Raw genomic sequence first — 144179 nt, 5'->3', positions numbered from 1 at the left:
CTTTGTGGGTGGCCCTTTGTGGGCATGGCCCTTCAGGGCGGTTGACTACGAGTTCTGGATTGATGTGTTCTTGCTAGATGTGTTCGGCTCGGTTTTATGTGTTAAAACCTCACTGATCGAGGTGGAGAATTGTAGAGAAAAATGACGTTTTTTCTCTTTGGTGTGAAGTAGCGACTTCGCCCCTTTATGCCCGGCAAGAAAAGCGAATCCACTCATGCTTTGGAGACCTCCAGTGATCAAGGCACGACCCGCGCTCGACTTTGCCTGGTCAAGGGCGCGACCCGCACTCCACCGTTTTTCAGCACGAATTTTGACTTTTTCGGAAGTTTTCTGAAATAGTATAAATATAGGTTTTTTCTGTAGAAACTTAATCTAACCAAAAATAAAGAAAGAGAGAGATTGTAAGAGAGAAATTCTTAGTGAGTTGAGTGTTCATTCTTTGTGAGTGAATTGAGAGCTCTTGTAATATGTTACTCCGGACATCTAGTAAAGCTTGGATCTCGCCAGTGTGGACGTAGGCAAATTATCGAACCACGATATATCCTTGTATTGTGGTTGGTTCTCTTTTGCATTATTATATTTACTTTATATGCTTGTTAAATTATTAATGAGAAGCGTTGGGATAGTACGTACTTGGCGGGTGTTGAAGTCTTGTCTATTGAGAAGGATCGATCTTTGTGTAGGATTGATCTATTTGTTGTGGGTAACGTTGTTTCCACAGTGTTATATTCACAACAGTTATACTACGAAATTCTTTCCTTAAGATTGTTAGAATAGTTGTATGAAAATAGCAACTAGAGTAGAACAGAAGAAACAGTAGACGAACAGTGAACAACCAAGACGTCGATAAGACTGTCCTTAAGAAAAGATTTCGCCCCTTCCAATAGTGCAAAAAGGCTACTATGGCGTCTTCTCCTCACAGAATTCAATGGTTACAGAAGCCTAGTTTTGCACTAATTAGACTTCTCTCTAGAACAGCGATATAGCTCTCTCTGGTGGCTAATAGGAAGGAGAGAAAAGAAGCTAGGGTTTTGTTGTGAGATCTGTTTCTGAAAGTTTGATTTCTCTGTGTTTTTTTCTGGACGCACATAATAATGCTTATATAGGAGTAAGGTTGGTTCCTAGAAACAGTATAGGAAACTGGCCGACTGGGAATAGAAACAGAAAACCTAACCTGTTTCCAAAGCAAAACAAGTTTAGGCAATATGGGACCATCTTCCAAGCATAAAAGTGAAGAGAACACTCAATGTTCTCCACCTCCGCTTTGCTCACTCTTAAGTAGATTGAAATACAACAAAGAGATTTTAACAAACACTCTGAACATTCGTCTCCAAGAAGGGGCATGGTCTCTTTGGTCTCTACTTCAAGACGCATATCTCGGCCGTTGATCATAGAGCCTTTGATTTCATCGAATGTCATTGCTGTGTATCAGCGGTTTGTAGAAATTGGAGGTCAACTTGTAAGAATTACTGCAGAACTAGTAGTTTCTCAGCACCAAACGATCGGATCCCATGGCTACTGAAAAGAAAAATTACAGCCTAATTAGGTAGTTAAACTCTATCGACCATTGACTAACAAAACTTACAACATCTATCTACCCGTGCTTCATGATACATTATGCATCTACTCCAGGGATGGATGGTTGCTGTTGTTTGCTGAATACAACCGTCACTTGTTTTTGTTCAATATCTTTACCATGGAAAAAATTGATCTCCCAAAGCTGAATCTGAGTCCGAGATTATTATGCCCCAAGGGACTTTCTCAACCCATTTGAAGTGTCCCAGCTATGTGGTTATTTTAGCCAAATAACTGGTCTTACAAAATTGGAGCAATATTTGGGAAAAAGGAGCTGCTACTTGGAAAGAGTATGATCAGGGTGCTCCTCGTGTGGCCTGTATATGTGACGTTTGGTTATGTGACGATCGTTTCTATTGTTTTACTCGGGGTGATGGATGTTTGGCTTTCGACTTTGATTTAAATCTTCTGCAAAACAAGTACTTAAGTAAGAAGACCTGTATGATATACGCCATGACACTATGTGAGAATGAGCTTTTTGCATTTTCAAATCGTGGACGTGATGTTTATAAGTTTGATCGTTTCTATATGGACTGGATAAAAGTTGATCTTACGAATTTGATTTGCTTCTATACATTGGTGGGCAGTACTGGTTTTATGATAAGGGAGAAAGGGGTCATGGCGCGGTTGCTGCTTATTTGCTTAATCCATCATGGCTGCCGTGTGGAAAAGTTGGAAGGAGCAATCAACGTTGTGTATGATGCGAAAGAAATTGAACGAGGCTATGACACTGCTTGGGTAAATATTGGTTAGGACTTAGGACGTCCAATTGCATTTGTGGAGGTATTATATGTTCGGCACTTCGGCCAACTCACTCTGTGTAAGGAATTTAAGTCTCTCTACATTCTCAATTTTGAAGGTTAAAGAACTTTTACTGGCCACTGTTTAGCAGCATCTATGCTGTGATGCTAAACCGACTCACTTATTTGACATACTACTAGATTTTTGGACCTGTTCAACGAACGGAGACCGTTTTTATATAATTTTTTTCATTTTATTATTATGTATCAAAAATCTTATTTCCAAACTATATAAAAACTCATACATTAAATTAATTGATCAAAGTTCCAGCGCCAATTATTTGCCAGATTTTGTTCTAGACTTCAAACAATAAAGAAAATGATAAGCAATAAATAATTATGCAAGACATTTATACTATAAGAGATGAAGCTCTTTAACTGATCTATCCATATTCTCCACGTCTTGAACTTAGCCATAATTTCTGCCGTTAAATGAAATAATTTTTTTTGCTAAACATTTTGAATTTACTTAAAATTTTCTGCATAGCATGAATTAAAAAAATTCAAACAACAAAAATTTAAACAATTTCATTCATGGGAGTAAGATTACCTTTCTCCGCAATGAATCTCTTCTTAATAATCATTTTTTTTTTTTTCTCGATTGAACATACTCAAAAATAAATAATCGACATGAAGCCATAATAATACAATCATGGTTGCTGAATGTTCCGAAGTATTTCATCTTAATTAACGTTTGCAAAAAATTACCCATTAACAAACAATAATTTGGAACGTGGTCGGCCTGGTATACTTTCAAAATTTAATAAACAAATTATATCATAGACGGTAAATAAACTTTAGTTTATGTATCTACTCCAAACTATATATTATTTTGTAACATCCAAGAATTGCATTTTTTGTGCATGGTCACTTGGCCTTGAACTTTAGTTGGCTATTGCTTTTAAGAGTTCTATGTGCGCCGTATTTATACATCAATTATAGTTGGTAAAATCTTAGCACGATTGATGAAAGTCTACATCTAAATATGTGTTTACACTTGGTGGTGGAGCAATTAGTTGGAGAAGTGTAAAACAACAATGTATTGCAGATTCGACTACAGAGGCAGAGTATGTTGCGGCTAGTGAAGCAGCAAAAGAGGTAGTCTGGTTTAAGAAGTTTTTTATGGAATTAGTAGTGCCTCAAGCACAGATCCCTGTAACATTATTTTGTGACAATAGTGGTGTAGTAGCTCAATCCAAAGAGCCTAAGTATCATAAGAGGTCAAAGCATGTGGAGCGTAAAGTATCATTTGATAATGACATTGTCATTGTGCGTGGTGATATTGCAGTTACAAAGATTCCTACAACCGAGAATCTTGCATACCCTTTACTAAAGTTTTGCCTATCAATCCTTTTGAGAGTCACATGGATAATATAGGTCTTAGAGTGGTGCTCAATGTGGTTTTGAAAGCAAGTGGGAAATTGTTGGGATATGTGGCTTTTACAAAGCCAATGAACATTTATTAATTATACATGATGATGTTTTTATTTATTCATAAATCTTATTATTACATGAGGAAAACGTTAATCTTTTTGTATTTTTTTTACGTAATAAAATAAAAGGAAACATAAAATTTGGTACTTTTCCTAACCACAACTGTGAAATAACACTACCTAGATAGGACTTTTATACCGCTCATATTCACGCTAAACTTCTATCGTTCAATCTGGTAATTTACTAATGACCATAGCTATGAAACACTACCTAAACATGATTTTTATACATGAACATAGTTTTGTAAGTTATACATCTTCCGATTTTCTATTGACTGATCATAAAAATCGATTTTTTATTTATCGATCATAAAGAAACACGGATTTTGCATCTATAGAATAAAATGAATATGCAACACTCAACTAATATAAATACAACTTTCAATTTCTGCCATATGTTACAACATTTGTGACACTTAATGTAACATAATTACAGGAAGTTTATAGCATCAAAAGAAACGGAGAGGATGTGAAGTCATTATGAACTCAGGTTCTCCTCCCCATGCACAACCATGTTGTGCATCTATTACTCGCCTAAACAAAAATTACATGTCGATTAAGATATTGTTACCTTATGAGAAGATGTCAAGTAAGTAGATTAAGAGATAAGAGAATATGGTATATAAACATATATGATCTCCCAAGTCTATGCAAAGGGTAAAGACATGTTTATGAGAATTTTATAAGTAAACGGCGTGCATGTGTCCCGGGCATTGGTGGAAAAAATAGTACTAAATGAGAATGTGAGATTAGTTTGTAAATATATGACTTGCAGGTGCAAAGTACCTTTGTCTGAGGTGATTTGTGTTCCAATAACAAAATATTTTTTAGAATCTAGATGTACTACTATATAGCTACCACTTTTGTATGACATTATAATAGACACGCTCAAAACCTATTTTCGGTGAAATAAGTAAATGCCACATGAAAGCAATAAAAAATATAAGAAATAATGTATATGATGATTGCAAACCAAGGCAACGGAACATGGTAAATTATTAGTACTATTATATAGAACTCAACCGCATGTTGGGACATATGTGTTCATGCAATCTTACTACCTGACCTCATGTCCCGTTATATTTTACCAACACTTAAAAATAATTAGTAATTAACTCTAAGGGAGATGGAGTAGAAATGAAATGGTAACAACTATTAAAATAAACTAAAGATAGATTACCTTAATGAGTATCTAATAGTTGTTGCATCCCATATTTGTTTTTCAATAGAAGGAGCCAAATCCTAAACTCCGATCTCCCACCTCTTTCATGTAACTCAATCATTACCCCTGAGGAACATCATTTGAAAATTTCGAAAGCGGTACGAAACTAAGTAGCCTGAATGGATTGCTTAAAAATATTATGATGCCTTGATTATCCATAAAACTAAAAAGCATATTTAGCCAGGGCTACTCAGATCTACTTAACAACCTACTATTGCGACTCAATATAGAGTTGAACAAAATTGGATGGCCTCTGGCCACCCATGAAATGTCACTCTTAAACTACAAAAAGACCTTAGAATGACTAATTATGGATACTGAGGTCTATTTTTATTTATTAATGATGACTGCTTCAGCAATTTTGAATAGAATATGAATATACAATTCATACATTCCATGTGAGACGACATGGAGTAGCTCCATATATTACGTACACCCTAAATTCAAGAGTCATTGAATGATTAATTAAATGAATAATTACATTTGGTCCACGATGCAATAAAAGGGCTGGGTAGTACGTGACCAATGGCACAATCTTATTAATGGTGTCAAAGAACATGGCCAATTCATTGCCAAAAATAAAACACTATTCTGGTGGATGAATATTCTATATGCATGATGAAAGCCCAATTTGTATTAACGTATATAAAGGCAGTAGAATAGATTACCTTAAACCCGCATATAAAGGTAGTAGAATAAATTATCTTAGACCTCAAAAGTCATTGGTAATAAAAGAATTAAAGAAGATGATGAATATAAAACCTGCTCCTTCATCCTGCAACAACAACAGGTGTTGCTTCATAGTAGCAACTTAAGAATTAAGTGTCGGTCTACAACAACTCAACTGTGGAAAGAGAGAATCAACACTAATATTGGTAAAAATGGCTTCCAATTAGCAATAAATATGGTTGTTTTCAATTGAGAAAGAATTTTGTTGGAGAAATGTGCGTGAATTTTTATTTTAGTTGAATACATTTTTATTAGGGAAGAAGAGAAAAGTGAGATTTAGAATATGTAGGGTATTCTACACATGAGGTTTAACAAAACTATTTGCTACGAACCAATGGCACAATCTTATAATTTCTTATTAATGGTGTCAAAGATTAAACCAAATAATAAGATTATAAGAAATTATAAGATTGTGCCATTGGTCACGTACTACCCAGCCCATATAAGGTTCTTTGACACCATTAAAAATAAATCAGTGTTTTATTTTTGGCAATGAATTGGCCATGTTCTTTGACACCATTAATAAGATTGTGCCATTGGTCACGTACTACCCAGCCCTTTTATTGCACATCGTGGACCAAACGTAATTATTCATTTAATTAATCATTCAATGACTCTTGAATTTAGGGTGTACGTAATATATGGAGCTACTCCATGTCGTCTCACATGGAATGTATGAATTGTATATTCATATTCTATTCAAAATTGCTGAAGCAGTCATCATTCATAAATAAAAATAGACCGCAGTAACCATAATTAGTCATTCTAAGGTTTTTTTGTAGTTTAAGAGTGACATTTCATGGGTGGCCAGAGGCCATCCAATTTTGTTCAACTCTATATTGAGTCGCAATAGTAGGTTGTTAAGTAGATCTGAGTAGCCCTGGGTAAATATGCTTTTTAGTTTTATGGATAATCAAGGCATCATAATATTTTTAAGCAATCCATTCAGGCTACTTAGTTTCGTACCGCTTTCGAAATTTTCAAATGATGTTCCTCAGGGGTAATGATTGAGTTACATGAAAGAGGTGGGAGATCGGAGTTTAGGATTTGGCTCCTTCTATTGAAAAACAAATATGAGATGCAACAACTATTGGATACTCATTAAGGTAATCTATCTTTAGTTTATTTTAATAGTTGTTACCATTTCATTTCTACTCCATCTCCCTTAGAGTTAATTACTAATTATTTTTAAGTGTTGGTAAAATATAACGGGACATGAGGTCAGGTAGTAAGATTGCATGAACACATATGTCCCAACATGCGGTTGAGTTCTATATAATAGCACTGATAATTTACCATGTTCCGTTGCCTTGGTTTGCAATCATCATATACATTATTTCTTATATTTTTTATTGCTTTCATGTGGCATTTACTTATTTCACCGAAAATAGGTTTTGAGCGTGTCTATTATAATGTCATACAAAAGTACATCTAGATTATAAAAAACATTTTGTTATTGGAACAAAAATCGCCTCAGACAAAGGTACTTTGCACCTGCAAGTCATATATTTACAAACTAATCTCACATTCTCATTTAGTACTATTTTTTCCACCAATGCCCGGGACACATGCACGCCGTTTACTTATAAAATTCTCATAAACATGTCTTTACCCTTTGCATAGACTTGGGAGATCATATATGTTTATATACCATATTCTCTTATCTCTTAATCTACTTACTTGACATCTTCTCATAAGGTAACAATATCTTAATCGACATGTAATTTTTGTTTAGGCGAGTAATAGATGCACAACATGGTTGTGCATGGGGAGGAGAACCTGAGTTCATAATGACTTCACATCCTCTCCGCTTTTGATGCTATAAACTTCCTGTAATTATGTTACATTAAGTGTCACAAATGTTGTAACATATGGCAGAAATTGAAAGTTGTATTTATATTAGTTGAGTGTTGCATATTCATTTTATTCTATGGATGCAAAATCCGTGTTTCTTTATGATCGATAAATAAAAAATCGATTTTTATGATCAGTCAATAGAAAATCGGAAGACGTATAACTTACAAAACTATGTTCATGTATAAAAATCATGTTTAGGTAGTGTTTCATAGCTATGGTCAGTAGTAAATTACCAGATTGAACGATAGAAGTTTAGCGTGAATATGAGCGGTATAAAAGTCCTATCTAGGTAGTGTTATTTCACAGTTGTGGTTAGGAAAAGTACCAAATTTTATGTTTCCTTTTATTTTATTACGTAAAAAAAAATACAAAAAGATTAACGTTTTCCTCATGTAATAATAAGATTTATGTATAAATAAAAACATCATCATGTATAATTAATAAATGTTCATTGGCTTTGTAAAAGCCACATATCCCAACAATTTCCCACTTGCTTTCAAAACCACATTGAGCAACCACTCTAAGACCTATATTATCCATGTGACTCTCAAACTGTTGTTGAATGGGCTGGGTAGTACAATCTTATAATGTTTTGTTGAATGGCGTGTTTAAACTGTTGATAGCTAAATCGGTTTCTTTGACACCATTAATAAGAAATTATAAGATTGTGCCATTGGTCACGTACTACCCAGCCCATATAAGGTTGTGCCATTATAAGGTTTAACCTTAAGAAATTATAAGAATATATATACCCAAATAATTAAGAATACAATACAAAATTAAAATAAGCAAAAGAAATAGAAAGAGAATAAGAGAAGCATAACTGACATGAAGAAGAAGATTAATTGTCACTATAAAGAAGGAAAAATTAAGATACCCAATTGCTAAAAAAATGTAAAATAAATAATCTTTATGTAGAAACGGGACTAAATTCAAAATTCCAAAATGTTTAAAATAAGTGAATATTAAACAAAAAAGTGGGAAAAAAATTGACAAAAGAGAGGGGTTATGTGAAAATCAGGCATTTGCTTGAAATCGAAGGTTTATTTCAAGTTCCAATTCAACAAAGCTTTTTTCACATCAAACCCAATATGTTGTAAAGCAAGATGGTTGTAAAGTTTTCTTTGTTGACAGAAAGCAGTTTATATGGGATTCTGGGGAAGAGAATGAAGAAACCTTAAACTCATCATATCCTTCGCCAATTTCACATGATTGGGGCTGCCTCTGTTTCTCTTTAATGGGGTTTTTCCAATTTTACTTGCTCTTGCCCGAGAGAGATTTGAGGCATCTATGCTTTGTGTACCTTAGGGTTCTAAGAGAATGCGAGGAAGACAAAAAAGTAGATCTGGCTGGCTGAAGATTAAGCACACTACTCATCATTTGTAGATAAAAGCTACTGATGTGGATATTATTGAATTGAGGAAGAGATTTCTTCTTCCCCAAGTTTTGGAGTAAAGCTATATTTTTGTTCTTATTGGGCTCGGTTTCATTACAGAGAAGTGACTATGACTTGTTGTTCAAACCTTATTGACCGAGTTTAAGTTGAATTCTCCAGGCTTGTATAAGGTTTATTTGTTATTATTATTTTTTTACTTTGAGGAGGCCATAGAAAATTAATAATAGATTAGGGAGAAATAAGCAAATGCAGGGAATGCAATTTAGAATATGCAGGTGAATTGCGTTAATACCTTGTTCAATAAGTTGTTCATTCCAAATTCAATTTACATACCAATTCAAATGTCATAAAACTCAACTACAACTGAATTATCAGATAACAAATGTAAATTGAATTATCAGATAACAAATGTAAACTGACAAATAAGCATCAGGATAGATGCAAATGAGAAAAAAAATTAAGTTTACCTCAGATTCCGTTTCTACATCCTGCCCACCCCCATTCATTTTCTTAACAACAGCAAGAAAGTTGTTATTGAAGGAAAGGGGTCCATTATCGAAGAATTCCAACAAGTGCCGCAACCCATCAATTATCCCCCAAAATCAAACATCAGGTCAAGCTCGTTCAAAAACTCATCATACCCATTGAACCTCATGAGGTTGACAGATCTCCCAAGAGCAGTTCCATACCTGTGGACTTGAAAGAATAGCATAATATACTTGTGATCATTTATGCCTGAGAACGAAAGGGAACTCGGTCTTATTAACAGGAAGAAATTCGATTTGCTAAGAACAAAAAGTAAAGAGAATGCCAATGAAGTTTAAATCAACTACTAAAAATTAGAAAATAACAATCGACTTACATATGCCTATATCCAAAAAGCATTATTAAACAATTTCAATGAAAGTTTGACTTTGACGTACTGAAATCGGGATGATATTTTCCCAAACAAAATATGAACTGAAGTCGGGATGGTATTTTTCCAAACAAAAGATGAGGAATAAATTTTGTTTGGGTTTTGGAAAAATGTGCGATTAGGGAGATTTAAACAAATCTGGGGAGGTCTCACTAATTATTATTCCATCCGATTTTTTAAGAGCCAATCATATTGCTCGAGGTGCAAAATGTATTTGTTATAAATGGAGCGATATGGTGAGGAGAGAGAATGTGCGCGATTTGCACATTTGGATAGGCTAGAGTGCCACCCTTATTGTGCCACTCTTATCTCACACTTCTCCTGGTCCGTCAAATCTCAGGATGAGATCATCAGATCTAATTCTGATAAAAACGCGAAATTTCAAACTATTTCGAAAACCTAAAAATGAAAAAATGCGAAATTTTTTATTATCTCTCATGGTCTTCTTCTCCACTACAGAAATTTTCGAATCTACAAAAACTGAACCATCTCCAGAAATTCAACCCCGCTTCAAGTGCCTAATTTAAAAAGGATTCAAACAGCACGGTTTTCTCTCGATCCATTTTTTTTTTTCTCTCTCTCTCTTGAATTTCCAAGCCTTTTAAATTAAAACACCTCTCTAAATTATGATTTTCCAACTAAACTTTATAGACAGAGCTGTGAATTTGGGTTAGGGGCAAGGTATATGAGGGGCAGAGTACACTATCCTCAAAAAAATTGGAGAGGAGAGCCTTATACATTAAGAAAATTTTCCATCGATTGTAGTGTAATTTAATGGTTTTCAAATTGTGGGGAGCCGTCTCCATCCTTGGTAATAACGTAACAACACAATTCACAGCACTGTTTAATGTTGTTGTTGTTGTTTTATTTGATTTTCCCTAGTTTTTTTAATATTTTTTTTGAGATATACTCCATTAATCCCTGCTCGTCTTACGGGATTATTACCGCACCCCTTGGTCTCTCCTTCTGTCAATTGACTAATTGCACATAGCCATATATAATAACCCCCAAATCAAATTCCATTTAAGTTAGATGACACGAATCTTAGTCTTGACGTCCTAATCTTGAGCTGATTTCTGATGCCAAACTTAAACAAAAAAGAAACCCTTATTTGGTAATTGGTGCAGTCCTTTGTTTATTTATTTTTATTGTAATCTCTTATCATTTACTTATTGTCTTAATTCTAAGACCTTTAACTTTTTCATAATTCAGGTCTTCTTAATTTCTTGTCATTTCTAAGTTCTTACTGTTTTGTTTTTGTGTTGATTCTAAATGCTTAACTTTAGGAACAGATCCAACATAACCAATAGATGCTCTTTTGTCCTTTTACTCGTGTATTTACAATTTTGCATGCTTAAATTCTTGTACCTCCCATGCAATGTTATGTTGTACTTTTCACACAAATGCATTAGATTTAAAAGTTTTTAAAAAGTGGAAGGAGAATCAATTCAGAACTCAAGATGGCTTCCTGTAGTTTTGCTTTTCATGTATCGTCAGCTCAAAGAACCTCCATCTCTCCCAACCTCAATGATCTAAAAACTTATCTATCTTCAGAAGTACTGGCTGTAGTGACCTAGACTCAATTTGTTGGTTCCACCCTGAGATTTGGCCTTTAGTTTAGTATCCATGCAGCTTCCCTTGGGAATCACATGGGTTAAATGCCCTTTCCTCTCTTTGCCTCTAGCTTAAGCCAGAATAAACTAATTTTTCTTTCGTACTCGAGCAATAGAACATATATTACTTGGTCAAGGCAGAAGATGGAGCAGCTCTACTTTTATATTTCTTAAAAGTGGTAGGTATTTACTTGGTGCATAACTTATTTTCAGGTCTTCAACAACTTATATTGCCTTCAACTTGAGGAAGATGTGAATGAGGTTCTTTTTGCCCTTCCCATGGCCCCTCGTCACAAATAGGCTAGCTCACCCGATGCTACTCTTCAACTCAGAAGTCGCATTTAAAGTTAACTTTGAGAGAGGGCAAACTATTCTTGATTCCATAAAGAAGATCGGATGTTTGAAGTAGGGACTGATGAGGCTAAGCTCACCGATGCTACTCCTTGACTTCAAAAGCTGTTAAAGTTAACACTCCCGTAAGGGCCAAATTGTTGTAGATGCCTCAAAGAAGATTAAATGTTCGAACTAGGACGCCTTATGTCTAAGTTCAGAACTTGATTTTTGGTAGTCTTTGGTGGTCGGCAATAGAAGAATTCAAGAATTCTTGTAAAATCTGTTTAATTTAAGGTCGATTTTTGTGTATAGTTATTGGCCTCCATATTTCTGAGGAAGCTTGGGGACTGCGTATCAGAGTCTCACCTAAAAGTTCTTTGCATGGCTTGTTATGTTGGTCACTTTGTCATACTATGGAAATTATATTTCAAACCTTTCTATAGTTCTCATTCCACTTCTTGTTTCTACTCTTGGAGAAACCATTCTCGAGGTTGGATTGGTTCAATGAATCATTTGTCGAGTTTTATACAATGTGGCTTGAATTTTGGCTGTCAGAGTTTTATACAATTTTGGCTTGAATTTTATACAATGTGGCTGTTAGAATTTCGACTTGAATGTGGCTGTCAGAGTTTTGGCTTGAATGTGGCTGTCAGAGTTATATGTAAGAGTTTTAATTTTTTGGTTTGCCCGAAGTTTTAATTTTCGGTGAACTCGTAAACTAAACATTACGCTACTATCGCTGAATATAAACGAAACATGCCAAAGAAGAATGCCATTTTCCTTTGTAACTTGGGTTGTCAATCAATGCGGCATGCCATTTTCCTTTGTAAGTGGGATTATGTTTTGTTGGCCTCTTCCACTCACCACATGACTAGGTCTTTGTCTCACACTTTGGGTTTCAATCTTTGGTGCCTCCCATTCACCATCCTCCTCATCATCCCAATCTTCGGGCTTTGATGTTTCAGATCATCGACCTCCTCGGGCTCATCATCCAACCACCCTTCGGGTTTCACGGCTTCTTCATCTTCAATTTCCATTGGTGCATCTTCATCCCTGCCCGGTTTTTCAAAGATCGAATCGGGGAATCTTTTTCCCGCCATCCCAGTCCCTCTAGCTTCTTGTCATCGTGGTCGGGGAATTGTCTTTGCAGGGGGATTAGTGCCGCAAAAAATCTTCATTTGAAAGAAAGTTTGTCGTCTTTTTCTCCTCCCCATCAATCAAAATCACCAACTCATTCTTGGGTTTTAGTACGGCAGTTGTAAACGTGTGATAGTTTGTCGATGGAACGGATGGGGAAACTTGAGATGGTGCTCAACATACTCCCCCACTCTTGGGGTTCTTGTGCTTAAAGATGAAATGCACCTTGTTTGTAGAACCACATTTATCTGGTCCAAAGTACTACAGAAGAAATATATGTTCTAAGTTTTAGTAGTTCTAAGTACCATAGATATTTAGTAGTACTAATAGTGGCATCACATTCTTATCACTACACCATGTCAGTATCATCTTTTAATATCCTGTTTCTATTCTATAAACATTATGTTAAGACAATGACACTGACCACAACTCACAACTTCATGTTAGCATGCTCAATGCCAACATACATTTCAGTTCTTGCTAGAAAACAGCAGGAAATATGAGATTGAAGTTTACTAAACAACACAATACAAAAAAACCAATGGGCATCTTTTTTCACCGATATGGTTTATAGATAGATACTACTCATTACAAAAATTTAGATCTATTTTACTGAATCAATTCTTACGAAGATGCAATTCATACTCCATGAAATTGAGCATCACTCACAAAGACGAGGGAAAGTATGCTCAATGCTAACAAATTTTCAGGTCATGCTTAACAATGAACTGGAACTAATAAAGTTGGGATTTCATTGATCAAAGCATACTACTCTGTTATGAAAATAAAACATATATAGAGGACTTCTAAATTGTAGACATCAGCAACTACGTAATCTTATCCTAAACATTTTGGTTTGGATGACTCTCATCATTCCTTTACCTTTAAATTGAGCTTTTCCAGGAATTCAGAAATCTGAAATTGTTTGCCAGCAGGAGATTCTTCTTTTTGTACTACTACAGAGGTTGTCTCATCGGGTGCATTTTGTTCGTCAGGTCCTTCCATGGTTACCACTACCCCACTTACATTTTCAAGTTGCTCATCTACTTTAGTAGAGTAATGATCTTTCGGTACTACCTCAGGTGTGTCACCTGGTGCAGTTTGCTCATCAGAAGATACTACACCATTTAGTCGGGATGGTATTAAGCAACATTTCTTAATACAATATATCAAAATAAATAAATAAATATATAAATATTATTGGACGGTGAACATGATCATCGCCTCAATATGGCTCATACATCTTCCACTCAATTGGCTTACAATAACTTCCAATATAACTCATATCCAGATTACCTATGACCTTGTTTCTAGCTTAATTTCTGCTCCCTCTCACCTAAACCTATCAACTATTGTATTGTTCTATGATAACCAAGTGGTTAGTTTGATCCAAGTGAGCTAGCAAGAGGTAAGCACAATATATTTTTTTTGGTTTTTGGTAAGCACAATATTCAACCTCTGCACGATAACAGGCTATAAAAGAACCAAAGAAAGAAAGAGACGCGAGGAAAGAAAAAACTGTCTTCAAAATTTGGAGACCCAGATTCATGAGGAAGACATGGAAGACTAAATACAACCCAAAATAACTGCAACTCACAAATGTAAGCCATCGCTTTGGCTGGTTCGTTTCGAGAGATCATGAGATCGATCCGCAAAGAGGCCAAGAATACAGAGTTAAAGAAATTAAACTAATGTCTATTGATGAAACATACAGAAATGGCAATAGGAGTTTAATTTAAAGCAATAGGCAATGCATTCCATGCCAATATTAAACATCTGGAAGAGTGTAAACATACTTCATGACCGATTCTCTCTCGTGATTTTATCGCAATAGCGACCTTTACTTCATCATTTGAAGGCGGCTTCCTTTAACTCTTTGTCTAGTACAAAACCAAATCTCGCACCTAAAAGGGCTAAATGTAAAGTTAAAGAGAAAGTTTTCCAGAAAAAGCACATTGGAAGAATAGACATATTACAAATAGTGTAACCGGGGAGGTAGCGTATTCATCTTTTTTTTTTCTCATTCATTAGTGTTTAGAATACGTGGGGGGGTTTTTGAATTGTTACTTGGTGGTAGGGAAATGGAAAAAGATAATAGACAATCCTAGTTTTGAGGAGAAAAGTTAGGATTTCGGTAGAATTTGGATAATATTTATTTATTTTGTTATTTTTTTTTTCAATTTGAGGAGGTCATAATAATATAAAAATAGATTAGGGAGATTTAAACAAATCTAGGGAGGTGTCACTAATTATTATTACATCCGAATTTTGTAGGAGCCAATCATATTGCTTAGAGTGCAAAATGGAGCGATATGGTGAGGAGAGAGAGAATGAATGCCGAAGCTTTTTATATATATATATATATATATATATATATATATATATATATTTGGACCATTGATTTATATAGAGATATGTGTCCGTGTTTATTGCAATGCAAACCAACATTATCTAAATAGAGAGTCGCAATAGTAAATATAAAAAATAAGTTCGTATACCACTATTCGAATCTATGTGTGCTCTTGTATTGTATGATTATGCATTTGTCTAATATATTTTATTCTAAAATTAATAGCTTATTTGCATTGAAATAGGGCACCACTTGAAGTTCCCGTTATATTTTGAATGAGTTTTAATTGGTCTGTGATGTATATTATTAGATCATGCATTTATTAATAACTTAAAAGAGTAATTCTACGAAGATGCATTTTGGCCCGGTTTAGTGACTAGCTGATGTGTCTTGCAGTTTTCTACTTTTCTGATTTCTCTCAACTCAAACCAAATAAAACACAATTATTCTATTACCCTCTCTTTTTTCTTCCACCCATTTAGTCATTTACCAACATTTCACATCTTCTCAAATTATAAATTTCAGATTGTGATCACTGTTGATTTTCTCATATATATATATATATATATATATATATATATATATATTTTATACTAATGATTTCTCATCTAATATATACAAAACGAGGCACAAATTTTATTTCATACCCTTAGGCCCTATAAATTAAAGGGAAACCCCTCATCTCTAATGAATAGAAAATTAGAAGAAAAATTGATTTGAGAACTTGGTTTGTTAGAAAAGAGAATTTCAAGAATTCATTAATAAAAAATGGTTTTCACAAGTTTTTCACTGTAATGAGATTTTGTCTTCAATTAGAACAAACAAACCAGTATAAAGACACCAATACACCATCATCTTTTTTCCGATTTTTTTTTGTCTTTCTTCTTAAACCCAAAATTGGTCCTATTCGATGTTCACCGGTGGGGAATAGAGAAAGAGGTGTAGAGTTAATGTTGTACAAAGAAGGGGATTGGGGGCTATTTTTGATTTTTTTAATTTTTTTGTCATGTGGAAAAAGTGTTAAAGAATAAAAAATAAGTTTGAAAATAATGTCGCCCTAGAATTATTGAACTTAACATAATATCTTTTAGTTGCACTTAAATGCTTCACCATTATCTAAACATATTTTTATTCGATAAGCACCCTAATCTAATCATCATCATAGTACTTATACTGATAACAAAGCCATTAAGAACCAATTTTACATAAAATGTATATAAGAATTGCATGAATGGTTTTTTAGGTATTAATCTGTTTCACAATAAAATAATACTCTGAAAGTTCCTTTCTATCACTAAAATTCTCAGGAAGTTTATGATCACTATTTTCAGTCGACTCTTCTCAATTTCTGCAGCTTGTGACAGTAGGATTGACAAAATTAGCCAGACGAAAATGATCCTGGAACTTTCGAGAAAGCTACTTCACAATATAGGTCGGCAAGAATGTAGAATCGCTCGATGGGTACCTAAATGTGGTTTCTTATTCCCACTTCCATTGAACCAAGGTCATATTTTGATGCTCTCGGAGAAAGCATAGGGAATGCTACCAGATAGAGAATGAAGAATTCCCCTCCATTGGGGTGGGGGGAAAGAGATTTTGGACGTATTAATATTTTGAAGTCACCCCTGCTACTATATATTTGATACTTTGATGTTTGGATTACAATGTTATCTCCAGATATACAATTGAAGCGTAAAAGTAACTCATACAAGTGGAATCGTAAAAGTGTATTCTCTAGCAGTAACTCATACCATTGTAGGCTTGTAGCACAATGTCTTCTCTATATACAAGCGAAGTGTAAAAGTAACTCATACCAGTGGTATTGTAAAAGTGTATTCTCTAGCAGTAGACAAGGCTATAGTTGTATTGTATAGCTATTAACAGTAGTATATAGGTAATCAGTATAGTAGTAGATCAACATTAGTTTCTGGAACTTCGAGCCTTCTAATGTATAAACCTGCAGTTCGCCCCAAAGATGCCAAATCCTTTCTTCATATTCTCGCACGGCACGGTCATATAAAGTGGATGACAGTAGAATGGATCATTAATTCCATGTGCATATCCACAATTGTTGCCCTTGCTACAGTTTCCCTGATCGAAATATTTGCAGAGTCGAGTCTCGTAAGGTTGGCCCTGCAAATTCAAGTAATGAGACAACCAAAAATACATTCAACATGCCTGGCCTAATCACATCAACAAATACCATCAGGCATACGTTTTTTGGCCGATACAGCAATATTTTTTATTGTAAAGTGATTTGAAGTAATTGAGAAAGTCACTCTAAACCTACAACACACAGAAGCCATTAAAAGTATTCACTCCACAATGTTATGCCATCCCAACTTAAAACATGCCTTGGCACAGCTTTTTTTTGTTTTTTTTGCTGGGTAAGGTAATGTTTAGTGTTTTTTTGGTAACTCCTTGGCACAGCTAACTAAACTTCTTCAGTGTGAAGAACTTCAATATTAGGGCTTTAAGATCACCAGGACTTGATGGCTTCCCAACCCTTTTCTTCCAAATCTCTTGGGACTTGGTTCAAGTCTTCAAGAAGATGTATTAAACCTAGTCTCAAACTTCTTTCTCATGGAAGCCCACTTGAAAATATTAATCACACTAATATCACCTTAATCCCAAAACACATCTGTAAAGATTTTAGACAAATTAGCTTGTGCAATATTGTATCTGAAATCATCTCAAAAGCACTTGCTATATAGAGTTAAATACTTAATGTTTCCTCTTACCTCCCCATACCAATACTTTCTATCATAATGTTAAATACTTAATGTTTCCTCTTACCTCCCATACCAATACTTTCTATCATAATAAAAAACCATCGCTAGCTAAACTTCATAAAGTCATGCAAAATTACTTTACTAACAGTGTCAATGTGCCTAATCAAAAGAAAGCAAAGAAAAACAAGAACATAACATGCGCCGACCCAAAACAAGGTTCTATGCAAAACTTAATGTTGATCAAGCTTCAATATCTTTTGTTCATGTACTGACTCTTAACGTGCCCTACCAGGACACTGCCACTGTTGAAACTCTCTTGCTATTGTCGCTTAAGCTAACGTGCATAGCACCAACCCCTACATTTAACTTTTGCTGTCAATTAAATCAACACTTGAAGGATGATTTGACAAGAAATTTGGAACGAAAAATAACTAAAGATAATTCAGGTGATGAGGCAACTGATGTTGTTTCCACATTCTGGTTTGCCCTCTCTGTTGTTTTTATATGGAACTCCTGAACAAAGTTCATTTAACTTATGAGCAACCATAAAATTCCTTACTTATCCTAAAAGTCAATAAGATTTAATTTGCTTGAAATTCTTGCAGTGTAGGAGTACTTCTGGGCAATGTAGGCAATGTTGGATCTTCCGGAAGAATCTGCAATCAACAGATATCAGATTTTCTGAAACTAATAAAGCTTACCACAAAAGATACAGTTGTATCTTAAAATTCTTAATGGAAAAATTCAAATATAAAATTATTCTGATATAGGCAAACAAAAAATACTACTCTGTCAAAACATCAATATAAAAATATTTGCCGTTTACCATTTTATGTTAAAAGTTACAAAATTTTGTCGTTTAAATTTTGCACAAGGTCATTAAAGTCAAAGAAGTGAAGGCGCGACTTAATTGGTATGCAGAACTCTGCTAGTAAGACTAAGTAACCTATTGTTTATGCTACAAAAATATTTTAAATGCCTAATAAGCATCCAAAATTATTTAGTGTAGTTGGTTGCTATTATAATTTCTCTATCTATTTGTGAGTATTTTTTTTGTATCCATATCATTTGATATATAGTAGATAAACCCCGGACCCAAGAATGAATGAATGGGGGCCTTATTATTGGCTTTTGGTAGGGAGTAGAAGGCACTTAGTCATTTACTGGTTGGCCCCAGAGCCGGCCCTGATTGAATGCCACCCAACTGAATTGGGAGCAAAAAGTGTAGTTGCATGCAAATTGGCAATCTTGGGAGGTGAGAAAGAGGTGATTTATAGAGCCGAGTCCACGCCTATAGTACTGTCCACTTCCAAACAATTTTAGAGTTGATTGACCTAACTATGTCTTTTCTTCTGTGTGCTTGTGTGTTTTTTGGTTCTGAATTACGCCTCTCTTTTTGCACTGAATCTCAAAATTCTCAGTGAAGTAATTCAAATATAAAATCATACATTAGTCTGTTACAATATTAATATAAAAAGAAACAATAGCAGTGAAGGGTGTCACTATGCTGGCTTGAGCTGGGGTGACACGGTTAACAGAAGCAATAGCAGCAGAAGGGGTTGATGCCATTTTTCACCTCTCGTGTTTTCTTACACAAACAAACTCTATAATCTAATTGAGTAAACTTGCACGAGTCCATAGCACTTATCCTCTCTCAATTTATGGCACACAAGCCCCCATCACATTACCTATTCAATGGTTACAGTTCAACGATGGACTTTTGGTCTCTCTCAGCCATTGATCTGATAGTTGATGGCGTTACATTTGGATGACCACAAATGGGTGATAATTTCAGATTAGGTGTTTGTGATCAGGTGGCCATTTTTGCTAGCCACGTGGCGGAATGTCACTTTCCTTATCTTTTCCTCAAGGTTGAAGGACATAAATGTTTGGTGACAATTTTTTGTGTTGTGAAATTGTTGAGTTTTCTATCGAAAAAGAAGAAGAAATTGTGGAGTTCAATTCCAAATTTTATGAGTAAAAAGAGAATTATTGTAGATGTATATACCTAAAACCATTGGATTCCAACTAGGTCTTAGACAAGGAAAATATCCTAAACAAGGCAAGAAAAGTGTCATTTCTTCTCGACAAGACACTCAATTTTGATCAATTCAATGAAAATTTGACACTTTTGTCCTTGTCCATGTCCGGACAAACAATTCTCTTTCTAACAAAAAAAACATTTCTCTCTCCTCTCTCCTTGTCTCCTTTGATGTGACCTTATCTCTTGCTCATCACCACACGATTTTGTTGAGATCTGCCAGGGTATGCCCGCCTTATACCGAGGAGACTCGACACGCGCCCTTGGCTACTTTCGACTTGCTTTTCGGCGAAACAACTCCATCATCGCGCCCGGCCAAAGCGTCTGTAGCGCGCTTTGGCAAAAAAAACAGAAGTAAACGCCAAAACCCAATCAAGGCCGCCTGATTGCCCATCGCCGCCCGGTGCAAGGCGCATTACATAAAGCGGATGGGGCCCTTTGGGGCCCCCCGCTTAAGGTATGCTCGTGCCTCACGACCGCGGACCTCAACCTCCGCCACGCCCTTACCCCGATTAACTTCGTTTGCTTCGGGCGCAAGGCATACGATGTGCCGAAACGCGTGTTTTTGACGAAACAACACGTCCGCGCCGACGCGAAACAACTCGTCGCGCGCCGGCCAAGGTGTATGGCGTCTTCGACGCTAAACAACTTGTCATGGCAAGCAAAGCCGCCTTAATTGCTGCCATTATCCATAAGCCCAATAACATCAATTGGGTCACCCAATCAGGCAGCATCATGTTAAATTTGGGCCTAACGGTTTATAAGCCCAACCTTTTGGCTGATTTTTGGATGCCTACCCCCACTATTACAAATTTTTTTTAATTGATCCCATGCTCATGGTTCCAAGCCTATAAAAGATTCAACCCATAAAAATTTTGTCCAATGTTGACTTTTTTGTGTGGGAGTGGGTGAGGTGAGAAAAACTATTTAACTCACCCCATAAAAGCTTTTTAATTCACCCTCCATGAGTTTTGAGTGGCTATGGTTAGGGGGTGTGTCGACCACGTCTCACCTTATGACGTGGAATCCGTCCTCCCACTCCTCCCTGTTTTGTTAGATAGATGTGTGGTCGTTTGGAACCGTTGGATCTCAACAAATTCAAAATAGAACCACAACTCTCTCTTCTCCAACACTCTTTCTTCTTCTTCTCTATAACACTCTTCACGCACAGTCTATTGAGTAGCAATACATTAAAACAATATCAGCAACTTTGAACAAATTTTGATGTGAATTGTTTTTATAAAAAATCACTATAATTTCTTAAAAGCAACTAAATTAAAGACTTTTCTGAACGCTGAATTATATAATATCAAACTTAATTGCAATCATTTATAGAATATCAACTCTAAATACACTGGAATCCAATTGAAAACAAAATAAAACAGAGAAGATTTAGGGGAACTAAGATTTAAAGTCTTAATAAACTAAACCAGGATCTAAGAATGTATTGAAAATTTGAAACTAAGTACAAAATGTATTGAAAAATTCCATCTTACAAAGATTTAAAGTAAAAAATTACCAGCACCGGATCAGTACCAAAAACAATAAAAGTAGCTGACTTATGGTTTCAAAGTAACTACCGTAATAACACGTATGTTACCTACAAGAGAAACTTAGCCCAAAATTAACTGAAAAAAAACACAAGCTAATTGCTTAACAAATATCATCTGTAAGTGAGAAACAAATTCTTTAGTGTGTAACTCACATATCAAAAAATTACAATTTGGTAAAAATATATATATCATCCATATGTGAGAAACAGATTCCTCAATATATAGAGAGAGAGTACACCATAATTAACATGGACGCATGTGTAAATTCAATTCGGAAATCAACTACACACCACTATTCAATTGTTGGCGACTTAGCCCTCACATTAATTGCCAAATTATTACCATTTATTTATGCTGAAATTAAATGCAAGAAAACCAGCCGTCACTCTTCTTCCTCTCTTATTTCTTATGCCCCATTTCTCTCTCCCAAATCTCTCCTAGTTTGTTTTCTCTTAAAAAAAAAACTAAAACTGAAAGCCAAAAAAAACATATATCTCTGATTGTCTCCTTCCTGACTTCGGATTTCAATCGGTCCAATTGATCTTATTCCTCTCTTCTCGCCTGCTCAAGAACCAAAAGACTTACTGTCTATGTTTCTATTGTGCAGTCTATTGGTTTTCTGGGGCCGGGATTTGCGCTTCTTGGTTTAATTGGAGCAAAAACTCCAACTATTGCATCTGCTTGGCTTGTTGTACGTACTTGTTGGCCTGAAGTCTTTCAGCCACTCTGGCTTCCTTGTGAACTTTCAGGTTTGTGGTATACTGGAATTTAAAGAACCGACTTAGAACTCTGCAACTTTCTTACGTTTATGATCTTTTGCTCCTTTGGATGTAATCAGGAAATCTCTCCGCATTATTCAGGTGTTATACATGGTAATACTACCAATTTCTATCTTATTTTGATATTCAACTGATGCTCTCTCTCTCACTACCCTTTTTGCATTGGCAACAAGAATATCAAAATACTCTTTGGAACAATGGTCGCTATCATAGGCATTGTTGGTCTTTGGATTCTTTGTCAAGATGATGGGTACTTTCCGTGGATTCTGTTATTAACTTCATTCCTATATTTCTGTGGTGCTCTTATATTTGTCATGTTTGCTCTTGGAGAACGCGTGTAAATTTTGATGAAAGTGTTCATTAGAAAAGCAACTTTGTATTTGTTCCTTAGAAAAGAACCCCCTTAAGTCCACAAAATTCAAAGCGTGCACTTGCTATTGAAGATATCGTTTTCTTCGGACATGATTATTGGAGAAAGAGAATTTAAAAAGAGGTATGTAATTTCTCATACGAGCTTTTTTTTGTTGATCTTTGAGTTTATTATTTTTTATTTTTGATTCTTGGTATCCGACAAACCCACAAGCAGTTCGTATTTGTATATGTGAATGAATTTCCCCCTTCACCGCACCACTTTTGATGAGCTTTCCCGAGTCAGGTTGTATTCCCTCATAAATGAACCTGAATAAGATATATAGACGCTTTGGGGCTTTCAAGGAATCAAAAACAAAAGCTATAAGGGACACTTGCGGTCGCGAGAGTGGTTTTAAATAAGCAAAGTGATGCAAGTAGCTTTTGGTAGTGGCCGCAACGCTTATCATTTTTGGACCAAATACATGTGATTTACAGTACCAAAATATTTGCAAGCCCGGTATTTTTTCTATGTCCTTTCAATAAATTAAAAGATGTATGTGGTAGTAGGTTACCTTAGTTTCCAACTTCAAAATACCATTTTAAGGGATGTTATGAGCTAAAGTCAAACTTCTAGGTTATTCTTTCCTTGATTTTTTCCCGCCATTACACATTCAAGTAAATGCGCTACCATTGGGTTTGACACATTCAAGTAAATGCGCTACCATTGGGTTTCTAAAAGATCGGTGCATAAGAAACGAAAAAAAAATAAATAATAGTAATGGACAATTTGCTTGGGTTGTGCATCTTCCCAAATGGTTGTTTTCATTTAATGCTTCTTTACAATGAAATTTCTTAAATGCTACCTCTACTTCTAGTGCCCTCAAATATCTTTTCCTCCTCTTCAAAAAAAGACACCGCGAACCGTCCAAGAGGTAGTTTATCCATGTTTCAATACCTACCACTAACACCATCCAAATACTAAAACAAATGGTTCAGGATGGATTTGGGGATTCAAAAGCGAGCTTGCAATTTTAAAGTGTTTGTGTGTTCAAAATGCACATGTTAGATTTGAAGTTTAGCCTTCAATACAAATACATATATTTTCTTTTAGGATGACGAGTTATCTCAATTTCACTTGAGCCTCTTATGTGTATGTTGAATTGATGCTTTTATTATGAGGCTTGGCTTTGTAGGATGAAGCTTATGTATTCTTAGTTTGATGATGACTGTTCTCAAGGTTAAGAAATCTTTCATTGGAATGACATATGTATATATCTTATGCTTGCTCTTGTGTGAAATCTAAATGAGAGTCTAAATTAGCCGGTTTGATATCTACATAGGTTAGACTATAAAACGTGCATGGCCTCTATTTCTTGATGGGAGTCTAAATAGGTTAACGAGAAAATAGGCCTGCTGGAGAAGAGTCACTTGAAGAGTTTTGGGTTTCGTGAGTTAGAACTGTAGAACAAATTCACATGGAATTCTATGATAATGGAGGATTGGAGGTTCATATTTAATTCTTGATTTCAGGTAATTTCCACATTGATTTTTCCATGATATATAACCATGCATCTTGGTTAACTAGCAGTGCAATTGTTTATAATTGGTTTTATGCAATTTGTTGGTGGGTCTGAGGTTAGGTTGCATTTGTTGGAGTTGGATGTGTCCTGCATTTCTATTAATCGAAGTTCTGAGCCTTGGATGACAATATGGGTTTTGAAGGAATTGAATGTAGGTGAATGGTTTGAGATAGACAGAGTGAGTCTGAGATGCGTCAATAGAGTTGTACCAAATGTCTTCCAGAGTTGTACTTCATGAACACACTTTTGCCGATATATCATACGTGAATTTTGTCAAGGTAAGCATCCCGCAATGAAAATATGTATGATGGTGTTATACTTTAACCTTTTACTTCAATATCTTGATATCTTTTTATGGTATTTGCTGAAGGTGGATATTGAGGTGGCACAAAGCGTAGCCAATGTTGAGAACGTGAGAATTGTTCCAATATTCAAGATATACAAAAATGGTGCCACTGTAAAGGAAATGATCTTCCCAAGCCATCAGGTTCTGAAATACTCGATGAGGCATTACAGTCTCTAAGTTAATATATACTCTGTTTTTTATGTTCGCATCTCCCCTGAGATCTAATGCCTAAGTTGAAATTGGAAGGCCCTCTTCCTAACAAGTCTAATGTTTGTGTCCGTCTATTTCCATTGAATTTTGCAATTTTGATGAACCTTCAATTTCTAAGGAACTATTAACTTTCTAATCTGAAATCATTTATACATGTTATAGGTCATTTGAAGGACTATTTTTTTGCCAAGCAAGTCAAAATGGTTGTGATTATGATTATGTGTACATGCAGATACATTTTGTAGTAAGAATTTTCTTTCTATCATATCCATTTTCAACTTGAGGAAATAATCCAAAGACCAAATTTGCTAAAGCATGTTTGATTTCCTTTTTTTACGGTTTTGTGTGCAAGAAAAATCTTATAGTAGGATTACGAGGAAGTAAGAATGGTCTTTTGGGATATAACATGTTGGGAATATAACATGTAGTTCTTTGCTTGGAGTGAGTATTTTACTATGAGTCCTTCACTTGAATGGTTGGTGTTTGTGAATGTTGTAGTCTTATAATTAAGCAGTATGAACTTAACCCCATTCATACATTGATATTCTATCATTATATTATATTATTTTTTATTGTTTTTAATATTTTTTAGTTATACATTTTAATACACAATTTTTTTCTCGAATGTAAATGTAGGCATACAACAATAACCAAGGTAACCATGCTATTGTTTTCTTAGGTGCAATTTTGTCATCAGTAGTTATTTGATATTTTTTCAGTTCTTTTTGGTTGATGGTAGTGTAAATACTTATAATAAAATCTAATGAATGGAGTCATACATTATAAGCCATTGTATCTATCATTTTATTGTTGTGTACTTTGTTTACGAAGTCTACCAAGACATTTGGTAATGGTTGTGCATAGGTTCACCAGTCCATATCGTGTTATTGCTTCCTTTTGGCAAATTAGTTACCCGTTGGTTTAATCAGCGTTGTACTACTGCTTCCAGTCTACCATAGTGTTTTTTGTGTTTTGCCATGCTACTATCATGCACACTGTTTAATGTACACACATTGTACATATAAGAATGCTACGTGTTTGTTTTACTCATTTGCTAATCCACTAATTATCTCGCTTATATTGTATACAAAGACTTTTTGTGTATATATGTGGTTAACTGTATACAAAATTCACTAAATTCTTTCCCTAAACTCTAATCCTTAAATACATTTAATCCTCGATAGGTTAGATGCGCTTTGGCTAGATGTGCTTCTTCAATTCAGAATTTTCTACTATAGGTATGCAAAAAAGTAAATGATTGTTGTAATGAAATTGCAATGTTGGTAGTTTGGTATCATGTCAAGGAAAAGGTGGAGAATTACAGTCCACTAGAATTGTCCTGGCACGTATAGATTGTCGTAGGATATGCATCTCTCTTCTTTAGAAAATGCGCCCCCAATTACAGGAGAATTCATATGTCATTTTTTCCTTCCAGTTTTGCCCTCACATGCATATTTGTTATCTTCTTCCAGTTTTGCCCTCACCTATTTCATGCAAAGTTACGTTTTTGTACTCCTTAAGTAATAAGTCCCTCTTAGAATCACCGACTGTTTTCAAGACTTTGTGGGGCAATACCCCCGTACCATTTGCTGATAGGAGTGGCCCAGATTATCTACTCCACTCTCTCTCTCTCTCCTGCGCACATTAGATTTTCTCAAAATAATAACCCCCTCTTAGAATCTCCTATTGTTCCTCCTCAATATTACTCCCTCCTTCGTCAAAGTCTGCCTAAGCTCTGATGGCACCTCCATTCAACTCAGTTTTTCAATGTTGGTGTCGATACTTGCTACTTTTCAACCCGAATTTTCGAACCCTATGGTGTGTAATTTTCTTCTAATTCTTCTTCCTTTTCCTGTTATTTATTTGGAGTTGTTTTTTTCATATATATTTATTACTCTCCTCAATCACCTTCCTCATTTGGGTATTGATTTTGTAAATTGTGTAGGGGGTTATTAGTTTCATTAGCTATTGACGTTGTTTTGCATGCACTTAAAATCTTTTCATTTCGTAGTGCTCAATATTTAACACTCTCCTGTATCACCTTGCACGTGTACGTGAATATGTGTTTTGTGGTTATAGGTGATTGATTTGATTATTTAATTTGCATGTAATAAAGTTATTAAACTTTTTTTCTTTTATTGATTTATATTTGCTATTGATATGATTATATTGTTATTATAAGTCACTCAAATACAGATTCTCCATGAGTCGTATCTCTCCTCATTGTAAGTTCTCTTACTACGGTCATCTTCTCTGATTCCAATAATTTCTTTTGCAATTTCCCATATACTATATGTTATTTTCTTGCATCTTTTGCAACTTCTATTTTGGGATCGCGATAATCCCTATTAAGCGCTTTTGACTCAGTATCACATATGCATCAAAGATGAAGATCATAAACTTGGCAAGCACTTACGTGTTGTTCTATTATTCTATCTACTTCAATTGTCAACGACTGTGAAGTTCATGCTTTCCTTATGTCAATTTTTCAAATTCCACTTTTTGGTGTTCGCTACGTCTTTTTTAAAGTACACAATGTCCATATATAAGTAACATATAATCTGAATAATTTTTTTTCTAAGTGTTAACAGGATCACTACTGAGATTATTGTTTCGACCCCCACTTACGTGGCAAACGTCCATTGGTAGGAATCTCCACTTTATTCATTTAATCAACAGGGCTAAAGCCCAATTTGCAGTACCATGGATCAATGTACAAGCCTATTAACTCATGTGTCTAAAGCTGAACCTTAGCCACATGGCTTGCCACTAATGTACATTGATTTATGTCTAGATTCATTTCTTATCAAAGAGATAATTATCAGTTGAGAGTTATATTCTATCACAATGACTCAAGCTACAAGAATACTTGAGCTACAAGGATTCTCTACTCTACCTATATAAATACAAAACTATTTTTCATTCAGAACTACGTTCTTGAGACTTGATCCCACCGATAATTTGGGTACGTAGGCAACCGAAAGGTACAGTCTCATCATTCCCCCGATCACCATCATTTTTCTAATTACTTTTCTACGTTATTCGTCTTTTCATCAACACTTGGTGTTTTGATCATATTTGGTCGAAACATAATTGGCGCCGTCTGCGGTTCTTATGCAAAATCGACGATCACGTTCTACAAAAGTTATGATGAATACTCGACGAGCCTAAGTTCTCGATGCACTTACTGACGATCATCGCGAATGTGCGGTTCCAGGTCAACCTGGCGGTATCGAACTACTCCCTCCTATTCCTTTTCAACATCCGATTGCATACGACCCGGCTACCGTTCCACCGATGCGCCAAATTATTCAGCACGAAGTTATTGCCTCTGACGATTCTTCATCATCTGTTGCGGATAATGTCCGTCATATGTCTCGAGGCATTCTTGTATTGAAAATATTACACTGGCCTTGTTTCATGCTGTCAGACGTCTTAAGCTTATTTCAAAGAAGGAATAGTCGAAGTTTATACTTGTCGAATATCCGCTGCGCAAGTTTTTTCGCAACGTCTACGGATCAAGTCGCAGAATGAAAAAGTTACCTTAGCGTTTACAACATTGTCTCTGACACTCATACAATTAAACAGAGACAAACTTTGGTTTCGCTAATGACTAATTTTCTTATTGATGATATTCCTATGTCGAAAGCATTACTCGATGAGAAAAACGTCGATCTCTAATTGTCATTACCTCTCGCGGGCGATGACTTTAAATATTTATCGAATATATCGGCTACTTGCTAGATTTACACCCGATAGTTCGTGATAATAAGTCCGCCTCCGGTCTTGTTTGTGTCATCTTGAATTTGAATGAAGATATAATTGAGAGGTCTCTACATTGGGGATTTGTAGCGTTAAATAATATGGCCGAGTCCAAACCTGCCATCATTTGTGGTATACGCACAACTCTTGGTAGGGGGAGGCGACTAAGTTACGATTAATTATTCTAAGCTAGTCGTTAGTCAATTTGAATGATAATATGCGACTCGCAATGATAGAATGGACGTTTATTTAGACTTCATTCAACGAATTGCATGAAATTTTCCATCTATCATTATCATGACAAGATCCAGCGTTATGATGTAAGGCATCCCGATTCTATCGCATACTTATCCGTGGAAAATCAAGTCGTCACTGTTATGACAACACTGGATTAACCACTTATGCTGTAAGATGATTCTAACGAGTTTGGCAGTGATAATGTCTCAGTATCTACCGACGACGATCATACAGCTGACGATGCTCAGGAATTCCTGATGACTAAAAAACTCTATCACAGCAGACAAGTCTCAATCCTATCCGCCCGTTGTTTGGGCGTAAGCGAACAATTTACTAGGCCGAAGGAATTCATTGGGACTATGTAAACACCACTCGGGGCTAATTCACTGGCTCACATAGCAATGACCCAATGGTATTGGTGGTCATACATGCCAAAAGGATGTTAAAGCGTTTGTCCAGAAGTGTGTGCCTTGTCAAACACATGATATATGATATGGGTCACCTTCCCGCGACGAAGCGTCATCCAATCCAAAACCATGGTCATTTGCGAAATGGGGCTTTGACATTGTTGGTTTATTTCGGCGATACGGCGGTGTTAGTTTTCGCTCGTCGCAACAAATTATTTTACTAAATGGCGGACAAAATTAACAAGTTGAGCGAAAAACCCGAAGTTCTAATGTTATAATTTTGTTTCCATCGCATACGATTACTATCGTTCGACAAAATCGGCCGAAATTACCACGTTTAATTTCGTGGGTCTAAGATGAACGCTTTTACGCTCGCTTTGTCATTACTATCACTACAAAAAATCGGCGAAATTACCACGTTTAATTTCGTCGGTCTAAGATGAACATTATTTACGCGCTTAATCGTTACTATCGCCGCAACAAAATCCGTGAAATTACCACGTTTAATTTTCGTGGGTCTAAGTTGAACACTTTTACGCCAAAGCTTAGTCGATTTACTATCGCTCGACAAAATCGGCCGAAATTACCACTTTTAATTTAAAATGCGGTCTAAGATAAACGCTTTTTATTTCGTTTAGTGCGTTACTATCGCTATTAACAAACTAAACCGAAATTACCACGCGTTTAATTTTAGTCAATCTAAGTTGAGCGGCTTTTACGCCGCTTAGTCGTTACTATCACTACAACAAAATCGGCGAAATTACCACATTTAATTTCGTGGGTCCTAAGTTGACCGCTTTACGCCGCTTTAGTCGTTACTATCGCTACGACAAACTCTGACGAAATTACCACGTTTAATTTCGCCAGTCTAAGTTGAACGCTTTTACGCTCGCTTAGTCGTTACTATCGTTACAACAAAATCTGACGAAATTACCACGTTTAATTTCGTCAGTCTAAGATGAACGATGTTACGCTCGCTTAGTCGTTACTATCACTACGACAAAATCTGACGAAATTACCACGTTTAATTTCGTCAGTTTAAGTTGAACGCTTTTACACTCGCTTAGTCTAATTTTGCCAAGTTAAATTAGCATTGGGGGCGTTTTTCTCTACATGGGGGCGTTTCGTTCTATTTCATTTCAACTACATAAATCAACAACATTGTCAGTTTTTTACAGGTATGTTATCTGTCACAACAACAACATTCAATAGCAAACGCATACTTTATTTTTATTTATTTTTCATCAAAAGAAGTTTTAGCTCTATGATATTACATTCACACAATTACCTAATCAATTGTCTCTGTCAATTATCTTACGGTCGCTAGAGTAAATCTTAGTTCGTTTTCTTCGAATCTGCATTCGCCCGCTTTAGCACTTTCGATTAACTATCTTCCGTGATTCATTATTTTTTCTAAGGCATTGCGCTGCTCTTTCTCAACGAAACTTTTCGTCCGCTTCATTATTTTTTCTAAGGCATTGGGCCGATATTTCTGAGAGACACTTTTTGTCGATTTTTCTGAGCAAAAATTTCTCCGACTTCTTTATTTATTCTACGGCATTGCGGCGTGATCACCTTGAGCAAAACCTTTCTTCAGCTTCTTTATTTTTTCTAAGGTATTAAAATCTTTCCACTCGAAATTTTTCGTCAATATCTTTTACTCGTAATTCCTCCGTTTCAACCTGCGACAAAAATACAAATCTTTTTGTCAGTTTTTCAGACTTAACTAAAATTTTACGACAACTGATAAAAAAAAAAAAAAATACTAACATATCTGTTTCCGACACCGTTTTATCATATTCTCCGCACTTTTCTCCGTTTTCTTCGTCTTCTTCGACAGGCCAAATTTAAGTTTTATCGAAACTCAATAATTTAAGCTTAATATCCTAGCCGATCCAATTTGAAGGTTGCTTTCGATCCGAAGCTAGATTATGTCGTGGCCTCGTGTATTCGCGTTATATCGTCACCTTCTTCTTTCCACCTCACCAAGTCTACGATCGTCAACGATCTTCTTCTTCTTCGATTATATTTAGCCCAGTATAGTACGGTCGTTTCTACAAAAAAATCGGGTCGATTGCTCCAAAACCAGATTTACTAACTCCACAAGGGTGAATCGGGTCAGATCAAGGCAACACATGTACGATGCCCTTCCCTTCTCGGGCGCTTACAATCCGATGGGTGTGTGATTGAAACAAGTTTTTGAGTCTTTGGCCCATCGGTATCGCCCTCACCATCTTCTCCAATAGGTCTATGGGAATCCCATTCACATGGATCACTTGAAGAAGATGGACTACAGCTCAGATATGCGATTCCACTTTGAAAAGATGATGAGATAACAACGGACCACACAAGGCCAAATCTGAAAGAAATCAAATTCAACAGAGTCAAACCGTCAAACATTAGCTCAGAGACCCTTTCCTCTTTGCTTAGTGCAAATTTTAAGTTTAATGAGGAAACATATTTTCACCTTTTTCTTTATGAAGGTCTGAATAAGATTCTGACGGGGCTGTGTAATGTATCCACCCTAAGCTTATATGGTTTCTTTATAAAGATTATCTCCAGGGATCCAGATTTATTACCTCGTCTTCCTACCAAATGTGGTAGCCTCGAGCATCTGAAGGTTGAAATGTCCCCTACCATATTACCTAATGACTAACCTAGAGATACAATAGGTTAAAGAAAAGCACATTTTAGGTCTGGAGCTAAAATTGTATCTTACTTTCGAAGTATCTTGAAATCTCAGCATATATGGTAAAATGCCGACACTGCAAAGCCTAAAATATTACCGACACATAAAAATATCGTGCAAACAAAAAAAAAAACAGTTGGGTTTTCTGACCATTCCTTGAAGCTGATGGCCATTAAAAATTAGTGTTTGTGAATCTCAAACATCGTTCAATTAATTTGGTTTTGCAATTTGTGTTGTACAACGCGCTTCATTAATTGAGTTTTGGTTGCTAGTATATAAGCAAATTGGGTGTCCCGTGTCCATGAGTTTCTGTATAGGACTTAAAGACCAAACATTTCCAGCCTTTATATTTGACAAAGTGCCTAGAAGGTGTTGTCACAGGGGCATTGATTAAGCTTGTTCCTCACCAGACACACCAGGCGTAGAGCTCATAGTAAAGGAGAAAACTAATAGTTGCATGGAACATGTGGAGCTTCGGATGCCAAGATGGACTCGATGCCAACTACTCACATTCTAAACCGAATGATCCATGTGACGCATGATCCGTCTCCCCTAGCAGCATGTGGCAGATCTTTGCATGTAAAGAATCACGACACCATAAACATCAAGCAAGGCAAGAAAGAAGAAGATGAGGAAAGAAGGTACCTTAAAGCGAGGAGGAGACCGAGAAAGTGGGTGGCTATCAATTTTAAAACCATATAAATAGACAAACACGGTACTCATCCACAACAATTTATGGTGCGGTGGGAGACTTCGATTGGTATATCGCGTTCTCTAATTCTATTATCCAAACCGACTTTAATCTTGGTGGGATTCTTCTCCAACTCCAACTTCCTCTACTCTCAATTCTTATCTCATCGAACATTTTGAGTGCGATTAGTAGCTAACTTCCTTTGATTACTATTATTACTATATTGCCCTACGTTTATTTTCAACGGTCTAATCCTAGTATCGCTATTCGGTGGTACGCGTCGTCGAAATCAACTTTTCGTATTGTTACGTCATGCGTTCGGTACATTTTGGCACTCAATTTCTTTTGAAATTTTTTTTTGTGCATCTTTTATTTTTCGGTGCATTTTTCAACCATTTTTAACTACACAAGGCCGTCTGTATCGTTAATTTGACATTATGTCGTTTCGATAAATTCGCGAATTTTTTTCCGATTGTCATTTTCCTATCGTTTACGTTCACCACGACACTTTTTTTATATCGTTAATTTGACATTATTTCGTTTTCGATAATTCACAAATTTTTTCCGATTGTCCATTTTCCTATCGTTTACGTTCACATGACACTTTGTTATACATTCCGCTTACTCTTTTCTTATTCCAAGTTTTCCTTGATTTTTCTTCTCTTCTTTGCCATGTGAACTTTGTTCGCATGACAAAGAGTGTGATGTTCGACCTTTCGTGTGTAACGTCCATTGGTAGGAATCTCCACTTTATTCGTTTAATCAGCAGGGGCTAAAGCCCGATTTGTATACCATGGATCAATGTATTGTGGGCCTATTAACTCATGTGTCTAAAATTTGAACCTTAGCCACATGGCTTGCCACTAATGTACATTGATTTATGTCCAGATTCATTTCTTATCAAAGAGATAATTATCAGTTGAGAGTTATATTCTATCACAATGACTCAAGCTACAAGAATACTTGAGCTACAAGGATTCTCTACTCTACCTATATAAATACAAAACTATTTTTCATTCAGAACTACGTTCTTAAGACTTGATCCCACCGATAATTTGGGTACGTAGGCAAACCGAAAGTATGCAGTCTCATCATTCCCCCGATCACCATCATTTTTCTAATTACTTTTCTACGTTCTTCGTCTTTTCATCAACACTTGGTGTTTTGATCATATTTGGTCGAAACAATTATCTCTATGACAAGTGCACATATGGCATATAGCATGTACGTTGGGCCTCTCTTCAATAAAAGCTTAGTACCTACATGAACCGTGATGTATGTCACGAAAAGAATTATCTGATACCAGCCTCCATCTACTTTTCGTTTGTAATTTTTGCAACTTCTGTTTGTGTTCCAACCTCCTCTACTTTTGTTTGTAATTTTTGCAACTTATGTTTGTATACCTTTTGTTTGTAATTTGCATTTTCTCTTTTTTGGACGATTATATAGTTTTTAGCTGAAATTTGATACTTGCTCTCTTTATTTGACTTTTGCTGAGCTGAATTCTGAAGAAAAAAAAATACTCACGATCCATTAGGCGTGTCAACAGCTCATGCCTCACGGACATGACTTTGGAGCCAGTTGGAAAGAAATGATTGGGAGAGCGAGAGCCAGTTGGAAAGAAATGATTGGGAGAGTGAATGCTGAATGTTTTGGCACAGTGTTTATTATAGAGAAGTGCATGTTTCAATAGGTTTGATATACTTCAAAATAAGGTTAGAGGATGACAAAAGAATTACTTTGTTTAACTATAGGAGCCAAATCCTATTATTTCAATTGATAGGTTGAATTTTATTTGTTTTGTTCTCTTAATATATATGATTCTAGAATTCCCTTTACATGATGTTGTATACTGCTACTATACTCAAGAATTTCTTTGAGAGCCCTCTTGTATTTTTTTCAGTTTGACTCTTGAAATGAAGAGATGCCTTTAAAAGGATAGGGTGGAAGTTTTCATTGCTTTGGTTGTTTCAATATATCCATTACTTTTGGTCACAAGTTTTTTTCAACTTCTGATTATATCTCAAATAGGACTTCTGAAAATTATATTCTATGATGTTCCACTTCGCAGTTCTCATTGCTGAGATTTAAGACTATTCTCTTTCTTTCTTTTTTTAATTTGCTTAGTACTGTTATTTTCGTTAATGATTAGCTTAGTGCATATAAACAGATGAAGGTCCAATTCACGCTCATCGAGTGTGCCTAGATGGCTAGTATATAAATTACATATCAATAAATTACATTTCAGTAAAATTTAACAAAATAAATAGAAAACAATGAAATAAGATAAAACAATGAAACTAAAATTAATAAAATCACCATCAATTCCGTACCATATTAACACATTTCTTCTAAGAGAAACTTAGTTCAACATATACTAAAAAATCACACCTTTGGTCAACAAACATCATATGTAAGTGACAAACAGTTTCTCAATATATAATTTACATATTAAAAAATTACCAACAGTTGGGTTACAAAAACTACTCAAGTAGCTGACATAAAGTTTAAAAGTAACTACCACTTTAAACATTACATCCAAGCGAAATTAACTCCAAAATATATTTAAAAAATACAAGTTTATTTTTCACTATATATCATATGAAAGTGACAGATATATTCTTCAATTTGTAACTCACAGTTTAAAATTTTACATTTCAGTTAAACTTAATAAATTTTTAAAAACAAACAGTAAAATAAAAATTAAAAAAATATATATATCACCAATGGTTGAGTACCAAAAGCTATTAAAGTAACTGACAAATTATTTGAAAGAAACTACCATATCAATAAATTGTATCCGAGAGAAACTTAGCTCCAAATTTACTGAAAAAGAACAAGTTCATCATTTAACCAATATCATATATGAATGACAAACAAGTTCCGTAGTATGTAACTCACAAATCAACAAACTATATTTTAGATAAAATTAATATAAAATTAAAAGAACAAAAGACACACAAGTTCACTAAGTACCAAATATACAATTAAAGTTGTAAACATGTGGTTTGAAAGTCACTACCATATTAATACATTACATCCAAAAGAAATTTAGCCTAAAATATCTTTAAAAAATATAAATTTATTTTTTTATATATCATATATCAAATGGAAGTGGCAAACATATTCTTCAATTCGTAACTCATAGTTCAAAAAATTACATTTCAATGAAACTTAGTAAAAAAAAAATAGTAACATAAAAAATAATAATATCACCAATGATTGAGTACCAAAAACTACTAAAGTAGCTAACATATAGTTTGAATGAAACTACCATATCAGTACATTATTGTATCCAAGAGAAACTTAGCCTCATATGTATTGAAAAAGAACAAGTGCACCATTTAACCCATATCATATATGAATGACAAACAAATTTTGCAGTATGGAACTCACTTATCAACAAGAAAAATATATCTCAAAATATATTTGGTAAAAAAAAAACATTCAACAAATATTTCAAAAATACCCAAAAAAAATATACTTTTTGTATTTGTTTAACAAGACAAAAATTTAACGAAGCAAACAAAAGTTGCAGATATAATGCATTGGAATACCTTTTTCCTTTTGATATAATCTTTTAGCTGACACACGATAACCATTTTGCATACCTTTGTAATTCTGTTTACTTCCATTTGACCGGCCACTTCTTGCTGATTTAGTAGACCAACTAGAACTTTCATCACATTCATATTAAAGTCTTACACATGGTAATAACCATGACTAATTTCAACATTCTTCTTGTTGAACTAAGGTGTTCATATTTCTAACAAAAATTGGTTTTTTGGAAATGAATAATGAAGAGACGAATTATACAAAATAACCAACCAACACGACCAAACCAAATGGGACAAAGTCGTCACTGTTGATTGTTACATTAGTTTATTTCATGTGAAACATGAGCGCAGACTGAAAAAGAAAAAAAAAATAAAGGGTTTTGACAAATGAATTCTTGAAATGAAATAGAGAAATAAAGAGAAAATGAAAAATGCAAAGTGATAAGGTGAGTGGTAGGAGAATGATAATTAAAAAGTTGTAAAAAAAGTGAGAGAACTGATGAAGATAGTGAACTGATGAGGAGAAGTGTAAGAAAAATATAAGATACAGCTGTTTTCCCGCTAATAATTTTTCCCACCAAATTATTTTCCCACCTAACCATTTTCCTGCCCAAACTGTTATGTCCATTGTCATTTTTCATGTGAGAGATTGACAACCTCGAGTGCACTGTTAACAACTGTACTGTATGCACTTTGACTTTATTATAATACGGTTAGCTAATGAAGATTGGGAACAAAGTGACTTTATTCATACCTCAACATGAGCTATGACATTAATTGTTCATACCTACAACATGAGCTATGAACAATCATTGTTCGTATGTACAATCGTACCCAATTAAACTAGACATAGAAGATAATGAATGGTTTCAATATCAAAATGGTGTGACTGAAGATGAAGATGGTAAAATAGGATGATTTGTTTCCCACACCCAATTCATTTTTTTGATTTTTTTCGTTCTTTATTTTATTTTATTTTTTTTGTTTGTGGAAATATCAGTAAGTTTGTTGATTTATTTATTACTATTTTTAGTTTTAGTATTTAATTAGGTATGTTATTTGTTATTAGTTTGTTTCTATGTTTGGTTTTGGTTTTTTGGAAAGAAAAAGTGAGATTTGGATGATTTTTGGAAAGAGAAAGTGGGATTTGGATACCACTTAGGAAATTGAGTCCCGAGGAGTCTGAGTAGAGGCGCTCAAAATAACACCTACTTAGAACAAATTTGAATCGGACGTTTTATACGTGGATATATTCTAACACATAAAACCATAAGACTTCAGAACACACTTCTCTACACAGGTTAATGAGGAAAGTAAACTCTACAAACGAAGAAAGAGAACGTGAGTTAGATCGCGTTGCAAACCTGAAAAGCGAGTGATTCTCCGTGTCTACTGCGATCGACGAGAATGAGAGTTCAAAGAGAGGAATGAGAGTGGAGAAAGAAATGAGAGAAGGAGAGAGAAATGAGAGGGAGAATTTGAGATGAATGAAAAAAATAGGAGGAGTGGGTATTTATATATAGATGAGGCTCGGCTCGATTTTTTGGGGCTTGGTTCTACTATATTGGAATTTAGAATTGGGACTTAACATTTGGTGGTCACGGTCGGATCGTATGAGGTTCCCGTATGCTAAACTTTAAGTCACGATTTCTGGCATACCATAAAGTTTGTACAAAATCGATCAGGTCATAAATTGTCACAATCTTATATAGTACTATAGTTGTCACATTGATAGTAGGGCTGTCAATGGGCTGGGCCAGGCCCGAAGCCCGATTGAATCTGAACCGATAAGATAGGGACTTAGAACTTAAATGTTGTCCGATAAGACTATTGGGCCAGTTATGGACATACTCCCGTCCGACCCGATAACGGCCCGGCCCGAAAACTAAAGTTATTTTTTTAGTTTTTCAAATCTATATCTTAATATTAAAGCTCCCACAAGGGGTATTTTTCGAGCTCTATTAAAATTCCACGTCATCTCCTATTAAAACGAGAATTTCTCTCCTATTTGAAAAACGAGAATTTCTCTTCTATTATAACGAGAATTCTTCTCCTATTAAAACAAATTCTAACACTTTTAATTAAAGCGGGAGTCCTTCTCCTATTAAAATGAGAATTCCTCCTCTATTGAAAATTAAGCGAAAATCTAGCGTATCTAATTAAAATGGGAATCATTCTTCTATTAAAACAGAATCTCTCTCCCAATTGAAAAAACGGGTTTTTAAAACTTAATTTAAAACAATTTGTTAGAAAATTAAAACGGGTTAGCGACTAAAATGGTAGTCCCAATTTTCTAAAAAAAATATAAATATTTTAAAAAGAGCCGATGCGTATGCACGGGCCTACAAGCTAGTCTTAATATTAAAGCTCCCATAAGGGGTATTTTTCGAACTCTATTAAAATTCCACGTCATCTCCTATTAAAACGATAATCTTTTTTTACTAACGGAAATTCCTCTCCTATTATAATGGGAATTACTTTCCTATTAAAACAAATTCTAGCACTTCTAATTAAAGCGGAAATCATTCTCCTATTAAAATGGGAATTTCTCCCCTATTGAGGGAAAATCTAGCATATCTAATTAAAACAGTAATTATTCTCCTATTAAAACATAATCTCTCTCCCAATTGAAAAAACGGGTTTTTAAAACTTAATTAAAACTTAATTTAAAACAATTTGCTAGAAAATTAAAACGAGTTAGCGACTAAAATGGTAGTCCCAATTTTCTATAAAAAATATAAATGTTTTCAAAAGAGTCGGTGCGTATGCACGGGCCTACAAGCTAGTCTTAATATTAAAGCTCCCACAAAGAGTATTTTTCGAGCTCTATTAAAATTTCACATCATCATCTCCTATTAAAACGGGAATTCTTTTCCTATTTATTAGACATTTCTAATTAAAACGGGAATCAATTTCCTATTGAAACAGAAATTCCTCCTCTATTATGAAAAAATAAATTTTAACACTAAAGCTCCCACAAAAAGTATTTTTCGAGCTCTATTAAAATTTCACATCATCATCTCCTATTAAAACGAGAATTCCTTTCCCATTTATTACACAATTCTAATTAAAACGGGAATCAATTCCCTATTAAAATAGAAATTCCTCCTCTATTAGAAAAAAGAAATTCTAACACTTCTAATTAAAACATGAATCTTTTTCCTATTAAAACGGGAATTCCTTCCCTATTGAAAAGGAAAAATATAGCATATATAATTAAAACGAAAATCATTCTTCTATTAAAACGGAAATCATATTTCTAAATTAAGTCAACTATTAAAACGGGGTTAAAAAATGGGTTCATAAAACTTAATTAAAACAATTTGTTATAAAATTACAATAGGTTAGTGACTAAAACGGGACTCACGATTTGTTAGAAAATTTCTATATGTATATAGTTATGATTGTTGAACATGTTTTCAAAAGAGCTGGTGCGTATGCACGGGCCTGCTTTCTAGTCTTTATATATATATTATAGCTCTACCCTCTTCAATTGAGGAAGCGTTTCTAGAGTGCCCACGTGTCATGACTAATTAAGAAAAAGTAGGAAATAAAATAGGATTTATCTTTATATATATATTATAGCTCTATTCTCTTCAATTGAGGAAGCATTTCTAGGGTGTCCACGTGTCATGGCTAATTAAGAAAAAGTATGAGATAAAATAGGAAACAAATATTTATCTCTATCCTTAGATATATATTATAGTTATACCTTCATAGAAACTCCAGTTTTTCCTAAACTCTGAGTTTCATAGACTCGCTTCTCAACTTTTCCTAAACACTATAGCTAATTACGAAAAAACAATTCCATCTAGAGTTTCACAGAATCTCCAACTTTTCATAAACAATATAGCTAATTACGAAAAAAAATAGGAGACAAAAAATTGAATTGCTAAAAACAATAATTTTCACCGAAAACGATTTTCCTAAAACCCTTTCGATTTGATCGTCATCCATCATGCGATTTAGACATTTATTCAGGTTAAGAATTAAAAAATCACAATTTACGACCACAATAATTTGACATATTCCAATTCCTTAGATATATATTATAGTTATACCCTCACTAATCTTTTTTGGAACACTTTCATGAGGGACTTCAGTTTTTCTAAACTCTATTACTACTTATAAAAACAATCTCATCTAAAGTTTCAGAGAGTCTCTAATTTTTCCTAAACACTATAACTAATTACGAAAAAATAATCTCATCTAGAGTTTCACAGAGTCTCCAATTTTTTCTAAACAATATAGCTAATTACGAAAAAAAAATATGAGACAAAAAACTAAATTGCTAAAAACAATAGTTTCCACCGAAAATGATTTTCCTAAAACCCTTTCGATTTGAGATTTAAACATTTATTCATAGTTAAGGATTCCAAAAATCACAATAATTATGACATATTCCAATTAAATTTATAAATTTTCAACAAAAAATTAGGTTTGAATTCATTTTGTAGGTGAAATTTTACGTACGTACTTATTTTAAGTTAACTTAAGTAGTTACTTTTTAGAAAATTACTGATATAATTTTTTGTGGTTATGAACCATTCACTATAATGATTATCTTCCTAAAATTTCAGTTCATTTGGGAAGATAATTCTGCGGAATAATGAGATTCAGTTAAAGTGAACGTTGGGCTTAAATAAATTATATACCAAACCAAAACAAATTACATGTGGAAAATTAAATTATACAAAAAATAACATCACAAAATATATAATAAAAAATAATAATAAAAAATAACGGCAAAGCAATAATGACAAATATTTTAAAACATATATAATACTAAATGAAAGTAACGTCAAAGAACAATTAATGAGGAACCGAAAATTGGATGCAAATGCATCGAACTAACCTCAGATAATATTTAACGAGAAATCGGAAACTGGATGTAAATGCAAGCATTAAACTAATCTTAAAAAATAATTAATAGAAAATCGGAATATCATCCATCGAACTAACTTCAGATAATATTTAACGAGAAATTGGAAACTGGATGTAAATGCAAGCATTAAACTAATCTTAAAAAATAATTAATAAAAAATCGGAATATGGATACAACTGCATTAAACTAACCTCAAAGAATAATTAACGGAAAATCAAAACTTGGAAGCAAATACATCAAACTAATATCAAAAAATAATTGTCGGGAAATCAGAAACTGGATGCAAATGCATTGAACTAACCCTCAAAGATTAAATTAACGGAAACTCGAAAACTGGATGCAACTGCATTGAACTAACCTCAAATAAAAATTAATTATAAATTGGAAACATGATACAAATGCGTAGAACTAATCTTAACGAATAATTAACGGGAAATCAGAAACCGGATGTAATTGCACTGAACTAATCTTAAAAAATAAACTGGATGCAAATGCATTGAACTAACCTCAAGAAATACTTAATGGGAAATTGGAAACTAGATGCAAATTCATTGAATTAACCTCAAACAATAATTAACATGAAATCGGAAGCTAGATGCAAATGCAACCTTATCAAATAATAAACGAGAAATCGAAAACTGTATGCAAATGCATTAAACTAATATCACAGAATAATTAATCGGAAATCAGAAACTGGATACAAATACATTAAACTTATCTCAAAGAACAATTAACATGAAATTGAAAATTGGATGCAAATGTATTGAACTAACCACAAATAATTAACGAGAAATCTGAAATTAGATGCAACCGTATTGAACGTACTAACCTAAAAAAAATAACGGGAATCGGAAATTGGATTCAACTGCATTGAACTAACCTCAAAAATTTAAATAACGGAAAATCGAACCCGGATGCAAATGCATTGAACTAACCTCAAAACATAGTTGCATTATATGTTGTGTTTTGCATTTAAAATTGTGTTTATCTTATTTCTTTATGTATGATTAGTAAGTCTTTGCTATTCAAGTAGCTTCAATATATACGAACTTCGCCTTATTAGGCAATCTCACAAAACTCCAGGTCAAACTTCTATTATTAAACAAACAAATGAAGTTGAAGGATTTTTTATCAAATGTGAGTTTTTTTCTTTAATAGAGAGTGAGATTTTCACATTATAAAAATTTGGATGAGTAACCAATACAATATTAATATATATAATAGTTATGCATATTTGCAAATATTTTTAGAATAATTAATATAACAACACCCGTTCGTAGATAATCTTTGTAGATTTCACATAATAAGTCATGCATAATTTAAAGAATAATTAACAGTAAATCGGGAACTGGATAATCTTTGATGATCCAATATAGTAAATCAAACATAATTTATTTTTTATGTCATGTTTGCAAGGACACTCTGATGGATGGATCAATAGAAGTTTGTATTACACACCACATTGGATAATTAAAAGGAAATCGAAAACTAAATTCAAATACATAACTAAGCTAAAAAAGTAATTAACGGGAAATAGAAAATTTTATGCAAATACAATAAACTAAACTCAAAAAGTAATTAACTAGAAATCGAAAACTGGATGCAATTGCATTAAACTAACGTCAGAGAATAACTAACGGAAAATTAGAAATTGGATGCAAATTCTTGAAAAATATTTAATGAGAAATCTTAAACGGTATGCAAATATATTAAACAAACCTCAAATAATAATTAATGGAAAACCAAAAACTGGATGCAAATACATTGAATTAAACTAAAAAAATAATGAACAGAAAATCAAAAACCGAATGTAACTGCATTGAACTAACCTAATAGAATAATTGGTGGGAATCAGAAATTAAATGCAAATATGCATGAAAATAACCTCAAAGAATAGTTAACGGGAAATCAGAAACCGGATGTAATTGCATCGAACTAACCTCAAAGCATAAATAATAAATTGGATACAAATACATTGAACTAACCTCAAGAAATAATTAACGAAAAAATCGAAACTGGATGCAAATTCATTGAACTAACATCAAATAATAATTAACTGGAAATCGGGAACTAGATACAAATGCAATCTTATCAAATAATAAACGAGAAATCGAAACTGGACGCAAATGCATTAAACTAATCTCACAGAATAATTAATCGAAATCAGAAACTGGATGCAAATGCATTGAACTTATCTCAAAGAACAATTAACATGGAATTGAAAATTGGATGCAAATGTATTGAACTAACCACAAATAATAATTAACGAGAAATCGGAAGCTGGATACAACTGCATTGAACTAACCTCAAAAATTAAATAACGGGAATTGGAAATTAGATACAACTGCATTCAACTAACCTCAAAATATAAATAATGAGAAAAAATCGAAACCGGATGCGGATGTATTGAATTAATCTCAAAGAATAATTAACGGAGATTGAAACACGGATGCAAATGCATTGAACTAATCTCAAAGACTAATTAACAAAACATAAAAAATTAGATGCAATTGTACTGAATTAACCTTAATGAATAACTAACGAGAAATTATAAAGTTGATGCAATTACACTGAACTAACCTCAAATAATAATTAACGGGAAATCGGAAACTTGATGCAACTGCATTGAACTAACCTCAAAGAATAATTAATGAGAAATTGGAAATTGAATCCAATGTACGACATTGAACTAACCTCAAAGAATAATTAATGGAAAATCATAAACTTGATGCAAATGCATTGAACTAATAACCCTAAAACATGTTTATATTATATATAGGGGGAATAAATGTCTCGACAAATATAGTTTTGCATTTTAAGTAGTGTTTATCATAATTTTGTTATTATGATTAAGAATGTCTTGCTATTCAAGTAGCTTCAATATTATCTTCGTTACATTGCAAATTCTCACAAAACTTCAATCAAACTTCTATTATTAAATCTAACAACAAAAAGAAGTCGATGAGTTTTATCAAGGTTTGATGCTTCCTTTTTATAGAGAGTGGTGCAAGAAATTTGAATGACTAATTAATATAATTTTCATATCTCATAGCTATGCATAGTTTCTAATATTTTTTATAATAATTTAATATAACGGCACCCGTTCGTAGGACGGATTCGGAAGCTAGTCTTAATATTAAAGCTCCCATAAGGGATATTTTTCGGGCTCTATTAAAATTCCACGTCATCTCCTATTAAAACGGGAATTTCTCTCCTATTAAAACGGAAATTTCTCTCATATTTGAAAAACGGGAATCCTTTTTTACAATGAGAATTCAGAATTCCTCTCCTATTAAAACAAATTCTAGCACTTCTAATTAAAGCAGGATTCTAACATATCTAATTAAAACGGAAATTATTCTCCTATTAAAACATGATCTTTCTCCCACTTGAAAAAACGGATTTTTTCAAATTTCATTTAAAACAATTTGTTAGAAAATTAAAACGGGTTAGCGACTAAAACAGTAGTCTCAATTTTCTAAAAAAAATCTAAATGTTTTCAAAAAAACCGGTGCATATACACGGGCCTACAAGCTAGTAAGTACTATTAAATTTGTAACTACTAGTATACATAAAATGGTAAGAGGCTTGATGGATTAGTGTTGTAGTGCCACATATAAGGCTTTTGTTCGATTCTTACTACACTCTATTTCAGTTTTTTTAAAAAAAAAAAAAAAAAAAAAAAAAAAAAAAATAAATAAATAAATAAATAAATACACTATTTCCATGTAACTTTATTGGACCTAGGCCAGGCCCGAATCCGATTATGTCTAACGGGACCTAAATCGGGACTTGGACCTTCTAAATCTAAATATAATTTGGATGGGACTTGAACATAGATAAATCATTAAGTCCTATTCAAATCCGGCCCGTTGACAGCCATACTTGATAGTCGTAAGTAAGTACGTAACTATAGCTTCGATTGAAGTTAGTCTTTTATTTCTTACTTCGTTTGTGCCGTGTATCTGTGTGAGTGCTATGAAGCTCATGTTGATGGTACGACATGCGTAAACTGTAACATACTTGAATTGTTGTTTTGACCAAGTTTAAGTAAATGACGAGCTAAATCAATCTTCTCCTTTTCTTTGGCGCTAAGGTATGATTCTTAGAAGCTAAAATATATTGGTTTGGCTGTAATTCATGGGCACCGCCAGTATTGTACTACTCAGAGAATTTCCTTCTCATTTTCATAGTACGTGTGAAGGACTTGTTCACCTTGTCTGTTGATTTGATACAAAAGATGCAGTTTTGTTATACTGTTACGCTACAGGTAAGTTTCATTTAATAGAGGGCGGGCTCTGAGGATAGGCAGCTTAGGCCACCGCCTAGGCCCCCACTTATTGCTATATATTTAGGGCCCTAATAGGCTAGATACCCACTATCTATGTCCATATTATTATTTTGTTTTTTTAAAGTCTGGTTAGGCCCATTTGATTTATAAGAGCATTTTTAATGGTGAGACCAATTTGGTGTTTGTTTTGGTGTTATATCAAATGTATCTCGCACTGTTTGAAACACCGACTTTTCGAACACTACGTGAGTAAAAACACCTTTTTATTTCTGGACAAAAACAAGTCTCTATTGTAGGTTTTTTTGTCGCGGTATTCGAAAGCAGCGGCTGTATTGGGCTTTATTTGGTGCGGTTTTGGAAATATCGCGACGTACATTTGGTGCTCACTATTTGATATTTCCACTTTGTTTATTCTGAAAAACATTTGGTGTTTTTCAGGTCTCATAATTTCTCTAAGCTCAACTAACTATGTAAAACAAAATAAACAAAGTTACAGTAAGCCTATTTCTTTTTAGGTTTTTTTGGTTTCTTAAGAAAAATGGCCCATTTTAAGGAGGTATACCTAGGGCCACCCAATTCTCAGAGCCGGCCCTGATTTCACACTGCTGATACTTGATAGTTATAAACAGTATAACCAATTCTAGCGTGCGCTTGATGGAATTCACCATATGAACACTATTATTTTGCGAAAAGAGTTAGTTAGTGGAGGTAATTGTTATCTTATTTTCTTTCTTCTTGTCCCCTACTTTTGTAAATTTGTACTGGAAGAAAACAAATCTAGAAGATGATTATTATGCATCGGGTACAATATAATTAACACATTTCATACAAAACAAGCTAACAATCTGATTAGTTTCTCTTCTCTGTTTCCAGATTCGGGGTTGGTTTGAAAAACTTGTTACGTGAAAAGAGTTATCATGTTCATATGCCGTGAGTAATCGCTCAAATGATATTAGCTTAGCAAGTATCTCTATTGTCAAGCTTCTCGTCACATGAAGTGTGCTGGTTCGTATGTGTGGACTTTATTTCCACCTCCGAATAGGAGACCTTACTTGTGTGCAGAGTGGGGTTTTAGGTATCATCCTCTCCGTTTAATCTTTTTTTTCCCTCATACTGTTATTCCATCTTTGAAAGATGCCTACTTCTTCCTCTTCTTCTTCTTTATTAATCTGCTTTTCCCCCTAGGCTTCCTGTAATGAGGCATGATCAAAGTTCATTCCTTGACATTGTAGTTGGTTTAGATGTTTGACTTCTTTTGGTTGGTAAATTTTTAGCCCCGCGCAAGTGCCTGCGGCTATATCGACAAAGAGTGCTTCAACACTTGGTATAATTGAAGGTAACTTTGATGCTAATGGTTAGTTTTTTAAGGGAGTAAATCTTGATAGGATTCCAGTTGAAACATTAATACTAGCAATGAACACATAGAAGGGTTCATTTCAGATGAACTCCGATGTCAATTCAAGGTAATATTGATGTCATTGATTCTTGTCAAGTGGTCTCACTTGGATTTCTTCATGTATTTTGTTGAAAGCTTCCTTTGCTTGCTTGGTTCTATAACTGGTATTTAAGAATCATGGGGATGCAAGGGACAATAGTTCTCCATACTTCTTTAACCATGATGAGCGTTTTGAGTCCATTTCCTATAATTACCCTCATAATGAGTTTGAGCCTGTTTGCTAGTACTCCATAATTCTTATCAATCTAAGTACCCTCTTAATGAGCTTGAGTTTGTTTTTTAATGTTGTAACTATTGTTATTGTCGATTTTGAGTTTAATGTCCCTGCACACTCTCGCCGCTGTGCCTGATGCCATATTGGAAGCTGATCAAATTTAGTATTGATGATGGGGTGGCAGATTAAATAGCAATTCATAAGAAGTTTTCTATGAGGCTCGATTATTGGAAGCAAAAGGAAAGACTGACTTGGTGGGTTGGGAAAGGGTGTACTTCGTCTCCAAAATAAGATGCTAGGCTGCTTAGGATTAGAAGACTTGTAGACATGAATAAAAAGCTACTTGGTGAATCACGTTGCTGGTATGGCAAGGAATCGATTTCCTTATGGAAGGAAGTAAATGTTACCAACTATGGCAATGGTATAAGTGATTGGTGGCCCAAAGTGGTGGCACAACCTCATGCTTGTGGTCCTTGGAGAGGTATGTGTGTCTTGCACTCTTTCGTACTTGGGAATGGAAGGAAAATTTCCTTACCACCGAATCAACTAAAGGCACAGTGGTGCTGAACACAAGTGATTGACTGGAGCATACTAGATAGATTCAGCATTTCAGCCTAACAATCAAGCTAAATGATTGGGATCCAAGCTGCAATTCATGACTGAACCTCATGGTATACTAGATAGATTCAGCCAATTTGATCAATCATGACAGTTGGAGCTGGGAATGGAGTAGTAACAGGATTTTTTCTGTGAGTTTTTTTCACGCAGCAATAGTTGATTTAGCTGAAACACTAATTTTGCTAGACCTCTTTTTGTTTCCCCTGCCAAACTGGTGGGGGTGCTCCTATACTGAAAAAAGCCAGATTCTTCTTTTGGGGGTGCACTTCTGTGAAGAATACTGACTGTGTCATGAGCAAAGGAATTGTTTTATCTTATTTATGATGGATTATTTGATCCATCATCTCTGTTTCGTAGGAATTTATGAGGCAATGACTATTCCCTCAACACTTGTTACTTTGCTGCAACAGGTGCTAACTTCAGGGCTAAAATAGAGACGTACGTGCTGCCGACAGAAATATGGCATCTCTTGCCACACGCGGCATACTGAGCATCTGAAGACTCGCGATAACGCTGTGTTCAAGGGAGCAGCTGTGTCGACACACAACATAGACATCAACGAACTTTTATGGTACTGGTTAGGAGGGAAAGAAGTTGGAAATGACAGTGTTTCGAAGAGATAAATGTGGACTGGAACAATATGACTCGATCTGTAGCGGATAATTGTAAAAGTTAACATTGGTGTGACGTGGAGGCAGTCGGTAGGGGCGTAGGGGATGAATGTATGAAGAGAATATGTTTACTGGAGTTCAAATTAAGGTTTCCTGCAATCACCTGTGACAAACACCGAAAGGAAACCCTCAAAGATTGTAGGCTCATATTTTGCTCTACCAGATGCCCGCAACATGATACTTGTTTTCAACTTGCAACCATAGCGAGATCGGAAAAAATCACCACCACCACTTATCTTACTATTAGTATCTGGAAAATTAGATGATTGAGATGATTTGGTTTTTAGGAAAGTTGCAATAAAATTATGAAAATACCACAGTTTTATGTACATAATATGATCCGAACAAAGTTCCAATTAGCTTCTGAACGTAAATTTTGCTATCACTGTAGCACATGCATGACAAAGTTTTGAGCACAATCACTCTATTTGTCATCCGGCCAAATATATGATTTGAGGGTCGCTGCAAGCTGAACTCCACCATGAGCCAGTTGCGAAAAATTCATCATCTGCAAAAAAATCATTGGAGAAGAATTTGATATTAATCTATAGCTAGTACTATATTACTAATATTTGTCATTCAAATTAATCTTGAATATTTACCAAAAAAAATTTAATATTGAATGCAAATTAGTTAATTAGCAATTGCATAGTAGTTGCCGTCTTTCTTCTAATCAAGTCAATAATCTGATTGAACTCCATTTCTTTTTTCTTTTGGTAAGAAGAAAAATAGATTAAATCCCCTGAATAACTAATTACCAACAAGCTCACTGACTCTCTAAGTATCTAACAAATGTGGGACCAGCTACACCTGAAGTCCATTTGAAATTCACATTTTTAAGAGTAATGCCCAAGTTTCTGGCGTGTTGCATTCTATGCATGTGTGCCACGTGTTCTTAAAGAGGCGATGCTGCGGCTGCTCCTTAGAGCATTTGCAATGCAGGTGATAGAGGGGGGGAAGTGATAACTATCACCTTGTTTCCTCCAAAAGTGCTGTGCAATGCTGGGTGATAAACTCGGTGATAGTTTTCCGAAGTTCAAAACAAGGTGAAACCAAACCACCGAAGTTTATCATCGACTTGTTAACCCGGACGGGATGTTGGATTCGATGCGGATTACAAAACTCACCGACGGAATCCAACATCCCGTCCGAGTCCTAACGGCTACCAACGCGGTCAAAAGTCGAACGGTCAAAAAACGGTCAAAAAATAAAAACTTTGGTATATATACAACATTTGTTTCATTTCAACTCACACTTCCAACAATCATATATCATATTTCTTCTTCTTTAAAATCAGTTCTTAAAAAACCAAATATCAAATGGCATCAACTCAAGCATCTCAAGCAAGTGGTAGCACTCAAGCAAAAGCGAGAGCTCACTTTAGCATGTCCGATGATCAAGCTCTATGTCTTGCTTGGATAAAAATTAGTGAAGACTCTATTGTTGGTGCTTTCCAAAATGCAAAAGGATTTTGGAATCGTGTAACAAACGAAGTTCAATCAAGCACGTGGGTCGGATAGGTCTCCGATTCAATTAGCGGAAGGTGGAAATATATTTAAAAATGATGAACAAATTTGTTGCAATTGTGAATGCGTGGAGGCTCGACATGCAAGTGGTACAACAATACAAAAGCCGGTAATTACAACGTTGTCAATTTGGAATTTATTGATTATCTTAGTCTTAGTCTAATTATTTCCGTCTTCGTCTAATTATCTTAGTGTATTTATTATTTCCATTTTAGTCTTAGTCTAATTATTATCTTAGTCTAATTATTATTGCAGTTTAATTATCTTAGTCCTAGTGATTATTTTAGTCTAATTACCACCATTTTTTTTTAGTTGTCCGAGGCAAGGATGACGTACCAACTACAAGAAAAATCGGCTTTTTCACTTGATCATTGTTACGTTATACTCAAGGATAATCCAAAGTGGAGTAACGTTTTTGAGGCAAGGTCAAGCCGCCCACAAAGGAAAAGGTCGCAAAAAATGATGGTGAAGATTCAACTTCTAATTCACCAAGTGTTGGTGGAGTTGAATTGGAGGGTTCTCAAGAAATAGAGCGTCCAAAAGAAATGGAGCGTCCTCTTGGATCGAAGAAAGCCAAGTCCAAAAGGAACCAAGAAAAATCATTTGGTATGTTGGAGGGTTACTTTACACGTTTAGAGGATACATTTGCACGGGATGCAAATGAAAACACAAAATGCTTAGAACTTAGGGAAAGGGAACTTGCATATGGTCAAAGAACTGTGATGGCAAGAGAAAAAAAAAAAATCGGATTCAAGCAGAAAAAAATCAGGTTCAATTGGAAAAAATCGGCTTCAAAAGATGCAATATGAAGCTAAGATTTTAGCGACCGATACAAGTGTCCTCCATCCCGATACCGCTTTTATAATCGAGCAACAACAAGCTGAAATACGTCTTTGAATGGGGAAGGGCTAGAGGTGGTTCTAGCTCTAACTAAGCTTATGTATTTTAATTATCTAGTATTTTATTTTAATTAAAGCACTATGTATTTTAATTAATGCACTATGTATTTTAATTTCTTTGTCTTTTAATTAATGCACTATGTATTTTAATTTCATTGTATTTTTAATTAATGAACTATGTATTTTTATCTAACTGTTTTTTTAATTAATGCACTATGTATGTTCTCGTCCAATATAATTATTTTCATAGAAATACAATTACCAATCAAATTAAAATACATTGTAATATAGTTCATTAAAATACAACTGATTAAATACGTTGGAACTACATAGGAAATACATTAGGAAATACATTAGGAAATACATAGGAAATACGTTGGAACTTAATAGTTCACGCGTTAGGAAATACATAGGAAATACATAGGAAATACGTTGGAACTTAATAGTTCACGTTAGGAAATACATAGGAAATACATTTTCATTTCCATTTTAATTTTAGCCTCCTTCTCCCTCATCGGATCCGACCAATTTGGATCATAAATTGGTACCGGATCTGCTTTGTTTCTTCAATGCCACCCAATTAAAAACATGTTCAACTAAGTCCTTTTGAAGATTAGTATGTGTAACTTCATTTTGATCTTATTTCTTGCTTCAATCATCCGATAGACAAAATGAAAACCATCATCTTCGGAAAGAGCGAGTGTATTGTTTCTTTCCTCGACCTTTCCAATTCCAAACTCCACTTTCACGTTCATTCTCAACAATCATATTATGCATTATAATGCATGCCTTCATTATATCTCCAAGAACAACAACACTATGACAACGCGAAGCCTTAACAATATGTCATCGTGCACGCAAAACTCCAAACGTCCTTTCAACATCCTTTCTTGCGGCTTCTTGGCGTTGAGTAAAGATCTTTTCATGCTTATTTCTTGGATAACGAATGGCTTGAACAAATGTGCCCCATTTTGGGTAAATACCATCGACAAGATAATATCCCATATCATAGTCATTACCATTCACATTAAATGCACAGCAGGAGCCTCACCTTGCTCTAATGATCAAAAACATGAGAACGATGAAGCACGTTAATGTCATTATGCACCCGAACCTGGTAGGCCGAAGAAGCAATGCGGATCCAACAATGTTTGTCCGCAAGCGGCTTCAAGTATCAAAGTTGGTTCCTTCTTGTACCTACATGTGTTCCGGCCCATCCACTTGGGCAATTCTTCCACACCCAAGTGCATACGATCGATTGATCCAAGCATTCTTGGAAAACCCCTTGCTTTGCATTTTCAGCTAATATCCTAGCGATGTCCGCTTCACTTGGTCGTCTCAAGTACTCTTCCTCAAACGCCGTGATAATTGCCTTGCACCAACGCTTCATAGATACATTTGTTGTGGAATCTCCAATTTGTAAATACTCATCCGTTGAATCGGGAAGAACAACCGGTTGCTAATTGTGCAACCGCAGCTAGTCCCTTTTGTAACCCATAAATTGCTTGGCTTTTAACCTAATCCATCCACCTTGTCTTTAAAGTAATCGTCGAATGATGCAACAAGTATGCAACATATACATAAAAGCTCTCTTGTCATCCCGTACCTTCGTCTAAACTTATGAGGGAGGCCACCTACAAGGTGTTGTGAAGTAATCCCTCATTATCTTTTGTTTCTTGAAATCACCACCATCTCTAAACGTGTACTCTCCGCCTGCCGCGGATCCACCGCGTTTATGCGTATCCACATCTTCAATTTCAATGGCTGCTTGAGTCATTAATGCCCCAAAGTGGATAATAACCGCAACCTCCTCCTCCTCCTTCGCCTCATCATATCATTATGCTCATCTCTTACTCTTTTCCATGTAGTCATCTTGGTGAGTACTGTAAGGCGACCGGTGAAACCCGGAGAGGCGAACTATTACTACTAGATCTCCCCCCATAACCTTTGGTTATATGTAATTCTTTCTTCTCTAGACATTTTTCCTATTTTTAGCTTGGTTGTGGGGAAGAAGATGGCTATGTTGTTTGTTTGATATAAAAGATAGAAGAGTAAAACGAAATATGAAAGGTAAGGTCACATATGATAAGGTCACATGTGATACTTTGATTTTGGTCCACTTACCAATTGACAACACATTTTATTAGATTTTTGTTCACTCTCCAAGTGACAACACATTGTATCCAAATGTCTATCCATGTACCCTCAATAATTCCAAATGGGCCACCATCCCCATCCATAATTGCATTGTTTGGAATAGTAAAATGTGCAGTGAGGAGGGCTTAAAAACCAGACGGGATGTTACATTCGTCTCGGTCTAAAACCAGGCCGGGATGTTACATTCCGCCTCGGTATCCCCATACACTATTCTGTCCGAACTGTGTCGGAACCAAACCACTCGCAAAAATGAGTGATATTCCAAACTAAAAATTTCTTTGTTTCAACAATGACAGGAAATGAGTGAAACAAATGTGAAACGAGCTTAAACGAATGTTCCATTTTTGGAAACATCTGAACTTATAAGTTTTAATTTTTTTGGCCATAACCTCATTTGTTTTATTGACATATTCATATAAAAACCTGCTAATATACTTTGAAAATAATAAAGAAGACAAACAACAATCATGAACAACACCCAAGTCTAACACGTAAACTTCGGTAAAAAACTAACTTATAATTTCTTAAAAAATTGGACATAACCTCCTTTGTTTAATGACATATTCATATCCAAAACTCATCAAAGAAAAAACCGCTAATCAAAAATTCATTACAAACAACAATCCCAAACGCCATAAGACAAGTAATGGCTACGCGGTTATTACAAACTACAAAAAATATCTATCGAGACCTCCTCCCCCCTACGAGAAGGCCGGTCGAAGAGAGCTCTCCCCTACGTCGTTGTGCGCCTCCGGTTGAGCTTGAGCTTGAGGTACTCCACTTCCAACATTCTCCAACTCTTGCACGCGTCTCCTCAGCCGCAAAGTTCGACACGTTCTTCTTGTAAGTACTCAAAACTGCGCGAGAGGACTCCATGAAGGACTCACGATGGCATAAGTGAGAGAGGCAGAAGTTAAGGAACTCGACCTTACTTCATCCTGTTTAACAAAACAAATGCAAGTTAGGGGTTATAGTGAATACTAATAATAACAAATCATAAATAAATTCAAATCATACTAACCTCGGCTAACCGCTTTCGAATCAGACCGACAAATCTGCTACCATCGCTGCGGCATCTATTTGGTGGAATAGGTATTCTCATATCTTGCCCCCGAAGTAATCATGCTCCAATGCCAAAGGTCATCATCATCAAATATCCGTGGAGTTCTTTGCGGCATCCGAATATCATGAAACACCGGGCCGTGGATCGCGGGCAACTCCACTCCCACGGGAAATGAATGTCGGCCTCAATGCTCCGAAGTAACCCCTTCAAAATTGGTGCCCCGGTATAACGCACCTAGCAAGAGACCTCGACCAACCCTCTTCCAATATAAGTCATAGTAAGCCTCGTGAAACCGAAAAGCGATCGTCCGCCACTCATTTGGGTTTGCTCTATAGTGTGAAAGAACGGCCAGGAAGAATATCGAGGTCATCATATCGTAGGTGGTGGGTAAGGTATAACAATCTCTCCGGATACTTGCCGCCAACATCGTCCCCAAGGTACCATCGTTGATCGACCCTATAAGTATCATCCGGCCGAGAAAGAAACCTTGCTCTATGACACATATATGATAGTCTACTTACGATTTTCGGTGTTCTGGAACATCCGGAATATCCGCGATAAAGGGGTCCGAAGATGAAGGACTCGGCCCGGGGTTGCCACTCAATTCGACTAGCTCCTAAAAGCTCAATCTGGCGACGAGTGTTATGAATATTATCGCGATAGGTCCCCATACCCCTACGCAACGATGAAGCCCCCATGCTTGAATACGTGGAATCAGGTCATGAGTCTCATCCTCTTCCAACCTCTTCAACACGGGGATGCATCACACGAAAATGCTCGTACCACCAATCATCATCATCAATAGATAAAATACAATATCAATATATATATAAACATGTCAACATTAATAATTAGATAAATAAATGAAATGAAACAATAACTTAATAAATAAGACTTACGGTATAATCCAAACAAAGCCGCACAAATTGCCTTTAGCGGGCTTCGTCTCAACTACAAAGGTCTAGCCGGTAAAGGTATGCCAAGATGGATTGACCCCAGCCATAATCCCACATCCTCTCTACGTCTGAGACAGCGGCCATCCACCCGATGCGTAAATAACTATCAGCATATCCAAATAATACCGCACCAACAAAGTAGAAGAGGAAGGCACGTACATACTCGTGGATCGACTCCTCACCAATATGATAGTCTTTCGGCTTCTCCTTGAGTCTATTCAAATATCTCGAAGTAAACCAACTCATATTTATAGCTCCTCCCTTAAACTGCTCAGCCGATAATCTCAAAAACTCGTCTTGCTCATCATCTTCAACCAAATCAAAACCTTCAAAGAAACTCATCGCCGTAGTAAAAACCTCTAAAGTTTCATCAAAAGGAACGACATCTCCATAACCAATTGGGATACCCGTGAGCATTGTGAAATCAAGAGGGGTAATCCCAAGCTCACCCCATGGGAAATGGAATGTGTGGGTAGTTTGCCACCACCGCTCAACTATCCCAAACAACAACGCCTGATCATTTTGTCCTAAATTAGAATTCAAAAAACTCCCAAATGGTGTGGCGGATATAATATCGGTAACCGTGACAAAATTAGGATCCGTTTTTGATTTCATACAACGCCACCACGACACAACATTTGAAAGTGCACAACGCACTTTCCATAAGTGTACTTCCTACATTCAACAAACACGCAATACGATATAATTACAACTATTTTTTTTTAAAAATAATACGACAAATTCAAACTAAAATAAACTAATATAAACTAATACAAATTCAAACTAAAATAATACGACAAATTCAAACAACAACAAACTTGATATAAACTAACATAAATAATAATAATTAACATAAAAAAAAAATCAAAAACTTACTTGAGATTCCGCCACTCGATTTGCTACGTGTCGGACCGATGTTGACGCTAATGGTGGGTGGTCCTCGATTTCACAACGCGGTGGAAAATTAAACCCAAGTTCAATTTCGTCCTCCTCGCCCACATTACGCGTTCTCGACGACGATCCTTTTTGCCCCTTTTTTTTGGAAATTTTAACATTTCCAAACCATCGGGAATGTTCTTCATGTGGTGAGGTTGGTGGGGATGGGTTGGGGGATGGAGAAGTCATTATGAATGGAAATTTGTGTTAAAAGGTTGTTAATGGAGGCAACAAAATCGGAATTTTGGCTGGAAATGAAGTGAAAATGGAGCCTGTTCGTCTCGTTGATATTAGCCATCGGGCGGGATGTTACATCCCGCTCTCGTTATAAAATATCGGCCGGGATGTTACATTCCGCCTCATTATCAAAACCTCGGGCGGAATCCAACATCCCGTCCGAATAATTTTATCACCTCGCATTGCACAACTTCACCTTGTTTTTCACGGGTTGGTGAAAGGGGGTGAAAAGTGATGAGGTGGCGGTGATAGAGGGGGATAATTATCACTTGCATTGCAAATGCTCTTACAAACTCACCGATTGCTTGGGATCATCTACGACCAAACAACAAGTGGTCGATAAACGAGCCCACCTACGAGGTTTGGCTTGGTCTCTATTAGGGGTGGGCAATGGGCGGGTCGGGCTAGCCCGCCCTAAACATTTAAAGCCCTCGGATATTAGGGGGGATTGACCCGCCCTAAAGTCGACAGATAGGTCGGGTCGGGCCGGATCACAAGTCTAAATCTCAAGCCACGACCCGACCACAGCCCTCTTTAAGGGCTTTAGGGTCGGGCTTTAAGCCGGGCCTATATATTTTTTTTTTTACTACATCGGTTTTAAAACTCATTTATATTACAAAAATGTACAATAATCTACAAACTCAAAGTCCAACCAATCTAAGTAATAATCCCGTATAAGTCCAAAAATTTAAAATGCACATCCACAATCTAATGAATCAAGTACATCGAGAGTTGAATTTGTTCTTCCTTGTACTCAAACCTCACTAAAATTACATTTAACATTGAAATACATAGACAAATAATTATATTATCATTTTAAAGGAAGAAGTAATTGATATAAAGAAGAAACATAATAGTTTTGGTTAAGGGTCATGGAAGTTGTTAAACTATTTGTAATATCATAAATTATTTCTATAATAGATTCAAACAAATATAATATTACCTTTCTTCTAATTTAAAAGTGATTCAAGCTTTGTATATGGAAATGAAAATATTGGCTTTTGAACAAGTGATGGAGAAAGGTTTGAGATTATAAATGTCATTTTTCCGACAAAGGGTGTTTTTGGTTTCTATGTTACAAATGTCCGCTCAGATTTTTGCTTTTAATGGTGTGGAAGGAAACCTTTAGTTTTAGACTTGGCACGGATGTGAATAAAAATATAATTTATAAGAAATAAGTGAGAAAAGAAATTGAGAATAATAAGTTATGGACTTTGACTTGATGATCAAAGGAATAAAGTCTTATTTTTATTAAATTTGCTTTCATTGTTCTTCCCATTCTTTCTTAAGTTGACAAGAGTTTTGTTATATAAAACAAGTTATTGGAAAATCTTGGGTGTAAGTGATAAATTACAAAAAGGACAATGTTATTTTAATTGAAAATATTTAACAAAGAGTTGGACAATTATGGTATGTGTATTTATAGTGAAAGTATGAAACGGGTAGGTTAGGGCTTGGTTAGAACTTTGGTTAGGGTCGGGCCTATGTTTTAGAATCTTGTACTAGCCCTCTACCGCCATTAGAAGATTAGGGGTCGCCCGCCCCCTAAAACTCTGTGAGGGCTTTAGTTGTGAGGCTTTATAGGGCTTAGGGTCGGGTCGGTCAGGGCCGGGTTAGGGTCGTTAGGGCCAAATTCCCACCCCTAGTCTCTATTCATCTCTTCTTTCTTAGCTTGCTTGTATTGGAATATAAACTAAACGTAAACATATACTATGATTATGGCTCAATTTCGATCGAGCTGAGCTTGACCATCTCGATTCGCCTGGTATTCTCTGAAAAAACTACAGACTCTGCTAATAGCCTATTACTGAACATAATACATAATTTTGGGTTGTACTTTTTCAGCAAAACGATCCCACGAGATTTCTATATCTCATTATCATCGAAAAAAAGAGATTTCCATATCTCACAAGAAATGCTATAGATTTTTAGATAACATCAACTGCCAAACAACTTTCGATTTTTATTCAAAATTAAGAAAGTGCCTAAAGATGAAAACGAACTAATATGTTAAGATGATGGATCACTATCATCATCCTTTGACATAAATCACGTTTTTAAATCTGTGTATGGATGTCCAATTGCTAGAACATTAATTACGAATTAGTCGAACTAATCAACAACTTGGGACCCTTGATGTACTCATTTTAACTTTCTTCCCATTTTAAGCTGTGGGAGTGGGACCAATTTCAGGTGAAGCCCACATGGGCACATGAATATTACAAGTTACAAGTCCCTCCAAATTTCTGGGGGTGTTGCCAACTTGCGAAAACCCATGTGCCTCTTTCAATGCATGGCAGACACGTGTAATCAAGAAGTGTTGTTTGTGCTTCTATCTTACAAACTCACGAACTGTTGTGTTGGATCTATGTGAAACTGAGAAACAGAAGACAAATTGACAAAATACAAGTACTTAACAAAATGGCTTTTTGAGCTTTCATAAACTGTGTATGATCTTATCTATATATGCTGTAACCCCTTTATACACCCAAAAGATAACAACAAAACATACCCAAAAAGTCCAAAAAAGAGGCCCAACCAAACTAAACAACTTATTTGGTTTCCTACAAAGAGAAAAACAAATCTATCCTGAGCCGCCAAAACTGGTTTATCTCTAAATCGTACGGCTGTAATCACTTCAGACTGGATAATCTAACCCCATTTCCACCTTACACGTGGCTAACACAGATCCGTTGATTCCACTCCTTCCATTTTCTCGGCGTGCCGGTTCAGACCCAAGTGTCAGCTCAAGCTCCACATCACTATCATCGGAAAACTTATCAAACTTAGGAACTGGTTCCAGTTCAGCTCGGCTCACAAGTGAAGCTTCAACAGTTTCAACTGAAAACATGCTTTCATTTTCACCACCATTCAGCTCAGTTTGATGACTCACAGACGATTCATGACTCGGTGCACGATCCAATGGCCATATCTGAGCTGACTCATCAGACTCACTAACCCTTTTAGCTTTAGTATTGTTATTACCGGATCGCTTGAAACGGTTACGAGTTCTAACCCTGTGAAGCTCTTGTGAAGCGACAGAAGAGTTTTCATCTTTTGACACGTGTCTGATATCATAAGCTTTTAATGGTGGAGATGGACTACTCACATCAGCTACTGCATCAGAAGATATTTGCATGATTGGGGTGCCCTTAAGAACCGATTCTACCGCGGCTTGACAAAGTTGCCAACTTCCAGACCATAGTAAACCCACTGACCCGTAAATTGGATTCACAATTCGTCCACATGCTTCATATAGAAGTGATCTAAAGACAGCTGAAATTTATAAAAAAATAAAAAAAATTAACCATGAGCATTTCTTTTTACAAATTTTAATTTTTTGTTATATATAAATAATGCCCAAGATAAAAAATATATATATACCAGGACGGAGATGTTCAGGACCAGAATTTATAAGATTCATTAACCCTGCACGACCATAAAATTTAGCGAGGAAAACTGTAGCATTTGCTTGAGATTCAGCTGTTTTGATCCACTGTAAACATGGCCTAATACTACAGTTTTCACTACACCCTTTTCGAAGAACTCGGCAACCATTACAACTCATTCTCATTTTTGAAAGACTGGGATAAAGAAAAAAGGTGGAAGAAGAAGCAGGGAGGTTTTTAATGTTTTGTTTTGTTTTGTTTTGCGGTGTGGTATGGTGTGTTTGGTGGGTTGGAGAAATGAGTATATATATGAGAAGGAGAGAGAAAGAGAGAGGGACGTGGGTTTGAGGAGAGGGTGTGTATGTGTGGAGGCCGCAGCGGTTTCCCAAATAGCTGGTAGAGTGGTGGGAAAACCAGGGTTTTTCTTTTTAGGCAAAAATTGGGAGTGGATTTTATCTTGGAAATGCCCCTGCCTTCTGTCTTTCTCTTTGCAATTTTGAACTCGTTAGGTGCGTGAGTTTACTATTTTGCCACTAGCTTCTTTTTCATGCTTTGCAAAATTTAGTTCATGTGAGTGACAGATCTGTGTGGTTGCCTTATCCTCTTATCATTTGGAGAGTTTTGCCTTGAAACTGCGAGAATATGGTAGGTTGTGATGCTAAACTTAAAACTGATTCTATCATCTGCCCATTGCTTTTTCCAAATTTAGATCTATGTCATAAAAAATTAAAATCTCAGTTGATTTAGGACATGAAGAGATTATATATAGTGGTATTACTTTTAGGGCCCTTACTTTTATTTGCAACTTTTTAAAATAAAAATTAGTTGATGATCCTACCTATCTATAGTGAGCATGATAATCTCTAACCAAAGTGATTACAACTCATTTCATCATTTATACCTATCATCAACCAAAATTTTAAATGAAAATTGGTTTTGCCTACCACATGTTATGGTTGTTATGTTCATCATTGAAACCCCTTTTTTTTTGTTCATCATTGCAAGTAAACACGCCTAAACAAATTTTGTTAGACAAAATATACAAGAATATTATTTGGACTTTCTTGAACAGTTCTTACTCAGAAGCAAATTGAAATGAAGGGCTATCCTTGTAATTTGATTAAAATAAAGTGTAAACAGATAAGAGGACAATGTAGTAATTGACAAATAACTCCAAAGCACAATTTGGTGAGAAAAGCAAAAGAGTGTAGAACAAGACAAAATGCATGCAATAGGTTCCAAAACCACGAATGTTGGGAGAGTAGCGCGTGTCAATCACGTTCAGAGCTAAGAGTACGGGCGGATCGCCACATATTGTGGAAAATAGAAACCCACTACTTTATTACAACCCACTCCTGGTTTTATGGAATTAAACCCACATTTTTTTTCTCAATCCTATTCCTGGTTTTGGTATTTCTGGACTATGGGCGCCTGACAAAGTAGCCGGTGGTTTTGGTGTCTCTACTCTCTAGTTGTAATGCTTATCTAATGTTTATCCTTTTTAGGAGAGAGGTTTTAGGTCTACCTTTCTCTTTTTTTCTTGTTTTAGCGTTTAATTATTTTTTAATTGAAGTTGGTTTTTTATTTAGATTAAATAATAATTTCAACTCCAATGCAATGGATTGGGTCTGTTCGTTTTTTTGAATTGAATCGTTCCAGGTTTATGTGAGGGGGTAGCTACAGGGAATTTTGTTGACAATGACCATACAGCTTTTACGTTGAGTTTAGGTCCATTGACCTTCATATATCCAAACTCCACGCCAACATCTTTTTTTTCGATGATAAAGCCTACACCAAAATCAATATGTACATTTACATCCTCAGTTTTCGTATATTATTATTAGTAAATCTTGTTTCCAAGTTTGTATATTTGGAAATATCCAAGAGATGGTCTTGTAGTTGCGACATGGAATTGTGTATTATCTTCTTCATAAGGCATTAAGGCAATTGGTGTGTAAAAATGTCGCGGAATTAGTATTCCCCACTCTTGCTCGATTTGATAACTGACAAGGCATATAACTTATCTTACGGAGTAAGTCTATGCGTTTGAGCAAAAACATGCTACATGTACATTTTTGTTTCCAGCGGCTCTGAATTTTCTATGCAAATATAATGGTAAACAATCACCACTTGACGGAAACTTAGCATTGTGCAATTGATAATCGCACCACTATATTGGTGATTAAAAACTTCTTTTTTGCTAACTTGAATGGCCAAACGCAAATGCTTTTGGGTTCATTGACGCAGGGGAGGTACTAGCTAGTACCATCGATACTTAGATGTGATTATATGTTGTATAAACTATAAAGTCTTCCACTTCTTACGAGAATTCACAAGCAAACTAAGAATCTAGCTTGATCATTGGATTACCGGCATTCTAGATTCTTTTCTTCAGAGATGAGTGTGTAGTTTTTTTTTTCCTTCTTCCTTTTTTCCATTTGGAATTCTTTGACTTCATTTTTTTTATTCTTTTCCCCAAGAGAAGAGTTTTTCAAATTTAAATTGAAAAAAAAAAAAAAAAGTCTTTTATAGCCTGGTAAGTTGGTAGCTTTGCACATTTTTCTTGTGGAGTAGTCTGGATTTCATAAGGAGTAGCTTTTTTGTGAATATAACATTAATGTGTCTGCTATAACATATTCTTTTGCAAATTTCACTTACTAATTTACTATTTGTAGAACGTTTATTTAAATTTCACTCACTAATTTCTCTTATTTAAAACTGCATTGACAACATGTTTCTACAGGAAATACAACGTTGATTAAGGGGCACAGAGTAGTTAGATTAAGTATCCTTGGACTGAAATTAAACTGCTAATATTCTGAAAAAGAAATGATTTGACTATGTGCAATTCAACATTTCAATATAGGAGGTGCCTGGAAAATTGGGAAATACAACAAAAGGTAAGGGGCACAGAATTCATTTAGGTATAGCCGTATAAAAAGATCGTTATCTGGTTTTCAAAATTGAATCGTTCGAGAAGCTCGAGAGTCGTGGCGAAAGGTGGGGTCTGAGTGCCCGTAGACTTGTAGTTATTCCTTACAACTTGGAGGGGAGGTCCATAATTTATTTTAATTTCTTTTGTTGGGTGGTCTGTTTCTTTTCTCCACCAAATCCTTTTTAATAGTTTTTCGTACATTTTCTTCCCTTTCAGCTGTTTTTCCAATTTTATTGCGCCAGTGGTCTTGTATGAAGATTGAAGAGTGTTCATGTCATCATCTGCCTCAAGTAGCCAACTTGCAATAAATACCCTTAATTGATGGAACGAAAATCGCGTTGTACATTTTTGTTTTCCTTGAAAGACAAAATTATGTACCTCTTTTGGGTGGTGGGTTTAGTTCGAAAACACGTTTTGTTTGACACACTAAAAATCAACTTTGAACCAAACAGTGGATTACTCGTGATAAGTTTCACGACTTGTACTACTTACTATTTGTCAGGATCCCGTCTCTGGATTACTCCTATCCAGATTTGAACCCTAATATAATCTCCGATGCCAAATGTTAAGCAACTAATTAGTTTTTTTTAAACTCAAGTTGTCAAAGAATGTATATTCAATTATTTAACCAGGATCCTTATAAAATAGTAAATAGGATGTTTCCTTTTCCGATTTGATATGGTATTGTTTTCCCTTTTCCCTCTACTTTGAAATTGTAGAGAAATTAAAATAGGCAACCAACTTTATTTACCAAATACAATTGGGTGTTTATTAGGTATTTAAAATAGTTTTGCAGTATAAACAACAAATTCGTTTAACTCTTTTTAAGAGTTTGTCTTGAGCCCCCACAATTTCAGAGTTGGTCCTGAAACTCCACCATGAAAAACAATGAATTAGAAACTGATTTTTGGTGGTAATGGAGATATTCTCCTCACAATATAAATCATTTTTAGAGAAAATCAACACATTTGAAGTTATATATATATATGAGAGATCCGTTTACCATGGTTTATACCTCGCTCTTTTACAAGATGAGTTAAAAGCTAATATTTTTGTGGATATGATTTCCTAACTATGAATAGATTTTTTACAAAAATTCAGCTCATTTAGAAATCTCTAACCTAATTAAAAATTGTTGACAACTTAAATTTTTTTTTAACGACCCTGATTTTTCGATTTTGCAATCATCGTTTTACATTGTTAAACATCATCAAATGAGTTGAAATTTTGTAGAAGTGATTTTCAAGATTTGTTAGACATATCCACAAAAAATTAGGTTCTAGTTTATCTTGTGGGTGAAATTGTGGGCCATGGTATATTGATCCCTCCCCATATATGTGAGGGGAACGGAGCCGCCTTTGTTATGAAAGAAAGTGGCAGCTAGAGCTTAGTTGCTTTTAGCTTCTGATTCTTAGAGCATTTTTAATGTTGAGACCTGAAAAACACCAAATTCTTTTGACCAAACCAACACCAAACAACTTCAATGGAAACATCAAAGAGTGAGCACTAAATGTACGGTGTTTCTAAAGCCGCGCCAAATAAAACCCAACATAGCTGCTACTTTCGGAACACTGCGACATAAAAGCCCACAATAGAGGCTTGTTTTTGTTCAGAAATGAAAAGATGTTTTTGCCCACGCAGTGTTCGAAACACCGCAACGTACATTTGATACAATACCAAAGCAAATACCAAATTGGAGCCGATTTGGTGTTTTTTTAGTTTGGTACTCAAGAGGTCTCACCATTAAAGATGATTGTTACCAAAATTTCAAGAATTTAGTGTTTAGTATTCAAAAGGTCTCACCATTAAATATGCTCTAAGCCAACCAGCCAAGCAACCGGTTATTTGTTAAGGAAGAAGTAGAAGAGTGGTATCTTCGAAGCTTGGGAAGAGTCGGAGATTCCCCTACCCACCCCCATTAGGGTCGGGTCTCTATGACTCTATGGATCCCCGTCCCAATAATTATTTTTTACCCTGCCCTATGAGTATTTTTTACATCACCCACTCAGGATTTATAGAATGACATATCTCTTTTTTGGTAACTTTATAGAATGACATATCTATGGGTACACGAAATGATCAAACAGGTGGGATATCAAATTGTTGCCGTGCGTGTATGTCCAATATTCTAAGAAGTACAAATGCAACCACTTGCAATATGGAGATTACATGTTTTTTCTTTGTTTTTTCATATTTGTTTAGTAGAAATGGAGATTACTTTCAGTGTTGTTGTTTCTATCGTACGGTTGTACAATTCCAACATTTTGGTGCGCGTCTCTATCTACTTCTCTGTCCTTCCAATCTTCCTCATGGATAGGATTTTAGACCAAAACAATGGTTTCGTCTTTACCTGACTTTTATTATGCGTTCCAGCTATGGGCCCATAGTATTATGACTTGGAAACAGAGTGTACTTGTATTCCGATTGCCTGAATCTACATCAGAACTAATATCTGTCCCCCTAACATACATCCTCCTTGAATATTAACACCGCACATAAGTTTAGACAAATATAAGAAACTTCGTACACTTGACTCTAACATAGGACATTAAGATTCCACACATAAGTCTGGATAAATAAAAGAAAACTTCATACTCTTGACTCTTGTATCGTACTTATCCATTAATGTTTTGTCTTTTCTGCGGTCCTTTTCATATAAAAATCAATCTATATTGCCAATAAAAAAAATAAATAAATAAAAGCAATCTATATTCAAAGGCTCAAAGCCATATTAGATTTGACTGAATAAAATGGTCGCAATCTTATAAGCTTCAGAAAAAACACGGCTCTACAAATCTTATATGGAATGGATATTACCAATATTAGTTCTTGACACACAATTTAATCTATCAACAAAGCAAATTAGGTGCACATGTGATTGGGGGATAGGGCTACCAGTTGTTTGGTCTGGTTCTAGATCTAGATCGAAGGTGTAATCCACTAAATAGAATAAAGTTCGAAGCCATATATAGTTTGGACGAGGGGACTTTTGATCTGACAAAGTGACAAGTCATTTACCGGATATAGATCAACTAAATATGCTCTGAGCCTTTGAACCTGTGGTATCAATTTGGTCCCCATGTATAATGAACAGAAATGTGCTGAAACACCACGTCAAAAGTTCATAAAGACAACCCGACTGAAATTTTGTACATAACTTTTACAAAGGAAATAAAGTGTAATTGGGTACCTGCTGAAAAACAAAACCAAAATAAATCAAAGGGGTGCAAATTTGTTCACCAGGGTCTAGTGTAGAGCGGAAGTATACATTATCTTTCTTTTTTTTTTTTTTTTTTTGTTGAATTAAATACCGAATTGTTGGTAAAAAAACTTCAATCTTCAAGAAGTAACACTACATGCTTTTGCAATTTTTTCAGATTACTGCAAAAAAGCCTTTGAACTCACTAGTAAAAAACCACGCTACTCCGTATATCAATCCATTTGACAACTGATATTAGTGTGAAGTTTGTTGCTGCTTCATTTGTACCACCCAGTGAGAATGTACCGCAAAATGAAACAGAAGGCACAACACAATGCCTGTCAAACATAAAACTGATTCATAAATTTTACGTACTTGAAGCAAATGGGGACAAGTAAACTAATTAAGCACCAAACCTGGAATGCAAGAAGTCTAATGCAAAGTGATTTCTCTGAGCACCGACCGAACAATCTCAAGAAAATATTCACTAGTGTTCCATCATCTGTCCCAGTCAATAGCCCTGTTTGAGGATCATACCTACAGGATACAATACATACAGGAATAAGCAGATTTAGCCTCTTCTGTTAGTTAGACTAAATAATACCAGCCTTTCCTATTTTTAGTACAAGATACAACTTTGGAAGAACTGGTATCCAAATAGTTGTCGAGAAAAGAATGCCACCATAGGGATGCACATCTACTACCTTTGCAAAGTTTTCCCATATCCATTTCTCTATATTGTAGACAAACATACAGCATAAGTAAAATCCAAATTTCTCAACTTTAATCTCTTAAAAAGAATGTCATAAAGTTGGAAGATTATACTTGAGAATTCTCAAAGTCACCAATATTGAATATATCTTAGAAATATATGAAATGATATAATAATCTCATTTTCTAACTAAAAAAAGATAAGAGTTTATGTTTTTATTTTTTTTCTAAATTCAAATTAAAAGAACAAGTTGAAGCATATGCAGAAAGCCACTGGCTAATTATAATCTACCTTGGCAAACGATGTCTTGGACAATGGATGAAGCCGAAAAGCTGAGAAATAAAATAAAGCATAATACAGATGTTAAGTTGTAAACAGTATGAATTTTTTTAAAAATTGGAAGAAAACGACAAATATTGGTTTTTAGATTTTAAGAATACCTGAGGACATGAAGCTAGGAAATTCAGAACTTGCGGGAGGAAGAAGATCAAGAGAGTTTCACTGCAAAAGTAAACCCAAGAAAGAGTAAACACCTGTAAGGCTATAATTGTCAAAAAAGCACATTTTAGTTAGTGCACGAAAAACAGATACAAGTTGTGAACTTGGATGATCGCTTCTAATAAAAAAAAATCTTATTACTAGCGCTTGAGTTTATGATTCATTTGGACAACTCTCCTCCATCTCATACTATTACCCAGTGTAGTAAAGGCGTTAAAGCGCACCTAAGGCGCAACACCCTTTTGTGCCTTAGGCACAAGGCGCGAGGCGTGGCGCGCGCCTGATTGAAGTGAGGCGCGTAATAATAAAAAAATAGATATATCAAATAAAAAATAAAATAAATATTAAATATGACATGAATTATCACTAATTTGCTTAGCCAAACTTTAAAATTAATTTTATGTGATTGTAAACATAAAACCATTGTAGTCATTTAAAAGAAAAATCTTAAGCAATAAGTAAAGAGCAAAATAAAACTCGTATCTCTCAATACAATCTAGCTCAACTTCAATAAACTAAAATAATGAACCGATCGAATTGAGCCAAATGAGTTCTTTATAAAATAGAACACGTGATTCACTTTTAGAATCCCGTAAAACTTCATTTAAAATTTAATCTATCTTTGTGTTTTTCTTAATCCATACAACTTAACAAAAACTAGTTAAAATTAAGTTTAAAGTGTAATCCACAATGAAACTTACTAAATTTGTACAATTTCTTATATCATACAACAATTGGATCGAGTGTAAATGTGTCACGTATAGCAAAAATTGTAAAAAAAAACGAAAAAACTGTAAAAGTTGATAAGGCGCCGCTTTGTCTTCGCCGACGAAAAAGACAAAAGCAAAAAAAAGCACGCCTTATATGACCTCTCGCGCCTTAGTCAAGGCGAGGCACTAAAAGTGCGCCTTGCGCTTTAAGCGCGCCTTGACTACACTGCTATTACCCTTTCCACACCCAACCCAAAATGACTAACTAAAGCAAGGCAGGTTTGCTAGAATATTTTCCTATAGGACCTCTCTTTAGCTAAACTCTACAGAACCAACAACTGCTCCAAACCCTACTATTCCTAGAAGTAATGTAGCTGCACTTCAGATGTCTCACCAAGAGTAAGACTGACTTGAGTAACACTAAAGCTTCCTCCCATCTGCTAGCGTATCATAGACGCGTACGATCTCTGATAACATGATCCGAAAACCATTCAGCGATCACCTCTACTTTTTGCTTCTTTATGGGAACCTCAACCGCAACAGAAGTAACTGCCACCAATTGGTGGAAATTATAATTTGACTACCAAAAGTCCCCTCCCAAAGAGTATCATCATACCTTTCCTCTTTTAATTATAAACTTGCTATTTATCAATAAAACAAAGGGTTAACTGTAAAATAAGCTACAAGTGGGCACATTATGGACAAATGATAAAAAAGCTACCCATCAAGAAAATATGAGCAATGGCTAACGCCAATACGCTTACAGTATCAACTTGCACTAGGGGAAACCTACCTATAATGGCCCAGTATGCCAACAACAGCCATAGCCATTCCAGCAAAGTAAGTGTAGGTGTCACCAACAAAAACTGAAGAAGGATACCTACACCATTGACAAATAGAAAACATTCATATGTATTTTCTAAAATACCAATTATCAGAATATTCAGACAGAAGATCTGAGAGATTGCTCAACATTTTTACCAGTTGAAGCAAAGTAAGGCCAATGTAGTAGTAAGTAATGGTTGAACAAGGTAAATGGAAAAAGCGTGAGCCTGTTTCTGCTCAGGGTCTGTAGACGATCCAATTTGCATTATGTTATGTATCAGAATCTGTTATGAAAAAAGAAAGGTTAGTACCAAATGGAATTTCAACATACAAACCAAAGAATGATACAAAAGTTTATACAGTGCATTTTCCTTACAGCAGATGCAATAACAGCTGTTTGCCCAGCTTCAAGACCATTCAGTCCAGCATGAATGTTGATTGAGTTTGTGCAGAATATTGCCAAAAGCCACATATATAGTTTATATATCCTCCCTGTCCGTCAGAAGATGTTAAGAATTCATGAAAGTTTGAAGGAAAAAAGAAAATGTGAACAACAAAAATGGACATGTAACATTTCAATTAAATAGCTAAGAGGAGAAATGCAGCAACTATCCATCAAGTCAGTATCATAAAGTGCATGGTGACGACAAATTTCAGTCCCTGGAAGCAAATATCTAGTGAAGGTACACAATCATGAATCATCTAATCTTAATAACCGGTCAGATTTAATATTAACCTCTAGATGCCCGAAAGTTTGACATCAAGGCTATTCAGACCAGCCACAATTTCAATGAGTTTGTGCAGAATACAATCAAAAGACATATACAACTTATACACCCATCCTGTCCATATGTTATAAATCCTTTTGTAAAAAGACAAGAGAGGCTTGGTGTAAACAAATTTCAGTCAAAAGGAAATGCTAGGGCGGTTCTATTTAATAGGCAATTAATCACTGACTGAAGGCTATATTCACTACTTCGCCAATCCGTTTTGCCAATTAACCCCAAAGAAACCAGAGCTGAAAAATCCCTGATTAATCCTGGCTAATTGGCCAATTTTCCCATTAATTCGATTTGCCAATTAGTACTGCGTTCAATTTTTTTTTCCTCCTTGAGATATAAAAGAATAAACTTTTTTTTTCTCTTTATGGGTAACCATGAATGTAGGAGAGAGGTAAGTTTTATCGCTCCTAGACCGATTAGCAACCAATTGCCGCTAAAACTGAGTACTATGAAACTATAGTTGAAAAGAAAATGTACTTGGACTAGCTGTCATAGTCTTCATACCAGCATAATGAACATTGCATACAATTGCCGAGAGAAACACACTTTCGCAACAGAAATATTACTATATTACAAATGAAGTGATCAAATATTAGCCTTAGGTACAGAAACTGCAGTCATTAGCATAGCACCAATAACATCGCCTAACATAGATGGTTTAAACCAGTCATGTGAAGAAGGCGTGAAGAATAAAGACATTTCTAGGGGAGTGAAGCAAACAATAGATTTATCAGTAAAACACATATTGAATGCATTAGCAAATCATGTGCTGCAATCTTCAAAGTAAACAAGTTTCTACAGACTTTGGATCATTATGGAGATTTAAAACTTCATATGCTCAAAAGATAAAGTGAGAAGATCCAATAATACCAAGTATGGCTCAAAGCCAAATTGACATAGGACCTAACTACATAATCCAGAAGAATAACACAATACATAATCCAGAAGAAATAACACAATACATAAGCCAGGAAAAGGACAGCAAAGTCTGATACACTGTACAACTCTTCAATCAAACAGTACAGTGCATTGACATGCTTAATACACATACCTAAATCCAATATTTTTAAACCAACATATGGAATGAAAGGTTTTGGTATGATGATGGTCATTATGTCCAGTATATGCCATCAAAAGTGGAAGCGTAGCAATTGCAGGCAATACTAATTTGCTGTAGATCACCAATACATAAAAAGTGTAAGCATTATACAACAAGAGAGTAACCCTTCCATGAATGATAGCAAACTACATGAAAGGAAAGAAAAAAATTAAAAACAGTTAAGCTGATCCAAGATCATACACTCTCCAGGGTATATCAAGAACATCATCCACAAAGCCAAGCAGGATCATGAAGCAGATAGATGCTAATGCTGCATTATACTCCACAAGCCACTGCAAAATTAAGAGATCAAAAGTTAAGATCCCAATGTATAGAAGAAATTTATTAGATTAAAGTTCATGAGGTGTGCCCTAACTGAATAACATGTGAGGGGATACTGGATAGTGATCATGATGGGGATTTGATATGCGTGTTGAGCTTGGTTTAGTTTGCTTTTCACATGGGGAATATGGATAGAACCCAATAGACACTTCTAGGAAGTTGTCCTATAAACCAAAGTACTAACTCTATTATGGACCAAAATCTAGAAGGATATACTCTGATCGTTTTCTTCGAGTTTTTTTTTCCTGTTCTTTCAGATAAGTGCTACATAAGGTCCTTTACAGGTGTTTTTCCTATTTTTATACTTGTTTACATGGTATTCATTACCATACTCGCACTATTGCAAAAAAAAAAAAAAAAAATACTGCGTATATTTAGATGGTACTTTTCTGCTTAGCTTCATTTCATATCTACAAAATAATATAAGAAACCTTAAGTTATAAAGTTTCGTGTACATACATTGGAGTCTGATATGAAGTTAAAACATTGAAACAAAATTGCCAATACCAAGAAAACAATCCCAATGACAATGCCCAGTGATTCAGGCCTGCAAGAAGACAATCACAACGAAGAGCTTATGGTTCACTACATGGGAATGTGTATTAAAAATAACAATAGGAAAGACTAATGAAAGTCGAAAAACTCACACTTTGATTGAACCTTGAGGGGTACCTTTCTTGTTAATGTCGTACCCAAACAGATTACGCCTCAACAAGTACTTAGTAGCGACAGGAATCAAAAGGAGAGTAACAAAGAAGCCCACAAAGCTAAGGAGAGAGTTAATAAGAATGGATCTTTTCAATTTTTGTTCTATTTGGTAGTGGAAGAATATCAAGTAGAAGAATCCAGTAAAGAAGAGGCCAGAAACTGATAAAATCTGAGGTAGTTTTGAAGGAACAATGGGTGGTTCTTGCTGAATTGGATCAGTGACGACGCCGGTGGGGTCTGTAATCTCTCTCGAAACTCTCTTCCGACGAGTAGCCATCTTCTTCAAATATAATTTTCGATTCATATAAACAAAACTAGAAGATTACCTGGAGAGAGAAGGCATGAACGGACTGAGGAAGTTTTGAGTATATACCTCCTTCTGTTCGAACGGACTCAAAGTTTATAGTTTACTGGGCTCAGGCCCAATATTATATTATAAGCCCTTAAAAGGATTGAGCTTTGAGTGGAGGTTGGAGCGAAATCTTAGACACACAAATTTCCACCGTTCAGTTCTAAAGCTCAAATGAATTTGCAGTTTATACAAGTGACCCAACCATGTACTATAAAGCATTACATTATACATTGCATATGCCAATTAAACTAAAGAAAGCTATTGTTTTGTTTTTTCGGATGTTGATGGAACAATGACAATTGCAATTTGGCACATGCCATTGTGTTCTAAATAGTATTGTTGTGGCTGAACAGTTATATTTGAACTAGATGCTTAATCAGCCCACGCCCATTTCGTGTGGGTTATATTGAAACAAATTTACAAATGGTAGACCGGAGGACTGTATGCGAAACAGGAGTCCAACAAACCCACACCCACTTTCTCATGAGTTAGGACACAATGAGGTTTTCAAAGCTTTAAGACCTATAGACCATCCAACATGCTCAACCTTTAACCTTCTCAAAAAGCAAGCGAGAATTATGTGGTTCTGTATATTTTGTACTAGCAATACTGCTTTCCAAGCTTTGTGTGGAAGTGAATGTGTCAGAGGAGTAGCTAGCAATACTGCTTTCCAAGCTTTGAAGCCTTAGTCGTAAAAGCTATATTATGCATTTTTCTGAAAGGTAACTACTAACTGAAGTAATAATTGAAACTAAATGTTTTAAATTATGAGGCTTATTATTTTAATTATGACCAATGGACTTCACTCACTCTGTATATTTCTCTCTATATTGTGTTAATGAATTATTTAGCATGCGTTTTAAAATGTAATGGCTTGTGTTTCAAGCGTAGGATTTAAAATGTACATATATTTAGCTAAGATTGATCTATACACTATAAGAAAGTTGACTTTTAGCCACGGACCAAAACTGTGGGTAAAGGGCTATAGCCACGGCTATTGGCTATCGCAAGTCCGTGGGGTTTTGACCTGTCGGAAAAATGTTAGCTACAGCGAATGACCTTGGGTAACTGCGACAGTCCATGCAACAGCTTAAGCTGTAGGAACTTGCCACTGTGAATGACCGTGGCAAACGCCGTCGCAAGTGCCATAGATAATGACCGTAGGAATAGCCGTAGCAACTACCACAGCGCTCGACCGTGGCATAAGCCGTGGCAAGTGCCATAGATAATAACCGTGACATAATCCGTTGCAATTATTTTTGTGAGAGATAAAAGCTGTGGCATAATCCGTAGTAAAAGTACCTCTGCAACACACATCTTTTTGCGTTATCTACGGACATTGGCCGTGGCTAAAATGTTTTAGAATTAAAAAAAACAAAAATAGTATATATATATATATACACTAGTTTTATATATATATATATATATATATATATATATATATATATATATATATATATATATATATATATATATATATATACACTAGTTTTATCCACTTTTGTCTTTCAATCCAACTAATAATCCATCCATCTTAATAACAATATTACAAAGAAACCACATTCCCAATCAAAATTCCTTTGCTGAAAAATAGATAAAGAGACGAATATTCATACAAGTAAAAAAAAAAGTATGTAGCATTTATTACCACAAACTCAATATAATATGAATTTCCAAATATTTTTCAATATATTTCATCACCCGTACAAGTAATAATGCCTTAGTTCACCTCCAGAGAAAAAAATGTTTTTGTAATATTGGTTGGATGAGATGATGGAGGTGAGTTGCTACTTCTAAGGCCCTCCTAAACTTCAGTATTGGAGGAATTTTGGTACTTGTTGTCCACCTGCAGAAAGTTATATTTGTGTAAATAAAAATCACTAATTGTACTATCCAAATTATGCAGAGACCATCTTATTGTATGTCGTGATCATATTGATTACGATTGAATGGTTACACTATATGATCGATCTGTTGAAATTGACATAATTCCCATACATTCCTGGAGGATGCGGGCACTCTATATCAGTATTAGCGTTTGCTTCCGGGCAAGGACTGCATTTCCTAAGAAGTGGCAACCCAAAGGAAATAACCGAGGTAATCACGGAAATAAGACATATCTCAATTACCTGACAGTAAAGAGATTAACCAGATAAGACAAAACACATATACACAACCATAAATATAAGGAAGTTCGCCATAAGGCCGATTAGAAAATTTTTGAAAGTATAAGTTCGTTACTAACCTTAACTCTATTTCCTCTTTTATGTAAATACTAAGGTATGCCCATGCTCTGACCCTTGGCGTCGGCGTACTGTGCTACAAGGGCTACCTCGGCCTTCGACAAGCCTTACGGTCGGGTCTACACGATATACATATATAATAAATATAAAAATGACAAAAGCAAATAACATAATTTCGTACCATAGGGAACTGAAAAAAGTTTTAGAAGGTAGTATTCCACGACTGACATCGATGAAGAGAACGCCATGGCAAAAGTTGTTGTAGCACTTGAGAGACCGCAATTATACCCTCACATTAAGTCTAGCAAAAAAATAAGTAAACACGAACTGCAATCATTTATTGATTTATTTTATGAACAACAAGTTGGGTTTTCTGAAGGGTCAACAATTTTATTTCACGGATGTGCACCGAATCGACGAGAACATCTTGAGATGGTGATAGGGTGATCTATTCTCCCAAACCCAAACAAATGTAGATATTGGCGGCAATTGTGGAGGCAAACTAAAGACGGAAAGAAGTAGGGGTGATCCATAGTTCCAATTAATATTATGCCCCTCTATCTCTCGTACAAGTTCTAGCTAATGTAAGAATGGTGGCGATACACACGGGAGGAATGCCAAGTTTCAAGAATAGAGGACCCAATATGAATCCACCACCAAGACCAAGGAGCCCGCCGACCACACCAACTAGTATACCACAAGCGTTGTATAAAATCTAGTATACCATTCAAAATTAGAAGAGGGCGTGGTGCAATGGCTGGGATGCTAGACCAGGAGCTATCCTATCCCAAGCTTGCTCAAAAGTCGGGCTCGTCATTTTCATCACAGTTACATGGTGAAAAATGACAAAGCTGGAAAATTTTGAGATAGATTGCACAAGGGATTTCCATTAGTACAAGTCTTATTTAAGCCGACCTCCAAGGGATTCACCAAGAATCCCGGTCTTAGAATGGTCTATATCCCTCTTTCAGAAGGTAATCAACCCGGTTTTATCCCGGATCCCATACCGCCACAACTATTTCTTCATAAACCACAATAGCGGGACACGGCCAATATGATCGGACGATTGTAATTTGCACCTCCAAAAATGACATAACTACAACAAGTACAGGGTAAGGCATCACAAATTTAAATAGGACATGCATATTACCGTGTATCAAAAAATGAAAGGCATATATCACCAATTTTCCAGATTGTATAAGTTACCGCGACTTGAATTAAAACAAATATGTATATCCAAAAAGGAAGAGGAATTAGACTTGATCAAGTATAAAGTTAACAAACTACAAAGTGGCCATTTCCATCTCAATAATGGACATCATCGAATTCGAAACATGTGTCTTTAGTTCAAAAACTAAGCGGACACTCCGTTACTCCGTTGGAAAATGCCATTGTACGTAAAACATCAATAGAAAACATATAATCATATACATCGGAAAACATCCGATTACATATTGTCACACCCAATTTCGGAATTCTGGAAAACATTATTTGTCCCCGACTCTTCGATTTCGAGGTGTGACGACTCTCCACTCCAAAAACCCATAAACAGTTTTTAAAATATGCGGATAATTAAAACCAATAAAATTTTAACTTAAACAACGGTCATCTTCATTACCAAAAACAATTTACAAATGAAAATGCAAATAACCTTATCTCGGTCGAAAACCTATATCACCTCAAGGAAAACCAAACTTATCACGAGATGCGATGCTAACGAAACCACAAGCAAAGCAGACCAACCTTCTTCAACACTAAACTGTCAAAACTTATCAACTATATTCATTGAATGAACACACCGATAAGCAAACATGCAAATCGGGTCAAGATTATAAAATCTTTGGTGTGAGTAGCTCTAAAAACAACATATACTTATACAAATATATATATACTCCATCATCGGCAGTTAGTTCCTCCACCGAGGCCTTTTAACTTTTAACGACTAATACAACATCCTTACGCATAATAATCTAAGGCGGTAGTTCCTCGAGAGCCTTTAACTTCCCACTAACCCCACCACAAACTATCGCATCATAAATAAGGCATGTAGTTCCTCCATCGAGGTTTTAGGTTCTAACTAAACAAATAACCAACCAAACATATTACCATAATTAGATTATTTCAGGGCTTTCTTTTTGTGTGTCCCTAAAATCACGTCGTATCTATGTCTTACCTAGTTTCCTGGCTACCACAATCGCTACCCAACGAACATGTACATCCACATGCCTCCTTATATATAATGTACCACTCCGTGCGAAACCACCACGAAGCGGGATGCGACACCGGATAAATCCTCACACGGAGTCATTATATAAGTAATGCCCTATTCGGCATAAAATATCGTATGCGTCTCTTTCCAATATTTTAACGGAATATATCAACATCTTATATCTCAACATCTTATATATCAACATCTTATATATCAACATCTTATATCTCAAGCCACTATTAAATTTCACGATTGCCCAACACATGGGTCAATCAACATCTCATATATATACAACATCTTATATATCAACATCTTATATATCAAGCCACTATTCGGCTACGATTGCCCAACACATGGGTCAATCAACATCTCATATATATACAACATCTTATATATCAACATCTTATATATCAAGCCACTATTCGGCTACGATTGCCCAACACATGGGTCAATCAACATCTCATATATATCAACATCTTATATATCAACATCTTATATCTCAACATCTTATATCTCAAGCCATTATTCGGCTACGATTGCCCAACACATGGGTCAATCAACATCTCATATATATCAACATCTTATATATCAACATCTTATATCTCAACATCTTATATCTCAAGCCACTATTCGGCTACGATTGCCCAACACATGGGTCAATCAACATCTCATATATATCAACATCTTATATATCAACATCTTATATCTCAAGCCACTATTCGGCTACGATTGCCCAACACATGGGTCAATCAACATCTCATATATATCAACATCTTATATATCCTAACATATGATATCATGTCATAATGCTTCAACGTATCGCATATATTTTTATTATAACGTATTAGGAATATAATGTCTCCTAACACCTCAATATCGTCACGTGTCAAAATACACAACATCAATGTCAAATCTTTCTTAGATAATGACAACCAAATATATACTAGCTTCCACAGCATTTTATTACTATATGTGTCAATATAATATACCCATAAAACGTAGCACAAATAAACAGTCCACAGTCCACAATCAAAGCCCAATATATATATATGCTTTACACACTACTCACGTCAAATCTAAATTAGATAATGACCAACCAAGTTATACAATATTCGACAATATTTTATTACTATATTTGTCTATATAATCAAATATGTGAAAAACGGGAAAAGTCAACGTTTCAAAGTCAACAGTCAAAGTCAACGGTCAACAGTCAACAGTCGATGGTCAAAGTCAAACTGCGTTTAAGGTGTTCGACGAGGTTAGAGTCGTAAGCCATGGTTCATGGCTAAGGTCAAGGGTGCATGACTTCATGGGCTCATGACCAAGGTCATGGTTCGGACCAACCGCCAAGCCCAAACCCTTAACCCGAAAAGTCTAAACATGTAAAACCCAGGAAAGATCTATTTTAAGTCCAATGGAGTGGTCCCAAGCTATATTAGAAAACTGGCCTAAAACAGTTAAGTGGTTCGGTCAAAAAATCTTTAAATTGAACTGGTCCACAAATAAGAGAAAACCGGCCCAATCAAAACAAAATAGAACTGGTCCAAGCTTTAAATGAACTGGTCCCAAAACTTAATAAAAATCGGGCCCAAACAAAACTAAAAGATTTTGGCCCAAACCAAACATTTAAATTTCGGCCCACACAAAACCAAAAGGGTTAGGCCCAAAGCCCAAAACGAAATCACTGTTCATCATCTCTTCCACCAACAGCAGCCCAAAATCCGGCCACCACAAAACCGATCGTCCTCCCCTTTCAACACATCGGTTTAACTCAATTTGCAAAACCCAACACCTTTAACAAAAGCAAAAATCGCAAATCATAAAACCAAAAACTATTCCTAAATCTAGATTCGGAATTTAGGGTTACCATTAGAGCTTGTTCCAAGCTCAAATCGACAAACTCTAACCATCCCCACTACACTAGCTACTACACCCAATCGTCCATTAACCATTACAATCAACCGAATAACGGTTCCAACCCTTATATTGAGAGGTTGTTTGGCGAGCCGCCATTATTGCCATATCCAAGCTTTTCCTAAGCTTTAATAGCACCTAATAACAAACACTCCATCCCAAATTCCAACAATTTACGATCCATTTCCATATAACCAAAAAGCGGCTACCCTATAAATTGGATCGACCCTTCCTCCACAAAGATCGCCATTAAGCGATCTCGAAGCTTTGAAAGAGCCGACGACGACATCAACCAACGACCCCATACAAGATTTAATATACCACCGTGTTTAATAATCCACAAAGCGGTTCTAACCCGTATACCGAACAAGCGGCTTGTTTTGGCTCACCGCCATTAACGCTCCTCAAAACTTCGACGGTTTAACTAAAATAGCCCCCCCCGGTATTATAGTTTGACGATTGCTTGACTAGAGTTTTAACAACTCGGCGAACACGACATCGAACAAAACAAGACAAAAGAGCAATATATAAAAAAAATGTAAAAGCAGTTTCACGGTATACACCAACATCACGAGAACTACAAATCCGGTGAAATAGCAAAATAGCTACTCACCTGTATGAACAGTTCCTACGAATTTCTCCGAGTCCGAGCTGTCGCGCTCCACCCTCCAGAAATCCAGCTTTCATCTCTGCCTCCATTTTTAATATTCTATTATTCTTCGAACCCTATTTTACAGAAAAAGTGTTTATATACTTGGGTCTAAAACCAAGCCAACCTACTTCCGACTTCGGCCCAAAACCAGGCCCACGTATCCCGAGTCCAATCCGACGAATTTTTAAATAAATAATTAATTTAATTAATTAATAAATAGATAAAAACGTATTTTAAAAATACGGGCGTTACACATATTATGCATATAAACAGTTTTTTGTCAATTGCAATAGCAATATATGTGCAGCTCGTTCACCATGCGAGAATCACATATTGTGTACAGGAAAATGAAAGGATATACGTACATCTCGGTATGTGGTTATATGTGCAGCTCGTTCACCATGCGAGAATCAATTGCAATAGCAATATATCCCCTAGAAGCGTATGCCTTGAAACAATGAGAAAATATCACGATGTTGCACATATGTAGAAACGTAGAAAGTGACTAGAAGATTTCTAAGGACAAATACATTTCAAGGATGTATCAAGATTTTAAAGTGCAAGAAACGAAAACATATTAAAAGATATTGTAAATGAATGTGTCTACCTTGATCAAAACGTCTACTACGAAGAGCATGAAGAAAATCCGATCGAAGCTTTTCAGCTGCTGCTTCATTTCCACTTGTTTGACTTACCATGTTAACACGTACTCGTCTTTCTCTTTGCTTATTCTTCACAACTCATATTTATAACACGTGGCTTCACAATTCATATTTATAACTACAGTAAGGAAGGAAGTCAAGGTTGTATCTGAAAAACCAAATGAACCTTACTAGTGGGATAAAAATCTAAAATTGGCGATGAAGAATCAGTCATCAATTCCCTGTAACACAAGGGAAGTGCATACGCACTAGAAACACAACTCTAATCACATATTGTGTTGACAACCAAGTACAATTAGCAAAAAGGATAGTCTTAAATGCAAACCTTGCAGCAGGAAATACACCCATTAACTGATCAAATGGCTTGAACGGTGTCCCAGGTGTGAAATGAATTTCACAATGCTCAATATTAAGAAAATCAGAAGAAAATGGCGCATAATGATATGGATAAAACCTGGAGAAAATAGAAATATATGAAATTCTCACTTACACCAATTTTACCCTTGTCTTCTTCATCCCAATTTCTAATTCCTTCTTATGTAAACATACACCTCTTCTTTCTATCACCATCAGCCCACCTCCTTTTCCTAATTAGACCCAGTACAATACGTGGTTTTGTTCTAAAGTGGTACACCCATTAACAATACAATCATTCAACAATATATCTGAGAAAGTCAGAGATATGAGAATTAGTTTTGCACAAATCAAAGCCAATCAAAGTTTCTCTTACCATTGTCAGGAGCATACCCCTTTGTAATAGTAGTGCATAACCCAGCACATTCCTTCAATATATTTTAAAACCTACCAGAAATAGAAAAACATGACATAAGAAACCCAAGAAGTTTGTATTTAACAGGGGAAAAGTGGGCCGAACAGATAAATCTATTTAAAAAGGAAGATGGCAGCAAACCTTAGTTACAGTATTCGCAAATGTACTACTAATACAAGCATTTAAAAACCAATATAACATAGGAACCTTAAGCAAAAATGCAAACTGCAGGCATCCATTCACTCGGTCATTGCATCACAAAAACAGAAACAGAACTGTACTACTGCAAAGGCATCCAACAACAGAAACAGAACTGTTACTAAGAACAACGCCTTGAATCATTGGAGGGAGTTGCCTTAACTGATCAACCATCAAAGCTAAAAGTGGACTCACAACCAAATTTATTCCCTCCAAAACAAGAGTCGGTAACTGATAACACAACGACTTCTTTAGTCAGTAGTCTGCAAGTTCCCTGCACGCCTACATATTTCCAGGGCACCACGTGCATCTCCTGAAATAGCTGCCACCTGAAGTGCCATTGCGAGATATTGAAATGGATGGGCAATTTATTACAACTTTGCAACTCATTATGATCATGTATATATTTACAACTAATCATAAATTGAGAAACTTGATTTTACAGTAAATAACAAAGCCAACAAAATGAATGGACTCACCTTTCTCGAAGCAAACTCTACGGCTTGTTTTTCAAATGCGTCAATGCCTTTAAGACGACTTGATATGATTTCTTGAAGCTATTGATAGTTGTAAGGGCCAAAAGACAGCCTTTGCATCCCCATTCGACTCGAAATACGAGGAAGCAACTTCTCTGGAAGGTCCATGGTATTTGCAATCCCTGGAAAAAAAAAGTATCAGCAGTTGATTTAAAAGAAACTAGAGTGGCTCAGTGGCCGCATAACAAGGGATCAAAGCAAGTACAATGAGAATAAATGGTACCTATTACAACCAGCTTGGAATTTGGCTTTGTAGGCCAATCAAGAATGTTGTATAAGACCTGCAGTCACAGAGATGGTTAAGAATTGGAAGTCCTATGATGGTGACAACAAAAAAGAATACAGAAATGCAGAGTAAAAGTTACCGATTGGTTCCTAGTCACAAGGAGATCAAGTTCATCAATGAGTAGAACACAAGGCTGGTTATCCTCTTTGCCAACTCTAGTGTCATCTGAAAACCTCTCATTTAGTAACTAGAGAGCCTTTTTCCAACCAACTTTATGTCCACTTAGTGCTTCATATATAACCTGTGAAACCAAGCCATTACTAAAAATGAAGACAACAATACAAAAAACAGCAAAAGTCGTATTACATTCATAATTCCATTACCTTGTAAATATTCTCAGGAGATGCCAATCTTAGACCATTAATTTCAACGAAGCAATATAGTATAATACTTCCTGCATCAACTTCAGATCTTAGATTCCTCATCACTGAAAGGACACTCATGGTCTGCAATAGAAAGCAGATAGAATGCAAATTAGCACACCTTCAGATTATGGTCAGGGGTTGCAAAACCATGGTTTTCACTCCATGAGGGAAACCGAAAAGAAAGTAAATACTCGTGATCACAAGCTTGAGAGACTAAAACAATAATTAATCTCCCAGCCACATAAAGAATAAAACACAGAGAAAATGGTCTTGAACCTACCTTGCCAGTTCCAGGAACACCATGGATATAAAGGCAACGCCCTAGGCATTGATCATCACAGATTGCGCCTTTGACAAATGCAGTTATATCATCCATTTCTCTGGCATATACAAACAAACTCGTTATTAAATCTAAAAGCACAAAATAGCAACCTACATTATCTAACACCTGCTACATACTTATTTCTGCAAGGCAGATGTTTAGGTAGAGTAGCCAACAACAATGTTGCTTGTGCTTTTTCCAGCACAGATTGCTTGCGAAATCTCACATGCTCTGGTATCTTTTTTGACCCTATTTTTTGAAGTCCATAGATCTGCCCTTTCCATGAGTTCTGCATGCAAAGACAACGTGATAAGCATTAACATTTGGGTACCCCTCAAATTAAGGATGCAAGAATACAATAAAAGAGATAAGTGAACGCACTGCAGCCAATTGATGAGTAGGCAGTCTCCCAGTAAATGATCCCTTCAGGTCTTCTTTCTCTAAGTCCAAGTCTTTGTCCTTATCAGAGCCTGAATCCTTACAGGAATTCCATTCTTCATCATTGTCAGATCCTCCATCATCCTAGCACACGATAAGATACAAGTACAATTAAGTTTCACAATGTAATTCCTAGAGAACAGTTTCCTATACATTTTATCTTTTTGTATAGTTCTGGAATTTGATTAGAAAAATGCATGCACTAGACAAAATAATCATGACGTAAGCGAACAAAAGAGGTTGAATGAGAAAAAATTATTGTCAATGACGTAAGCAGGCACTAATGCACTATCAATGTAGATGTACTTACAGTGACTGGCCTGCAGAAAATTCCCATCTCCACATCACGGACTGGTTGGAATTTTCTAGATTCCAAGAAAAACCTCCAGAAAACTCCAACCTCTCAGGCTACGAAAAATTCTCACCTTCAAGAAACTATCAAGAGATTCAGTGTTCGTTGGAAGAAAAAAAAATGGATAATTATCAAAGTAACAAGGCTATACGCAATACTTACCAAACACTTGAATTGTAGACACTATCTTATTCAACTTGGGAACTAAATCTGCATATTCTTGTGTTTCAAGGGACAAGTGAGGTTGCTTTCACTTCATAACCTGCAAAAACCAATCAGTTCCACCTTTTCCCTCCTCCTTTATCTGGGCTTGGGACCAGCAACACAAATATCTAGTTTGCATTGGCAGAGCTAAAAAGGGGTTAGATTAGTACAAAGAATCCCGCCACCTGAAAAAGTAAACAAACAACCACATAATTGCAAGTACCACATATAGCACAACCAAAATATCTATAAAACAAGCTCATCCAACGTATAACACAACCAAAATATCCATAAAACAAAATAACACATCAGAAGTATCCATAACAAAACAACGTATCCAGAAAGCAAAGTAACATGTCCAAAATCCTGACTTGACTAATACAAAATAAAATACTTCCAAGTCCAAGATGAAAATAACACTATGTGTCTACTAAAAAGGGGGAAATGGCCTTTAACAACGAGGGGGGAGAAACTGCAAAAATTCCTTAGGCCAAATAACATGTCCCTGCCCAACTTGACCAAGGGTACGAAAGTGATTATAGGGCTCAGGCAAATCGCAAGAACCTGATGTCGCCTCAATGTAAACCAAGAATTTTCCATCCCCAAAGTTATATTTCCAATCTTAAATGTTGGATCAACTTTTTTCACCCTCCCGGATGCAACCTTTCTCAAGGGCCAAAAGGCTCTCACATTGACTTCAACATTCATGTAATCGGGTGTCCTTCAAAATAGATAAAAATAAAATAAAATAACATTAGTTAAAATTTTAAATACACAAACCATTAAATTTTACTATTACTATGAGAATAAAATAAAGTCATACGTATTCGTACCTGAGAGAATATATCATGTGATCCAGAAGAAAAGGGTCCAACAGGGGAATTACATGTGGTGGCATCCGACGGACAAGATTGATCTTGCAGACCGTCGTTTCATTAATCGATTTACTTTTCCATCAATTGAGTCCTTGACTCATCAATTTTCTTTTCAAACTGATTTTTAACTCCTCGGTGACCTTAATCTCATTTTTCGATATCTCTTCCTATAAGGAGGCGAATGCTTAAATGAAGACTTAGAGACACGGAACCAATGACCCGCATGCGCCCTCTTGAGTCTTTACCAACAACCTGTGTACTTGGAGATTTTAATTCGAGGAATAAAAATAAAATTGAGCAAACTATAAATTCATACCTCTGTCATAACATCATTGTCGCATACTTCAAAGTCGGAGTTGGAGGTCGTGTTAGAGTTCAAAGGGGAACGTTGAGAAATCTTATCCAATTCAATGGAAAACATAAAAAAAATATAAAATCATATAGATAACACAGATGTATCACTGATTAAGCATACACTAATATATATATATATATAAGTGATGCATTGACTAAGCATCCAAGAAAAAAACATATAAAATAAAAACTTACTGCCAAACTCTGTTGTTGGGGTGTACCAGTGTGTGCATTTCTACGTACATATCACCCCGATCAACTTCTTCCACTGACACACCTTGTTCCTTTGCAATTTTACGGCGATAAAATTATATTGGTGTCCTCCCCCCCACAGTTTGGTTCAATTTGCATTGCACGGCTCTGAATATTTCTCGCACTTAATGCCTACATAACATACACAAATTAAGTTACAGTTTGCTTTGTATCTTATAAGCTAGTAAGGACAGTGCATATCGTATAGTATATCGTTAGAATGTCTAAGATAGTACCTTAAATTCATCTGAATGACAATGATTCACAAAGGCTTTCCAATCCTCCAAAGGGATTCCGTCTGGTGCCTTCATTTTCACAATTTCTGGATCCTTACCAGCAACATATTTCTTTTTCAGTTCACCCTTGTGGCTCCTCCATGCGGTCATGACTTTATCCCGAACATACTTACAGTCTACCCCCTTGTCTTCGTCACCATTAACAAATACAAAAGTGTCGTTCAAGATTTTAATGATTTTGTTATAGTGAGTTCCTTTACTAAGTTTCATCATAGTTGGTCAATCCTTATAGAAGCATGGGATCTTAACGGTCCGCAAGGCGAGCAGCTTCACTAGATAGCCTGCTGACACCTTCTTCAGGAAAATCAGGCTGGTTATAGATATTAAGCCAAAGTTCAATTCTTTACCCCTCTTCCAAATGATCGGATATAGGTAAAGTAGGACCTCTAGTGTTATCTGAGCGCGGTCGTGAAGTAGCAGACCCACCTGATAATGCAAAAACTGATGATGTTATTCAAGGATGAAATGGAAATAATTAACTTAATCAGATAATTATGAATTATTAACTAATTACAGTGTTAGTGTTGGGGAGTCCTCTAGTGGGTGATTTGAATCACGGGGATGTGCTACTAGCCATAGTACAAAGCGATAACTAAACACCGCAAATTAAACAAGCACTTGCATATCTGATTAAGTTAATAATCAATACAATAAGGATCAATGTACAAATAACAAAAATGAATTGAAATTAGTCAAAATGTGAAACACTAACTTAAAAGCGTGAACCACTAATTTAAATATGAATTCAGAAAAAGTAGCAAAACAGTTTAAATATGTAATTCTCGAACAAAAGACTTCATATAATAAAATAACATCTCATTTCTTTCTAGGTCTTTTTCTTGGTTGATAACCTCAACAAAGAAGCAACCATATTCTCTTCATTAAAGATCAACTCATCCTCCATCGTTGCGGAATGATAGGCCTCATGAATCCATTCATCCACAACTATATTTTTCGACACTACTCTTGTTGAGTCCATATCGAGTAAACCTTTCTTGGAACCTCAATAACCACATGCCAATCAAGATTATTTGGGTCTTTAGAGTAAAAGACACGGGATACATGCTTTCGAGAAGAATGAATGGCTCGTCATTCATTTGAGATGAACCAAGCATATTGGATAGATTGACCAACAACAGTTTTGACTCGTTATCCACCTTTACACCGTTTGGGAGCTTAACCCAATCACACTTGAATAACACCGGGTTTGTAATCAGTATTTGGGTACTCAATTGAACAATTTTCCTAAGAACACCATAGTATTCAGCAGATGCTTCTATAGGATTTTTATCCTTAGCACTTTCGGCGAAAGGTAGTTGGGCACTTGGTGCAAACTCCATTTGTTTTGGTTTCTTCTAGTCAACTCATAATCTTTGGTGACAAATAAAAACCATTGACTGCATACTTCTCATATGTTATAGCAAAACGTCTTTGGTCCCCTTGCTATTTCTATAAACTCGTCATCTTTCGGGTTTTGAACATCAAGTTGTCTCCTTAACCATGGCATGAACTCATCTTTTTCAGGTACTTTGAACTGGCCAGACTTTCTTCCTGTGTTTCTCTTGCAGACCTCGAGGAAGTTATTGTAACTCTGATTTCAATATCATTAATAAAAAGCACAATAAATAATATAAAAATGTCTATTTGGTAATTGAAAAATACATACACGTAAACTACAATAGACTTACTTCTCCCACATTTCATACTTTGGATGACTTTTCAATATCCACTTACGTGCTTGCTCCCACTCAACACCCTCTAAAATCTAACGTTTACTTGGACCAAGAGGACCTACTTCATCAACTTCATCGAGCAAACCAGGAGGCATTGTTACCTCAAAACCCTCGGTGCACTCTTCTAGCTTTTGAAGGAGGCCACCCCCTCCTTTGTATCCTCCATAGTATATCATTGTCTCCTCCTTCAAGTATCGCTCAGCAATGCAACCTTTTGGGCGTGCTTTATTCGTAACATAATCCTTGTACTGCTTCATTAACCTTTAAATAACAAAACTTAAATAGAAAGTACGAGAAATAAAACCAAATAATCATGTGAAAAGTTTTTGATCTAAGTATACCTTTCAAAGACATACATCCATCGATAGAACACTGGTCCTAACACGCGGGCCTCATAGGCTAAATGAATGGGAAGATGCATCATTATGACAAAAGTTTACGGAGGACACATCTTCTCAAGCTCACATAAGGTTCTGGCCATACCCATCTCAAGTATAACCAAAGAATCAACATCAATTCTCCTCGAGCATAAAGCACGGAAAAAAGTACAAAAACTCAATATAACAGCCCGGGCCTCCTTCCGATCTTTATATGCGTGTTGGATCAATACAGGAAGTAGATGTTGCATTATAATGTGATAGTCATGAGACTTCATCCCTTTGAGTTCCATGGACCCCTCCTTGACAATAATCCTCCAATTGCTACTAAAACCAACAGTGCAGCAAGATGTTTCTTAAGGTGGTAAAAAACAAAGATTTCTCGTCAGGTGTAAGACAGAACACTCCACGCTTTTTACGATTATTGTCTGTCACCCAATACTTCTTCTTTATCCCCAAAGGTTTCAAGTCTTTGCGTGCATTGAGATCATCTTTGGTTTTTTTTGTGTCCAACATCAAAGCAATAAGAATTTCACATACGTTTTTCTCTGTGTGCATCACATCAATGTTATGAGGAACGGGGAGTTCTTCCCAATATGGAAGAAGTTTAGAAAATATTGACTGCTTCAAAAAACTAGAATCACTGTCCACATCTTCCTCATCCTCAGAGTCACCACCTCCCCGTTTCCTTTTCTTTAACTTTCTCCATTTCACTTTGAGATTATGAGTTAACTCTTTAACCTTCCCCCCAGACAGACGTAGGGGTTGTGACCTAAGCTCTTCTTCCTTGTTGAAAGTAGATTCTCTCACATCAAATCTATTTGGATCTAATTGCGGCAAAAATCATCTATGACCAAGGTAAACATTTTTTCTCCCATGAACAAGTCTCACAGTAGATGTATTTAGACCACAAAGGGGACAAGCATATCTCCCCTTAGTCCACTACCATAAAAACGAGTTTACCCGACAGACGCTATAAAGAATAGCCGACAGTTTCTGTCTGTGGGAAGTTACCTACGTATTTCGTCTGTCGGGTAAAATCTGAAGGTCTGTCGGGTAAACTCTCTAAGTATTCTATGGGTTTTAGATGTGGCCGACGGTGTTACTAGAGTTACTAACCCTCGGATAGGGTGACGGTTTTCACTAGTTGGTGAGTTCCGACGGATTTAATAAATTTCCCAACTATTGTTTAATATTTTGTAGCCGCGGGGTATCTTCCAACCAATTTCAACTGTCGGCATACCTTTCCCAATTATCAGGCGCCAAACTAATTTCGTTAATTTCGTTCCCACTAAATTTATTTGGAAAAATAAAATAATAATAAGAAAAAAAAAACCTAAAATCTATTTTTCCTCTCTCCCTCACAGTTGCTGCCGCTTCAACTCTCCTTCCCACTCCAAAAGGTAACGTGCACTCTCTCTTTCTCTCTCTCTCTCATTCTCACACTCTCTCCCACTCCAAAAGGTAACGTGCCCTTGTATTTGAAGGAGAAGTCTTTGCGGTGAAGAAGAAACCATGTTTCTCTTTTTCAGGAATTATGTTTTATTTTAATTCAGTGGTTCTCTTTAAATGTTTTCAGTGTCTCTTCAAAAGAGAAGTCTTTGAAAGTACGCTTAACATGATTTGAGAAATTAAAAAATATATTAGGCTACAACCTATCAAATAAAAAGTTATACGTCAACTCTTCCATTTCTATTTATGGAAGTATTAGAATTTGAAAGGAACATTGCCCTATGGAAGATGGAATCAATTAATCTTTCAGTCTTGCGCTGTTTCAGGAAATCGATCAGCCTGCTTTAATTCCGCATATAGCTGAAGCTAGCTCTCTCAAATATCCTTACGAAGTTCTTTTCAGGAGCTTGCACAAACTACTGATGGATACAGCTACTTCAGAGTACGAAAAAATATTTTTAAATCTCTTAGCGTCTTATATCAAATGCAATAGTTTCTAAATAGTGCCTTGTGATTTTTTTCTCATTCTGTAGGTATGTGTTCTGTAATGATTTGTTTGGGGAAGAGTCCATATTCTATGACATATTTGCAGGTAATAACAGTACATGTGCATTAATTTCTCTATTGAATTTTTTCCTTAATTCCTTCTCTGTTGAAATTTGCAGTGCTAGAAAGGATAATCATGTTGTTTTCCAATCTAAATTACATTTGACCTTTTCCTTTTGGATATTGATATTTATGTTTATAACAGCCTTCTTATAGGGTGGTGATATATAGACCCACTATATTTTCTAACTAAACCCACTTTTAAAATTTTAGACTAAAGTGCTCATAAATTGAGATCTACACCCACTTTATTTATTTAATTTTCTTTTATTTGCTATTTTTTGTTCTCATTTGTTTTTCCCCCACCCCAAGTTACCAACATGCTAAATTGGATGACATGATTTCATAGAACTGTAGTGTTGGCAGTGATCAATATGGGTTTTGGTTGTGAGAATCAATATTCTTTGTTTTGTCAATCTGTAGATTTTACTTTGTGAAAGAGTTACTTGTGTGTGTTGATTGACTTTTGAGTATTGTTATGACAAATATGAATTAATAAGGTTCAACCGTATGAACATAAATCAAGTAATTTGTTATTGGAACTAGTGATAATTCTTATATCCTTAAGCTATAACTATCAGGAGTCGTGGAATAGTGCTCACAGTTCTATGTTGCGAATCGATTAATGTGCATAGTGTTTCATGATGTTGTGAATCAGGTGGTTTGCGATTTCTTGTATGTTTTAGTTTCTCTATTTGTATGTGTACTGTCTTACTTTGGTTGTTAATTGTTTTTTTTTTGTTTTCAGTCGAGTGAAGAGGCTTCGGAAACAATGAGGTTACTTCTAGAAGGAAATATAAAGGTAGACCAACATAAGATAAGTTTTGATTGTTAATTTGTACCCACAGAGTAAGTAATATTGAATTTCCATTTCCTCATTCCCACACCTTTTGTAGTGTTTTCGTTTTCATTTTTTGTTTCTCATTTTTGGTTTTTGTCTGCTTAGATACTTTTGCTGGATTCTCAACGATAAAACCTGCTGATTTGGATCAAAAGAGAATCAGTTTCGATTTTATCGATTCCCCCGTCTCACCTTTTCTGCATTTCATCTTCGTAATCTCCATTCCTTTATTAATAAGAAAGATTAATTAGAGATCTTAACTAAACCAACTGTAATTGTTTCTTTCTTTGAACTGATCAAATTCTTCATTACTAAAAAAATTTCAATTTCATTTCCAAATGGCTTTATCAATGCCTTGTATCAACTCTGTCTATGCCGATCTGCGTCACTAGTAATTCTTTTTCTTACTCTCTGTTTCCATTTTTTGTTCATTTAAACTAGACAGTGATGACTTAATTATTATTCCTTTTTTTTTTGAATGGGTAAATTTGACAAAGATGAAGGTTGTTGGCGTGTCGAATGTAAGACACGTGTTTTCAAAGGAGAGAGGAAATAATGGGTTTCTCAATGCTAAGAAGGTATATAATTTCGTGACCTTTCTTAAATTTTAATTAATGTTTGTGCTGCACCTGGTTATTGTTGGCTCTGCAGTCTTCTGGCAGGATAACTATGACTGTAGCAATAAATGTTTCTTGCTTTAAGGGTGTATCAATGGCCCCTCCAGATCCAATTCTTAGAGTTTCTGAAGTGTTTAGAGTAGACACAATCTCGGAGTTGGTGCCTACATGTGGTTAATTATGGAGATGCTGCCGTCATGCCTGGCTTAATTGATGTCTAAGAAGCTAATTTCTCCCTCTGTCTTGTATGCTTGAATGTAATTTTCCTTTGAATTCACTTGTATTTGCATACAGATTTCATGTAGTTAAGTTCATCACAATTATTATGTCGATGAGGCTAAGGAGACATCAATAGTGAATTGAGGCGTGAAGTAAAGGCGAATAGGAATCGTGAATTTCTGATTGTTTTATATTGGTGGAAGGAGTGGGGCATCAGTACTCTTTTTAGGGGTCATGAAGTTGGTTTTGGGACTAGTTTTTGGGAATTCATTTGTGAGGATATTGAGTCAGTTTCCTATTGGGATTTTGGGAGTGCTTCTGTTATTTTCTGGGATTGAATAAGCTATGGCTGCAAGAGATATGAACAGTAAAGAAAAGTCTTTTGTAATGTCGGTTTGTGCTGCAGTGTCTTTAACTGGGTCTAGTATGGCTTTGGGTTTCGGATGTGGGATTTTACTGTTTTTGGTTTTGAAGTTGAGAGAGATGAATTGCTATGTAGGTGGTGGTGGATTTTTCAAATCAAGGCCTTCTGATGCTGAAACTAGTGTCAATTCTTAAGAGTTGTTGTATACGTCCCCTTGGGGGGCTTGGCCTGGTAGCTAATGTAGTGGTGTTATTCAGTGAAATGAGCCGAGCATTGGAGCAAGAGAAGTCTCTCCTTAGTAACTATGAATATGTATCACTAGCATAATCTGCTCAATCTTTAAACTCCTCTCACTTTATGCCTTTTTTAGTTTTCACTGTAGTTCTTGTTAATCCTATATCTCTATGTTATCCTATATTTCATATGTAGAGCATGCTTTTAGATATGTGCATTTTCTTGGTGTTTACCACCTATTTATACCCCCAAATGTTCACAACATGCCTATATATATGTAGGATCATATTACTTGATCATTCCACCTATTTAGAAATATTATATTGTGCACTGTGCCTTAGTTAGGGCAAAGCAGGTTTAAATTACATGTTAGGATTGCTTCTTATTTAACCACAATGGTGAGGAACAACTAAGGTCTCATTTATTGTTTATAGGGAGACAGATAAAAACACTTGCCTTGCTCACTTTGTAAAGTAGCGAGGGCTTCTGGGAGTTTAATTTGTTAGTGTTGTTTTAGTGAGCATTTATGTACAAATATATTTCTTGTACTTATTTTTTTTTTTTTGTGTTATTGTTTCAGGAAGGAATGTTGATGGTAGAGATATCGTGGACGGTTCAATTTGCTAAGTATGGTCCAAATGCCGAACCAATGTAAGTTACTGATTTGTGCTTGATTATTTTCGTAATTGAATTTAAATTCATGATAACCAATCCAAAGCTAAATTATTAAGTTGATTCATCCTGTGAATAGTGTACTTGTGTATGGCGTGTCTGCACACCAGGGCACGCCTAGGCTCATGCCATGCCCCTAAGGCTTAACCCTGGTGCCAAGTGTCGCTGTGACTGCATAGATATCTATAATCTTTACTTTTATGTCATAAGTAGCACTCTAAATTTTACTTTTTGTGTTTTTTCTTTCAATAGTAAGAAAGGAAGAGTGATAGAAACCTCTCCAAACCCAAGAGGTAGGTCAAGAAGTCGCAGCCCTCGACCAAGGTAGTCATTCTTGCATTAAAACTTGATTTTGTTCTTGTATTTAAATATGGGATATGGATGGATGTTCGTTCTATGTACTAGTTTATAGCATTTAATTTAATTTGATTTGTTTTTCTTTTTGTTTGTTTGTGGGTTAGAGTTCAAAAACATGGTTGAGCGGGTGCTGAGAAATTGATTTTTGTGTTAGGGTTGCACAACGTTGAATTATTCTAGGCTCCATCTTTGGTTCGCTAAACCGTCTTTAGTCATTATGTGATCTGTGCTGGATTTTTCGAGGTATGTTTTTTAATAATTACTAGATCTTTTTTAATATTTTCTTGGATAATTCAACGTTGAATTATTCCAAGCAATATCGCATAATTGGCTTAGCACAAATTAACAAAACCGTGTTGTGCATACATTTTCTTTTACCTTATAGTAGTGATGAAGATTTATGGACTTTCATTTAATTAAGTACTAGAAAAAAAGGGATGTGTAGGGTGTTTTCTTTTACCTCAGCTACTTCTAGTTGGTTCCACAACTCCCAAATGTCGTGCACTATCAAGTACTACCAAAAGGACTAACTTGGTTGCATAAAGTAGTTTTGGTCTTAGTTACTTTGTTAGCTACCCAAAGATTGATTTTACATATCTAATTAATCTTTTCACGTTGGGTGCTTATCAAGTACCACCAAAAGGACTAACTTGGTTGCATAAACCTCGATTGTGTATTCTGATATGGCTCTAGTAGTAGTAAGGTAGTAGCATTCAAATACCTTTTACTAAATATTCTCTTATTTGACATTCAATCAAGGATCTGAAGATGCAAAAAACTGTTGGTGACAATCTTAATTTTCACTCATATTTTGAATTCTGTAGAGAGGGAGGCAAGAATGCAGTACACCTGCATCCTTTAAACTGGATTTTTTAAGCTTTTTAACTGAATTCGAAGCTTATCTATATGGATCTATTATTACTTTATTAAAGGTCTTGCATCATTCTTCTTCTATAGCCTGTTGGCGTTGTTGGAGCGATTACACCATGGAACTTCCCTTTAGCAATGCTCACTTGCAAGGTATACTCTCTAGTTTAACCCATTTTGCATATAGTTTGAGATTTTGAATATGGATACCTTTTTTGTTTTTGCTTGATGCCTTTATGCCTTTTTGAAGATCATAAGCTCTCTATTTATGTTGTTTCAGTCACTCCCGCTTCTAGCTTGTGGTTGTACAAGAGTTATCAAGCCTCCTCAACTTTTACGGCGGCTTTAGCGGTGGTGAGCTTTCTCTTCAAGCTGGCATACTACCGGTAAACTTTACTACCTATATTTTACAACGATGGCCACATTGTCGTCCTTTTAGTTCCATGCTTTCTTTTTCACACGACAATTTATTTTTTTTATTTTTTTCTTTCCACTGGCCATTTATTTCTTGTAGACTTTTAGTCAATTAAAAACTTGAAACTGAACCAATTGAACTTTTCGTGTATTAGAATCCTTTGGTTTTACTTGATTTGATGAGTTTTGCAATTGGCATCAACTGAAGTGAACTGTTTTGGTGGCTTCAAAGAAATGCTAAGTTTGATTCTCATTACTTATGTTTTGACCAAGTTTTAGACTACTACTAGTTTTAGCTATGAAATTGACTGACTTTTTCCAGGGTGCCTTCTTTCGGTAGTTTTGTTTTTCAGATCTGTACGCAAGTCCGACTACCTGGCTATGCGTCATGGATTCATTAGTGTGAGTTTTTGTCTACAACAAATCGTCAGATTCCTTCATTTTTGTTTTGTATTGTGCTAAATTTTTATTCTTATAGGTTCATTTATCCCCTGGAAGTAAGTTCAACTTTCAAAAATATATCAAAAGGTCATTAGAAGACGATTTCAAGATAGTTGTTGGAATTAGGTATGACATTACTGGTTGTGGTTCTATCGTAAACTTTTCTAGTTGTGTTGGTTTTTGATAATGGATTTCTAATTATGCATTTTAATTTCAGAATCGCTCCATGATGTCAACAAATCCTTTTTGCTATGGCCTTTCGGTTGTGGTATTTTTGCTTCAATGTGTTCTTCTTGAGCTCACATCTTTAATCAAACATTTTTCTGGTTATTTATATTCTCAATTCAAATTCAATTTAAGATGCGATCTTTTCATTGGATCATATTGTTATTTCCGGGATGGCAGCGTTGTTGTGGATAGCCGTGTTTCCTCTACTTGTAAGCAATTTTATGTATTATGGTAGTAGCTTTCCTAACTAGTCTTTGAAGTTCAATCTCACCTGAATCGCTTGGCGGGTGCAATCTTAGGAGTGGGAACAAAGCTACAAGCTATTATAACACAGATGGCTCTTGAAATCCAAGATAGGCATGCAGTTGTCCAAGGACGCAGAGAGGGCGCACAAATAGAACTTAAGGCTTTTGATTATATTTTGGTTAGTGTACAAACTTCAAACATTCTTCCAACACATGTTTTTCATTCTGTTTTGATTAGCAAGTTTCTTACATTCAAACTTAAGGCTTTTGATTCTGTTTTGATTAGCAAGTTTCTTACATTCTTCCAGCACGTGTTTTTGTTTGGGTATTTTCATGGGCAGGGATTTTTTATTTGGGTATTTTTAGGTACTTATAGCTAGAATAGAACAGTTATAATTATTTCTAGTTCATAAGAGAGTACTTCATGATCTTCTTCTTCTTCTTTTTTTTTTGGTCAGCAAAACTCACTTCAAGATCTTGGCAAATGGATTACCAACTTGGTGAGACGCTTTGGACCTTAGTGATTTTGTTAAAGGGTTGAATCACTACCAAAAAAACGACTTTACCCGACTGACTCAAGAAAGATTACCCGACGGTTTATAACCATAGGAAGTTACCAACGCCTTTTATCCGTCGGGTATTAGTTGGCCATCCGTCCATTGATTTCTCGGGGGGTATTCCAATTGTTTTATTCTGTCCGACGGTTGCACGAGAGTTTTTAGCTATCGGCTAGTTCGATGGGCTTTAACTATTGTTTATTTCCAACGGTGGCAGTAATTCTTAACCGTCAATATATCTATTCAATTATCAGGCGGCAAAGATTTCACTTCCCACGACTAAAATTTCATGAAAAATTAAACCACCCTAAAATTAAAATAATCTAAAACTGCCGAGTTTTCAACTTCTCCTTCTTCTACTGTTATTTGCTTCTACAATAGCTGCTGATTACGTTAGACCATTACCTCGTGAAACTCTTGAATTTCATTGGCACCACAGACACCCTTCTCAACCTGAACAGGTAATTTCAATGTAACTTTATCAAGAGATTGTTTATTAGATGAGCTTACTTCTAATACAAAGTCTATACAGAATAGAGGCAACTTAAGTTTTCTAAAATCTTTTGTGTTGTTATTCTCGACAGACGCTTTAAAATGCCTTGTCACCGCATACAAACTTGGAGGTCTTTGGGTGAGGAAGTGATTTTGATCCGAAGGGAAAAGTGAGAATGAGGTATTTGCCATTATTTTTCTTGAATTTATAGTACCATGGCTAAACCTGAACCTTTTTAATACCAGTACGAACAGGTGGATTGTTTTATAGCGTTGAATTGAAATGCTGTAAATATATTAAAAGATTCTCATAAATGTATGTGAAACCTATGTTGGCAGATCATGCACTTTTGCCAAAGTTTTATGAATGAGCTATACCGATATTTGGGTCCTGATCAGGTAACAAGACAATGATGGCTATATATATTCCTTTATCCAAATCTTTCGTTTCAAGCATCAAACGCAAAAATAGACATGAACCTCCTTTCTTTATTTTTAGATAGTGGATGTAAAACTGTCAAACAGGAAGTTTACCTTCAGGTGTTTTGTCTACAATGAAATTTCAGGATCTTCCTGCAGAAGACATGGGTGTTGGTCTGCGGGAGATGGGTTACCTGTTCAGACAATATAGGCGTCTAGCTGGTCATTTTCAGGTAAAGAGTTCTACTAACATACTTTACTGATTCTCATCTATGACTTTATCTAACAAGATATGGCTGTTGGCATGGAGTTCTATTACCCTGGAATCTCGATACATAATTTACGTATTCTTTCTTGCTCTTATAATGTTATTTCTCAGGAATATATTTTCCTATAGTTTCTGATTTTCTGATTGGAAACAAAAAAAAGAAAAAGAAAAAAGTGACCGTTGAGCTTGACAAACAATATGAGTTTTATACAGTAGTACTTCCTTTTGTAAATTCTAACTGCCTTAAGCATGGGTAAGGGTTTCAAACAAAGTATATTCTAACTGCCCAGGATTGGTTAGAGATATGAACTTGAGGGTCGTCCAGAATGGGGAGATTGCATGCTCAATTTCTATGTGCTAAATGTAGTTAAAAAGGTTACTTAAGATTTCAGATGTACTTATGCTGGAAAGAGGAGAAAACAAAGAGGTACTTAAGAATTCAGATGAAAGAAATCTGTCCTGCAATTTCTGTATTTCAGTTAGTTTATGAGTTTCAGAGCTGCACATTTACCTTACAGTATCTTCCAATTGAAGGTTTGTCTGCCTTCAATAAAGTTACTGCTGAATTGCTATTAGAGCTGACAATCCTGTCTATGTACATAAGCGAGATGCAATCATTTCTGATATATAATTTTGATTCCTTATTTTCAGGTTGCTACTGTTCAAGGTCTTTCAGGGGCCAGTTCTCTCCGTCTTGCTTCCGACTTATAGAAAGATACTTCCCTGGCTCGAAGTGTTGATATCATCTCCAACTTTTTCAGGTAATCACAAGAACATTTTCAATGATTCAAGAGTTTTGTGGTCTGAATATCGATATTATGATCCCAAGATAGTTGGTCTAGATTTTAGTGGAATGATATCAGACGTAAAGGTGATATGATGCAGGGAATGTGGAAGACCCTTGCTGAGAGATTTTTCATGTGGCTAGGGGGGTTCCGCTCATCTGAGCTTCTCAAGTACATGCATTGTCTTCTCCTTGTACCCATTAATATTCAGTGATCATGCAATGGCATGCACATGGATCATAAGTAAGTTTTACTACGATATTATCTGATTTGTCATGTAGGAAATTTTCTTCCTTAATTTGTTATCTGTATGATATACCTGATTTGTCATAATCATGAACTTAAAAGATCTATTTATCGGTCTTTCACTGCAGGAAGGGAGGGAATTCTGTCGGAGGCATCACACCTTCTTGACATAGGCCTTCTTCCAAATTCAAATTCTGCAACTCGAGCAATTGGTTACAGACAAGTATGGAATATCTAGTCTATTTTTTTTATTGGTTTGCAAATTGGGGACATTGGGACATTAGGCCTCTTGATAGGTGGGAAGGGCATTTTAGTTGCATCAATTGGAAGACTTTTCGGTGTTTCAATGATAGCAGCAATAGGAGTAGGCCTTCTGCTTGCACATGGCGGGGAATTCGCATTTGTAGCTTTTGGAGAGGCTGTTAATCAGGTTTGTTTTTCATGCCTTAGGTACATTTCTTGTAAGTATTATTTCTTATAGTCTGAAAAGAAACGTAAATGCTCATTTGCTCTTTATGGATAATTTCTTCGATGCGAAATTCGTTCGAGTATTGAACGCAGACAAGAGAATGTTACATGCATATGTTCTACATGGCTTTGATTCTTTGCGGCTCACCTTTATAGGTCAGAGTAAGACCTTTATGGAATTTAAAATGGGAGATGAAGATGTTTTTAAGGATTCAAGACACCACTTTTAGCACTCTATTCTAAGTGTTGGCTTTGAGTCAACCTCAAAATTGTTGGCGTTGTGTTTGCTATCTTCTTATAATGGGAGGACGTGGAGTTTCTGAGAAAGAGAAAGAGAGTGCATGTAAAGCAAAAAGGAGGTCATGGAGTTTCTGAGATGGAGAGTCTTTCCTTTGCTTTCACTTGTCATATCTTTTTTGCTCTTCTACATCAAAACTTCCTCCAAGCTAACTTTTCTTCTTTATCTTGTGCTGTTCCTTTTTTGTTGTTACTATATTGATACTTGTTTCTTAAAAGTTTCTTGCCGTGAATCTTTATGTATGTATGTAGGCCAAGTAGTTTATTTGGTAAAGTTTATTGGAGTCTTGTTACCACAAAACGAGGTTCAGAACCCGCCAGAACCCTGATGAATACCCTGTGTTACATGGGCACTGTGATCTTACGTTTAAAAAAGACAATGTAGACAATGTAAAAAAGATTGGTGGGCTAAGTCTTGATGAGGTACAAAACACAGGAAAGCTGCTCCTTTCGATATCTTATTTCGTGGCATTGTTTTTGTTTTTGGTCTTTACAAAACAATGAGCTGCTTATTATCAATAGTTCTGTTGGCTTTCTTTAGCATGAGATTAGTCTTTTATCATACTAGATAAATTGTTTGTTGAAATTATAAATGTAAACATGAGAAAAGTTATTACAACCGTTATTAAAAAAAGGTTTGGACAAAAGAAAATTTCCAAAAGAAAGTTGTTATTGACGAGTAATGCCATATAATTGGTCTTACATTATTTGTAACTATTTACTCAAACCATTTAACAGATGAACTACTGTAGCTTTACCCTTGACTTCTCAATACTATAACTGATCAGAACCCTATCTTTCTTGCAGTTGGCAAGGGAAACCATGTCTTTTTGGGTGAAAGCTTTCTCAGAGGACACAGCAAAAAAGACTGGAAAACTTTGGGTTCATCCAATTCAGACCTGGAGGTAGCATTTCAAGTTGTTAAGCATGTTTAGACTTTGGATTTTCTATTGCCACCACACTTAACCAAGATTCGCTAGAGTTTATGATGCATAGTTTTCCCCAATTGAAAATTTCTTGGTGACTTTACTAACTTTATTACATCCATTTTATGTGGAGTATCTCGGTGACTAATGATTCTTCTTATTTTCCATAGGTGAATACCATGGAAATAATCCCGAAATGTCAAAACTGCTCCATAAAGCAGTTCGCCAAAAGAATGAAAGTGCATTTACAGTTTATCAGCAGCACTTGGCTAACTGACCTGTGAATGGGAGTTATCAACGCTTCTTGTTTGACTGGCGCATCATAGTATTGAGCTTGTTAAAATTCTCCTAAACTTAATTAAGGAATCTTGATAGATATATATATATTATCTGTTTTCTATATAGGTTCTTCGAGACCTACTTGAGTTCAAAAGTGACCGGCCTTCAATTCCAGTAGGGAAGGTTGAATTTGCAGCTTCCATTGTTCAATGCTTCTGCACTGGAGGAATGTCACTTGGAGCAATTTCAAGAGAAACTCCAATTCGTTGGAGCCCACTTACAGACGTTGTTGACGGATACTCTTCAACACTTCCACATCTTAAGGGCCTTCAGAATGGGGATACCGCAACAAGCGCAATCAAACAGGTGATGTCACCGAAAGCTGTCTAATGCATCTTCTAGTTCACATGACTCTTTGTCCCTTCTGCATGGATGTTTGTTTCAAATATTGTATTTTGCTTTATTTCTGTCAATCCCAACACATTTGAAGCATCTTATGTTTTTCATTTTTTGTATCAATTCATTGTCTGACCAAAACTTGAGGCATAGTTGTATCATTCAAATGTTAGGTGCCTTCCCTGTGATAAGTTAATTTGTTTTTCTGTTTTTTGGATTGGTACATATAGATATGTATTATATATATAAACAGAGGTTATAAGCAGTAGGATGAGATATCCTAACATAAAACAACAACAAAACAGAGAAAACAAAAACGCACTAATCATAGCCTAACAAGGATTCCCATCTGAACACAAATTCACCGTAAGGAGTGTCACACCCTTTGAAAACGTTTTTGGGTAACTCTTTTGAGTTTGACAAAACACAAACAATTTCATAAGTACCAACTCTTCTTAAGCCCAGTTATCAAATATATTGTTTTCTCAGGTTGCTTCAGGACGTTTTGGTGTTACCCCAACATTCTTGGTAAATGCTGATCAGTTAGAAATCAAAATCGCTCAAGGTGCAAAGCCTGGGGAAGGCGGCCAGCTTCCTGGGAAAAAAGTCAATGCATATATTGCAAGACTTAGAAATTCCAAACCTGGAGTTCCACTTATATCGCCACCTCCCCACCATGATATTTATTCAATTGAAGATCTTGCTCAATTAATTTATGATCTTCATCAGGTGAGAATTACTTATTCATCTATTTCTTTGTTTTTTTCTGTGTGATTTTTGTTCCTTTCTTTTGTTCATCTCCTTATTACATTATTTCCCGTCAGGGAGTTGTTCAGTTATCATTTCTTTGATGTTCTTTGTATTCATTTACATGCTAGCTCAAGTATATTATTAACTTGTTAACAGGACAACCCTAGGGCGGAAGGTATTTGTTAAGCTTGTAGCAGAAGCTGGAATAGGTACTGTTGCTTCTGGTGTTGCAAAGGGCAACGCGGATATAATACAGGTATTACACGTTGACAATTGTTGATTGGTTATGAGTAACTTTGTGAGTTCTTGCATCCAACTATTTAAGGGAATAATTTGGTCATATTTATGACTTGTGAGGCCTAGTTACCGCCCTAGGTGTTGTCAAGCATGTGCATGAACATCTGAGATCTTTTTTCAATCGCTGATCCCTTTAATATACATAATCACATATTTATGAGTCTCTAGTAACTCTGGATTTTGCACTCATTGTTTGTTAGCGTCTTGTTGTTGGTCAGTGAAGGACTTTAAGTAATGGAAAACATGTGCAGACACTCATTGAAAATGGACTTAGGGAAATGGTTACTATCAGAGTTGATGGTGGCTTCAAAAGCGGTGTTGATGCCCTAATGGCTACAGCAATGGGTGCTGATGAGTATGGATTCGCTCAGTGGCAATGATTGCTACTGGATGTGTGATGGCTCGTGATTTGTCACACAAATAACTATCCAGTTGGTGTTGCTAGCCAGGTGCTTGAAAATTGCTTTTCTTATTATGTGTTCATGTATTATTTTATTCTTCCTAATATGTGTTCCCTTATTTTCTGCAGAGGGAAGAACTACGTGCCCGTTTCCCTGGGGTGCCTGGTGATCTTGTCAAGTTGTAATATTTTTTTCCAGCACTCCATTGAAGATTTGAAACCTTGATTTTTTTTTTCATGTTAGATTCTGGATATTGAGAAGCTTCCTAGATTTCCACAGTCTCTCATTCTTGAGGGTGGAAGTATCCATGTAGATGGAGAAGGTAGCTTATTGTTATGTGTAAAAGTACTTGACGTTACATACTTCTTTTTATTGGTATATCAAATTATGTTTCCCTCCATGATCAGTAGGTAGATTTCTATTAGAGGCATATCAAATACATCTCCCAGGAGACGTTACTAGTAATCTTGTGATAGTTAAGTGATCTAGTGACCCATGTCAGAGATGCGAGCTGGTTAGACATTCAATGGTGGCGTTACTATGTGCTTTAGAGCTGACCAGTCCTAATTTTGAATTTCAGTAGGTTGCTAAACAATTGGTGCTTAGTTATTGCTAGGGTACTAGAGATTACTAAGACTGGTTGCTAGACAGATGGTGTGGTGCTGATTTTTAGTTTATGAAGGAAGTAATATGTATACTTAGTGAACGACATGTTTTATTCTTGTTTTTTTTTTTATGAACACATTGTTTCTTTATGAATACATTGGTGTTTGTAGCATTTGAGTGGGAACTTGCAAGAATGTAATGTTGGGATACCTGAAACAATTATTATAAGAAATATTTTTTTTTAAATAAAGAACTAATACCCGACGGATAAAAACTGTCTAGTAGCAAACTACCCGACGGCTAGCAGTTGGCATATCCGACGGCTGGTGACAGCTGGTCTAACCGACGGTTTATAACAGCAGAACTATCCAACGGTTTTTAATAGCCGGAATATCCGACGGATTTTAGCAGCAGGAATATCCGACGGTTTTTGACAGCAGGAACTATCCGACGGTTTTTGACAGCCGACATATCCGACGGTTTTTAACAGCAGGAATGTCCGTCGGCAAAGATCCCCAACCCCGACGGCCTGTTGTGACCAATAAAAACCGTCGGAAGTCTATGCCGACCGAGCATTTTCCGACGGTCTTGCGGCAGTTTTGGTCTGTCGGGTAATACCTTTCGCGACAGCCATAGTCAGTCGGGTAAAGTCGTTCTTTTGGTAGTGAATCAAGGTTGCATTATGAGTAATCTATTATGTGGGATATGCAAACTTCATCTATTTTGGTTTTTTGAGTATGTTTGTTGTAAGTAATGGTACTAGAAATTACTAGGATTGGTTGCTAGACAGATGGTGTATGTGGTGCTGATTTTTGGTTTTTGAAGGAAGTAATATGTATACTTAGTGAACGACATGTCTTATTGTTGTTTTTTTTTTTATGAACACATTGTTTCTTTATGAATACATTGACGTTTGTAGCATTTGAGTGGGAACTTGCAAGAATGTAATGTTGGGATACCTTAAACAATTATTATAAAAAATATATTTTTTTTAAATAAAGAACTAATACCCGACGGATAAAAACTGTCTAGTAGCAAACTACCCGACGGCTAGCAGCTGGCATATCCGATGGCTGGTGACAGTTGGTCTAACCGACGGTTCATAACAGCAGAACTATCCAACGGTTTTTAACAGCAGGAATATCCGACGGTTTTTAGCAGCAGGAATATCCGACGGTTTTTGACAGCAGCAACTATCCGACGGTTTTTGACAGCCGGCGTATCTGACGGTTATTAACAGTAGGAATGTCCGTCGGCAAAGATCCTCAACCCCGACGCCTATTTTGACCAATAAAAACCGTCGGAAGCCTATGTCGACCGAGCATTTTCCGATGGTCTTGCGGCAGTTTTGGTCTGTCGGGTAATACCTTTCGCGACATCCATAATCAGTCGAGTAAAGTTGTTCTTTTGGTAGTGGTCCTACATCCAGAGATGTTCCCAAAAGCTGGGAAGTCGTGAATTGTCCATAAGAGAACTGCACGCATATTGAAGACATCACCCCTATTAGCATCTTTGACTAGCACTCCTTTATCCCACAAGGATTGCAATTCATGGACCAACGGCTGTAAATAAATATCTATATCATTACCAGGTTGTCGTCGTCCCTCAATGAGCAGTGCTAGCATAGTGAATTGTGGTTTCATACATAGCCAAGGAGGGAGGTTATATGTGACACACATCACTGGCCAAGAACTATACGATGTGCTTTGCATTCCAAAGGGGTTGAACCCATCAGTGGCAAGGCCTAATCGAACATTACGTGGCTCGGAAGAAAAGCTTGGGTATGTCCTATCAATGTGTTTCCAAGATGATGAGTCAACTGGGTGACCCAACTCACCATCCCCCAATCTATTTGTGGAGTGCCAACACATAGCTTTGGCTACCCAACCGACACCGTACATTCTCTTCAACCTATCCCCAATTGGAAAGTACCGCAACTGCTTCGCAGGTAGTCTTACACGATTTTTTCTCTCCTCAATTGTTACAATTTTATATCTCTACACCTTACAAGTAGGACATTCTTGCAACAATTCATTTTTCTTCCCCTAATATAAAATACAATCATTTGGGCATGCATCGATCTTCTCATAAGTTAGCCCCAACTCTTTAACTAATTTTTCAGATTGATACGTGTCTTTCGGAACTTTATTATCCGCCGGCAACACTGCCTTAAGTAACTGAAGCAACTCGGTAAAACTTATGTCAGACCACTCACGTGTAACTTTGATTCTAAACAGCTTTATGACAAACCTTAAGATAGTGAAATTCTTGCAACCAGGATACAAAGCACTCATGGCCTCTTCAAAGTTCTTATCTGACAATATTGATTCAGCATCATCAATGCCCGGTGCCTTTCCATTATCAACTCCGAGACCTCCAAGAAATGAATCTAACTCTTCACCACCAAATTCTTCAATCACGGTAGTAAATGCATCATTTATATTCATCTCATGCAGATTAGAGTTCCCATGGGACTCCACATTCGGATCATGTCTTTCTTCACCATGAAATATCCAGTGTAAATATGTTGGGTTGAATCGGTTTTTATAGATGTGATACCTCACGAGTTCGTAGGTTTTTGCTTTCCCTCCATTTTTACACACACGACAAGGACACGACATTAAGAGCTTGTTACGGTAGTTTTTTACCACAAAGTCCATAAAATAGTTTACCCCATTTATAAAGCGGGTGTCATGGCAGTCTAAATTGACCCAACTACTTCTATCAGTTGGAGAAAAAACCTTCATGATGTATCTATAAATAAACAAGAATCACACAAGTTCAAAACTTCAAACTATATACAAGATAAATAGCATGATCCATTCATAAATACACCTATCCCAAACCCTCATCTCAAGAAAAAAATGTCTAACCAAATTAACAAAATCTCTAAAAATGAATTATTTTTACCGGACTAGCAAAAATCACATAAATATGTATTTAAAACCTAAGCAATTCGTAATGAAAAAAAAATTGTAACAGATAAAGCAAAAGAGACAGTAACCAAACAAATATCAATGTAAATCCATTTTTGAAATAAATAAATGTGTGCAATATGCTCAAACTAAGAAAACTAAAACTCGGCCATCTAGGGAGGTCACATTGATTAGAAAAAAATATATATTAAGAGAGCATATCCATATGAGCTAAATTGAAAATTAAATAAACCCATTTCACTCAGACAACCAATAACAAAATACATTTAATAGTTTGACATCTCACCTTCGTAGTAAGTAAAACACTACAAGAGAACCCTGTAAGTACTGAGGCGTACCTTCTTGAGCTGAAAAAAATGCGTAACAATTAAATATGTTTCTATCTATATGTTTCAAACCAACAAAGAATTAATAATTTAATAGTTATATATTAATACTATATATAGTTAGAAAAAAAATTGTTCTTTGAAAAAACATCCATGAAACAAACAGTCAAGGAAAACACTCAAAAGCAGTAATATAGCAGTAACATGATCAAAACTTAACAAACTTCAACCTTATTTTCATCAAAAACTAGCAGTACCATCTTCAATTATCAGCAAAACATCAATCATACAAGTTAAAATAAGCAAACAAAATCAAGCACTCAAATCTCAAACCGAACTAAACCAGTGAGAACCGCAACATCCACATATAAATAAATCAAATAAATGAAACCCAATTAACTAACAGTGAAAAAACAAAACCCCAACTTAAAAAAAAAAAATAGTAACTTTAATCTAACGTACGTCAAATATCAAACTACAACTTCAATCAGTTTGTTGGTGGTACGTACAACACACTTAATTCCAAAGTGAAAATCGTATGTAAGTTGAGATGGAAAAGAGGAGTTTTGATTACCGATAGTTTGAAGATAAAGTTGAAGGCAATTCAGACGTCCTTTGTGTGTAACAGCAATAAAAAGAACACCTTTTACTCAATTTCCATCCAAAACAAAAAAAACGCAACTTTTAATAAACTAAAAACTTAAAAAAGATACCTTTAAGCTCTACTTTGGTGTTTGATGAGAGAGATGGTGAGAGAACCGATAATAGTGACGAACTGTAATGGAAGAAGATGAGAGAGATGGTGAGAGAGGCCGTGGAAGTTTTTTTGTTTTTTTTTGCTACAAAGTCGGTGGAAGCTAGAGGTGGTGAGATTAGTTCCAACTTCTCTGTGGGTATCTAATTTTTGTGGGAGGGAAATTTTGGTGCTCCGCGCCCAAAACTTTGGAGCAATGTTGGATATATACCGAGGAAAGATAACCGTGGGTGAAAACATACTATGCCAAGATCTGATCCAACGGTCGAAGCTGTGGGAACACCCACGCGCTGTTATCGTCGCGAAAGGTTGCAAAATAGTGTCATGCCCTGCTACGACAACTATAACTATGTCAACAGCTGGTGACCGTGGCTAATAATTCTACAGCTTTGGTCCGTGGCTAATGCTCCGGGTTATCCGTGGCTAAAGCCCCTTTTTCTTGTAATGTATACTTGGGTGTCGGCAGAGTAGTTGGCTTCTCTTTAAGGACAAGTTAAGTAGCAAAAGCCGAGCTTGAGATATTATAAACACTTACCTGTTTTACTACCTCTGCCAATGTAGAATATTAGACCCAAATGCACATATGACAGCATTAGGCTCTGATTCTACCTAAATTGATGTTAGCAATGCCATATAACTAGACCCAAAAGCAGAGTGTGTTATCCCAGGGCATTGTGGTGTTTTTTTGTCTGTTTGCCCTTCCTTCAAACTTACTGAATGTATGTTATCAAGGTGGTTTTTTTGGGTGGTTTCCCCTATGCTTGACGAGGGACAGAGTCAAGTTCATTTTGTTGTAGAGAGAGTCCAGTTATTTTGTTGTAATACTTGATGTACATAAATGACGGTTCATACAGAAACAGTCTTGTATATATATACATTTTCACTGTCGTGTAAAAGTTAGGTTATATATACATATGGTTGTTGGAAGGATGTCATTATTGATTTCCAGATTATGACAGGTTTAAGTATACGAAACGTTGACCAAACAAAGGAAACTCTGCCCAAAATTCGATAGAATTTGGATAGCGTAACGCCTCATTCTATTTCTTCATATATATTTGGAGTTATCATAGCAAGCTTATAAGGATATTAGTTTTACGACTGGTGCTAAGTGGTGGTTTGGATTAAATCTTGCAAAAACAATGTGATGGTTGAGATTTCCTTCGTTGCCACAAGATTTGTATTGCTTTAAAGAAATTTAATAAGGAATTAAACACTTAAAAAAGAATTTAATAAGAGTTTGTTTAATTAGGAATTGATGTCCTACAAAATAGGAGTACATTTAATTAGGACTAAAAACCTGAAATAATAATAATAAAAAAAAACTCCTCAAATATGTTAAAACCTTGCCTCTTTTTTATGCAAAAAAAAAAAAACAAAACTCCTCAAATAACGTGTTAAAACCTTGCCTTTTATTTATGCAACCGTACATAGCAATAACTTGAGCCAATTCATGCCATTTAATACCATACACTATAATTATATATTAACTAAAATCATTCAGTACCAAAAAGAAACTTCATCTACCTTATTTTTCCATTAAAAAAAATAAAAATATGTTATTTTATTTCTATTACTAAAATTTTAATTTTAAAGTTGAACTACAAACATATTTAATATTACGGTAGTCAAATGTATCTCAACCAAGCAGGGTATGAAATGGATTCAAATGACATGAAGCATAGCCACAAACAACAACTAAATATATATGCACATATACTAGGCATATAGGGTGACAAGGAGCATAAACATCGAGTCATGTGAACGTTAATGTTAGGATAATATAAGAACATGTAAGTATAATAACGTTAGGGTGACAAGGAGCATTATTCAATTTTTAATACTTAAAAGAACATAAGTTGGAAATTAACTCTTTGCCTAATTCTATTGATCGTGGTTAGTTGAGCTTCAATGTTTGGGTAAAGTAAAATAAAGATGTATACTTAAAAAAAAAAAAAAAATGTTCCTCATCTATAATCTCATATACCGTAACAATTAAGTGCAATTAGGAGAACAATTATTTTTAAAAGCTTCGTGACAAAGTCACGGGCAATTTCTAGTTGATACACATACTAAGAACTTAAGAAGAGATAAAACAATGGATATTACTGTTCCAGCCCCCACAAATGTGTCCCAATAAAAGTCCAATTCAATACAAACTCACACTCAGAGCCCACGCTCAGAACCAACCTACTTACCTACCTACAATAAAGCCTATGCTCAGAGCCCAAAAAGCCCACGCTCAGAACTTATCTACAATAAAGCCCATACTTAGAGTCCAAAAAGCCCACGCTCAGAGCCCATGCTCAGAGTTTATCTACAATAAAACTCATGCTCAGAGCCCAAAAAGCCCACGCTCAGAGCCCATGCTCAGAGTTTATCTACAATAAAGCCTATGCTCAGAGCCCAAAAAGCCCACACTCAGAGTCCATGTTCAAAGCATATGCTCAAAGTTTACATACCTACACATAAAATCAATATTAATTGCGCACATGTTTTGCGAGGAAGTGGTTTGACCGAGTCAAACAACAGTCAAACAACTTCCACAACTCCGTCCACATTCAAGATTCACTTCCATCCACTTCATATCGCGTGATTGTTCTCCAACAGTTCTCCAATTTTATCCCACGATTAGAATATTAGAGAATAAAGAAGTTAACTGATCACTGATCCTACCTATAAAATCCAATCTTCGTCATTCTCCAAAACTATGCAATTGAGACTTGATCCCAAGACAATACAATATTTGGGTATGTAGGCAACTTCAAACCGAAGACCAATCTCAATTCTCAACAACAACCATCCCATTCGCAATCTCTTCGGAAAAGATCACTTCCGACCCAACTGGTGTGTTTTGGAAAATCTTGTCGAAATATATTTGGCGCCGTCTGTGCTCCTACCCTCAACCACAAAACAAAAGTTACATCAATGGCTTCTCAAAAAACAAACAACGGTGAAAGTTTCCCTCTTGCCGCACAAGTTCAGCACTCACCTTTTGCTGGGAATTCACTTTCCAAGTCCGGTGGTCCTCGTCCATCTACGACTGAGAGAGTGGGTATTCATGTATCCGATCCATCAACTCAGGTCTACCGTCGTCTCCGACAATTGGAGAGCAAGAATAAAAATCTGAAGAAACAGCTGCGTTAACTTCTCCAAGATGATTCAGCCACGACAAAAAGTGTTTGGGATCGTTTGAACTCTGAAGCATCTCTGTCAAAGACTCCAAGCACAAACTCCTGCACCAAGAGAAACTGTGTGAGTCGGTTACGAAAGGCTTTGTGCAAACAGAATGTGCAATGCCGAAAGCCAACACTTTCCAGTGTAATCGTAAATGAATCCACAAACTCCTCTACCGACCTTGATGTCGACCACCCTGTGAGGGATCGCCAACTTACAAAAGATCTCATGAAGAAAATATGTTTAGCCGATTCAAACCATACTAAGGGAGATCGGAAAAATATCCATATAGGTCGGCAAGGTAGACTACCCAACCAATGAAAAACCAATGAAGTTCATACCCCAAGCTCTAGGAGGGGTAGGTAAGCCACTGCAAGTCTTCGTCGTAACAGCAGTATGCACCGATCTCGACAACAACACTATTCACCAAGCAGTTCCAGTCATTGTCACCAAGTTCGGCGATTTTTTGAAAAAAACGCGTTTAAAACCCGAGATATTGGCAAGGCGTCTGGTTCCAGTTTAAAACCCGGGTTTTTAAAAAAAACCCGTTTTAAACTTAAAAAACGTTTAAAACCCGAGATTTTGAAAATCTCCCGTTTAAAACTTTTTTTTTTTTTAATCTAAAAGAAAACACGAAGAAGAAAAAGGGATTTTGGAGTTTACCTTTTTGAAGAGTGGGCATTAGATTGACTTATTGAGATAGTTTTATTTTGTTTTGAACTATTAATAATTAATTATAAATTTTAAAGTTATTTACTTATTTGTAGAACTTGATTATGTCATTATGGTTGGTAATTAGTAGTATATTATTTAGAGTCGTGTTTTGGTACTAAATCTAAAACTTCTAGTATTTGAATGAGTAATGATAATTTGATACTTTCATGTATTTGAATTTTCTTTCATTTGTATTATTTTTATTTTTATTTTATGTGTCAATTCTTTTTTCCACTCTTATAAAAAAATCAAATTCTTTATCTATTATATTCTTTATCATCGGTTTTTACCGTTTCTTTTATGTATTGTACGTATTATACGTTTTAAACCCGTTTTTTATGCCCCACGTTTTTTTACGCTTTTTTTTCCGTTTTTTTCCCGAGACGTTCCGTTTAAAACACGAACTAAGTTTTTTTCAAATACACCGTTTTAAACCCGTACCGTACTTGGTGACAATGGTACTTCCAGTTCATAACCTTATCGCTCAAGGTGTAGTCCCAATCCAAGAGCTCATTGTCGGCCAACATATGTTGACAATGGTAGCCATGGAGATGGAGACTCACTTGCAATAGGTCAATAAAATGGTTGTGACAATCCAACACTCCATCCGTATTCTCCCGATGTTCACTATAGGAGACGAAAGAACCGATCTCCACTACTGGCGCGGTAACCTTACCTTTTGGGAAATACAACAAAAGATAATGGGCACAAAATTCATTTAGGTAGTCGTATAGAAAGATCATTATCTGGTTTTCAAAATTGAATCGTTCGAGAAGCTCGAGAGTCGTGGTGAAGGGTGGGGTCTGAGTGCCTGTAGACTTGTAGTTACGAGTATGCGAACCGTGCTACGCATTAGTGTTTTTTCAAATCTTTAAATCTGTCAGTTATAATTTAAAAAATAATATAAAAACATTAAGAGGGGTTGAATATTATTTGAGTGACGTGAATGAGGTTTTCTAAATTATTTTAAATAATATGAAGCTAATTCTAATTTCAATAAAGTGAGAGAGTTTTTGATAAATTGTTTAAAAAAGAAGAAGTTGATTAGAATAATTAAGGGAGGTGGTTCTAAAATCATAAAATAGAGAGATTACAAATACACAGTTTCGGTTGAAAAAATTTCCTCTTAAAAATCCGACTATCATATAGTGTAGTTATTCCTTACAACTTGGAGGGGAGGTCCATAATTTATTTTAATTTCTTTTGTTGGGTGGTCTGTTTCTTTTCTCCACCAAATCCTTTTTAATAGTTTTTCGTACATTTTCTTCCCTTTCAGCTGTTTTTCCAATTTTATTGCGCTAGTGGTCTTGTATGAAGAGTGTTCATGTCATCATGTGCCTCAAGTAGCCAACTTGCAATAAATACCCTTAATTGATGGAACGAAAATCGCGTTGTACATTTTTGTTTTCCTTGAAATACAAAATTATGTACCTCTTTTGGGTGGGGGTTTAGTTCGAAAACACGTTTTGTTTGACACACTAAAAATCAACTTTGAACCAAACAGTGGATTACTCGTGATAAGTTTCACGACTTGTACTACTCAAGGCCCAAAATTTCGATATTGGTTCATATATCGGTGTACCCAAAAACCGATATATATATCAGATATATCGGATATATCTATTTTTTTGGTGACCAGTCCAAACTATTTAAAATATCATAAATATAATATCGAAAATATCGGAAACATATCGGAAATATATTGGAAATATCGGATTTATATTAAAAAATGGTCAAAAAGTCAACATATATATATCGATTATATCGGAAATATCGATTATATCAGCGATATAAAATTTCATATCGGAAATTCTGATATATATCTGAAAAAAATGGTTCAATATTCGGTGGATATATATCGGAAATATCGATATCGGTGTACCAATTTACCGAGATATATCGGATATATCAGCAATATTTTGGGCCTTGGTACTACTTACTATTTTGTCAGGATCCAGTCTCTAGGTTACTCCTATCCAGATTCGAACCCTAATATAATCTCCGATACCAAATGTTAAGCAACTGATTAGTTTTCTTTAAACTCAAGTTGTCAAAGAATGTATATTCAATTATTTAACCAGGATCCTTACAAAATAGTAAATGGGATGTTTCTGTTTCCGATTTGATATGGTATTGTTTTCCCTCTACTTTGAAATTGTAGAGAAATTAAAATATGCAACCAACTTTATTTACCAAATACATTTGGGTGTTTATTAGCCATTTAAAATAGTTTTGCAGCATAAACAACAAGTTCGTTTAGCCCTTTTAAGAGTTTGTCTTGGGCCCCCACAATTTTAGAACTGGTCTTGAAGCTCCACCATGAAAAACAATGAATTAGAAGTTGATTTTTGGTGGTAGTGAAGATATTCTCCTGACAATATAGATCATTTTTAGAGAAAATCAACACATTCGAAGTTATATATATATGAGGGATCCGTTTATCATGGTTTATACCACGCTCCTTTACAAGATTAGTTAAAAGCTAATATTTTATGGATATGATCTCCTAAATATGAATATATTTTTTACAAAAATTCGACTCATTTGGAAATCTCTAACCTAATTAAAAATTGTAGACAACTTTAGTTTTTTTTTAACGACCTTGATTTTTTGATTTAGCAATCATCGTTTTACATTGTTAAACATCATCAAATGAGCTAAAATTTTGTGGAGGTCATCTTCAAGATTTGTTGGACATATCTACAAAAAATTAGATTCTAGTTCATCTTGTGGGTGAAGTTGTGGGCCATGGTATAAAACATGCTATATTGATCCCTCTCCAAATATATATATATATATATATATATATATATATATATATATATATATATATATATATATATACGGTTAGGCTAGGTGAACAGCCAATTTTTGACCGTTAGATCGTTAGATCATCTAAACTAATATCAGAAACCAACTTTAAGCCTTAAGCACAATATTCCGATATTTTGATATTTCAAAAAATCACCATTTTCGTCTCCAAAAACAAAACTTACGATACTGATTCAAACAAAACCCCAAATTACACCATTTCAAAATCAAAATCACCCCAAATTATTTAAACAAATTGGATTCAAAATCAAAATCAAACCCCAAATTATTTAAACAAATCAGATTAATCAAAATCAAACCCCTAATTATTCAACCGAAAAATTCAAACAAATCAAACCCCCATTCAAATTTTGGACCAATTTCAAACCCTCATTTTCGATTTAAGGTATGTTTTCTTCGTTATTTAAAAATATATTGTGTTATTAACTACTTATATGGTAATTTTATTAGGTTGTGTTTATTGGCCGGATGTTAATTTTTATATTTTAATTTCCTGCAGCCGATTTACTGCTAATACACAACCGTTAGATCACCCAAAATTGTGCATGTATGGAGTCAACGGCAGAAAATGTAACAATCAGTATCGACGAAGATGTAGTTGTTGGGTCTTCTTCGAATAAATCCCCAGATAGAGAAATGCATAAACTAGTTGCTCCGTTTGTAGGAATGATTTTTAATAGTGTTAACTACTCAAAGACTTACTACAAACAGTATGGTCTACAAGAGGGATTTGAGACTCGTGTTCGGTCGACGGATAGGAAAAAAGGTGTGGATTTTGCTACGGGTTGTTTAATGGTTTGCGCACGTGAAGGGGTCTATAAGAGAGAAGTGGGAGAAGTGGGTGTTTCTAAGAATACGAGCACTGTCAAGTGTAGTTGCCCCGCTAAAATGCGTATTATGAAAAGAAAACACGAAGAGATGTACTCTGTAAGCTGCGTTGAAAATGAACATAGCCACGGTTTGGTTAGTCCAGCAAAGAGAAATTGTATGAGATCGAAGAAAAATATGCCTGAAGCGGCAAAGAGGTTGACTGAGATTTTTAGTGAAAATGGATTACCTGTCGGAAAGGTCGCAGCAGTGTTTAATGGGGAAGAACTTGGGTTTACAAAGAAGGATTGCTGGAACCATCATTATGGTTTGACTAGAAAGATGCCTAAAGAAGGTGATGCAACTGCTGTGCTTAGATATTTTATGCAGAAGAGTGCCGAGGATCCTCAGTTCTATTATGCTATTGATCAAGATGAAAATGGGACTGCAGTAAACTTTTTCTGGGTTGATGGGAGGTCTCGAGTGTAGTATGAGTATTTCGGGGATGTTGTCTCTTTTGATACCACATATCGTACGAATGCATACTTTATGCCTTTTGCCCCTTTTACTGGAGTCAACCATCATATGCAGTCGATTCAGTTTGGTTGTGCGTTGTTACTTAATGAGACAGAAGATACATTCATATGGTTGTTTAAGGCCTGGCTTGCAGCCATGGGTGGTCGTGGGCCAAGTGCAATCATCACTGACCAGGATAGAGCGATGACTGCAGTCATTGCCAAAGTGTTCCCTAATACTCGTCATCGTTACTGTCTTTGGCATATTATGCAAAAATTTCAAGAGAAGTTGTCATTTACTAAAAATTGAGACCGGTAACCGATTTGAAGAACACTATTTCTTTCTCGTATAGGATTAGTGATTTTGAAAGAAGATGGCATACAATAATAGAGAATAATGAGTTGCCTGAAAATCCTTGGTTGACAGAAATGTATAATATACGGGAGAGATGGGTTCCTTGTTATCTCAGTAACACATTTTTTGCCGGTATGCATACAACTGGGAGAAGTGAATCGATGAATTCTCATTATGACCAATTAATTCAGAATTCGACAACTAGGCTAATGGAGTTTGTACATGGTAATGAGAGGTCTTTGGCTTTGATTGCTAGGAATGAAAGAGATTATGATTACCGCGACCGAGCATAGTTCACTTAATTGTGGCTAAAGATGCTTTTCTTCCTTATGCATCTTTGCGTCGGTCTATACAATTAATGCATTCAATAAATTTAAGGAGCAATTAGAGAAGGCAAAGATGGAGTACAAAATTGATGGGGACGAGATTGTCGACAATGGAATCGGAAGCTACATGGTGAAATTCAGAGACCCGCAGAAGAAGTCCGTTTGGAAAGTGAGTTTCAATAGAAGAATCTTAGAGGGAGACTGTGAATGTAAGTATTTTCAGTTTATGGGGTTACTTTGTGGTCACATGTTAAAGATTTTTCAGCGTTATGAAATCAAAGAGATTCCAAGGCATTTTCTTTTAAATCGGTGGATGCAAAAGGCAAACACGTATAGAGCGGAGTTTGATACTGGATTAGTGGTCGACCATGAAAACCATGAACCTTTGAGAGTGGCTCATTGTATCAAAGTTACTTCTCAAGTAGCTTACGACGCATGGAATAGTGTTGAGGCTTATTCATATTTTATAGAAAAGATGGGTGAAATGTCTATTGGAGTTTCAAAGTTGAATGAAACTTCCAGCGAAGGAGTCGCAGATAATGAAGAGCCTTCAGTTGAAGAGCATTCGATTGATACCTCACAGGTTAATTGATTTTAATGTTTAATTTGATATAGGTTTAGTGTTTAATGTTTAATTTGATATAAAAATTTATTTGATTTTGACTTCGAAATCTTTTTTTCAGATATTGATTTTGAATCCCAACATTTCTCAAACAAAAGGGAGGAAGAAGAATGTGGAGAGATGGAAATCCCCCAGAGAGATAGCCTTAAACAATCTAGGAAGAATGTGTAGAAACTGTGGAAAGATAGCTAACCATGACTCGAGAAATTGTCCGGAGAAAAATAAGACGTAATTTGTGAGATGTAAGTATTACTTGCATACCTGCAGTTTTGATAAGGAGTCTAGATTGAATCTTGCGGTGTTTTTATCACATATATAGCTTGCGGTGTGACCATTTCTTCATATATCTTATCACATATATAGCTTCTCAATCAACTATATAGTTGTTCTTCATCAACTGCTCATTAAAACAGATATGAACAATAACTGTTCATACTCCAAATTATGAACATTAGCTATGAACAATAGGTATGAACAAAACATATATGAACAATAAATGTTCACACCCAAAATAGATATGAACATTGATTGTTCATACTTTCTTTAGGTATGAACAATCCGTGTTCATCAAAAAAAAAAAAAAAAAAACATGAACCCAAAACAAATATGAACATTGATTGTTCATATTAAAACATATATGAACAATAAATGTTCATACCCAAAAACAGAACATGAACATTGATTGTTCATACCCAAAACATATATGAACAATAAATGTTCATACCCAAAACAGACATGAACATTGATTGTTCATACCCAAAACATATATGAACAATAAATGTTCATACCCAAAACATATATGAACATTAATTGTTCATTTTTCGGGATAGCGCCGCAGGCGCGTCGCGATTTCTGCTCGACCAAATACCGATAAAGCATTTTGATGTGCGCCCACTTGCAATTTTGTTCCGTAAGTTAATATGATGCATTGATGCAGATACTATACCACCAGTATAATGCCAACATTTTTCAACAACAAATTTACCTCTACTCATATGATCATCAATCAACATCAACAAAATTTAGCTCAACTGATAAATTGCTAAAACATGAAACATCTGTTTTTTTACCTCTGACCACACCGGTCAAGAGGCAAAAAAATAGACAAATTCATTTTCATCCAAGTTCAAATCCAAACGATATGGCCACACCGTTTGGAATTAGTCCTAAACGGTGTGTCCATGCCGTTTGGGACTAAGTCCAAACGGTGTGGCCATGTCGTCTGGATTTGAACTTGGATAAAAAAAATGACTTGTCTGTTTTTTTGCCCCTTGACCGGTGGGGTGTGACCATTTCTTCATATATTTTATCACATATATAGTTTCTCAATCAACTATATAGTTGTTCTTCATCAACTGCTTATTAAAACAGATATGAACAATAACTGTTCATACTCCAAATTATGAACATTAGCTATGAACTATGTTGCACGAACACGGACGCGGACACTGACACTGACGCGGTGACTCGGTTATATCTCAAAAAAGTAGGACAAGGACGCGGCAAAGGACGCGGAAATTAATTAATATTTATAATTTTATTTTATATAAATTAAACATTAAAAACTTAATTAAATGTATCAACATTCATAAATTCAAAACTATTAAAGATAAATAGCCACAAAATTAAGTTTAATATTTCCTAATCAAACTTTAAAAACATGTTATAAGTCTTAACAAAACAAAAAAAAAATTAAAAAAATTGAGTTTTTTAATATTATTTTGAATTATTTTTTATTTTTTTAGGTCAAAATCCGCGTCCTGACCATGTTGACCACGTCCTGACCATGTTGACCACGTCCGACGGGAGTCCATGCTGCGTCCGTGTCCGCGTCCGCGTCAGACGCGGACACAACCTATTAGGAGGTGCGTCCGTGCTTTAGAGGCTATGAACAATAGGTATGAACAATAAATGTTCACACCCAAAAAAAAACATGAACCCAAAACAGACATGAACATTGATTGTTCATACCCAAAACATATATGAACAATAAATGTTCATACCCAAAACATATATGAACATTGATTGTTCATTTTTAGGGAAGTAGTGCAGCGCCGAGCGAGAGGTCTTGTGGGCCGTAGGCGCGGGCATAACTTCAAAGATTGGTGGACGTTTTTCTTTGATAACACGAGGTCACATTTTCAAATAAAAATTATAATAAAATGAGATAGGACAAATTTGCGGTAGACACACGTGGGCACCCTAAGGCTAAACAAAGATCAGTTGATCATGGTACCAAATAAGGGTGTTCATGGGTCGGTTTTTACTGGTTTCGAGTCGCATTCTATTTTTAATGGTTCCTATCAGGTTTGGTTATTTTATTTTATTTTTAAGAAAACCCGAAACTATACCCATTAATTAAGTTGGTTTCGGTTTTTTCTTGGGTTATATATTATTATTATTACTAAAAACCGTTACTAAAATTACGTTTTTAATTACGTAACAGATATAAAAGTTAGTTTTTAGTGCGACAATAACACTTATAATGGTCATAAATTCGATAATCTTTGAATTTTTTAGAAAAACTTTAAGTACAACTCATAAATTGTGCGTACGCATGTATTAATTTCCATTTTAAATCGAACAAGAGTACATTATACTATACATACATACATACGATCTATATAAATATATATTACACACTAAATTTTAACATATACAGTGCATTAATTAATTCCGGTTCGGTTTTAATTCCGTTATAACATTTTTAAACCCATAACCGCTATAAACAGTTCTAATTCCGATTCGGTTTCGGGTAATTAGATACCCATACACACTCTAGCTCCCAAACATATATAGGATACTCACAAAGTAATATTTTCTTTGCTTGGGATTAAGAAGAGATAATCAAAAGCTCCTGCACATAACTGCAAAGTTTGGTGGACGTTTTTGTTTTGTAGCAGGTGGACACATTTTAAAACAATGGAATTGAAAATTAAGAAATGAGATATGACAAAGTTCTGGTAAACACACCTGGGCAACCAATGGATAGACAAAGATTGATATGTGTACCACATACTTAATGGTTATGAACAATAGGTATGAACAAAACAGATATGAACAATAAATGTTCACACCCAAAACAGATATGAACATTGATTGTTCATACCTTCTTTAGGTATGAACAATCCGTGTTCATACCCAAAAAAAAAATGAACCCAAAACAAATATGAACATTGATTGTTCATACCCAAAACATATATAAACAATAAATGTTCATACCCAAAACAGACATGAACATTGATTGTTCGTACCCAAAACATATATGAACAATAAATGTTCATACCCAAAACATATATGAACATGATTGTTCATTTTTAGAATAGCGCATTTGCGGGAGGTCGTGGAGGGCACGGCATACCCTAGTATAGTAATAAATGAAGACCAACAGAAGCCAACTTTATTACATACGGAATATGTACATAGAAAGACCAATAGAAACCAACTCGAAAACACAAGGCAACCATGCCCAACTACCATAGCCCAAATGTAGTTTATACAGAAACCAACTACCAACTTGAAAACACAAGGCAACCATGCCCAACTACCAAAGAGCCCCTAAGGCAACCATGCCCAACTACCAAAGAGCCCCTGCGGCAATTGGTATGCCTAGAACATTTGCGTCGTCAACACTATTAAAAATCATTCCTACAAACGGAGCAACTAGTTTATGCGTTTCTCTATCCGGGGATTTATTCGAAGAAGACCCAACAACTACATCTTCGTCGATACTGATTGTTACATTTTCTGCCGTTGACTCCATACATGCACAATTTTTGGTGATCTAACGGTTGTGTATTAGCAGTAAATCGGCTGCAGGAAATTAAAATATAAAAATTAACATCCGGCCAATAAACACAACCTAATAAAATTACCATACAAGTAGTTAATAACACAATATATTTTTAAATAACGAAGAAAACATACCTTAAATCGAAAATGAGGGTTTGAAATTGGTCCAAAATTTGAATGGGGGTTTTATTTGTTTGAATTTTTCGGTTGAATAATTAGGGGTTTGCTTTTGATTAATCCGATTTGTTTAAATAATTTGGGGTTTGATTTTGATTTTGAATCCAATTTGTTTAAATAATTTGGGGTGATTTTGATTTTGAAATGGTGTAATTTGGGGTTTTGTTTGAATCAGTATCGTAAGTTTTGTTTTTGGAGACGAAAATGGTGATTTTTTGAAATATCAAAATATCGGAACATCGTGCTTAAGGCTTAAAGTTGGTTTCTGATATTAGTTTAGATGATCTAACGATCTAACGGTCAAAAATTGGCTGTTCACCTAGCCTAACCGATATATATATATATATATGGGGATATTAGCGGGAAAAAAAAACATACTTAATTGGGAAGGGGACGAGTAACACATAATGTGAGGGGTCGGAGCCGGCTCTGTTATGAAAGAAAGCGGCAGCTAGAGCTTAATTGCTTTTAGCTTATGATTCTTAGAGCATCTTTAATGGTGAGACCTGAAAAACACCAAATTCTTTTGACTAAACCAAATAAACACCAAACAACTTCAATGGAAACATCAAAGAGTGAGCACTAAATGTACAGTGTTTCTAAAACCGTGCCAAATAAAGCCCAACAAAGTCGCTGCTTTCGGAACACTGCGACAGAAAAGCTCCCAATAGAGGCTTGTTTTTGTTCAGAAATGAGAAAGTGTTTTTGCCCACGCAGTGTTCGAGACACTGCGACGTACATTTGATACAACACCAAAGCAAATACCAAATTGGAGCCGATTTGGTGTTTTTTTAGTTTAGTATTCAAGAGGTCTCACCATTAAAGATGATTGTTACCAAAATTTCAAGAATTTAGTGTTTAGTATTCAAAAGGTCTCACCATTAAATATTCTCTAAGCCAACCAGCCAAGCAACCGGTTAGCTATTGCTTCGAAGTAGAAGAGTGGTATATTGATCCCTCCCCATATATGTGAGGGGAACGGAGCCGCCTTTGTTATGAAAGAAAGTGGCAGCTAGAGCTTAGTTGCTTTTAGCTTCTGATTCTTAGAGCATTTTTAATGTTGAGACCTGAAAAACACCAAATTCTTTTGACCAAACCAACACCAAACAACTTCAATGGAAACATCAAAGAGTGAGCACTAAATGTACGGTGTTTCTAAAGCCGCGCCAAATAAAACCCAACATAGCTGCTACTTTCGGAACACTGCGACATAAAAGCCCACAATAGAGACTTGTTTTTGTTCAGAAATGAGAAGATGTTTTTGCCCACACAGTGTTCGAAACACCGCAACGTACATTTGATACAATACCAAAGCAAATACCAAATTGGAGCCGATTTGGTGTTTTTTTAGTTTGGTACTCAAGAGGTCTCACCATTAAAGATGATTGTTACCAAAATTTCAAGAATTTAGTGTTTAGGATTCAAAAGGTCTCACCATTAAATATGCTCTAAGCCAACCAGCCAAGCAACCGGTTAGCTGTTGCGCTTCGAAGTAGAAGAGTGGTATCTTAGAAGCTTGGGAAGAGTCGGAGATTCCCCTACCCACCCCATTAGGGTCGGGTCTCTATGACTCTAGCCTAACCGATATATATATATGGGGATATTAGCGGGAAAAAAAACATACTTAATTGGGAAGGGGACGAGTAACACATAATGTGAGGGGAACAGAGCCGGCTCTGTTATGAAAGAAAGCGGCAGCTAGAGCTTAATTGCTTTTAGCTTATGATTCTTAGAGCATCTTTAATGGTGAGACCTGAAAAACACTAAATTCTTTTGACCAAACCAACACCAAACAACTTCAATGGAAACATCAAAGAGTGAGCACTAAATGTACAGTGTTTCTAAAATCGTGCCAAATAAAGCCCAACATAGCCGCTGCTTTCGGAACATTGCGACAGAAAAGCTCCCAATAGAGACTTGTTTTTGTTCAGAAATGAGAAAGTGTTTTTGCCCACGCAGTGTTCGAGACACTGCGACGTACATTTGATACAACACCAAAGCAAATACCAAATTGGAGCCGATTTGGTGTTTTTTTAGTTTGGTATTCAAGAGGTCTCACCATTAAAGATGATTGTTACCAAAATTTCAAGAATTTAGTGTTTAGTATTCAAAAGGTCTCACCATTAAATATGCTCTAAGCCAACCAGCCAAGCAACCGGTTAGCTGTTGCGCTTCGAAGTAGAAGAGTGGTATCTTAGAAGCTTGGGAAGAGTCGGAGATTCCCCTACCCACCCCATTAGGGTCGGGTCTCTATGACTCTATGGATCCCCGTCCCAATAATTATTTTTTACCCTGCCCTATGAGTATTTTTTACATCACCTACTCAGGATTTATAGAATGACATATCTCTTTTTTGGTAACTTTATAGAATGACATATCTATGGGTACACGAAATGATCAAACAGGTGGGATATCAAATTGTTGCCGTGCGTGTATGTCCAATATTCTAAGAAGTACAAATGCAACCACTTGCAATATGGAGATTACATGTTTTTTCATATTTGTTTGGTAGAAATGGAGATTACTTTCAGTGTTGTTGTTTCTATCGTACGGTTGTACAATTCCAACATTTTGGTGCGCGTCTCTATCTACTTCTCTGTCCTTCCAATCTTCCTCATGGATAGGATTTTAGACCAAAACAATGGTTTCGTCTTTACCTGACTTTTATTATGCGTTCCAGCTATGGGCCCATAGTATTATGACTTGGAAACAGAGTGTACTTGTATTCCGATTGCCTGAATCTACATCAGAACTAATATCTGTCCCCCTAACATACATCCTCCTTGAATATTAACACCGCACATAAGTTTAGACAAATATAAGAAACTTCGTACACTTGACTCTAACATAGGACATTAAGATTCCACACATAAGTCTGGATAAATAAAAGAAAACTTCATACTCTTGACTCTTGTATCGTACTTATCCATTAATGTTTTGTCTTTTCTGCGGTCCTTCTATCTAATAAAACACAATGGTGTGGGGCCCATAGGGCCTCCATCCGATGATTCATCGTTTTTTTCTAAGTTGTGGCATACTACTGTTTCAAGATATCCCAAGTGGTGTCTATTCTCTAACTTTTAGTGCGGTTTCACAATATCATTTTCTTCTATAATATAGGGTAAAACGTTTAGGTTCAATTCTCTTTCTTTCTTCTCCGGATCTAAGAACCCCACTCTGGGACCCATGTCGTGTATGCTTACTCTATCCTCTTCTTTATCTTCCTTTTCCTTTATTTCTCTTTACTTGAAGTTTGGATCTTGATTTTCATGTTTTTTTATGTTTGAGAAGGTGGATTATCTTGATTGGGATATATCTTGTGGGCTTTTTTTCTTTGTTGTTGTTTTAGTTCAAATGTTTTTACATGGAGAAATCAGGAGTTGGTTCTGAGTTTGGTGTTATAAGGGATAGAGGGGAGTTGGTGAGTTTTAAGGAGATTGGTGGATTGGATTTTGGAGATGGTATTCGATTCAAGCGTTCGAAATTGTTGGAAAAGTTTCAGAAAGAGGCTACTACTTAGTTGAACTTGAGTAGACCTCTTGTGAGGTCAGGAGTTAGGAAACCTCAGCTGGCTTTGGTTAGTAATGCTTTTTCTGGTTCATCTTATTTTGCATTCTTGTGTTTGGTTTGTTGATTTTGTTTAATTATGATGGTTGATCTGTCTGTGTAGGTTTTTGCTGATTTATCGGTTGAGCCAGGGCAGCTTTTGATGGTTTGGGTGGGTAACTTGGAATATGCTTTTTTGCCTCTTTATGATTCATCGGTTAAAAAAAAAGTGTGGAATATGCTTTTGTGCCTTGTGATTTTTACAATATCCACAGATGTGGATATGACCAACAAGTATCCGATCCTACCATATCTAACACAGATGGAGTTCTTGGCCTTGGCAATGGGGAATCCAGCATTGTATCTCAGCTCCGTAAATTTGGTATAACACGAAATGTAATCGGGCACTGCATGAGTGCGCGTGGTGGAGGTTTTCTCTTCTTTGGTGATGATCTTGTACCTTCTTCAGGAGTAGTTTGGACACCAATGTCCTGAAGTCGTTCGTCCGAGTAAGCTCGACTCCTTACCCGTATATCCCGTTTCTACATATTAATGTATCTTGCAATCTATAATTGTTGACATGCAATTTTCCTATTTTTCAACCAGCAAGCACTATTCGCCTGGCCCTGCAGAGCTTGTTTATGGAACAAAGTCTACAAGTGTTAAAGGACTTATAACAATATTCGACAGCGGGAGTTCCTACACTTATTTCAACTTGCAGGCCTACCAGGCTTTCATTTCATCAGTGAGTTTACAACAAGAATTCCGTATGTAACTCCCTTTTGAGTTCGTCTTATCATATATAGTAAAACAGCTTATGAATTTCCAGATAAGGAAAGATTTAAATGGAAAGCCACTGAAAGCAGTAGATGATGAGACTCTCCCAGTCTGCTGGAAAGGCAAAAAACCATTCAAATCCCTCCAAGATGTCAAGAAGTACTTCAGTCCAGTAATATTGAACTTCAATGGAAAGAAAGCTAAGCTTGTTATTCCCCCAGAAGCTTATATGATCATAACCGTACGTATTGCTTAATATTTTAGTAATAGGACACAAAAACTATATTACTGGATTGTTGGTAAAAAACTTCAATCTTCAAGAAGTAACACTACATGCTTTTGCAATTTTTTTCAGATTACTGCAAAAAGCCTTTGAACTCACTAGTAAAAACCACGCTTACTCCATTATATCAATCCATTTGACAACTGATATTAGTGTGAAGTTTGTTGCTGCTTCATTTGTACCACCCAGTGAGAATGTACCGCAAAATGAAACAGAAGGCACAACACAATGCCTGTCAAACATAAAACTGATTCATAAATTTTACGTACTTGAAGCAAATGGGGACAAGTAAACTAATTAAGCACCAAACCTGGAATGCAAGAAGTCTAATGCAAAGTGATTTCTCTGAGCACCGACCGAACAATCTCAAGAAAATATTCACTAGTGTTCCATCATCTGTCCCAGTCAATAGCCCTGTTTGAGGATCATACCTACAGGATCCAATACATACAGGAATAAGCAGATTTAGCCTCTTCTGTTAGTTAGACTAAATAATACCAGCCTTTCCTATTTTTAGTACAAGATACAACTTTGGAAGAACTGGTATCCAAATAGTTGTTGAGAAAAAGAATGCCACCATAGGGATGCACATCTACTACCTTTGCAAAGTTTTCCCATATCCATTTCTCTATATTGTAGACAAACATACAGCATAAGTAAAATCCAAATTTCTCAACTTTAATCTCTTAAAAAGAATGTCATAAAGTTGGAAGATTATACTTGAGAATTCTCAAAGTCACCAATATTGAATATATCTTAGAAATATATGAAATGATATAATAATCTCATTTTCTAACTAAAAAAAGATAGAGTTAATGTTTTTTATTTTTTTTCTAAATTCAAATTAAAAGAACAAGTTGAAGCATATGCAGAAAGCCACTGGCTAATTATAATCTACCTTGGCAAACGATGTCTTGGACAATGGATGAAGCTGAAAAGCTGAGAAACAAAATAAAGCATAATACAGATGTAAAGTTGTAAACAGTATGAATTTTTTTAAAAATTGGAAGAAAACGACAAATATTGGTTTTTAGATTTTAAGAATACCTGAGGACATGAAGCTAGGAAATTCAGAACTTGCGGGAGGAAGAAGATCAAGAGAGTTTCACTGCAAAAGTAAACCCAAGAAAGAGTAAACACCTGTAAGGCTATAATTGTCAAAAAAGCACATTTTAGTTAGTGCACGAAAAACAGAAAGTTGTGAACTTGGATGATCGCTTCTAATAAAAAAATATCTTATTACTAGCGCTTGAGTTTATGATTCATTCGGACAACTCTCCTCCATCTCATACTATTACCCTCTCCACACCCAACCCAAAATGACTAACTAAAGCAAGGTAGGTTTGCTAGAATATTTTCCTATAGGACCTCTCTTTAGCTAAACTCTACAGAACCAACAACTGCTCCAAACCCTACTATTCCTAGAAGTAATGTAGCTGCACTTCAGATGTCTCACCAAGAGTAAGACTGACTTGAGTAACACTAAAGCTTCCTCCCATCTGCTAGCGTATCATAGACGCCTATGATCTCTGATAACATGATCCAAAAACCATTCAGCGATCACCTCTACTTTTTGCTTCTTTATGGGAACCTCAACCGCAACAGAAGTAACTGCCACCAATTGGTGGAAATTATAATTTGACTACCAAAAGTCCCCTTCCAAAGAGTATCATCATACCTTTCCTCTTTTAATTATAAACTTGCTATTTATCAATAAAACAAAGGGCTAACTGTAAAAATAAGCTCCGCACATTATGGACAAATGATAAAAAAGCTACCCATCAAGAAAATATGAGCAATGGCTAATGCCAATACGCTTACAATGATCCAGTATCAACTTGCACTAGGGGAAACCTACCTATAATGGCCCAGTATGCCAGCAACAGCCATAGCCATTCCAGCAAAGTAAGTGTAGGCGTCACCAACAAAAACTGAAGAAGGATACCTACACCATTGACAAATAGAAAACATTCATATGTATTTTCTAAAATACCAATTATCAGAATATTCAGACAGAAGATCTGAGAGATTGCTCAACATTTTACCAGTTGAAGCAAAGTAAGGCCAATGTAGTAGTAAGTACTTGGTTGGACAAGGTAAATGGAAAAAGCGTGAGCATGTTTCTGCTCAGGGTCTGTAGACGACCCAATTTGCATTATGTTATGTATCAGAATCTGTTATGAAAAAGAAAGGTTAATACCAAATGGAATTTCAACATACAAACCAAAGAATGATACAAAAGTTTATACAGTGCATTTTCCTTACAGCAGATGCAATAACAGCTGTTTGCCCAGCTTCAAGACCATTCAGTCCAGCATGAATGTTGATTGAGTTTGTGCAGAATATTGCCAAAAGGACCATATATAGTTTATATATCCTCCCTGTCCGTCAGAAGATGTTAAGAATTCATGAAAGTTTGAAGGAAAAAAGAAAATGTGAACAACAAAAATGGACATGTAACATTTCAATTAAATAGCTAAGAGGAGAAATGCAGCAACTATCCATCAAGTCAGTATCATAAAGTGCATGGTGACGACAAATTTCAGTCCCTGGAAGCAAATATCTAGTGAAGGTACACAATCATGAATCATCTAATCTTAATAACCGGTCAGATTTAATATTAACCTCTAGATGCCCGAAAGTTTGACATCAAGGCTATTCAGACCAGCACGAATTTCAATGAGTTTGTGCAGAATACAATCAAAAGACATATACAACTTATACACCCATCCTGTCCATATGTTATAAATCCTTTTGTAAAAGACAAGAGAGGCTTGGTGTAAACAAATTTCAGTCAAAAGGAAATGCTAGGGGCGGTTCTATTTAATAGGCAATTAATCACTGACTGAAGGCTATATTCACTACTTCGCCAATCCGTTTTGCCAATTAACCCCAAAGAAACCAGAGCTGAAAAATCCCTGATTAATCCTGGCTAATTGGCCAATTTTCCCATTAATTCCGATTTGCCAATTAGTACTCGTTCAAGATTTTTTTTTCCTCCTTGAGATATAAAAGAATAAACTTTTTTTTTCTTCTCTTTATGGGTAACCATGAATGTAGGAGAGAGGTAAGTTTTATCGCTCCTAGACCGATTAGCAACCAATTGCCGCTAAAACTGAGTACTATGAAACTATAGTTGAAAAGAAAATGTACTTGGACTAGCTGTCATAGTCTTCATACCAGCATAATGAACATTGCATACAATTGCCGAGAGAAACACACTTTCGCAACAGAAATATTACTATATTACAAATGAAGTGATCAAATATTAGCCTTAGGTACAGAAACTGCAGTCATTAGCATAGCACCAATAACATCGCCTAACATAGATGGTTTAAACCAGTCATGTGAAGAAGACGTGAAGAATAAAGACATTTTCTAGGGAGTGAAGCAAACAATAGATTTATCAGTAAAACACATATTGAATGCATTAGCAAATCATGTGCTGCAATCTTCAAAGTAAACAAGTTTCTACAGACTTTGGATCATTATGGAGATTTAAAACTTCATATGCTCAAAAGATAAAGTGAGAAGATCCAATAATACCAAGTATGGCTCAAAGCCAAATTGACATAGGACCTAACTACATAATCCAGAAGAATAACACAATACATAATCCAGAAGAAATAACACAATACATAAGCCAGGAAAAGGACAGCAAAGTCTGATACACTGTACAACTCTTCAATCAAACAGTACAGTACGTGACATGCGAATACACATACCTAAATCCAATATTTTTAAACCAACATATGGAATGAAAGGTTTTGGTATGATGATGGTCGTATGTCCAGTATATGCCATCAAAAGTGGAAACGTAGCAATTGCAGGCAATACTAATTTGCTGTAGATCACCAATACATAAAAAGTGTAAGCATTATACAACAAGAGAGTAACCCTTCCATGAATGATAGCAAACTACATGAAAGGAAAGAAAAAAATTAAAAACAGTTAAGCTGATCCAAGATCATACACTCTCCAGGGTATATCAAGAACATCATCCACAAAGCCAAGCAGGATCATGAAGCAGATAGATGCTAATGCTGCATTATACTCCACAAGCCACTGCAAAATTAAGAGATCAAAAGTTAAGATCCCAATGTATAGAAGAAATTTATTAGATTAAAGTTCATGAGGTGTGCCCTAACTGAATAACATGTGAGGGGATACTGGATAGTGATCATGATGGGATTTGATATGCGTGTTAAGCTTGGTTTAGTTTGCTTTTCACATGGGGAATATGGATAGAACCCAATAGACACTTCTAGGAAGTTGTCCTATAAACCAAAGTACTAACTCTATTATGGACCAAAATCTAGAAGGATATACTCTGATCGTTTTCTTCGAGTTTTTTTTTCCTGTTCTTTCAGATAAGTGCTACATAAGGTCCTTTACAGGTGTTTTTCCTATTTTTATACTTGTTTACATGGTATTCATTACCATACTCGCACTATTGCAAAAAAAAAAAAAAAAATACTGCGTATATTTAGATGGTACTTTTCTGCTTAGCTTCATTTCATATCTACAAAATAATATAAGAAACCTTAAGTTATAAAGTTTCGTGTACATACATTGGAGTCTGATATGAAGTTAAAACATTGAAACAAAATTGCCAATACCAAGAAAAAAACAATCCCAATGACAATGCCCAGTGATTCAGGCCTGCAAGAAGACAATCACAACGAAGAGCTTATGGTTCACTACATGGGAATGTGTATTAAAAATAACAATAGGAAAGACTAATGAAAGTCGAAAAACTCACACTTTGATTGAACCTTGAGGGGTACCTTTCTTGTTAATGTCGTACCCAAACAGATTACGCCTCAACAAGTACTTAGTAGCGACAGGAATCAAAAAAGGAGAGTAACAAAGAAGCCCACAAAGCTAAGGAGAGAGTTAATAAGAATGGATCTTTTCAATTTTTGTTCTATTTGGTAGTGGAAGAATATCAAGTAGAAGAATCCAGTAAAGAAGAGGCCAGAAACTGATAAAATCTGAGGTAGTTTTGAAGGAACAATGGGTGGTTCTTGCTGAATTGGATCAGTGACGACGCCGGTGGGGTCTGTAATCTCTCTCGAAACTCTCTTCCGACGAGTAGCCATCTTCTTCAAATATAATTTTCGATTCATATAAACAAAACTAGAAGATTACCTGGAGAGAGAAGGCATGAACGGACTGAGGAAGTTTTGAGTATATACCTCCTTCTGTTCGAACGGACTCAAAGTACTAAGTGGTGGCTAGGATTTAATCTTAGAAAAGCTAAGTGGTGGCTGAGATTGAATCTCATGTCTCAATATTACTATTCTAAAAAGTAGTAGGAATTTGATAAGGAATTAAACACTTAATTACTATTCTAAAAAGTAGTAGGAATTTGATAAGGAATTAAACACTTAATAACATCTAAAACTAAGGAAACTACTATTTTCCCCAAATTTAGGCTATCAAAGTTGTATTGAAGAGTCCCAAGATGTTTGGAAACAAATCCAATCTCTAACAAAAAAGTAAGGAACGAATTTCAAAAACACAAATTTATTATCTCACATAAATTTCAAAGTAAGGTAGAATTGTACCTGCATTCAAAGTCTTACTAATTTTACTTTCAGTTTACAAAAAATAAATAAAAATAAAAATACGCATCACTTCATTCATTGAAATTAAAATCACTAAGAAAAATCATATGCCATGAAGCAAACACCATACCCCCTTTAAGAATTGCGATTTGCGCCTCAATTCAATTTGATAATGCCGCAACATATTTTTGAAATCGAATATATTTGTCACGGGTAAATTAGGAACAAATAAAATATATGTTAGAAAATCATGGTTAATGATTTATTTTGTAAATTGAAAAATAAAATTGAACCATATTCATTTTGTAAGTAAATGGAGTAACGCCGTATTTACTTGCAGGCAATTTCTAGTAGAGAACAAACACAACACTCAAAAAAAAAAAAAAGGGTCTCGTATTGGACGCCACCAGAATTGGATTGGGCAGCCTCCAGCCCAAGCCCAAATTGCAAAGCCTAACAAAAAGGCCAATACACCCCCTCCCCCCACCTAATCGTGAAATCGGGAAAACTTATTGTAACCGGTCATCTCTCTTGTGATTTCTCACCCAAAACCCTCTACAAAATCCCTCTCGCGATTTGTAAACAATCATCCTTCAATCCAACAACATAAGCATTTTCTCACAACAACAAAGCATTGTGAGTTGTTGCGCCTGTTGGTTCTCAAGTTCTTCAACTTCTCTGTCTTCAATCAGCTTCAAGTAAGTTAATTTGTTTTGTGTGATCAATCAGCTTCAATTTCTCTATCTTTGATCAAATTCTCTTTCAATTTCTGCAATCACTTTGAAATCATAGAAAAATTATATCAGTTTGTATTAAAGTTTGTTTTTTTCGACCAATAGAAATGATATCAGTGTATATTATTATCTTTTTTTATTATGATAAGGATGACTATAAAGTAAATAAGGATTAGGAGGTATATCAACTTGTTTATCAATTGGTTTGAGTATCTCCCTTGCATTTTCAACAGTGTGAGTTTAAAAGGATTGAAGGAATTGTGAATATGTCGTAGTCTTGATTGCATTATTGAGTGGTGCTAGAATCCTTTAGAGTTGTAGCTGATAACTCCTGTACTTGATTTGTGCAGGAGTTTCACCAGATAGCCAACTTACATCTTCTCACAATCCAATCGTCTCACAATCCAGGTATGGCGCACTAGATATAATTGTTATTTTCCTCTCTTACATTGCACTCAAAGTATGTCTTCTACTCACATTTTCTGTAATGTTTCTATTCTTGTCTTTGGGTTCACCTATTTTTTTGGTGTAGAAATTGAGAATCTCTTATTAGCTTCTACAAGATTTCTTATTTGCTTTGAAAGATTAGTTTTTTATGTGTGAGTGGTAACGTGAAATTAAGAAATGGGTTGTTCACCACTTTTTTTTGTTTTGTTTTTGTAGTTTTATAAATGTGTGTTAGTAATTGAGTTTGTTTGAGAAGTAGACTATTTGTTCTGAAGCTCAAATGAATTTGCAGTTTATACAAGTGACCCAACCATGTACTATAAAGCATTACATTATACATTGCATATACCAATTAAACTAAAGAAAGCTATTGTTTTGTTTTTTCGGATGTTGATAGAACAATGACAATTGCATTTTGGCACATGCCATTGTGTTCTAAATAGTATTGTTGTGGCTGAACAGTTATATTTGAACTAGATGCTTAATCAGCCCATGCCCATTCCGTGTGGGTTATATTGAAACAAATTTACAAATGGTAGACCGGAGGACTGTATGCGAAACAGGAGTCCCACAAACCCACACCCACTTTCTCATGAGTTAGGACACAATGAGGTTTTCAAAGCTTTAAGACCTATAGACCATCCAACATGCTCAACCTTTAACCTTCTCAAAAAGCAACCAAGTCGGCTGTCATCAATTTATCGGGAGAATTATGTGGTTCTGTACATTTTGTACTACCATATGCTATTTTTTGCTCGAGTTAATATGTGTCTCTTTGATTCTTTGTTATGTTTGCTGGATAAATTGGTGATGATGATTGACGGGGTGCATATTAGAAATGTAGTACTAGGGACACAGAGAAAATTGTTTCTTGCGTGCATAACTCGGAAACTGTCTATGTGATTTGTTTTTTATCATGTGGATTTTGATTCAAATTTTCTTTTCTACTTAGTGTAAGTATCAGTTAGCTGCGAGGCTTGTTGCATCTATTGGAGCTTGTGTGGAAGTGAATGTGTCAGATGAGCAGCTAGTAATACTACTTTCCAAGCTTTGAAGCCTTAGTCGTAAAAGCTATATTATGCATTTTTCTGAAAGGTAACTACTAACTGAACTAATAATTGAAACTGAATGTTTTAAATTATGAGGCTTATTATTTTAATTCTGACCAATGGACTTCACTCACTCTGTATATTTCTCTCTTTATTGCATTTATGAATTCTTTAGCATGCGTTTTAAAATGTAATGACTTGTGTTTCACGCGTAGGATTTAAAATGTACATATATTTAGCTAAGATTGATCTATACTTGGGTGTCGGCAGAGTAGTTGGCTTCTCTTTAAGGAGAAGTTAAGTAGCAAAAGCCGAACTTGAGATATTATAAACACTTACCTGTTTTACTACCTCTGCCAGTGTAGAATATTAGACCCAAATGCACATATGACAGCATTAGGCTCTGATTCTACCTAAATTGATGTTAGCAATGCCATATAGTTAAACCCAAAAGCCGAGTGTGTTATCCCAGGGCATTGTGGTGTTTTTTTTTTTGACTGTTTGCCCTTCCTTCAAACTTACTGAATGTATGTTATCAAGGTGGTTTTTTTGGGTGGTTTTCCCTATGCTTGACGAGGGACAGAGTCAAGTTCATTTTGTTGTAGAGAGAGTCCAATTATTTTGTTGTAATACTTGATGTACATAAATGACGATTCATACAGAAACAGTCTTGTATATATATACATTTTCACTGTCGTGTAAAAGTTAGGTTATATGTACATATGGTTGTTGGAAGGATGTCATTATTGATTTCCAGGTTATGATAGGTTTAAGCATACGAAACGTTGACTAAACAAAGGAAATTCTGCCCAAAATTCGATAGAATTTGGATAGCGTAACGCCTCATTCTATTTCTTCATATATACTTAGAGTTATCATAGCAAACTTATAAGTATATTAGTTTTATTACTGGTGCTAAGTGGTGGTCTGGATTAAATCTTGCAAAAGCAATGTGATGGCTGAGATTTCCTTCGTTGCCTCGAGATTTGTATTGCTTTAAAGAAATTTAATAAGGAATTAAACACTTAAAAAAGAATTTAATAAGAGTTTGTTTAATTAGGAATTGATGTCCTACAAAATAGGAGTACATTTAATTAGGACTAAAAACCTAAAATAATAATAATAATAATAATAATAAAAACTCCTCAAATATGTTAAAACCTTGCCTCTTTTTTATGCAAAAAAAAAAACAAAACTCCTCAAATAACGTGTTAAAACCTTACATTTTATTTATGCAACAGTACATAGCAATAACTTGAGCCAATTCATGCCATTTAATACCATACACTATAATTATATATTAACTAAAATCATTCAGTACAAAAAAGAAACTTCATCTACCTTATTTTTCCATTAAAATAAAATAAAAATATGTTATTTTATTTCTATTACTACCAAGTGAAAATTTTAATTTTAAAGTTGAACTACAAACATATTTGATATTACAGTAGTCAAACATATTTGTATCTCAACCGAGCAGGGTATGAAATGGATTCAAATGACATGAAGCATAGTCACAAACAACAACTAAATATATATGCACGTATACTAGGCATATAGGGTGACAAGGAGCATAAACATCGAGTCATGTGAACGTTAATGTTAGGATAATATAAGAACATGTAAGTATAATAACGTTAGGGTGACAAGGAGCATTATTCAATTTTTAATACTTAAAAGAACATAAGTTGGAAATTAACTCTTTGCCTAATTCTATTGTTCGTGGTTAGTTGAGCTTCAATGTTTGGGTAAAGTAAAATAAAGATGTATACATATAAAAAAAAAAATGTTCCTCATCTATAATCTCATATACCGTAACAATTAAGTGCAATTAGGAGAACAATTATTTTTAAAAGCTTCGTGACAAAGTCACAGCCAATTTCTACATACTAAGAACTTAAGAAGAGATAAAACAATGGATCTGTTCCAGCCCCCACAAATGTGTCCCAATAAAAATCTAATTCAATACAAACTCACACTCAGAGCCCACGCTCAGAACCAACCTACTTACCTACCTACAATAAAGCCTATGCTCAGAGCCCAAAAAGCCCACGCTCAGAACTTATCTACAATAAAGCCCATACTCAGAGTCCAAAAAGCCCACGCTCAGAGCCCATGCTCAGAGTTTATCTACAATAAAACTCATGCTCAGAGCCCAAAAAGCCTACGCTCAGAGCCCAAAAAGCCTACGCTCAGAGCCCATGCTCAGAGTTTATCTACAATAAAGCCTATGCTCAGAGCCCAAAAAGCCCACACTCAGAGTCCATGTTCAAAGCATATACTCAAAATCTACATATCTACACATAAAATCAATATCAATTGCGCACATGTTTTGTGAGGAAGTGGTTTGACCGAGTCAAACAACAGTCAAACAACTTCCACAACTCCGTCCACATTCAAGATTCACTTCCATCCACTTCATATCGTGTGATTGTTCTCCAGCAGTTCTCCAATTTTATCCCACGATTAGAATATTAGAGAATAAGGAAGTTAACTGATCACTGATCCTACCTATAAAATCCAACCTTCGTCATTCTCCAAAACTATGTAATCGAGACTTGATCCCAAGACAATACAATATTTGGGTATGTAGGCAACTTCAAACCGAAGTCCAATCTCAATTCTCAACAACAACCATCCCCTTCGCAATCTCTTCGGAAAAGATCACTTCCGACCCAACTGGTGTATTTTGGAAAATCTTGTCAAAACATATTTGGCACCGTCTGTGCTCCTACTCTCAACCACAAAACAAAAGTTACGTCAATGGCTTCTCAAAAAACAAACAATGGTGAAAGTTTCCCTCTTGCCGCACAAGTTCAGCACTCACCTTCTGATGGGAATTCACTTTCCAAGTCCGATGGTCCTCGTCCATCTACGACTGAGTGAGTGGGTATTCATGTATCCGATCCATCAACTCAGGTCGACCGTCGTCTCTGACAATTGGAGAGCAAGAATAAAAATCTGAAGAAACAGCTGTGTTAACTTCTCCAAAATGATTTAGCCACGACAAAAAGTGTTTGGGATCGTTTGAACTCTGAAGCATCTCTGTCAAAGACTCCAAGCACAAACTCCTGCACCAAGAGCGTGCGGAATTTAAACTATTTAAAGGCTTTGTGCAAACAGAATGTGCAATGCCGAAAGCCAACACTTTCCAGTGTAATCATAAGCGAATCCACAAACTCCTCTACCGACCTTGATGCCGACCTCCCTGTGAGGGATCACCAACTTACAAAAGATCTCATGAAGAAAATATGTTTAGCCGATTCGAACCATACTAATGGAGATCAGCAAAATATCCATATAGGTCGGCAAGGTAGACTACCCAACCAATGAAAAACCAATGAAGTTCATACCCAAGCTCTAGGAGGGGTAGGTAAGCCACTGCAAGTCTTCGTCGCAACAGCAGTATGCACCGATCTTGACAGCAACACTATTCACCAAGCAGTTCCAGTTAACAACCTTATCGCTCAAGGTGTAGTCCCAATCCAAGAGCTCATTGTCGGCCAACGTATGTTGACAATGGTAGCCATGGAGATGGAGACTCACTTGTAATAGGCCAATAAAATGGTTGTGACAGTCCAACACTCCATCCGTATTCTCCTGATGTTCACCATAGGAGACAAAGGAACCGATCTCCACTACTGGCTCGGTCACCTTCACCTACATGGACAGGTCGACGAGAACTCACTCTACCTCCTCTGAAGAAATCTTGGCCAAAACGTCCACAATTTGGTCGCGACCATCATCCAGAGAATGTTCCATTTTCTGAATGATGCCTCTATGAGATGATACTGAAGGTTGTTAATGATAAAGAGTTATGAGAAAACAAAATTCGAAATCTCGCTATAGAGAGTGGTATTGATTCTCCCCCCTCTCTCCGAATCCAAACATTCGTTCATCACAAGGAATTCAAGCAGCCAGGATTCGGGAAATATGATGAGATTGATGGAGATCCTTTGATGCATCTTGTTAAATACATAAACAAGGTGATCTTATGGACTTTTGATGATGCTCTTCTTCGCAAGTTATTCCCGTCCACACTCATTGGAATTGAGTCGATGAGATGGTTTAACATGCTTTCAGAAAGATCCATCCATAATTATACTGATCTTGCTTACAAGTTTGTCAAGCATTTTCGTCACAACTGGAAATAACCAAAAAATATTGATTCTCTATTCAGTATTAAACAACAAAAAGACGAAAAACTCAGTAAGTTTGTTGTGAGATTTCAGAAAGCAGCTGTTGAAATTCTAGATGCATCTGATATTCTTGTCATTTATGCTTTCAAGGAAGGCATTAATTATGATAGGGACGACGTTTACAACTCTATAGTAAAAGACGTCCCAACAACTTGTTATGAACTTTTTGCTCGAACTCAACAGTTTATTCGAGTTGAAGATGATGCATCGACACGAGTTCACATCGAATAAGCAAGCCGCAGGAACAGAGTCAAAAACTGAAGTATCAACAAACAACCGATAAAAAGTCCAAGAGTTATGGTAGGCCACAACAATGGAACGACAAAGAACAAAAGAAACTTCCCGAGTTAAAGCTTACCACCCTCAACAAGAAGTATGCTTTTATATATGAGAAGATTAAGGGAAAGAAGATCTTATCTCCACCTTTTCCTCTCTCCGAAGATACCAAGGCTACACGTGACAAATCACTGTGGTGCAAGTTCCACAATGATTTTGGTCATGAAACTGAATAATGCCGATCTCTAAGGGGTAGAATCCAAGGTTTGATCGAGAAGGGTATGCTCCAGGATTACGTGTTGGGTAAAATGAAACAAGCTTTAGTCGTGACCGCACAAAATATAATCAAAGTCGGTCATGCCATAGTTGATTCAATGTCTAACACCCAACACAAGAATTTCAATCACTCCAAGATCAATGATCTCAGCCACCACTATGTTTATAGTGGATATGATTTTCTCCACGGTATGGGTATTGAGATGTATGAGGAAGGACCTCTCTGTTAGACTGACAATGATCTGATAGGAGTGCACCATCCTCATTATGATACTGTTGTAATACAAGCTTTTGTTGGAATTCATCATGTGTAGAAAATCATGATCGATACAGGTAGTTCGGCAAGTGTGATCTACAAGCGTTATTACAAAGGACTCAATCTCCCCGAGAAAATGATAGTTCCCAATCCAAATCCTATCATTGGCTTCGATGGGACATCAACAAAATCAATTGGTAGATGCTCTCTTCCGGTGACATTAATGAACAAGGAAGTTACAATTGATTTTCTTCTCTTGGATTGTAACTCCTCCTTTGGAAGAGATTGGATTCACTCAATGGGAGCCGTTGTTTCTACTTTCCATCAGGCTATCAAGTTCTGGTGTGATGGTATGGTATACAAAGTTCGAATTGATCAGATAGAAGCTTTGAAGTGCCATGAGTCTGTGCTCGAAGATTATAAAGATTCGTAAGTCAAGGGCAACACCATCCTAAATGTCGATGGGGGTAAAATAGCAATTACAGAATTCCATTTACCAAAGCTTATTTTGCTATAAGGTAATGCCTTTCGGTCTAAAAAATGCACCGACAACATATCAGTAATTCATAAATACATCATTTTCATACTTCTTAGGCAAGTTTATGGAAGCTTATATTTATGATATGGTCATCAAGTCGCATGAAGAGTCTTCACACCTTCATCACTTGCAAAAATTCTTTAATCGGCTGGTGCATATTCGAATGTGTCTAAATCTATCAAAATGCACATTTGGGTTAGCATAGAGTAAATTTCTTGGATATCTTATGACCAAACGAGGCATTGAAGCTAATCCTGATCAAATCCATGCAATTACCGAAATGCCCTCACCAAAAACCAAGAAGCAGATCCAACAACTTACAGGTAGGATAGCCGCTTTGGGTAGATTTATCTCAAAATATTCAGATCAGCTCCACCCCTTCTTTCAAGCCATTAAGGGATCTCCACAATGAACAGATGAGTGTGAAGTAGCTTTTCAGAAAATGAAAGAATACCTAGTACAGCGCCAATTCTTGCTAGTCCGACCATCGGACAAACAATTGGCATCTATTTGGCACCATCAGAAATAGCTGTGAGTGATGTCTTATTCATTGATGATGAAAATGAATAACCAATTTTCTTCATAAGTAAGACCCTTACAACTCTAGAAGCACGGTATTCAAAGATCGAGAAAATAGCTCTCTCACTTGTCCATACTGCACGAAGATTGAAGCCTTATTTCCAAGGGCGTATCATCAATGTTTACACTGAATACCCCTTGAGGAAAGTTCTTCGAAATTCTGATTTGAGCCGATTAGCACAATGGAAAACATATTTGAGTGCCTACAAAATTATCTACAAAGCCCGATCATCTGAGAAAGGGCACGCATTTGCATCACTTATAGCAGATTTTCCTATCGATGACATACCGACCATGGAAGAGCAGTTTGAGGAACCTCCTCTTAATCCACAACAAGGATCGGCCGATCCTTCCACAAGTGCCGACCCTTCTTTATGGATTCTACACACGGATGGTTCCAAGAACAAATTAGGTTCAGGCCTTGGTTGTGTTTTGATCCGACCTGATGGCAAGAAAATTGAAAAATCTATTCGCCTCGGATTTTGTGCATCAAACAATGAAGCTGAATATGAAATGGTTCTTTATGCAATGTGAACAACACTTGACCTGGGGGAGATAAAGATCGAGTTATTCACTGACTCAAAGCTTGTTGCAAATCAATTTGGCGGATCTTTTGTTGCTCGAAATGATAGGATGGCTGCATATGTCCAAAAAATGCATGAGCTATCCATTCATTTCAAATCCATTGCAGTTCACCAGTGCTCTCGCAATAATAATCGTCACGCCGATGCCTTAGCCTATCTCTCTACCGCAGTTGACGTTAACAATGAAAGAAAAATCTATATTGATTTCCAACCTTTTCCAAGCATAACTGTTATAGAAGAACATGTTCAAAACTTATATATTGCTCATCTATGCTATTTTCAGATGACATCTCGAAATTTCGAATTCGAGCAAGTAAATGTCGTAACAACAAGGAAAAGAAAGTGAGAAGAGCTAGCTCAATCGGCCAGCACAAGTTCAGAATCTCACTCAGAGGAAGCAGCTCAATAAGATTTAGCCGACCATTAAAATTTGGCCAATCATCATGTTGAGAGTGATTCTCTCACACAAGATGTCGACCAAAGCAATGTTGATATGGAAGATGAGTCCCACGAAGCAGATAAATCTCCAGAAGTACCACATTTGGATCTCCAATCTATCGACGGTGATTCTTCACCAGATGATTGGAGACCTACTTATTTAGAATTTCTTCAACATGGAACTTTATCTGAGGATTCGTCACTTTCCTACAAAATTAAGAGAGATGCCTGGAAATTTGTCATAATTCCAAATTCTAAAGGCAAGCTCCTACTTTATAGGAAGGCAAACAATTTTAGTCCTCTTCTCAGTTGTCTTTCCAAAAACAAGGTCATTTCTCGAGGAGATACACTCCGAACTTTGTGGAAACCATTCTGGGGGACGTAGTCTTGCACATAAAGCCATGACTCAAGGATATTGGTGGCGTTGCATGCAAAGACAATCAGCAGAATTTGCCCAAATATGCATACCAAGTCAAAAACATGCAAATATGGGCAAACTTCCGGCAACATAACTCCACCCAATTTTAAGCCCTTGGCCTTCTGCGAAATGGGGCTTGGATATTGTGGGACCTCTACCAAAGGCATTTGGAAGTGTACGATTCTTATTGGTTGCAAGTGATTATTTCACTAAATGGGTAAAAGCTCAACCGCTTGTCAACATCTCAGCAACAGATGTACGGCGTTTCTTATGGAAAGACATCGTTTGTCGTTTTGGAATTCCATCTAACATTGTCTCTGACAATGGTAAACAATTTGATGTGGAAGAGATTCACAAATTTTACGACTCACTAAAAATTTAGCATAATTTTTCCGCACCATATTATCCACAAGCAAATGGACAAGCAGAAGTAACAAATAAGACGATTCTCTCGACTTTAAAGAAGAAGCTTCATGAAGCAAAAGAAAATTGGGTTAAAGAGTTGCCAGTAGTGCTTTGGGCTTATCGCACCACTCCAAAGCATTCTACCAATCTTTCCCCTTTCAACCTAGCTTATGGTATAGATGTTGTTCTCCCGACAGAATTAATTGCACCAACTACAAGGACAGAAGCAGTACAAACTGGAAACAATGATGCAGCTATAACTTTGGTGGTAGGTTCAATTGATAAAACTCGAGAAAATGCTTTACAATGTCTAAAAAAAATATCAGACAGGCATGAAACGCAAATATGATAGAAAGCTTTGCCTCAAGAATTTTGAACTAGAAGATTGAGTACTTAGCAGAAAACAGAAGCTCATTAAATCTGGAAAACTGTCAAAGAATTGGGAAGGACCGTTCATCATTGATAGGCCAGCATCTAAAGGGTCTTATTTCCTTCGTCGAATCACTGGAGAAAAATTTGCCAAGCCATGGAATGTTTTTCATTTGAAAAAGTTTTATCATTGATGTCTTTCCCTTATTTAATGTTTGTTTTTCATTCATTTAATCATTTCATAATTCAATAAAAATTAAATCCATCTTTCGTTTTAATTAGGGATCAAATATCCCAAATTTCATTATCATTACACTATGAGGGCGGCGACACCCCGAATTTAATTACATTATCAATACATTATGGGGGGGGGAGGCGACACCTCAAATTTCATTACGTTATCATTACACTGTGGAGGCAGCGACACCCCAAATTTCATTACGTTATCATTACACTTTGGGGGCGGCGACACCCCAAATATCACTATATTATCATTATACTTTGGCGGCAGTAATACCCTGATAGGAAATTAGTCGGTCTAATTAAATAGACTAATCTAACCCTAGTTAAACCGTTAGTTTTTCATAATTCAATAGAAAATTAAATCCTATCGTTGAAAATAGTTGCGACGGCAAACGGGTCGATCCCATTGAGGGACCGCTAGTTAGAACAACCGAAAGTACTAGCGATTGTTTATCCTAATGCGAACAATGGTGGTTTAGAGAAAGATTGAATTAACTACTCACTAAACTATTTAAACTATGAAAACTATAAACTAAATAATTGGGTTTTATCAAATGGGAAGAACTCTAGGACTATAGAATCCACCGAAGACTTCTGTTTATATTTCTAAGAGTAATTTTAATGTTCCAGATTTAATACGAGTAGCATGAGGGAAAGGTAACCCTTGCTTTCTCGATGATATGATCATGATAATTTTAACTAAACATGTATCTTCTAAAGTTTCGGCACTACAGATCAAACTCAAAAGATTACTCTTCTTTTTACGGCACGAATAATATCTAAATTTGACGTCAACAATTAAAACAGGCTTAACTAATAGCAACGAATATCGAACTATAAAGCATGCATGACAAGTCATTGAAATTAAGTGTTGACAAGATATAAGCTAACTATCAATACATGAAACTAGAAGAATATAACAATTTAAACTAACTGGAAATCATTGAAATTAATCCCAAAAAAACACAAACATTAGCCTAAGGTTTCATCTGCCCTAGACTTGGAGTTTAGTTATACATAACAATGAACAGAAAAATGAAATTAATAGAAGAATTAATCATTGCAAAAACCATAGTCTCGCGTTGAAGTCTTCTCCTCCAATTCGTTATGTCCCCAAGCTTTTCCGCGTCCTAACTCGAACTCCACTTTTCTGTCTCTCCTGTTTTCCGTTTCCGTGTTCTCCAGCCCCCTTTAAGTTCTAATTATCCTTTTTTATATACTCAACAGTCCTCCTTTGATAAGGAAACCAGTTTTTGATTAGGAAAAGAAAGGGGTCGGTCGAAGAAATCGCGGGCATTAATTATCAAATTTGTTTTACCAAAAAGAATTAGGTGATTATGTGGTTCGGGGTCTATGGAAAAGATGGTAGATTGGATGCAAACGAAATGGTTTGTGGTTGATTTTGTATGTGAACAGGAGGCATTTTGCAGGTTGGAGACGAATAGAATTGGAAATTAAACTAAAGGATCCGGTGGTAGCGGGAGTAGGTAGAGTTTATGGTATGATAGTGTGTCGGTTGTTTAATTGTTTAGTTCAGGTTCCGACCAATTCGCCGGAATTTGAGGAGCTTTTGGGTTTGTTTGTGTTTGTGCGAACTGAAGTGGAGAAGAAAACTGTTTTGATCCAGTGGTCCGGTAGCTAGAAGCTACAGTGGGAACGGGTTATGGGCTTTGGTGTTCAGCACTTGGATCCGGTTTTTAGCTAATGGGACTAAACTTAACTTTGGCCCATATTTCGACAAACAGATCCATTCCTCACTTTGATAGTCACGTGCCCACTAATAAATGCCCACTAATAAACTTCTAACCAGCTCACCAGTTCCCGCATTCTCCCAAACCATCACATTAATTTCTTGTCAGACCACAAACAATTCCATATTTTTCATTGGTGCATTCTACTTCCTGTTATTCTTTTATATCCTCTTTTCTTTCCTTAGCCCAATATTCACAAGCCCAACTAAAGGTAAATAATAACCAGTAGTTCACCAATACTGTTTCGGGCAGCTCCACTGAACTGCACAACCCTGCCAGGCCAACCACACCAGGGGGACTAATGCACAGACATCCCGAATCTCGACAGTTTCCACACTTTTAATCATGTTAAGTCCAATTCCTGTAATATCACCAAAAATACACTAACTAAATCAAACGAATAAATTAAACGAACTAACTAGCTAATATAAAATTGAGCATAAATATATAACATTTATGCGCTTATCAAATACCCCCAAACTTATATTTTGCTAGTCCTCGAGCAAAACTAAAACTAAACTAATAACGAAAACAAAAATCCTAACTCACTTTCGTAGGAATCACGATTACACTTAGCATGTGTAACAAGCCTTTTAAACCCCTAGGTTACCCCTAGTGGACGAGTTTAGTCTCGTGAGGGTTTTCAAAAACGGTACCCACAAACATTAACATAGCATAACCATTGGTGATATAATTTTTCTCAGAGATAACAACTTTTGCCAACTAATAAACAAGGTAAAAAATCATCAATCACCACAGTTTACGTCATTATCACCAAGACACATCACTACTTCCAAAGATAGAAATCATTGACTACTTTCCAAAACCAAAGCGTGTGTGTGTGTTTAGCCAAACTAATATAATCTCTTATCCAAGTAACGGAATTCCTAACTTACTATCCAAAGAATATATCAACCTCAATCCTCACCATTCATACACTCACAAGAAAGTCTCTCTTTTAGATAAGTTTTCAATTTTACCTCTGTATGCAGGGAAATGAGTAAAATAATAGAACATCCCACATACTTAGCCAAAAAGACGGACTTATAAAATTTCAAAAACAAATTAGTCTCATGGAAAGAACATCAATCACATGTGAAGTGTCGGGTCCTTCACTTTAGCATCCTCTCAACTATTCTACACTTCATATCATACTTTTGCGATAAGTCTGGGGTATTAAGATGGGGTTTAGGATAGGTTGACAAGAAAATGGTAAAAAGGATTCAAAAATTTCTGAGAATAAACTAAAGACCATGTTATACTTGACCTTTATGGAAAAGTTTCTTCACTTTGTAGACTACATTACTTGACTTTCTCACTACTTCTGCTCAATGATTTCTCTTTCTCTTTCTTTTTCTTTTCTTTTTCTTTTCTATATATATTTTTTTTCTTTCTTTTCTATTGAATCACTTTGAGCAAAAAGAATGATTTCCTTCATTTGATTTTGGTAAATTTTCCTTCCGAATCTTCTTTCTTCTAGCTTTCTCCTTAGTCTTTTAGAAATTCTCAGAAATATGGCTAAGGCCAATAATATGGGTTTACACTCTTTATCTGGAGTTGGGTTAAGTATAGTTGGTTTGAGAAGAAAATGCTTAATATATAAGGCTCAAAAAAGGTTAACATGATGATCCTACTAGGTGGGATAAATAAAGGCTAATTGGTTCACTACTTGACTTATCAGTATGATATTCCGCTTCGAATAGACTACAAGACCTAATGGCTATCTCCCCAGTTGATGTCACTTCGTGATCGACCAAAATAAGAAAAAATGAGACTATACAACAAATTTAAGCACAGAAGAATGAATGAGTCAACTTGGACTCTGAATTTACGTAAAGACTCTCCAAGAAATTCAAAGGCTCAAGTCTCACAGGTTAATAAGTCTCTATATTCCTCTTCTAGTTCACTAGGAGATTAAATTACTCTTCAATTTAACATGTATCAGGTGTCTAATAGTGCATATTCCACTTTGGCTTAGACTTTCATCAACAAAATCTATTTCTAGAGGTAGAAAATAGTCTAAAAGCAACAATAACTTCAAGAGTGACTCTTAACTTCATAGATTCCTTGAAAATCAGTGGCTTTAGAAATTAATTTTTTTTAAAAATTTTCTCATCATAGAAAATCACCATTAATCATACCATGTTAGACATTTATTTTTCGCTAAACAAACATTTTGTTCCCACCCCCCAAACTTATCCTAGACATTGTCCTCAATGTTAACATAAATGCGTAATTTAAAAGATAACAACATGGACAAGTAAAAGTATATAAGGAAAGAGGTTACCAAGAGTTCCAAAAACGAAAAATAATATCTTTGAGTCACCTGTAGAAATTAGTACCTCACAAAAAATATAACAATGATAATATAAAAGAGGAACCAGGTTAACACAATGACTAAAATGTGTCACGTGTCTCATCCCATAGAGTTACACGTCTCCAAAAAAGCAGAGAAAAGGTGCTAGAGTGGAATGCATGATACACGTGCACAAAAGACTCAACAAAAA

The 144179-nt window shown here is 35.7% G+C and overlaps 4 protein-coding genes, 7 long non-coding RNA genes and 4 pseudogenes across 24 annotated transcripts; 7 read left to right on the top strand and 8 right to left on the bottom strand.

Annotated features, from left to right (window-relative positions):
• Positions 1–17030: 17030 nt before the first annotated feature.
• Positions 17031–19082, bottom strand: LOC147474882 (uncharacterized). Its single transcript, XR_015208976.1, has 2 exons — positions 18713–19082; positions 17031–17554 (listed from the first exon to the last, which is right to left on the bottom strand). It is a non-coding gene; the product is annotated as an uncharacterized LOC147474882 (long non-coding RNA).
• A 26964-nt stretch (positions 19083–46046) lies between these two features.
• LOC147474881 (uncharacterized) lies at positions 46047–48873 on the top strand. 4 transcript variants are annotated; one of them, XR_015209379.1, is made up of 5 exons: positions 46047–46240; positions 46406–46607; positions 46807–46868; positions 47387–47951; positions 48231–48873. It is a non-coding gene; the product is annotated as an uncharacterized LOC147474881 (long non-coding RNA). The 4 variants fall into 4 exon arrangements; XR_015209382.1 differs by lacking the exon at positions 46807–46868 and having other exon boundaries at positions 46048–46240; XR_015209381.1 differs by lacking the exon at positions 47387–47951 and having other exon boundaries at positions 46050–46240.
• Positions 48874–55083: 6210 nt separating this feature from the next.
• On the bottom strand, positions 55084–56296 carry LOC147474880 (protein MAINTENANCE OF MERISTEMS-like). The gene is made up of 2 exons (XM_086585211.1): positions 55969–56296; positions 55084–55767 (listed from the first exon to the last, which is right to left on the bottom strand). The coding sequence occupies exons 1-2, from the start codon at positions 56215–56217 to the stop codon at positions 55084–55086; spliced, it is 933 nt and encodes a 310-aa protein (XP_086441337.1). The 5' UTR covers positions 56218–56296.
• A 2382-nt stretch (positions 56297–58678) lies between these two features.
• Positions 58679–60124, bottom strand: LOC147474879 (LOB domain-containing protein 41-like). The gene is made up of 2 exons (XM_086582106.1): positions 59650–60124; positions 58679–59541 (listed from the first exon to the last, which is right to left on the bottom strand). The coding sequence occupies exons 1-2, from the start codon at positions 59837–59839 to the stop codon at positions 58904–58906; spliced, it is 828 nt and encodes a 275-aa protein (XP_086438232.1). The 5' UTR covers positions 59840–60124; the 3' UTR covers positions 58679–58903.
• A 5717-nt stretch (positions 60125–65841) lies between these two features.
• On the bottom strand, positions 65842–71870 carry LOC147474878 (uncharacterized; annotated as a pseudogene). The gene is made up of 11 exons (XR_015207216.1): positions 71404–71870; positions 71216–71303; positions 70616–70707; positions 70367–70486; positions 68910–69025; positions 68690–68817; positions 68502–68588; positions 66941–67001; positions 66792–66832; positions 66205–66325; positions 65842–66126 (listed from the first exon to the last, which is right to left on the bottom strand). The product of XR_015207216.1 is annotated as an uncharacterized LOC147474878 (transcript).
• Positions 71871–73395: 1525 nt separating this feature from the next.
• On the bottom strand, positions 73396–75000 carry LOC147474877 (uncharacterized). 2 transcript variants are annotated; one of them, XR_015209007.1, is made up of 3 exons: positions 74062–75000; positions 73815–73945; positions 73396–73662 (listed from the first exon to the last, which is right to left on the bottom strand). It is a non-coding gene; the product is annotated as an uncharacterized LOC147474877 (long non-coding RNA). The 2 variants fall into 2 exon arrangements; XR_015209006.1 differs by having other exon boundaries at positions 73592–73662; positions 74241–74359.
• A 126-nt stretch (positions 75001–75126) lies between these two features.
• LOC147474876 (uncharacterized) lies at positions 75127–80393 on the bottom strand. 5 transcript variants are annotated; one of them, XR_015209000.1, is made up of 3 exons: positions 79445–80393; positions 79203–79285; positions 75127–75155 (listed from the first exon to the last, which is right to left on the bottom strand). It is a non-coding gene; the product is annotated as an uncharacterized LOC147474876 (long non-coding RNA). The 5 variants fall into 5 exon arrangements; XR_015209003.1 differs by lacking the exon at positions 75127–75155 and adding an exon at positions 78805–78874; XR_015209005.1 differs by lacking the exon at positions 75127–75155 and having other exon boundaries at positions 78984–79285; positions 79445–79747; positions 79825–80386.
• Positions 80394–80486: 93 nt separating this feature from the next.
• LOC147474875 (origin of replication complex subunit 1-like) lies at positions 80487–83084 on the bottom strand. The gene is made up of 11 exons (XM_086584352.1): positions 82928–83084; positions 82724–82848; positions 82357–82497; positions 82113–82264; positions 81934–82033; positions 81612–81734; positions 81368–81529; positions 81226–81283; positions 80946–81124; positions 80589–80795; positions 80487–80551 (listed from the first exon to the last, which is right to left on the bottom strand). The coding sequence occupies exons 2-7, from the start codon at positions 82748–82750 to the stop codon at positions 81476–81478; spliced, it is 597 nt and encodes a 198-aa protein (XP_086440478.1). The 5' UTR covers positions 82751–82848; positions 82928–83084; the 3' UTR covers positions 80487–80551; positions 80589–80795; positions 80946–81124; positions 81226–81283; positions 81368–81475.
• A 12514-nt stretch (positions 83085–95598) lies between these two features.
• Positions 95599–99251, top strand: LOC147474874 (uncharacterized). 2 transcript variants are annotated; one of them, XR_015209123.1, is made up of 8 exons: positions 95599–95643; positions 95802–95861; positions 96029–96115; positions 96802–96911; positions 97036–97178; positions 97310–97611; positions 98754–98851; positions 99043–99251. It is a non-coding gene; the product is annotated as an uncharacterized LOC147474874 (long non-coding RNA). The 2 variants fall into 2 exon arrangements; XR_015209124.1 differs by lacking the exons at positions 98754–98851; positions 99043–99251 and adding an exon at positions 97806–98547.
• A 26-nt stretch (positions 99252–99277) lies between these two features.
• On the top strand, positions 99278–100974 carry LOC147474873 (ferredoxin-dependent glutamate synthase, chloroplastic-like; annotated as a pseudogene). Its single transcript, XR_015209676.1, has 4 exons — positions 99278–99517; positions 100037–100276; positions 100454–100553; positions 100846–100974. The product of XR_015209676.1 is annotated as a ferredoxin-dependent glutamate synthase, chloroplastic-like (transcript).
• Positions 100975–101001: 27 nt separating this feature from the next.
• On the top strand, positions 101002–101395 carry LOC147474872 (uncharacterized). Its single transcript, XR_015209125.1, has 2 exons — positions 101002–101043; positions 101124–101395. It is a non-coding gene; the product is annotated as an uncharacterized LOC147474872 (long non-coding RNA).
• An 11494-nt stretch (positions 101396–112889) lies between these two features.
• Positions 112890–113636, top strand: LOC147474871 (protein FAR1-RELATED SEQUENCE 7-like). Its single transcript, XM_086585210.1, has 2 exons — positions 112890–113408; positions 113538–113636. Exons 1-2 carry the CDS (start codon positions 112890–112892, stop codon positions 113634–113636), a joined length of 618 nt encoding a protein of 205 aa, XP_086441336.1.
• A 9069-nt stretch (positions 113637–122705) lies between these two features.
• Positions 122706–123602, top strand: LOC147474870 (aspartic proteinase Asp1-like; annotated as a pseudogene). Its single transcript, XR_015209674.1, has 3 exons — positions 122706–122989; positions 123087–123225; positions 123310–123602. The product of XR_015209674.1 is annotated as an aspartic proteinase Asp1-like (transcript).
• A 61-nt stretch (positions 123603–123663) lies between these two features.
• LOC147474869 (uncharacterized) lies at positions 123664–128814 on the bottom strand (annotated as a pseudogene). Its single transcript, XR_015207806.1, has 11 exons — positions 128303–128814; positions 128112–128202; positions 127514–127605; positions 127266–127384; positions 125806–125921; positions 125586–125714; positions 125399–125485; positions 124588–124648; positions 124439–124479; positions 123851–123971; positions 123664–123772 (listed from the first exon to the last, which is right to left on the bottom strand). The product of XR_015207806.1 is annotated as an uncharacterized LOC147474869 (transcript).
• Positions 128815–129705: 891 nt separating this feature from the next.
• LOC147474868 (uncharacterized) lies at positions 129706–131601 on the top strand. The gene is made up of 3 exons (XR_015207614.1): positions 129706–129808; positions 130195–130252; positions 131244–131601. It is a non-coding gene; the product is annotated as an uncharacterized LOC147474868 (long non-coding RNA).
• Positions 131602–144179: the final 12578 nt, after the last annotated feature.

Source organism: Coptis chinensis, chromosome 9 (genome assembly GCF_015680905.1).
Source record: "Coptis chinensis isolate HL-2020 chromosome 9, ASM1568090v1, whole genome shotgun sequence".
Lineage (NCBI taxonomy): Eukaryota > Viridiplantae > Streptophyta > Magnoliopsida > Ranunculales > Ranunculaceae > Coptis > Coptis chinensis.
The sequence above is the reverse complement of the archived record's forward strand: the minus strand, read 5'-3'. Positions and strand labels throughout refer to the sequence as shown.

Bases quoted from the DNA above. Each gene is read 5' to 3' on its own strand.
- LOC147474880 (XM_086585211.1), bottom strand. From the start codon at position 56,217: ATGACTTCTCCATCCCCCAACCCATCCCCACCAACCTCACCACATGAA. The intron at 55,768-55,968 runs GTAAGTTTTTGA...TGTTGAATGTAG, and splicing joins ATCGAGTGGCGGAATCTCAA to GAAGTACACTTATGGAAAGT.
- LOC147474879 (XM_086582106.1), bottom strand. From the start codon at position 59,839: ATGAGAATGAGTTGTAATGGTTGCCGAGTTCTTCGAAAAGGGTGTAGT. The intron at 59,542-59,649 runs GTATATATATAT...TATAAATTTCAG, and splicing joins TCCTGAACATCTCCGTCCTG to CTGTCTTTAGATCACTTCTA.
- LOC147474875 (XM_086584352.1), bottom strand. From the start codon at position 82,750: ATGGGAATTTTCTGCAGGCCAGTCACT. The intron at 82,265-82,356 runs GTGCGTTCACTT...CTTTGCATGCAG, and splicing joins CTACTCATCAATTGGCTGCA to AACTCATGGAAAGGGCAGAT. The intron at 81,530-81,611 runs GTAATGGAATTA...TTGGTTTCACAG, and splicing joins CTCCTGAGAATATTTACAAG to GTTATATATGAAGCACTAAG.
- LOC147474871 (XM_086585210.1), top strand. From the start codon at position 112,890: ATGGAGTCAACGGCAGAAAATGTAACAATCAGTATCGACGAAGATGTA. The intron at 113,409-113,537 runs GTCGCAGCAGTG...TATTTTATGCAG, and splicing joins ATGGATTACCTGTCGGAAAG to AAGAGTGCCGAGGATCCTCA.